Here is a 138,836-nt window from a genome sequence, read left to right as displayed (position 1 = left end):
TCCCTCTTTTCACTTTCTTGATGGTATCCTTCGAAGCACAAAAGTTTTAAATTTTGATGAAGTCCAATTTATCTATTTTTTCTTTTGTTACTTGTGCATTTGGTTTCATAGCCAAGAAACCATTACCTAATCCACAGTCACAAAGATTTGAGCCTGTTTTCTTCCAGGAACTTAATAGATTTGGTTTCACATGTAGGTCTTTCACCCATTCTGAGTTAATTTTCTTATATGGTGTGAGATAGGGATCCAACTTCATTCTTTTGCATGTGGATATCCAGTTGTCCCAGCATTAGTATGCCTTTTGTGTTTTGTTTTGTTTTGTTTGGCCGAGCTGCGTGGCTTGTGGGATCTTAATTCCCTGACCAGGGATTGAATCTGCCCTCGGCAGTGAGAGCACAGAGTCCTAACCACTGGACAGCCAGGGAATTCCCACTATGCCTTTTTACAGTTGAATAAATTGCAAGGTCCGTGAGAAAAAGGACAGTGCCTGGTTTTGGCCACCATTGTCTCCTCAGGATTCACTTAACCCCATACCTGATACATACAAGATGCTCAATAAATAATAGGCTGAGTGAATAAATATATGAGTGATGGAATCTCAGGGAGGTTAAATAACTTGTATAGGTCAGTCAGCTGGAAAGTGGCCACACATTGTTCAAACCCAAGGCTTTTCATTCATTTCAAATGAAGCGATTTCGTGTGTCTAAATTTCTGAAACTTTCTCAGGTTACCAAAAGCTCTTTATCACAAGAAACCAGATTTTCTCAAAGTTTCCTTTGCCGCCTCTCCCTGTAGCATTCCAATAATTCCACTGTTTGTGAGCAGCCAAACTTCTCAAATCTAGCAAGCCTCATGTCCCTTCTGCCTCTGCCTCCCTTCCCCCAACCACAGAACCAAAGACTCCACTTCCTTCTACAGTCGTTTTTCTAGATATCTAACTACAGCCTCCTGCTGCACAATGTTAACATAAATCCTCATGAGTGATTGGTTAACTGTATATTATGGGACCTGGACCTGCTTTGATGTGGGAGGCATGTTGGGTGAGCGGGAAGCTTTGAGTGCTCTGGACTGTGTGAAGCACAGCCTTAGGGAAGCCCAGTGTCCTTTCTCTGGTCCTGACATGGCGCCCCCTTTGTGGAATGCGGTTTCTGATTCTGGGTGTAGCTTGCCGTCTTAGAGGAGAATGAAGCCAGGCAGCATAAGCACCAGTTATGGAACATTTAGATGGACTCACATCTTTTGGGATGGGGACAAGGGAGAGCCCAAAAGAGAGAGAAAGAGCTGTGCCCTTCAAAGTTTCCGAAGTTTAGCTCTAAACTGGGATGAGAGTTGGGTTGAATTACCAGCCCCCACCCTGACAGTGCTGAGTTTGAGCTCCCCCTGTTGGACCCTTTGAAAAATAATTATTTGAACTAGTACAGGAAAAATTAAGACAAAGATGGGAGGGGCAAAAGAAAGAACATTTATCGAGACTTGCTATATATTAAGCATTTTACTTAGGCATTTCATTTCACCCTCAAAGCAATCCTACAGGTAGGTTTTATCAATCCTAATTTGCAGAGTTGGAAGCTGAAACTTGCCCAACGTCACACAAGGATTCGAACCCAGAGGTCTCTTGAATCCCTAAAGTCATACTCTATCCAGGGCTCTGAGCCAAGGGAGCCAGTGGGTAGAAATGGCACGTGAGGGCCCCTCTCTGCCTTCATTTCACTTTGTCAGGACATCTTAGGGGCCCAGAGACGCTCTGGGAATCCTCCTGAATTGGTGGTATGCTGGAGCCAGCTCAGACTGGCTAGTGAGAGTAATTGTTAAATATTTAGGAATTTTCCAAGCTGGTTGTGAAACTGTTGGTAGTTGGAAATCAGTCATGGTAGGAGGAAGCGTTTACACTGTGGAAACTGGTAACCCCTACAAATCAGGGATGTTCCCCCTACCCCAAGCCCGCCATACAGATTTACCAGCACACTACTGTAACCGACCTCTCCTCTCGCTAACAGAGCATTAACTTTGAGGCCCAGACTGAGGGCTGAGGACAAAAGGGTCTACCCTCAGTGGTCATAAATTTCAGCGGCAGACTGAGGAAGGATTGAGGATGGGTTGGGAAATGAGGAAGTGTGGGCTCATGGGAGAGAGAAATGAGGCTGTAGAATATTGGTTATTCACATGTGGGCAAAGTACCACTTTTTTTTTTAACTGAAACTGTAACTTTACTTTTATTTATTTATTTTTTATTCATTATACTTTTAAAAAATGAAGTATAATTGACTTACAACATGAAATTAATTTCAGGTGAACCAACATAGGGATTCAATATTTTTTTTTTTTTTGCGGTACACGGGCCTCTCACTGTTGTGGCCTCTCCCATTATGGAGCAAAGACTCCGGATGCGCAGGCTCAGTGGCCATGGCTCACGGGTCCAGCCGCTCCGCAGCATGTGGGATCCCTCCGGATCGGGGCACAAACCCGCGTCCCCTGCATCGGCAGGCGGACTGTCAACCACTGCGCCACCAGGGAAGCCCGGGATTCAATATTTTTATACATTACAAAATAATCACCACAAAGTACCACTGTTTATAGTCACATGGATTTGGGGGGAAGGGTTGTAGTTTGTCATTAAGAGTCGTTTTCTTTCAGAGCAGTGGAAGAGGAGATGTATTTCATCCAGAAACTAGAAAAGTGCCCTGGATTGAGAGTGGGGGGCTCTACACAACACAGAGGAGGGGAGATCTCTTCTGTGGAAGGAAAGATGACTTTGAGCCTTGAGATGAGGCCTTGGGTAGGATGCAATTGATGGACTATATTCCTGACCATGAGACTACAGTGGGATCATTTTGCCTGCCCAGCAGTGACCTTCCTCTGGCAGGCCCCCCAGATTACCAGGGTTACAGAGATCTGTGATGAGCAGAATATCACTAAGCACCAGGGAACTGTATCTCCAGCGCCCGCTCTGGGTGCTTTGGGCTTCTATTTGAGGACTCTCTCTTTGTGAGGGCTGGAGTCAGGGGACTTCCTCAGCTGGTTCAGATGCTGCAAAGAAACAGCCACCTCCTGTAATAAGATGAGGTACATCCTCTGAGGGGAGGCAGTGGAAGGGAGCATCTCCATAGGGAGAGGAAGGGACTTCCCAGCCCTGCCACATCCCAGAGGTCCCCTTGTCCCTGTCCCTTTATATGCTTATGAACAACCACAGCTGAAGTCATCAGCACTGCAGAGAACTGAAACAATTAAATAGGACTCCCCTAAAGGCTTAGAGTTAAGTAAGAGAAGGGAAAGCAAAGAACTGAGCAGAAGGTAACCCGATAATCTGGTTGACAAGACAGATGCAGCTGATTTATCTTCAGTCCACAGCCGATGGCAGGGATTGCTCCTGACTTGCTGCCTCCCTCTCAAAGACATTCCCTGAGTCTTGAGAGAAACATGGAAGTTCCCACCCCTGCCTGCTCAAGTCTCCCTTTCTGCGTTCCACGTCCCACCCTGAGGCCCCCCTCACCTATGCCTGCCTGATGCCAGAATGTCTATCTCTTTTAGAGACGACGTTACTGCCAGGTGTGTGACCTGATCCTACAGAGCACAGAAAGCACGGTCTCCAGGTAATCCCCACATAGCCGGGGTGGAGTGAGGGTGTAGTCATTCCTTCCAGGTGTTGTTGACTCTCTTGAGGTCCAACCCAAGACTAGAGATTGTGGTCAAAGGGACACCCAGATTGGATGGGTGTGCACGGGGCAAGAGCTGTGAGACTGATGTGACAGTGAGGATTAATTAGTCCTTTCTGCAGGAAAGACTTCCACCTGCTGGTACAGCTCCCAGGCAAGGCGGGCCTGGGCAGACCTCACTGGCAAGGTGGACACCGGAAAGGATGTGCATTGGGAGGGAGACTACTAGTTTCTGTTAAGGAGAGGTTGGCACCCATGGAAACTGACAGTCAGCTAACTATTGGCTGGTGCACCACCTTCCCTAACCTCTGAGAGAGCCTGCTCCCACCGCTTGTTCACATCCGTTCATTCAACAAATATTTACTAAGTTTCTCTTAGGTGCCCGGTGCTACTGGATAGAGCAGGAACAGGACAGCCATCTCGCCCCCATGGAGGTCACAGGACAGAGGGATGAAAGACAGTAAACAAGTAATTAAAGGGAGACAGGTGTTATGAAGGAAAAGTCCAGGAAAAGTATAATGAGGTACCTAATTAAGTCTGGGGCGACAAGGGATGCCTACTGAAGAGGATATCATTTAAGATATACCTGAGGAATTAGTAGGACTGAAAATGGAAGCTCCATGAGGGCAGGGACCATGCCTGGCTTGTGTACTAGTGCCCGTGTCTGGCATGGAATAGGCATGGATAGCTTTGGTTGAGAGGATGAAGGAATCTAACTGAATAAAGGGAGTTTGTGTGTGTGTGTGTGTGTGTGTGTGTGTGTGTGTGTCTATGTGTAGTTAACCCTGCTTTAGCTCAGCTTAGTAAACAGCTTTTATAAAACTGCTGACGCTCTGTCTGATTAATGATAGGTCAGAGAGGGATACTAAGGAGATGTGCACCATTAGAGGCAACTTAGTAATAGAACAAGCCCTGACATAGATTCCTTGCCACTTGAGTTTGAACCCTGAGTCTACCACTTACTAGCTATGACAACATGAGCTAGTTGCCCGCCACTCTGGTGCCTTGTTTTATGTAAGTTCTATCTTCCAGCATTGTGAGGATAAAAGACAATGTATATGAATTGGAACGTTATAGTATATTATAACATTAATACTATATAACTGTTACTATAGTATAACTATTATAGATATTATACTATAGATCATATATAGTATATTATATATTTTATAGTATATATTTTATATATAGTATGGTATAATGACAACTATTAACATAATTAATAACTATAATACTTGGTAGTCACTGTTATTATTTATATATACCAAGCTCATATCCAAAGGGACTTTGACAGTTATGAGACATAAACATGATAAATCTGGATATCGTTAAACAAGAGTAAAATGATAAATCAAGTAGGAAGGGAAGGGAGGAGGGGTATGCAGTGCTAGATAATATCTGTGTAGAAAGAGGATGAGCCCTTGGAAGATAAATCAGAAGCCTTTCCTACTGGGGAGGGGCTGCTACGCTAGGCATGCTGGCTGCTTCACCAACCTCCCTCCCCACAAGACAATCTTGTTTCAGGGAGTTCAGAATTTTTCAACCTCCAAGGCACATTTGTAGCAAGTTTTGGGTGAGGGATACTGAAATGAAAGGGAGATTGATGCGTATTCAGCCATTGGCCATGCTTCCAGAAAGGAGAGCAGACCCTTTTGGCCTTTACAGAGATCTTTGTGTAGCTCCAAATTAGATGATACATAAGTACTTTATCCAGATTTTCTGGGACTTTCTTAATCATATTTACGTGGAGAGGCTGCTGCTTCCTGCTATATTCTCTTACCACAAGTTAACCACTGTTCTTACTTTCACTTTGTATCTTACTCTGTGAGAAATTTTTGAGCTGCCTGAAAACATTTCCTGAAATGGTTTCTCAAGTCTCTTTTCAAAAAGCTGCATTTATTGTGGATTAAGAAAGCTGAACTGCCATCAAGATCAAAACACCCACCTTTAATTTACCACAAATTACAATTCCTAAAAACCATTACTTTCCCACAACTCTTCACATTTTCATTGCGGCCATCACCAGTGTTAATGACTGGATTTTTCTTGCGGGGTGGCGGGGAGGCAATTGATGCAAAGAAACAAAGTTTTTTGTTTTGTTTTTGTTTTTCTATTTTGTTTGTTTGGTTTTTGGCCGCACCTCGCAGCATGTGGGATCTTAGTTCCCCAGCCAGGGATTGAACCCGGGTCCCTGGCAGTGAGAGCGCCAAGTCCTAACCACTGGACTGCCAGGGAATTCCCAGAAACCGAGTTTTTAGAACAGTTTTTTTTCTGGTAGGTTTCTGCCTACTCGACCGCTTGCTGAGAAACACAAAGCTGCTTTGGCTGGGTGGTCAGCTCTCATCTCCCACCCCCAGCTGGGCAGCACCATTCTTGCCTGTGCCTCAGCAAAACTGTGTGTTCCCACACATCAGGGGTCTTCACCGACAACTGAAGCAGCCGGAATGTCAGATTTGCAGATGCCACATGTTTACTGTGCCGAATATCCATATCGAGGAAACACAAACAAGTAATAAAGCCAAGTGCTGCATTATTGCTTCATTGATTCACTGAAATAATTCTAGACATGATTAGTTGTATTATAGCTACAGAGTTAAGCCCTATTGTTAATTATGTTTTGGGGGGACAACTTAATAGGAACACAATTCAAATGTTGCTCCTTCACTGAGGACAGACAGAACCCATGCAACATAGTGGGCATCTTTGCCTCTTGTGTAAATTCCTCTCCCTTTTCTGTCATTATCATTATGTCATTATTGAATCTTCAGGGCATGACCCTTGTTAGGAAATGATGGAAAAAAAGGCAATGGCTCTATAATCACCGATTACATTGTGACTTCTTGCATGTAAATGCACCCAACTTTCGGTCTCATTTACTTATGATAAAACTGTAAGAGGTCCAACAGCCTTTGTTCAGCTGGATTTCCTGGAAAAGGATCCAAAATAGTGGATGGCCAGATGACTCGCTGTGAAGGGAGCAATGGCTTTCCATTGCTTACGTCAAAGACAAAGCCCTGACTGGAAGAGCTTGGCATTTTTTCGACATTTTTTGCAAAGATGACAAATTTCTTTAGATAGGCCTCTGTTTAAACATTGCATGGAAGAAGCTTTGTTGATTGTGTCATGGAGGTCTTTCGCCCTCCAGTGACCTCAGACCCCCCAAGTTGAACTGAGACTGCCCCTTCAGCATCTTTGCTACACGTATGAAACTGCAGCTATTCCATATAAATGCCAGTTGTTGAAATAGGAAATAGGCAAGAGATGTATGTGTTCCTGAGAAGAGGGAGTGAGGTTGCCCTTGAGAGCAGGAGGTTGAGAGCATTACCTAGTAGGTTTTTGAGCATATGAAAAGGGATGATGTATGAAAAGGACCTAGCCCAGAGTTGCCGTATGATCCAGCAATCCCACTGCTGGCCATATATCCAGACAAAACTATAATTTGCAAACATACATGCACGCTAGTGTTCACAGTGGCACTATTTACAATAGCCAAGACATGGAAACAACCTAAATGTCCATCGACAGAGGAATGGATAAAGACGATGTGGTATATGTACACAATGGAATATTACTCAGCCGTAAGAAAGAATGAAATAATGCCATTTGCAGTAACATGGATGAACCTAGAGATTATCATACTAAGCAAAGTGAGTCAGAAAGAGAAAGACAAAAACCATATGATATCACTTATATTTGGAATCTAAAATATGACACAAATGACTATCTACGAGACAGAAACAGACTCACAGATATAGAGAACAGACTTGTGGTTGCCAGGGGTTGGGGGGAGGGAGAGGGAAGGATTGGGAGTTTGGGATTAGCAGAAGCAAACTATTATATATAGGATGGATAAACAACAAGGTTCTACTGTATAGCACAAGGAACTATATTCAATATCCTGTGATAAACCAGAATGGAAAAGAATATGAAAAAGAATATATATATATTCAGTTGTATATATATCACTGAATCACATTGCTGTACAGAAGAAATTAACACAAGATTATAAATCAACTATACTTCAATAAAATTTTTTAAAAAAGAGAAAAGGACCTAGCCCAGCACATGGCAGGTATTAAGAACTCAATAAATATAAAATTATTATTATCTACTTAGCAGTTATAGCACTGTTGGCTTCATGTGTCAGCAACACTTCCTGACTTGTTCATTTCTTGCCCTTCTTGGGGTCCTTTTGTTTATCTTAAAAGTCCTTCTCTCCCTTGAAATAATGATTGTCCTCTCCACATCGCATCTAGGGTTAAAGAGCTCGGAGCTGAAGGACCTCAAGTGTAGGTGTAGTAATAGATAGGGATAATGGCTAATTCCCAGGTCTTTTGACTTAAGAACATTCAGGCCCTGCGGACAGGGTTTACCTTTTTCGAAATGGAATCCCGTACTGCATAGTTTCCAGTTACTCCCGTCCGTGGTGTGGCTGGTGGTGGAATCTGATGGAGCATCACAACCACCTCCCTTTCCAAATTGCAGTCCCAGTCGGGATCAGGGACATCAACTCACTGCACACAAGCAGAACTCGTTCATTTGGCACATCCTGAATGAGGCCAAAAGCTGTGCTCCAGATGGGCAAGAGCCTGAATGAGAAGCACCTCAAGAAAATCGCCTGCCTGGAGCCTCATTCTGAGTAGTTGAATGTTCTATCCTCTGCGGTGGGTTGGCCTGGGAGCAGGGGAGTCTTCGGGGCTGGGAGAGAATGGGAGAGGTGGCCTTGTTCGTTAGACTCTTCTTCTGACACATAAACAGCCAATTGGAGGAGTTGTCCCAACCCCGTGGTTCTGAGCTCTGAAGTGGTTTTTACTTATAATAGCAGCAATGCCCAGGCTCATGCCAGTGGGAAAATAGCCTGGAATCTAGGAGCCTCAGATTTTTTTTTTCAGATTCCCTCAAATGTCTCATATCCTTTTTATGAGTTTACTTTTTCTGAATCAGGATTAAAATAAAGTCCATACATTATATTGGTCGATATTTTTTCTTATGTTTCTTTTAACATGTAGGTTCTCTTTCCAATTCCACTTTTTTTTCCCCCTTGAAATGTATTTGTTGAGGAAACTGTGTGTGCGCATGTGTGTAGGACGTGGTTTCCTGTAGAGTTTCCCACAGTCTGGTTTTGGTTGATTATATGCTTGAGGTACTATGTAACACTCTCCTCTGTCCAACGAATTCCCTGTAAATTGGTAATTTCATTGGTAATTTCCTGGTTCAGTGTTTATATTTGCAGGACTCCTTCTCAGAGAGTGCTGTGAACTTCCAACAGAATGTGCATAATGTCTGCTTGTCTCTCTTTTGGTGATGTTATCAGTCCTTAATCATTATTGACTAATCCATGATTTCATTAGGGGTTGCAAAATGGTGATATTGAAATTCTATCATTCTGCTCATTTACTACTGGATTACTTCTGTAAGAGAAATTCCCTCATCAACCACATGGTCAGGTATGGTTCCTACAGGAAAGGCAGGATAAATGTTGCTTTCTCTTTATTAGCAGTCTTCAAATTATTGAGTTTGCTACCTAGAACCCTCCAAAAATGACCAATTAAAAAAATCATTATAAAGTCACGGGTTTAAACATATTTGATGTACTTTAGTTCACTGTAGTCCATTGTAGTTATTATTCTTATGAATGTTTAAATTGTCCCATCTTTGGCAACATCACCTCCTTTTGATGTAGTCTTAAGAGATTTTGATAGTCTTTGAATTTCTGATATGACAAGATATCCAAGCACACCTTGTACATTTCCTTTTCCAGGCTGAGAACCAAACATTTCTTCAAGGTTTCTATTGATCGGAATGCCAATTAGAGACTATAGTCAGGGTGCTAGAGATGTTCATTGCTACTGGGTTGGTCCTTGTTTCTACAGCCTTCTAATGGAAAGGAATATATACACATATATTTAAAGATATCATCCTTTGTTTATACTAATACTTTCAATTCCAAATAGAGACTCTCAGTGTTTTATGTAACTTCATATATCTTACATCTGTTCTTTCTCCCAACCAAATATCTCAGTCCCCAAACACACCAACATCTGCTTTATCTCTCAGTACTGTCACAATTAATTGATTACGTATATCTCACTATGGATATACAGTCAAATTACTGTGGTTTAAAGTACGCGGGCCTCTCACTATTGTGGCCTCTCCCGCTGCGGAGCACAGGCTCCAGACGCGCAGGCTCAGTGGCCATGGCTCACGGGCCCAGCCGCTCCGCGGCATGTGGGATCTTCCCGGACCAGGGCACGAACCCGTGTCCCCTGCATCGGCAGGCGGACTCTCAACCACTGCGCCACCAGGGAAGCCCCTACCTAAATTATTTAGGCAGTTAAGGGAGATGTAAAAAGCTGTTCCCAAGCCTGCTGGATCCTGATTGCCTTCAGCTCAATGGTCCATATGCCAAAGTGGCACATTTTGGGGTGGGCTATTTTGCTCCCCTTCAAGTTGTTGGTTCTTTTCCCTCTGCTTTTAGAAGCTCTTTATACATTAAGTATGTTAGCCATTCGTATGTGATATGTTTGTCATTTTACTTTGCTTATGATAATGTTTTCTCTTGTAAAAGTTTTTGCTTTTAGATTTTTATGTGGTCAAATGTATCAATCTTTTCCCTCAATGGTAGCTGGACTTTCAGTCATAGCTATGAAAGTATTCTCCACTCCCAAGTAATAGCGAGATTCACTCATTCCGCCCCACCCCCCATACTTATATGGTTTCACTTAAAAAAAATTCTATATGGAATTTATCCTTTTGTATGATAAATGGACACAATTTTTTTGTTCATATAGAGTTTCAAATCTGATATTATTAGCTCCTTCCCCCAGCCTCCCTTCAGCTTGTCTTTTCCTGGACATTTTATTCTTTTCGAGGTTTTCCAAAACTGGACATGGATCAAAATAAACGTCTGTTCAACTCCCTGCATTTGTTTTCATTTTGCTGTCTGTTTTTCTTTCCTGGACTCTGTGATTTCTGCACAGTGTTTTTCCAGCAATTCAAGGAAGTTATGACCTTTCAGGCTTCAGGAAGAGTGGACTAAAGACCTGTCCAGTGAGTGATTCAAGCTGGAGCAGGTTGTGCAGACACCCAGGAGGGGCTCCTCTGCTTGGGGGTGGGGTAGAAAATGGCTTCATGGAGTGGGGGGTGGGTGGAGGGGTGCTTGCAGGTGTGAAGCACGTGGTAGCTCAGTTTTTTTTTTTTTTAAATTTATTTATTTATGGCTGTGTTGGGTCTTCATTTCTGTGCGAGGGCTTTCTCCTGTTGTGGCAAGCGGGGGCCACTCTTCATCGCGGTGCGCGGGCGTCTCATTATCGCGGCCTCTCTTGTTGCGGAGCACAGGCTCCAGACGCGCAGGCTCAGTAGTTGTGGCTCACGGGCCTCATTGCTCCGCGGCATGTGGGATCTTCCCAGACCGGGCTCGAACCCGTGTCCCCTGCATTGGCAGGCAGACTCTCAACCACTGCGCCACCAGGGAAGCCCGGTAGCTCAGTGTTTGTTGATGATCCATGTTTCTTGTTTCCACCATCTTTAGTCTTTTCTTTTCCACCTCCCTCGCTTCCTTACGTACTTTCAGACAGCTCCTTGCTTTCCCCCTACTTTTCTTTCCAACAGCTTCGTACCCCAACCATTCAGCATACAAGAGGGTGCAAACTGATGGACTGCTGCCTGAATATCTGCAGAAACATGTAATTTGCTAACAGAATGTTTATAAAAACTGTTGAATGCATTCCAAACATTTTTAAAATGGGAGATTGCACATAAAAATCCAGATTTCTAGATTTTCAAAATTCAGACTATCTGGTATCAAGGGGCCCACAGTCATTGCTGGTAACAATGGAGCTGGATGGTAGCTGTCCCTCTCAGGTCACTAGAGTCTACTCGGTCGGTGTCCCCTGGCTTCCCTAACACTGGGGAAATGTCAACTGGCATTTATTATTTAGCCTGAGCAGCTGTTTTTCCTCTAGTAGAAAAATTTTAGTCCCTACCCACATGTTTACTCCAAAGCTGGAAAACAAAGAAACAGCAAGAGCTTTGGTTTTCTCACCCCCAGCAATGCTATGATGTCATTCACATTTCCTGCTCCGACCCCGTGGGGGCTGAGTTTACAACTTTTGCTAGAGACAAAGGCTCAGGTCTCCCTCCCGCTTTCTCTCCCTCTCACCCCTTCTTTCTCCCTCCTCCCACCTTTTGTTCATATGAAGATTAGTATTTAATGAACTGCTGTAAGGTTAAATAACTTCAGGACCACTACTGAAACTGTTCCAATCCTCAGTCTTCAGAAACGGTCTGTGGAAAGTCATCGCATTTTTGCAATAGTATTTCGTGTGTGTAAGTAGAAGATGAGAGAAGTTACTTTATCAAGAATCTATCTGGCACAACACTGTAAATCAAGTATACTTCAATTAAAAAAAAAAAGAATCTATCACTTGTCTTGCTGTTTGTGTCATCAGCTAACAACCTATTCATATGGATGAAATCTGAGAAACTCACGGAGCCTGGCCAAACACAGCTTTCTTTTAGGGTCATTATCGGCTGGGGGATGGCATTCAGAGGGTAGTATTAGAAACCTGAAAAACAGTGACATAAACGAATTAAGGGTTCAATTTTTCTGCATTTAAAATAACTCTCAAGGTGAGAACAGGGCTCCTAATGGGAACCTGGCTCCCTCTAGCCTCCTGAGCCATCATCTATAGGGCTGACTCTGTCCTGCATCTAGTTCCTCATTTCTTAATTTATTTTCCTCCTTGACACTTACCACATTCTGACATACTATGTATCTATTTGTTTATGATCTGTAAGCTCCTTGAGCATAGGGGTCATTGTCTGTTTTCTTCACCCTGAAACCCCAGCATGGAGAATAGCATGTATTTGTTGAGTAAATGAATCAGTACTCTCAGGGTGACTGCTAGAACTCAGACTACCACGTTTATGTTTCTGGCAGGAAGAAGTGGGATAGTGAAGGAGAAAAGGGGACCCAAGACCAGAGAGTTGGCTTCAGAAAAGAACTCTTCTGCAAGTCCACTTAGTGACTTAGGCTGACACCCCCTTGGCCAGAACTGTGTCATGCCGTCACTCCTACCTGGACAGGACATTGAGAAAAAAAAATTTGTTTAAAGCAGAGGAATATGGATAAGCGAAATAAAACTGGAGTTCTGTTAGAAGGAGGAATGGGAGAATGCATATCAGGTCTCTGCAAGCTGCCCTCTCTGAATGCCTGGGGCTCCAGAGATCACGGGGCTCTTCACCGTGACCCTAGGCCCTGGACTTTCTACTTTATTTACTCTTATGAGTAACATCAGCTTCCTTGAACTTCACCACACTGTGATTCCTTAATTCTATACTTACTGATTATTTGTTGGGTTTCTAAGACGTAATTACACATAATTCCAGGAACTGTGAGTAGTAAGAACCCCCTCCCCCAAATCTGTCAACTATTCTATTTTTTAGGCACCATTATTCTTACTGAAACATTCAGTGGCTTAAGCTCTACCCTACAGGTCCCTGACTGCATATGTGCGCACAAGTGCGCATGTGTGCCTGTGTGTGTACATGAACCTGTGTCCACACATCACAAAAAAGAAGAGGGTGGCAGCCTCTCCACACCCCTTCCTCCTCCCTTCCGAGGCTGCCAATGTCTGGAACTGAAAATGCTTTCATGTGTAGAATGCAGGCTTATGTACCCCAACAGGTAACTGGAGGAGCAGGGAGAGTTGGCGCCTAGGGCCCTGCCTATGAGCTCACAAAGGTGATGAGGAGGGCTGAATTCCAGTTTGTGCTCAGCTCCCTTGGCCTCTCACCACAGCATAGTGCAAGGGCTGTTTGCCCAGAGGAAGGGGACTTTTTTTTCTAGTTTATGAAAAATGTGCTCTTCGTTGCCAAGCATGTATGCTTATCATCTGCTTGTGCCCAGAGGACGTGCCTTTTCCTATTTAATTCACTCAGAGGAGGAGTCTTTAAAATGCACCCAAAGGCTCCCTGTGGGCTGGCTTCAGCATCCTCTCCTGTATGGAGGTCAGTAGATTTCGCCCCTGCTTATTCTGAAAGCCAGAGATCTGTGACCACTGCCGTCCCCCACTTCCTTCTTTCCTCCATCTAGTCAATGTCGGACTACTGAATGAAAGTAATCTGAAGACAGACACATTCTATTCTCTTCAGACCAACACCTTCTATTAAAAAACCAGCTCCCCGTGTGCTGCCGTGAGTGAGATCCAGCCGAGCTCACATGCGGTACAGCCTATGCTGTGCTCCACTGAGTGGTGAGGAATATCCCAGCCTAGTTCACACTCATTTCCAAGTCACCTCTGCAGGTGTCTGACCTCAGCCTCCCTCATCTCAGTTCTATTTTAGAGAGTGGCATCTTCTGATGCTAGCACCAAACTGGGATGAGCTGTTTCTGGAGCCCCTGTGTACTAGCCACAACTTCCAACTTGGAGAACCTGTGAATGTATGAAATAATCTGATCGTAAAATGCTCAATAAATAAGGAAAGTACAGAATAGTTATAGAGCAGACTGGTTTTTAAAAAGTGACAGGTTAACCTGCGTATCAAATTAAGTCTCATAGAGAAGCTCGCTGTATAACAAAAACGTGAAGGTGGAGCTTCTCTGGGTGAAGAGGGTGAAGGAGATGAGCCCTCCCCACAGTGCATCCACCCAGATACTCGTAAGAGCCCCTCAGGTGCCTCTGTGGTTCTCCAAGGATCTGTTGAGCATGATTTGCAAATGTATAGGTAGTGGAAAGGACCCAGGCTTGGACTTAGGAAATGGCATGAGTTCTTGTTTTGTGGCCTAGGGCAAGTGAAACAGCCCAGTCTCTCATGTCAGCCTCATGTGACCCACGGGAACAGAACAAGTCATGCAGGAGCCCGAAGTTCAAATGGAGAATTACTCAGAAATGCCTCCTCCTCGTCTAGGTCTACTCGGAACGTCCTTTCTCAGCGGCCTCCTCCATCTCATCATCTGGCCGTGGATCTCGACATACTCTGGGAGGCAGAGCTGATTGCGCTTCAAACTCCATTATCCCCCTCTCCTCCAGCAATGGAACCTCAATCTGGTCTGGGCATCTGTCCTGTGGGAGTCTGATGACAACTCGAGTTGATCCCTGATGATTAGGCTGTCCGTTTAGTTGCATCTGTATATACTCTGGCGCTTGTGGGGTATGGAGTCCGAGGTAACGGGTGCCCAAGAATCTGCTGTGGGTTTTTGAAGCTGAGGAGGTGGGAGGAGGGGACGTGAGAGCGATTATGGGAAGAGGGAACTGAGAAAAGTAAGAACATTCAGTGCTTGTTTTGTGCTTCTGTACACTTTTGACCCTGGGGAATTTTAAAGGACTTTTTCTAACATTTATCTTAGACGGATGGAGTCATTTGATAAGTATCCCAGGCACTGTGTAGGGGTTGGGAATAAACAGTAAATGCTACGGAGTTCCAGCCTTCAGGGAGTTTTTTTGTTTGTTTCCGTTTTTAATTTCGTTTTATTTGGCCGCACTGCGCAGCATTTGGGATCTTGGTTCCCCGACCAGGGATCGAACCTGGGCCCCAGCAGTGAAAGCACCGAGTCCTAATCACTAGACCGCAGGGAATTCCCCTTCAAGGAGCTTTCTAAGTTTGTTTTTTAACCCCACAAGGACAAGGTGGAAAACCCAGGAAGGTGTTTTGACTGAGGCCCTAGAACACCCAATGCCCAGATGTGTGGACAGAGACACAACATCCAGCAAAAGCAGAATTCCTTTAGAACTCTGCTGATTGGGAGGAATTAGTCAAAATGGCAAACCTGCAGCGTAACATCCTGGCTCATTTCTTTCTTTTTCTTTTTTTTTTTTTAATTTTAGCTGCGCCACACGGTTTGCGGGATCTCAGATCCCTGACCAGGGATTGAACCTGGGCCATAGCAGTGAAAGCACCAGATCCTAACTGCTAGACCACCAGGGAACTCCCATTGGCTCATTTCTTATACAAAGGAAAACACAGAGGGTTTGCTGAAGACAGGAGGAGAAAGCAGCTTATTGGGAACAATGTTGCAAAAATGTAAATTGCTCCCTGGCAATTGCTAAGATCTTGATGACCTGATAAAATGGTGTATAAGGCAGAGCAAACACACCCTTGTGATGAAGCCAGAAATTTCATCCACAGTGAAGGATGCTACCAGAGGCAGTGCCAGTGTGGGTTGGGGAGGATCAAGATTGTTACCATGTATAAACAACAAGGTCCTACTGTATAACACAGGGAACTATATTCAATATCCTGTGATAAACCATAATGGAAAAGAATAAAAAAAGAATGTCTCTATGTGTATAACTGAGTCACTTTACTGTACAGCAGAGACTGCCACAACATTGTAAATCAACTATACTTCAACAACAACAACAACAAAAGACTGTTACTGAGTCCAAGCTCCTACTGCTTGCTGCACAACAGGCTAAGAAATCGAGAGATGAGTTGCTGGGGCAAGGAATAGCGACTTTATAAAAAAAGCCAGGGGCTTCCCGGGTGGCGCAGTGGTTGAGAGTCCGCCTGCCGATGCAGGGGACACGGGTTCGTGCCCCGGTCCGCGAAGATCCCACATGCCGCGGAGCGGCTGGGCCCGTGAGCCATGGCCGCTGAGCCTGCGCGTCAGGAGCCTGTGCTCCGCAAAGGGAGAGGCCACAACAGTGAGAGGCCTGCGTACCACACACACACAAAAAAAGAAAGCCAGCAGACCGAGAAGATGGCGGACTGGTGTCCCAAAGAACCACCTTACCAGAATTAGAATTCAGGCTTCTTTTATACTAAAAGGGGAGGGAGTTAAGTCCTGGTTCCAGCCAGACTTGGGGGGTGGAGTGGGGGGTAGGGAGGGTGGGGATGTGTTAACTTGTCCTTCCTGTAGCCCTTCACAGGTGGATCAGATCAGGATGTTTCCTATGAGCTAAACAAAGGTATTTTAAGGTATTTTAGCTTACCTGGGAGGCAGAGTTCCCAGAGATGGGCCATTGTGTATAATTTAAGCTCGTAGGCATAATTTAAGCTCGTAGGCAACATCCCTTTAGTGATTAACTTGTAAGAGAATACAAAGGTTCTTTCCTATTACAAGATTGGTGTCTGGAAAAATAGCTGGGAGGCTACTGAAACTGTCCCAGTGAGTGGTGATGAACGTTTGAATGAAGACAGCTGCCAAGGGCATGTGGGGACAGATAGGAGACAGATTTCCAGGCAGGAAGGACTGATGTAAGGGTGAAGGAGTGGAAGATGACTCTGGAGAGAATACCTAAGGCCTGTGTCCTTTCCTCACATACCATGTTGCCTTCCCATGGAATGGGGACCCCACCTCAGTCCAACTCTTCCACTTTATAACAAAATGAGGACTTTAAAACCCAGGAAATGGGGACTTCCCTGGTGGCGCAGTTGTTAAGAATCCACCTGCCAATGCAGGGGACATGTGTTCGATCCCTGGTCTGGGAAGATCCCACATGCCGCGGAGCAACTAAGCCCGTGTGCCACAACTACTGAGCCTGTGCTCTAGAGCCCATGAGCCACAACTACTAAGCCCGCGTGCCACAACTACTAAAGCCCGAGTGCCTAGAGTCCACGCTCCACAGCAAAGAGAAGCCACCTCGACGAGAAGCCCACTCGCGGCAACTAGAGAAAACCCACGCACAGCAACGAAGACCCAACGCAGCCAAAAATAAAAGAATTAAATAATTAATTAATTATTTAAAAACCCAGGAAATGGAAACCCTCATCTATGGCTGAACTGAAAGTTGGGGGAGGAGCCCAAGTAGAAGCCAAGTCTTCCTTTCCTGATCCTACCCCTTCCACAGGTGCACATTAGAGCCAGCCAGGTCCTTTCCACACACCTGTGCCTAGGCCACACCCCCTCCAGTGAATCAGAATCCCAGGGCTGGGACCATGAGCTATTCCAGGGCAGGGCACAAGTTTCTCTTCCTGCTGTGACCATGATAGCACGTTCTGCCTGGACCACACTTTTTCTCTGATTCATAACTGCATTACATAATTGCAATACATTACGTATTACTACCGATAATTGGAGAGGTGCTGAGTGCTTGGATAGAGAACTGTATGCAAACAAAATCCTTCATAGGCCCATTAGTGGTAATAAACTAGAACTAATTTGTAAACATCTCATTGCAACTGCAGGAGAGGGAAGACTTTGGAGGCTGCTCTCCAGTAAAAAAGGGTTAATGGACAATCAATCATTGTTCAGTCAGCAGTTACCAATCTATGTTTTGTAAAATTGATCATCTCTTTATGAGTTTATTTTAGTAAAAATAAAGAATATTTTTATAAATTTATTTATTTTTGGCTGCATTGGCTCTTCATTGTTGTGCACGGGCTTTCTCTTGTTGCGGAGCACAGGCTCTAGGTGCACGGGCTTCAGTAGCTGTAGTTCGCGGGCTCCAGAGCTCAGGCTCAGCACTTGTGGCACACGGGCCCAGATGCTCCGCGGCATGTGGGATCCTCCGGGACCAGGGCTCGAACCCGTGTCCCCTGCATTAGTAGGCAGATTCCCAACCACTGCGCCACCAGGGAAGTCCCAAGAATATTTTTAAAAAACAAAATCTTAAAATTAAAAAAAAATTGTGGTAAAATACACATAACATGAAATTTACCATCTTTACTATTTTTAAGTGTACAGTTCAGTAGTGTTAAGCACGTTCACATTGCTGTGTGACCATCACCACCATGCATCTCCAGAACTCTTTTCATCTTGCATGACTGAAGCTCTGTACCCATGAAACAACTCCCCATTCCCACTACCCCTAGCCCCTGGCAATCACCATCCTACTTTCTGTCTCTACAAATTTGCCTACTTCTTAGAGGTGGAATCTTACAGTATTTGTCTTTTTGTGGCAGCTTATTTCACAGAACGTAATATCCTCAAGGTTCATCCATGTTGTAGCATGTATTAGAATTTTGTTTTCTTTTAAGGCTGAATAATATTTCATTGTATATGTAGAGACCATGTTTTGTTTACTCATTCGTTCATTGATAGACACTTGGGTTGCTTTCACCTTTTAGCTATTGTGAATTGTGCTGCTATGAACATGGGTGTATAAATATCTCTTTGAAATTCTGCTTTCAGTTATTTTGGGTATATCCCCAAAAGTGGAATTGCTGGATCATATGGTAATTCTGTTTTTAATTTGTTAAGGAACCACCACACTCTTTTGCTCCACTACTTTACATTCCCACCAACAGCGCACAAGCGTTCTAATTGCTTCATATCCTCACCAACACTTATTTTCTGTTCTGATAGTAGCCATCCTAATGGTGAGGTGACATAAAACCTTTCTAAAACACAGGTTTGCTAATGATTTTGATCTCCCAAACCCTTAACTTTTCATAAAGTCCTAAGTTCCTTAATCACAATATTTTCATTCATGAATATTTTTAGGAAATGACCCCCCCCGGCTAGAGAAGGAATACTGTATAGTCATTTTATCAGTCTTTACTAACTAGAAAGGTAAAAATTTTAATTTATTTTAATTTTCTTTCATTATTAGTGAAGTTGAACTTTTCACTATAATTGTTAATTAGTTATAGATTCTCTGCTGTGAATTGTGTCTGAATTTCTTACATGGTACAATATAAAAATAGAAATAACTATTGAGTGCTTTCTATGTGCCAGCTAGTGTTCTAAGAGTTTTACATGTAGTAACTCAGTTAATCCTGACCCACCACCATGAGGCAGGTGCAATGATTAGTCTCATTTTATGGAGGAAACAGAAACACGGAGAGGTCAGTGAACTTATCCAAGGTCCTACCCAGGAAGTCTGGATTCAGAGCCTGTGCCCTTAAATACAAAATGGCCAATATTTTCCTAACCTATTTGATTTGTTTTCTATTAACTATAAAATTTTAAAAACATTTATCAGTCTGCTCCTTTCTTTTGTTGGCACTTTTTTTTTTTTTGGCCATGCCGCGTGGCTTGTGGGATTCCCCGACCAGGAATTGAACCTGTACCCTTTGCAATGAAAGCGCAGAGTCCTAACCACTGGATCGCCAGGGAATTCCCGGCACTTTTTTTTTTTTCTTTCAGCCAGGCTAGAACATCCTGTCCTTTTCAGATAATAGAAAAACAAAAATTTTTAATATATGTTTTACATATGTATGTATTTTCCAAACATTTATCTCAAACTATTTATTGAATTATATTTTTTGTCCCATTGTTTTGTGATGGTATCTTTCTACTGGTCTTTATTTCCTAACTGCTTGTTTTTTTAATGAACATTATATGTTCAATCATCGCTCTGAGGATGCTGAAGTCTCTTTCTGGTTTTCACATTCTTTTCACTTCACCTGGCATGAATCTGTCTCTGGAGAGTTGATGTTGCTGACTCCCTTCCTCAGTGTTAGTTTTTGTGTATTTTGGAATTTTAGTTTCCAGGTCATTTCCAGGTTTTCTATCTCTCTTCTCTGGTTCCTCACTCCTCCCTGTCCAGTGACTGAGCAGTTGCCCTCCTCGGAGCCCTGTCCAGAGTGAGGTCTTATATGGCAGCCAGGGCCCCTGCCCTGGCCTGACCCTGAGGATGACTCAGGTCCAGCCCCATGACAGAAGAGGCTGGGTTAAGGTCATGTGTTGTGCCGTTTGCTCCATAGGCCACAGTCCCAGGCAAAGTCAGCAGCAATTTATTTCAATCTATTTTCTTGAAGAAGGTGGGGAGAGGCCAGTCACAGCTCCTGGATTTTTTACCTGAATTGATGACTCTGTTCCCCCACCTCAAGCGGGCAATTCAATTCTTTCTCATCATTCAACAGGACTTGAATTAGCAGCTGCCTTTGACTGTATCCAGACTCCAAAAGGCCACAGCATCAGCCCTGTTCATCTTTTGCATTTATATTCAATTTTTGGGAATATCCATGGGGATATTCTCCACTTGTTGAATATGGATTTTGTATTTTCTCTAATAGTTTATCCACCATTGCTTTGTACGGGAAGCCTCAGGCTGTCTATTCTGTTTCACTCGTGTGCCTGTGTCTTTATGTACAAGCATTCATTGTAGCTCTCTGCTATGAGTTAGGAAGCCATTCTCACAAGTTCCTCCAATCACGTCCTGATAGATTTCTTGAGGCTGGATCAGGTAGGAGGCTCTACAGCCATTACCTGAGATGAGAGTGGAGGAAGTGCTACTGTCCCCCACCCAATGTGAGGGCGCATCAGAGGAGCCCTGGGGTAGCTGCTCTGGAACAGGAGGAAGGTTTCTCTTTGAGAGCTCCATGCCACCATGTCATCAGGGGTCTCAAGCCAGGGTAGATCCAGTACCAGGGAGTATATGAGAGCAAACATTGGTGGCTTGACATGGTCCCTAGATGGACAACCAGAAGTTTCAGCTGTGGTAGGATCCCTGCACAACATATTGGTGTATATGGTAGCCAGGATGCATCTGGGGCATTATGCACCATGTCCTTAGGACTCCATGAGTAATTCGTCCAACATTCCACACGCACCCCTGCCTGCAGGCAGGGCAAATACATGGCCCCAGCTCCTGCCCCCTCTCCTGCTGCACCAGAATATTTCTCAGTGCCATGGGCACGGTGATCTAAACACGGAGCTGCGTACAAAGTGGTGCCTCTTTTGCGATATAAACAGAACCAGGTCTGCGGCTTGAGTGCTCTCTTGGCTATGAATTCAGGGGTAGGGAGAAGCAGCCTCTGCCCCACCCAGAGGCCCTGGCTCCCTTTCCAAAGGCTCGGCCTGTGATCAGGCCCAGTGGGGCTGAGGAGCAGACACGGGCAGGCTTCCCTAGCACCAGACACACTGGGCTCCCCGCTTGGCCAGACCGTCTCCTGAGGTGCCCGTGCAAGTTTGCCCCAGAAACCCTTTCTTCCTGGGACGGGGTGTCACCTCAGGACAGAGAATGCCACGAGTCCTAACTTGGCCCTGCAGCAACTGAAGTCTGCCAATCCAGCCTGAGACAGCAGGTTGTGCTTGGGCTCTGGGCCTGAGCTGGGACTTGCAGCTCAGTGGGGAACCTCTGGGAGTGCCACCAGGGGGAGCCCTCTCTACATCTTGGGCGTCTGGGTCTGCGCTCAGCCTCCAGAATGTTGGTGTCTACACACATGACTTAGTTTACGGATTGAATCATGCCTCCATTTTCGCAATTTATGTAGTCAACCTCATCTCCTGCCACGGTTCAGGTTCTGTCTTGCTTCAGATGTAGTTATGTAACACTGTAGTCACAATCACAGTGTGGGGTTGGGGAGAAACGGGAGGGGTAATGTGTGTCTTCACTCCCCAGATGCCACTCTGTCCACCTCACCTGGCAACCAAGGTCCTGAGATTGTCCTGAAGCTTCAGAGGCCCAGGCAGCGGGCGGAGAGGGGCACAGAGGTGGCGTCTGTGTGTGGGGCGTCTAGATTGGCTGCACCGTCCTCCAGCGGGTACCTCCACTAGGATGGAGAGGCCGGGCTGCCAGCAAATCCTTCCTGTTCCCTTTGGGTGCTCTGGACATGGGAGGTGGGGCTGCAAGTGGTTCAAGGAGGCTCAGGGAAGACACTGCCGGGTGAGGAGAGAGTGTGGCCGCATCTGAGGAGGGCGGTGCTGACCAAGCTTCGGGTCCACAGGAGGGAGACTGAGGAGCGGGGTGAGGCAGAGAGGCTGAGGGGGAAAGGTGAGGCCAAGGGGGCCTTTCCAGCTTGAATGCCACAAACACCACTGTAAAGCTCCCTGTGGAGCACCTCATGCTCCCTGCCTGGGTCACAACACTGGAGGGTGTTGCCATTAGAGGCCATCAAGTAAGTTGGAAGGAATTTCAGGGTCTTGGGGGCCTTCTTATTCTCTGGTGCAGGCTGAGAAAATGCCAGGGCCTTCTAGAAAAAGAACCATGTTCAACATAGTGCTGCCCACGTTGTAGGTAAGAGATGGGAGAAAGGAGGGATGGAAGTGGAGAGAGAGGGTGAGAGGTATGGCCTGCTGGTCCTCTCTGGCTCCTAAGTTTCAAACCCTAGTCCCCTGAGGGAAATGAATGGATTCATGACATAAGCCCGGCACCTAGACACTAAGAGCCACCTTCTTAACCCGATGCGAAGGGATTCCCTTGGACTGGAGGGCGGAGGGGACTCACTGAGGCTGTGGACATTTGTGGGTCCTAGAGGACGGGGGTCCTTGGGCTGAGCCCTGGGGAAGGGGCAGAAATGGCAGAAAGGTTTGTGGCGTCAGAGGGAGACCTCTGTCGTGCTTCTTTGGGCCTGTAGCCCCTGAGAAGGAAGCACCATGTCAGCACGAGCTGTCAGCAAGGCGGGGCCTCGGTCACCTCACAGCGAAGTCCTGTGCCTCACAGAGGCAGGAGTTGGGGGGCGTCCAGATTGCACCCCACACAGATGCACCACATCCCCCAGGGAGCACGCTGCAGCCTACACTGGAAACCACCCCAATACCCTTCCGCAGGAGGGCGGGAGGGAAAGCTGTAGCAGATTCATGCAGTGGGACACTTCTCGGTGAAGAAAACAAACCATCCTACAGCCCCATGTGACAGTGCAGTGAAGCTGCAGACAAGGAGTTGAGTGGAAGAAGCCAGACCCACAAGGGCACACAGGGTACCATTACATCTATGAAAAGCCCAGCTCCAGAGGTCAGGAGAGTGCTTACCCTTAGGGGCGGGTAGCGACTAAAAGGGGACATGAGGGAGGCCCCTGGCATCCTGAGAATGTTCTGTTCCTTAATCTAGGTGCTGTTTGCACAGATGTGCTCTGTGTGAAAGTTCATTGGGATTTGTGTGCCTTTCTGTATGGATGTTATATTTGTGTAAAACATTTTTTGAGATTTAAGTGCAAAAAATGAGACTACAGAATGGAGTGAGGAGATGGGAATGGTCTACTATTATTTCAGTGCCCACGGTGCTCCATGCCTTCCTAATAGGATCTTTGCTCTTGTCTTATCAAGAGGAGGGGAGGCAGGGCAGAATTTAAATCATGAAGGACTTTCAGCTCCTTCATTCCTGACATCTTCTGTGAATCAATATTTTTCTTTGATCAACTGTTTCATGGCATCCTAAATTTATCTCATGCATTTTTCAGCTCCTGCAAAAACTAAAAGGGATTAGATGGGGTTTGTGTTACTGTGAGCTCCCAATTTGCTGCCTCCTTCATAAAATACTAGCTGGACTCTTGTATATGAGCATCAGCATCTGTAAAGCCAGAGGCAAGACCTGTGGGCTGCTCACATCAACCTGGCAGACACTGCTGATCGAGTCTGAGGTCTTCTTGGTATCATCTCCAGAGCCCCCAGTTTCACTGGTGCCATTGCTGCGGCAGGTCTCAACTCACCTGGACTCATCTGGAGGAAGGGGACTAATTCTATCCACTGCTAGAGATTAAATAAAGATGGTCACAAACCCTTTTGGTCACTTCTCCCACTGAGAAGTGGGGTCTCCTTGAATCTGGGTGGGTTCTGTGGCTTTTTGATCAACAAAAATTGGTGGAGGTGATGCTGAGCCAGTTTCCAGACCTAGGCAACTTCCACTTCCTGTCTCTTGGAACACTCTCTGGGAGCCGTGAGCCGCCATGCAGGAAGTCCAAATTCCCTTGAGGCTGCATGCTGGAGCAGCCATGCCCAGCACTGTGGTCACCATAAGCAGAGCCTGGTTATCCCCACCAAGGAGACAGAAATGTGAGGAAAGCTGTCTTGGACACTTTGGACCAGCCCCTCTGCCAACTGAGTGTGACCCCAGTAGACACTGATAGGAGTAGAACTGCTGAAATGACAGATAAAATCATGAGATATGAGGCAATGATTGCTGTTTTAAGCCACTAGGTTTGGAGTAGTTATGAAGCAATAGGTAACTGGAACATTTGAATTTCTACCTGGACCACAGCCTTTGTGTCCTTGGCTCTGTAAGAATCCATCTCCTTAACTCACTTTGCCAATGTGGCTATGGCATTTGACAACTCTTCATTCCATTAGAATTCTTTTAGCTGCCAGGCTTGTGGCAAGATAATTTATTGTGGAATTATTTTTTTGTTCTGTTTTTGTTGCTCTATGTATATTTCCCTCACTGAGAAAGTTATGAAGCTCTTGTTCTCAATTCTGAGCTTCTGTTTTGGGTATGGAGAGAGTGGGTGAGTGTTGGCATTTGGATTATGTGCAAACACCTAGGCTAAGAGAGACAGAAGTGGGCTGTGAGCATGTGCTGAGCAGAGACTGAGAATCTCTGAGATCTGGAAATTTGGTGCCCTCCCGCCAGTGAGTAGTAGAGACCCAGGCCCCTAATTTTTGCTCAGAGCACACCCAGGCTGAACAACTGCTAGCAAATGCCCAGAGAGGATAGGCATGGTTTCTCCTAGGCTGGGCCATATAGGCCAGGGTCCCCAGGGGAGACTCTGCAGTCAGTGATATGGACATCTGTAAGGGGCAGTGCTGGGCCTGACCCAGAGGCCTCCAGGATTGACAGCAGCCTCTGAAATCAGCGTCAGCAACAGAAACAATGGCTGCTGCTATGGACTGAATGTTTGCGTCACCCTCAAAGTCATATATTGAAACCTGAAACCCCAATGCAATGGTACTGTAATGGATGGGAGGTAATTAAGTTTAGATGAGGTCATGAGGGTGGAGCCCTTAAAAGAAGAAGAAGAGACCAGAGGTGTGTCCCCCCGCCGCCACCCACCATCTTGTGAGGACACAGTGAGAAGGGGGTCATCTGCAAACCATGAAGAGAACTCTTACCAGACACTGAATCTACCAGCACCCGATCTTGGACTTCCCAGCCTCCAGAACTGTGATAAAGAGATGTTTGTTGTTGAAGCCACCTAGTCTGTGGTATTCTGTTACAGCAGCCTGAGCTGACAGCTACCACTAGTTAGTAAGGACCTGTCTTGCTCTCAGCTTTTCTGGCACTGCATAAACCCCTGAGAGTTTATAGTCTCATGAAGGGAGGAGGGAACCCCACTAATGACCAGGGCTCAATTTCCTTCCAGTCTGGCAGTTTGGGACACAGAGCAGATTCCATTTAATTGAGAAAAAAATAAGGAATGTGATATTTCATGCACATTTTATAACCCAAAATAATAAATGTAACATGCTTCTCAAGCCACCCGGAACATTTAATGGCTTTGTCTTTATTGCATTGTGGGCTCCCGTGCCCATTGAACTGTTGGTATTTTCCTTGGCAGGATTTTCGTGAAATATCTCCAAGGTTTGGATTTTTTTTTTCTTTTTAAATAAAAAGAAGGGCATGGAAACAGAGGAGGGGCTTGCTCAGAAAAATAAACCCCAAATATTGTTGACACATGTTCTTTATTTCTCACTTACTGAATATCTGCTCTCTGTATTCTTTGATTTTAACAAATCATGTATGGATTTTTAAAATTTCTAATCTTTTTAGTAGCTATTACATTTATATAGTTTAAAATGAAAATTACATCAAAAGGTACATGAGAAATGTCACTCTCACTCCGTTCCCACCCTCTGTTTTCTCTCACTTTGCCCCTGAAAGTAACCATTTTTATTAGAATAGTGAAGTGGGGCTTCCCTGGTGGCGCAGCGGTTGAGAGTCCGCCTGCCGAGGCAGGGGACACAGGTTCGTGCCCCGGTCCGGGAAGATCCCACATGCCGCAGAGCGGCGGGGCCCATGAGCCCTAGACACTGAGCCTGCACGTCCGGAGCCTGTGCTCAGCAACCGGAGAGGCCACAACAGTGAGAGGCCCGTGTATCGCAAAAAAAAAAAATAATAATAATAGTGATGTATTTATCCTTCTGATGTTTCTTTATGCAAATGTACCTTTATTTTTTCCTTTCTTACTCAAAAAAGCATATTATACATATTCTGCTCCTTCCTCTTAAAATTTTAACTACTTACTCTGGATATCCTTCCATGCCAGAGCACATAAAACTCTTCCTCTGTTTTTTTGACAGTATTCCATTGGTAGATATACCAGAGTTGGCTGTTTAATAAGTCCCCCATTGCTAAACACTTGGGTTGTTTTTGGTTAGTTATTATTACAGATAATGCCACAATGAATAATCTTATACCTAAGCAAGTTTACGTTTGTGTGGGCAAATCTATGGGATGGATTCCCAGAAGGGGTCTTCTGGGTCGAAGGGTAAATGCATTTCTAATTCTGGTACATAGTGTAGGTTCTGCCGCACAGGATTGTGCTGTTTGCACTGTTGCTAGCGATATATGGAGGCGTCTGTTTCTTCCTGGCCTCACTCACACAGTGGGATGTCAAACTTTTGAATTTTTCCCAACCGATGAAAGATTCATGTAAGCTTAACATGTATGCACTTGGACTAATTCTCCTTCCTGCATTTCCCTAAGAACATCCTCAGACTTTTCTTTCACATCAGACCCCTTAATTAGCTCCATCTTTTCAAGAGGTTGGCCGTTTTTATATTTCCTTCACTATCATCACAGTTATGAAAGATTTCTGCCAGGGGTGGTAGGTTGAGTAACCATGGTCTCTGTTGGTTATTGCAATAAAATCAATAGCTACAGGTGGCTTGAATTGTTTTAGATGGAATTGACCTCAGGTTAAAAAAAAATAATGTTATTTTGTCACTCTTTGTATCATTACTTTCTAAGCTTAAATATCTTTTATGAAATATTTGTATAAATATTTGCATTTATTTAATATTTAATAAAACAAAATTAAAATATTTTGTAAACAGAAAGTCCAAGCCTTCTTGAATAAAAGTTGAAATATTAAAAGGAAAAGAAAGGCCTCCATCACAGCCATGTCTTTGGTAGACTCCATCCCCCTCCAGTAGGCTCTCTGTTGTATTGTTTAGGATACAAATGAACCCTATTATGCTGGGGTACCTTTCAGCCAAGGCATTGGCAGTAGAGAGGCTGCTTCCTCTCTTGTTTGGCCTACTCCTCCGACTGGTCACAAGATTTGTTCATTTAAATGAATTCCTTATTGTAAAAAAAAAAAAAGTTGTCTTATGTATGATATAAAGAACTCTAATCAATTAGCGTTAAAATACAAGGCAGAACTGATTCCCCACAGCAGTTTATGCATGGCTGGGGGTGGGGGTGAGCCCGAAGCAGCTGGAGCAGGAGAATTTGGAGGCCGGGAGGTGGTGAGCAGCAGAAGGCTCACCTGTCTGGAATGGAGGAGCTGTTTTCACTTTGGAGATGAGATGCCATATATATATTTTAAAGGAGTCTTTTATAGCAGATTAATAAGTCTGAATTTCCGTCTTTTCCTCCAGAGTGACAGGAGTTTCTGATGATTGCGCAGGGCTGTGGGTGTGTGGTGGGCATTAAGATAACATGACCTGATTCAGGAGTGTAGTAGTCAGGATTCTCTGTTCCAGAGAAACAGAAATATATATATTCTCTCTATATATTCTGTATTGGTGTATATATATATATATATATATATATATATATATATATGTATGGCACAGTTATGGAGGCTGAGAAGTCCCATGATTTGCTGTCTGCAGCTGGAGAACCAGGAAAGCTGGTGATGTAATTTGGTCTGAGTCTGGAGGCCCAAGAACCAGGAGTGCAGGTGTCTAAGGGCAGGAGAAGACGGATGTCCCAGATCAAACAGAGAATGAATTTGCCCCTCCTCCTTGTTTTCATTCTATTCAGGCCCTCAATAGATTGGATAATGCCTACCAAAATTGGGGAGGGCAATTTGCTTTACTGAGTCTACTGATTCAAATGCTAATATCTCCTAGAAACACACACCCAGAAATGTAGCCGCTATCTGGGCATCTCTTATCCCAGGCAAGTTGACACACAAAATTAATACAAAGGGTAATAGCCAGGGTGTAAAAACCCCATCAGAGGACTCAGTTGAGAATGCCTGGGTCAGCCTCTCATGCTGATGCATCAGACCTAGAGTCCACTTAGATAAACTTTTTCTTTCTCGGAATTAATGACTATTTTGAAAACTTAGATTAAAGACAATGTTTCCATTTTGGTCTGATATTCAATATCTGTAGGATGAGTTGGAGGGTCTGGGAGGGAACAGGATGTCTGAGGCCACACTATACACCAGGCAAATAGAAGAAATGCAGGAGGGATGGAGATGCTATGAAGCCATATGTCAATGATAAGGGTACCTGGTGTCAGCACCGTCCTCTGCCATCCTGGAGGAGAAGCATTACTCAGCAAGTTTCCATCAGAGGAACCCCCTTGAAGTAAGATTCCAGGATATAAACAGATTCTTTCCTTTTTCATGTAATGCAGATAATTATACAGTAGCAGAGGGTGGGTGGCCTTCAATTCTGATCAGGAGGACACAGATCAGACCTGGCTCCTTTTCATGAACATTTCCATAAAATTAAATAAGGAAGTTAAAACCCCCCACTAAGAGCTGGAGGTTATGATCGCTTTGCTCCTGAATGAGCTAAAATAAAATTGGAAATGTGGCTGATAATTGCATCATTGCACTGTCCTGGCTGGTAGGTGGCAAGAAGCCAGCAGTCAACTAAAGCCACGGTGAGAATCAACTAAAGGACATCTGTGAGGCGAGAAAGGAAGCCCTACTGAGAAAGGAACTATCTCAGGCTGGGACGATTGCTGAGAAGTACTGCAGTGCGTGAAAGAGATAGGATGTCCCAGTGATAACAAGAATCCCCAGAGCAACGAAAATCTGTTGGTAGGTGGGTAGTACTAGGCATTTGTAGCTCAGTTCCATACAGCCTAGGGGAGGAGCAGTTTTTCCCAGCACAACATAAAAATGGGAAAGTAGAATGTTCTCTCCAATTCAGAGCATTTAAGCAATGTATATTTGAGCCTGTAGCAGGGATCTGTATTGTACAATAGTCACTCGCTTATTTGTTACGCAGAATCCATTCATTGTTTTGTTCATGGTAAAGGAAACATCAAGATGGCAAACTTCTGATGAAAACTCAGGTTAATGAATATCACACACACACTCATACACACAATGGAGGAAGTTCCGGAAAAAAATGGAGGCAGTAGGAAATGTATCCTTAAGGCATATAGGTTAAACTTATGCAATTATACTGTTAGCATTTGCCAAAATCTAGATAATCTAGGAAAATCAGAGAAACAAAAATCAGAGAATCAATAAGCAAGAAATTGTAAAAATGTAGGAATGTGTAACAAAAAGCATTGGAATTTGTTTCTTTGGGTAAATCTGCCTTTCCTTTGTCTCCAACCTTTATGAGATCACACAGATGGGGGCATCCCAGCAATGCCCTGACAAGGAAATAACACAAATGACTGGAATACTGCAGCACAATTCTGACACTAGTCACCCGGAGTTAGCATTAGACTCCCAGGTTAAGGGCACAGTCCTCAACAAGACAACCCTCACTTCAGATGCCAGTCACAAGTTTGGCCACTTGCTCCAAATGGCTACACATCTGGGGAGTTCCAATGACACCCCCTCAGGTTTGATAATTTGCTAGAACAACTCACAGAACTCAGGAAAATGTTATACTTGCAATTACAGTAAAGGATACAAATCAGGAGGACCAGCCAAATGAAAAGACACATAGGGCAAAGCCTGGGAGGGTCCTAAACACAGAGCTGCCATGTGCCCTCCCTGTGGAATCAGGGGGCATCACCTTCCCCACACATCCTTGTGCTCACCAACCAGGAAGCTCCACCAAACTTCAGTGTTCGGGGTTTTCTTCTGTAGGCATGACTGATTGAATCATTGGCCCCATGATTGAATTCAATATCCAGGTGCCCTTCCATCCCTGGAGGTTGGCATGGCTCAAAGCCCCAACCCTTTAATCACATGGTTGATTTTTCTGATGACCAGCCTTTCATCCAAAGTCATCTCATTGGCATGAACTCAGGTGTGATCCAAGGGACTCATGAATAATAAAGATACTCCTATTACTGAAGAAATGCCAAGGAATTGGGGTCTTTTCCAGGACCCAGGGACAAAGGGCAAATTCTTTATTCTACAATAGGGACATATAATTTAGTTGGCCCTCCATATCTTCGAGTTCTGCATCCGCGGATTCAACCGACTGCGGATCGTGTGCTATGTTTACCACCAGAGGTTGGTTGAATTTGCAGATGTGGAACTGGCAAATACAGAGAGCTGACTACGGGATTTGAGCATCGCCAGATTTTGGTATTCCTTGTGGGTCCTGGAACCAATTCCCTGCAGCTACTGAGATATGACTGTATTATAAAATAGAGATGAGAAATCCTGACATATCTTGAGAAATCTATCACAAGAGCTTAAGTATTTAGCAAGTGCATTATGAAAAGAAATCAGCCAAGTGCAGTGTCTTATCATGGAAGCATAGGATCCAAGCATCCAGTTACTGTAGGAATTGAAATTGGTTGTAATAAAGGCTCAGACATTGTACAGGAATTAGTATTACAAAAGATGAGAGAAGTTGAGGACTATGTCAAGATGCAAAAACGAAAGATTTGTCACAATTTACTTATCCTTTGCTTTCTCTTAGGGATGGAACAAGACTAAAGATTAACCCAGGAAGCATATAGTAAAGTTGGCTTCCTCCCTTGTACAATTCCACATTAAACATATTCCACATTTATATTCATATGGAATTGATTTTGAGTAGAGAGAGACAATCCTAATCATTAATGTATTTCATATGGTTAGAACCAATGTATCACTTATGTAATGTAATAAAGCTCTCTTTTCCCTCTAGCTTGAAATGCGTATTTTACCGTACACCTGTTGACCTAAAACAGACTGCCAGGTACTTCTCCAGCAAAAGTAAGTTTACTCTGGATCAGCAAAAAATTGCAATTCAGAGCCTGTAACCACAGCAAGAGGAGAGCAAGTCCCTGCACAGGAAGGAGAGGAAAACCTCTTTTAAAAAGGGGAAAAGGAAGTTGGGAGGGCTATAGTAAACAGTCCACTGGAGGAATTGAGAGTTCAAAGTACAGTGGCTTGTCATTGGTTGAGTTGTGACAGCCTCTCATTGGCTGAGCTCTTGCCGGGAAGAAGAGGAAGTCTTTCTTTTTCCTGTTGGGCTTTGCTATTGTCACAGGGTGTGAGAGCTCCCCCTTCTGGCCTCCTGACTATTTTAATTGAGGTTTCCGTTTATCAATTTTTTTTTTTTTTTTTTGCGGTACGCGGGCCTCTCACCGCTGCGGCCTCTCCCGTTGCGGAGCAACAGGCTCCGGACGCGCAGGTCCAGCGGCCATGGCCCACGGGCCCAGCTGCTCCGCGGCACGTGGGATCCTCCCGGACCGGGGCACGAACCCGTGTCCCTGCATTGGCAGGCGGACTCCCAACCACTGCGCCACCAGGGAAGCCCAGCCCTCAATTTTTATATACCAAATTCTTATATACAACTTAGGTCTCTTTCTGGGCTTTACGTTCTGTTTCATTGATTAAGCTGTTTTAGTACCAGCAACACTTGATTTTAATTATTGGGTCTTTCCATTACATTTTAACATCTAGTAGGTCTGATACCCTTTCATTCTTTTTTTTTTCCCAAAAAATCTCTTGAACATTTATTACATTAAAAATCCTATTATTATTGTAATTGCCTTATATTCATAGATAACTTGGGAAAATTGATATATTTACAATAATGAGGATTCACATTCAAGAACTAGGGGTATTTGCATTAATGTTTATGGTCCTTCAAAAACATTTGTAATCTTCTTTCCAGGGATGTGAATGGATGTGTTTCTTTTGAGTGTGTTTCTTAAGTATTTTCTATATCAATATTGTGAATGTGAATTTTCTAATTATATATTCCAACAGGCTGTTGCTGATAAATAGAAAATCTATTGCTTTTATATGTCATTTTGCAATTGTCCACGTATCTGCCCTTAATAGTTTTACAGTTGATACTCTTTGATTTTTTAGGAAGATAATCAAGTCTGCAAGTAAGAATACTTTGATCTTTTCCTCCTTTCCAATATATCCAATATATATTTAAGCTCTTTAATTTTATATTATCTTATTGTATTGGATATGATTGCCTAGGAAGTGTAAATAATAGTTAATGATAGTGGCCATAGTGGGAAATTTGCCTAATCATAGGAATGTTTCAGTATGTGTTATGTTGTTTGTTGATTCTTAAGCATGATAAGGAAGTATCTTTCTATTCTTAGGTTCTAAGAATTCTTTTTTTTATATACTTATAGGATTACTTGTTCAATTTTATTAACTATCAGTAATCTAGATGATCATGTGGTTTATCTCCTTTGGCTTACAGGTGTGACAAATTTGTATATATTTAAAAATATTAAGCTATCTTTGAATTCTTAGTTAAAATATCTCATACTAAAATTTCATCTTCTGGATCAGGACTCTGGAAACCTTAAAATTTCTTCCAGAAATTCTATATATCCAGTCAGCTCCCAGAAAACCTCCTATAACTAACCTCTCAAAAAGAAGACATTTTTTCCCCTTTGTTCTTAGTCCAATATCAAAGGGAACCTCCAAATTCCAAGTAGGTCAGGCTACTAATACACACAAATCAATTCTGATAAAATCATCATACAATAAGTGACTGTTGTTTACTAAGTGATTACTCGGTGCTAGGCATTGGATTAAGATAAATATTTTACTTAAGCCTTAAAATTACCCTTAGTTTCTCATCAAAAGTATACTGTAGTTGAGACAGGAGGGAAGGGGACAGAGCACAACCTTTAAAAGAATGACATAGCCATTGAAGATATGACAAAAATTGGTTAGAACCTAATAGGCCCAAGATGGCAGCAAGATTCAACTTCCAGTAGACCTTGAGCCTCATTATAGGCTCACTGTAATACACTAGGCTGCTAAATGGAGTAGGACCCTATGGCCCTTCCCCCACACCCACTCCTATCCTATGTCCTCAGTCTGCCTTTTGTCTGTAGAAAAACTTTAGCCAAAGAATAAGTTTAATCAGAGAAGTGAGAAAAATGAAGAAGCAAAGGAAAGTAGTCAAACAGGACAAAACAATAATAGTTTAGTCATTAAGCAAAGTCAAGGACTTTTAGTTCCTCCTCAAGGGCTATAGGTAATATTCTGAGCCATATTCTTTGAGCTGTCTTGTAAATACTGAAAACCCCACCAGGGAGAAGAATTTAACTACATAATGACCAGACTGTAGCCATGACATAAGTGGCCACAATTCCGAGAACTGGCCTCAAAGAAATGGGAACAAACCCTCCCTGGAACGGAAGGCTAACTGTATTTAAAACAAATCAAGATGACGCTGGTTAGACGACCGATGACCAATTTCAAGATGACCGTCAGAGCGGACTGTGCTGTTTCTGCATGTAGCCCCCTCCCTCTGCCTATAAAGGCTCTTGCCGGGACTTCCCTGGCAGTGCAGCAGTTAAGACTCTAAGCTCCCAATGCAGGGGGCCGGGGTTCGATCCCTGGTCAGGGAACTGGATCCCACATGCATGCTGCAACTAAGAGTTCACATGCCGCAACTAAGACCCAGCAAGACCAAATAAATAAATGAAAAGAAAAAAAAAAAAGATACTGAAAACTGACTGATAATGAAAACACAACAGGCTGAAATTGGACATGGCTAAAGCAATACTTAGACCAACAGAACAAACTCAAAGAAGCAAGAAAGAATGAAACACTAAGATGAAATAGAGAACAACAACTTATATAATAGAGAATATTAACAAAATCCAAAAGCTGGTTTGTTGAAAAGTTTCTTAAGATAGACCATTACCTAACCAACAAGAAAAAAAGAGAAAAGTTACCAAAAAAGTAAAGCTTAAAAAAAAAAAAAAGCTCTTGCCCACTGATGGGGGAGGGGGTTGGCCTTTGGGCAGGAGTCTGCCCCTCAACCCCCTGCCCTCGTTGTCAGCCTCCGAAATAAAGCAAACTTTCCTTTCCATCAACATTGCCCCTCTAGTATTGGCTTTAGAGAGACAAGCAGCCCAGCCGGACCCCACTTTTGGCAACAAAATGACACACCCAGAGGTGCTATGACAGTTCCAAGGCCAACCATAAAAGGCCAAAGAGTGGCCCAATTCCTGGAAATCCCTGCGCCTTCTCCAAATAGCTGGAATATTCCTCCCACTCATTAGCCAATGAAATTACCCAGCCCATAAAAACTAAGCACCCCATATTTCCGGGCCATGCGCACCTCCTGGGACAGACCGCATTCTGTCTATGGAATGTGTACCCCTGCTTTCACTTTACTATGGCTCTGTACTTGAATTCTTTCCTGCCCGAAGCCAAGGACCCTCACTTGGCGGCCCTTCCCAGGAACTTGCCTGAGACCTGGGACATGACCATCCTCTCGTGCCCCATTTTCCTGCAGATGCTTTACAAAAAATATTAATAAATCTACTTACCTATCACTTTGCCTCTCGCTGAATTCCTTCTGTGCCAAGACATAAAGAACGTGAGCTTCATTAAGTCCTGAGACGAGCTGTGTTAAAAAAAAAAAAAACTCTGCTTACAATGATAATTTTCAAACCTACACAAAAGTAATGAGAAGAGCATAGTGAGTCTTCTTGTATCTGTCGCAAAGCTTCAACAACTGACAAAATTTGGTCATACTCATTTAATCTACCCAGACCACATTTTCCCCCCTGGGTATCTTTTAAAACAAATTCCAAACATTGTACCATTTCATTTATAAATTCTTCAACATTATACCCAACTCATATTGAGTCCCTGCAAGCTGACAGCATATTGCTAAAGCGCAATTCATTATAAGAGATTCTTTTTTTAAAAAATAAATTTATTTATTTATTTATTTATTTTTGGCTGCATGCGGGCTTTCTCTAGTTGCGGCGAGCGGGGGCTACTCTTGGTTGTAGTGCTGGGGCTTCTTATTGCGGGGGCTTCTCTTGTTACCGAGCACGGGCTCTAGGCTCGCGGGCTTCAGTAGTTGTGGCTCGCAGGGTCTAGAGCGCAGGCTCAGGAGTTGTGGCACAGGGGCTTAGTTGCTCCGCGGCATGTGGGATCTTCCCAGATCAGGGATCAAACCTGTGTCCCCTGCGCCACCAGGGAAGTTCCTATAAGAGATTCTATAAAGGTTTAAAGCAATGCAATCCAAATTCACAGGGCAGTGAATGTAATTACACAATCTACAGAACTGGAGGAAATACATACTCTTCGAAGAATCCTACATGGACTTTGTTTCACTTAACTGAGTTTCTGATAAGAATTGGGAGGGAGGGAGTGATGTTCAAGGTTATGTATTCTGGCAAAAACTTAAGAGTGCAAATTATTCTTGTTGGTTAAGAGAGATCCATTAAGCAGAAAGTAGACTTAGTATCTTGTAGAGAAATTATATAGCCTAACCAGAATTCATAACACCTAGTCACTGCACAGGCAAGTGACTTGAGCTCTTGGCAGGATTCTCTGAGATGAACTGTCTTTTATCAGAATGGTGTCTCTTAAAAGTGGACAGCCAGAGTGAAAGAAGCCACATCCCATCTACCCCCAAAGTACCTTCTTATGATTTCATTTATATCAAAGTCTAGAAAATGCTTATTAACCTATAGCGACAGTAAGTAGGACAGTGGTTGTTTGGGAATGGGGGTGGGGAGGGGGAGGAGAAAGGGAATTACACAGAACAAGAGAAAACTTTATGGGATTGTGATGATGGTTTCACGGGTGTATACATTTGACAAAACTTATTGAAGTCCACCCTTTAAATCTGTGCAGTTTATTTTTTGTCAATTATACCTTCATAAATATATTTTTTAAAACGAATAGCCAAGGGATTTCCCTGGTGGTCCAGTGGTTAAGACTCCACGCTCCCAATGCTGGGGGCCCAGGTTCTATCCCTGGTCAGGGAACTATATCTCGCATGCCGCAACGAAGATCCCGCACGCCGCAGTGAAGATCCCGCCCGCCACAACAAAGATCCCGCATGCGGCAACTAAGAAATGGCGCAAAAAAAAAAAAAAAAAGAATAGGGACTTCCCTGGTGGTCCAGTGGTTAAGAATCTGACTGCCACTGCAGGGGATACGGGTTTGAGCCCTGGTCTGGGAAGATCCCACATGCTGCGAAGCAACTAAGCCCGTGCGCCACAACTACTGAGCCTGCGCTCTAGAGCCTGCGAGCCACAACTACTGGAGCCCGCGTGCCTAGAGCCTGTGCTCCGCAACAAGAGAAGCCACCGCAATGAGAAGCCCGTGCACCGCAACGAAGAGTAGCCCCCGCTCGCTGCAACTAGGGAAAGCCCGCGCAGCAACGAAGACCCAGTGCAGCCAAAAATAATAAATAAATAAATATATATATATATTAAAAAAAAAAAAGAATAGCCAAAGGGCAGAGTAGTGGAAAGTAGATGCCATTTCAGAGATGCTCCAGGTCCGGATCACAAGGGTAACTCACAATAAGAAGAGACAGGAGTCTGAGAGCTGACATCTATGAGCCCACAAATTAAGGAAATTATGCACTCTTTGGGTTCATAAACTGCTCTTTGGTTATAGAGTCCTAAGCAGCCAGTTGGTTGAGTCAAGGGTGGAGATGTGAGCCCTGCTGGCTCAAAAGACTACCCTGGAGATATAGTCCTTGCCTCCAAGGCTCTCCCAGGTGTTCTGCGAGCAGTCTGATAAAGCTGCCAGCTTCTTAAAGCAACAGGACATTTTTTGTGTACCTGGACCTTGTCATGCTCAGGTGAAGCTGAGAACACGGTGTGTTTGTTTCTGGCTTGGTAGCTAAATATAGAAGCTAAAAAAAAAACCCCCAAAATGGGCATGGGAATTATCTGGTACCCAAATCCCACCAAGAATTGCATTGGGTGTCTAGTGGAATTTAGCCATCAGGAGGGAGAAGATGCCAGCCAGTCACTACGATCTAGAATTTTGCTGTCAGATCGGGACTCCAACCTGGACAACTGAAATTTCAGGAAGGATTGACCAATTTTTGTACGACAAATTGGTCCAAGTGGTGGCTCAATGCACGTGGGTAGAGGGAAGGCTGCTCTTGCTGGTTTCTACCTACTTACCTAACAGGCTGCTTCAGAGGAAGCACACTCCATTGACAAGGCCAGGTGTTTCCATTACTAGAGTCTTGCCCCTTTATGCTTTGCAGTCCCATCTCAAGTCCTTCATTTCTCCCACTGGGAAACATTGGGGTTGCCCAGGGTTGGCATGGGTTGCCCAATCCTACCTGCCCTGAGCTTCTTCCTCATGCCTGAGGGGCTTGAGGCTGTCCTGAGAAATGCAGAAGACTACTGCTGCATCCTCCACCTTTGGAGGATGGTTGAAGTACCAGTCTAGACTTGAGCCAGTCCTCAGGGGCTGACTAGAAGGGGTATCTTACCCTAGACAATGGAAGTTGGAAGGGCTGGAAGGGTGGGCCCCAGATAAGTCCTGGGAGAGAGCTGAGAGCCAAGCCAGGGAGCCCGAGTTCCCATGCAAGTCTAGGATGGTAGAAGGAGCTCAGTCAGGACCAACCAGGAGAGGAGCAATTTGGGAACAAAATGGAAGATGGGAGGATGGTTGCTCTGAACAGTCTGTGGCTTGTGCCACTATATCTACAGGCCATCGGAGCATCATTCATGAGGGGGGAAAGCTGGTTTGGAGCTACAGAGGCAGGGTGAGCCCCACTCACACTCCTGCTGCTGGGCTGTGGCTCCCTTAGAGTCACCAGGGGAAGACTCTGAAGAGTTCTGGGCGCTTGGGGTGGGGGGCTGTTTCATAAAACCCGTATCATTGGGTCACAATTTCCCATGCCCCTAGTATTTGGTGATGGCCATGATGCTTGATCCTAAAAAGATCCTGGTGGCTCCTACTAATGGTCGTCTGGTATTTCCGTATCTCTCAGCAGATCATTATTTTCTCTGTCACTGGGAGTTGTTCATGGCATTGTTTCACTTTGCCAGGAAAAGCCTGACCACAACAGTAATTAGACAGTGGGTCCAGTGCTCCCCTAGTGGGGCTGATGCCCCATTAGTCATGGCAGACTTTTTTTTCTTCCTTGACATAGATTTTTACTTATTTTTCTTTTTATTGGGGTATAGTTGCTTTACAATATTGTATTAGTTTATACGTACAGCAAAGTGAATCAGCTATACATATACATATATCCCCTCTTTTTGGATTTCCTTCTCATTTAGGTCACCACAGAGCACTGAATAGAGTTCCCTGTGCTATACAGTAGTGGCAGACTTTAAAGCCGCTGCCTGGATGCTGCTCTGAGGGTCCTCAGCCTTACTGAGCACTACACCCCTGGCCCAAGTTCCTGATCATTCTTGCAAATGTTCTAGGCTTCCTCTTTTTGTTCTCTCTTCCTTGGTGTCACTAATCATGGGAGATGGGTGGACTGCTCCAGTCCACTGCTCCTGACTTGAGGGGGTGAGCCGGAACTGCCGTCTCTTCATGTGACCCCCTGAGGGAGATCTCTAACACTTACACATGGATATTCTCCTTTGCATTCTAACATTTGCTATGAAACTTACTGGCATGGTTCTGGAGCTCTCCACAATTCTAAACCCTGTGTAGGTGCCACCCCAAGCATCCTGCCCCAGAGCCCAGTCTGCGTGGATGCCAGGGATATTGCTGGTGCAGGACCTATAAGCTTTGTATCAGCCTCCTTCTCTTTCTCCTTTCATGACTCTGTTATTCCTCCAGTGTATCAGAGGAAAGTTCCAGCCAGCATATTAAATGGCTAATTCTCTAGACCTGGCACAAGACTACGAGAAATCATCTTTGGTCCAAAGGCTTTGGATTTTTGGTGACTCATTATAACCATTGCATTGGTACAACTATAAACTGAGTAAGAAAAATCATGGGGCATAATGGTGGAGACCACCAGCTACACACCAAACTCCTCTCTTCTTGGGATACACACACTACATTTCCCAGACACCCTTCCAAACAGGTTTGGTCACATGACCAAGGTATCTCCAACGGAGACCAAGTTACCTCCAGTGGAATGTGAGCAGAAGTGTACATACCAAACTCCAGGCCTGGCCTATTAAAAAGCTCCCATGTTCCTCCTCCTTTCTCTTCCCCCTTCTTCTGGCTGATTGGCAGCTTGACACCAAAGGTGACCTTGGAAGCCATAAATTGAAATTGGCAAAGCCACTATCAATCCAAGTTCCTGATAGACCATGAGGAGGAGAGCTGCTCTTGGAATGCAAACCTTCTCAGCAGTGTTATATAAGAAATAAACTTGTATTATGTGAAGGCCTGAAACTTGTGTGTGTGTGTTTTAATTACCACAGCCTAGCCTACTCTAACTAATAGACGGTGAGATCAGGAAGCAATTTTATTTTCATTTCTCTTTGTCCCTTTAAGCCCATTTTGTGGGACCCATTCTCCTTCTGCTCCTTGATGGACATTTAAAACAGGTTCCATGACCTTCTGGTCATTGTATGTAATCCAAGCTCACCTGGTCTAATTTCCCCAAAAGTTTAGTAATTAAATGGTCTGGTTTCATGTAATGGTAAAACTTCAAACTTTATTTAAACACAAGGATTCTTCCCTTTCTTTGTGCCATATACAGACCAGCTGCCTTCACTGGGAATTGAAGTGTGCAGTGATCTCTCACTTCCCATTTCTTGCTTTGTGGCAGAAACTGCTGTTGTCTCCCAATATTCATTCACCTCTTCTTCCTTACTAATAAAACTCCCAAATTTTTAGTGGACTTGTAGCCACCCTGAATAAAGACTACATTTCCCAGCATCCCTTGAAGCTATGTGTGACCATGTGACTAACTTCGGCAGAAGGGTCTGAGTGAAGTGAGTGAGGAACTTTTTGATAATGCTCTGGATGGCCGGGATGGTGCTCCAATTCCCGTTTCCCTCTTCCTGCTGGCTGGAATAAGGACCCAGCGGATGTGGTGATGGGTCATTTCAACATTTCAGGTGAGAGCAGCATTCCAGGGAAGGGCAAAACAGCAAGACAGAAGGACCCAGGGTCCCCAACATAGTGGAATTACCATATCCAGCCCAGGAGTCCTTATGCTGGAACTATTCCATGAGAAATACTTTAACTTTTGTCTCTTTTTAACATAGAGTTTTTTCCCCCAGCAGCTGCTCCTGTATACTTACTATACAGGTCATCTTTTATGCGTGCTTCTGTCTTTCCTCCATCATCTTGCTAACTCAGCTTGGACCTTGGACCCCAACAGGGTTGGAGTGGTGAGAGGGAGAGGCCGAAAGGTGCCAGGGGAGGATTTATTTGGCTAGAACTCCTGTGAGATGGCATAAGTCATCCCTGGGTTGTTAGGAATAGGTGATCCTTCCTTTCATTAGGCACTTTTGTGGATACTTTTGGAGACAACTCCTTCCCTTTGCTAAGATTTCTCACTTCCTGATTGTTCCATGTGGTCAAATGCCCTGCTTAGGCTAGTCAACTATATTTCTTTCTCCAGCCTCTACAAGTCTGGCAGGACTCTATTAAGCTCACCAATCCCTCCAGGTGATACTTTTGGACAGGATCTAACATCACCCTGTGTCAGGCCCCACATCTGGTCCACAGGAAATATCATAAATCCCGTGCTGGTATCTGGGAAGGCTGGCAGCCTCTCAGCCCAGCAGCCTCTCTTGTTCCACCATCAGGGCAGCTAGCCAATTTGGTTTTTGATTTTCAGAATGAGCCAGCCACCAGCTCTCCCAGTCCTCCACACTGCAGGGAACACACAGTAAACTCTCTGAAGGATACTATGAAGCCCCTTTCCCTGGGCTTGAAGGGAAAGAAATGCCTGCCTCAGATTTCCTCAAGAGGCTGAATAGCTACCCTTTTCCTACTCCCATCCATGGTCCCACCTTTATGGGGACATTCCCAGGCTTGGCACTGTAAAGGTGCTCTGGCACCTTCCCTCATGATTCTCCTCTTGAGAAAGAGATTCAAACTCTTTAGAAGTCATTTCTCTTGAATAAGAGCTCATTTGTCTTGTCTGTTTGCTTTCCAAATACCAACCTCACCCACTTACCTCATATCTTCCAGGGCATCACAGAGGAATTAACATGCCCAGAAGCTCTAGTGAAACTGCATTCTATTCTCCTTCTGTTTGAACTTCCAGTCTACCTTACCCAAGGCCACCTGCAGTGACTCCACCGGAGCCACTGTCACTGCCACTATCCCCAACAGAACAAGGGGCTCTCACCCCCAGCTGTAGTAATTAGTCTGTGGTGCAAGTAGTATCTCAAGGTTAGTTCAAAAATGTAACCTGAGTTTCCCTGGGTCTCACTAGCCTGCAAGGACATGCAGATGGGGTCATCTTAAGGTAATAACCCAAATTTTAGCGTCTCTTCCCAACCCCTGCAAAGTCCCCTTCTCTGCCGAAGTATTTCTGGGGATCTGAGGGAAGTCTCACATGTGCTCATAAATTTAGCCATCCAGGGATATTGTAACTGTCTCCATCTCCTGCTGAGCATCACACGCACTGAACTGGAACCCTCGAGACACCAAATCTGCAGGGTGTGGGGGTGTCTCTGCCCAGTGGTCAGATGCCTTTCCTCTCTTTTGTGATCCATTTCATTACTGGGGCATCCAAGCAATGCCTGTAGGCCCCAAGGTCTTGCAGAGCTTGTAGGACCACAGCTTCTGGATTGACATTCAGCCTTCTTCCTGACTGGGATGGAGGCAGGACTGGACTAGGGATGGTGGCAAACAACATCCACTTACTCCTTTAGTCAACAGATATTTCCTGAATTCCTCTTCCATGCTAGTCACACGGTGAACAAGATAAATGTGGTCTCTGCAACCAAGGAGTTTACAGCCTGATGCAAGACCAAAAACCAAACCAAACACACACACACACACACACACACACACACACACACACACTCACAGAGCCACAAAAGGCACTTAAAATTTAATGTTCAAGACTTTGTTATTATTGGGTCAAGTTCATTGTACTTGGCTACTGCTTCTGCCTGGGTGAGTTCTGTGCATGAAACCTGTCAACCTTCAGGCAAATAGACGCTGACAGACGGACAGCCGGCCTTACCTAGGGCAGCACCACCCCTCCTCACCATGCTGCTACAGGGATCCACTGGGGCCCAGGGCTGGAGGTTAACCCTTACTGTGCTGCAAGTGTCTGATTTTTTTTTTTTTTTTACACTCAGCAACAACCAAAGGAAAACACTTATGGTACCTCCCCCATCCCACACCATGGTTTCCAAACTTTCCATTCCCTGCAGCAAAACTGGTTAAGAGACTGGACAGGCCACTGTGATAACTTCAAAAATATAAGAGGAGGCCAGGGATCTGTTAATCCTGGGGTAAGAGGGGTCAGGCCAGTGCAGACCAGACATGGAAAGGTGAAAAACTTTGAGAGAAGGTAAAGGGAAGGGCTATTTGTGGAGAGAGAGGAGTTGGGTTGAAGAAGGAGGTATTGGAGGAATGGAGGGCAGTCTTGGAAGCCCATCTTCTGCTGGTCTAGGGAACCAGAGATGAGAGGGAGAAAACCTGGAAATGAACCTGGGAACTAAAATTCCAAAATACACAAAAAGTAACACTGAGGAAGGCAGCCAGCAACACCAACACTCCAGAGACAGATTCATGCCGGATGAAGTGAAAAGAACAGAACAACAAGAAAGACGCTTCAGTATCCTCCAAGAGATGACTGAACATATAATGTTCATTAAAAGAAAACAGCAATTAGGAAATAAAAACCAGCAGAAAGGTGCCATCGCTAAACAACTGAAGAATAATATAATTCAATAAACAGTTTGGGAGAAATGATTATTTGGGAAAATACATACATGTAAAACATCTAATGTAACAAAAATCCGAATATTTTCTATTATCTGAAAAGAGGATGTTCTAAGCTGGCTAAAAGAATAAAATTGTCCAATAAAAGAAAGGAGTAGACTGATAAATTTAACCACAATTTTGTTTTCATTTTTATAGTTAATGGAAAAAAATTAAAAGCAAACAAATAAATTAAGAAAATATTGGCCATTCTGTATGTAAGGACACAGGCTCTGAATCCAGACTCCTTAGGTAGGACCCTGGGCAAGTTCATTGACCTCTCCATGCTTCTGTTTCTTCTATAAAATAATAATTGCACCTGCCTCACAGTGGGTCAGGATTAAGCGAGTTACCAAGTTACTACATGTAAAGCTCTTAGAACAGTAGTTGACACATGGAAAGCAGTCAATAGCTATTTCTATTTTATTTTGTACCATGTAAGAAATTCAGACACAAACAATTCACAACAGAGAAACCATAAATAACAATTTAGTGAAAAGTTCAACTTCACTAATAATGAATGAAAATTAAAACAATTCAAATTTTACCTTTCTAGTTGGTAAAGACTTTAAGATGACAATAGAATATTCCTTCTCTAACCATGGGGGTTATGTTCCAAAAAACCTCCTTGGATGAAAACATTGTGATTAAGGAATTTAGGACTTTATGCAAAGTTAGGGGTAGGAGAGATCAAAACCTTTAGTAAACCTATGTCCTAAAAAGGTTTTATGCCACCTCACCATTAGGATAGCTACTATCAAAACAGAAAATAACAAGTGTTGGCGAAGATATGAAGCAATTAGAACCCTTGGGCACTTTTGGCGGGAATGTAAAATAGTGGAGCCGCTATGGGAAACAGTGTAGTGGTTCCTTAAGAAATTAAAAACAGAATTACTATATGATCCAGCAATTCCACTTTTGGGGATATACCCAAAATAAATGAAAACAGAGCCTCAGAGAGATATTTATACACCCATGTTCATAGCAGCATTATTCACAATAGCCAAAAGATGAAAGCAACCCAAGAGTCCATCAGTGAATGAATGAATAATCAGAACGTGGTCTATATATAAAATGAAATATTATTCAACTGGAAAGGAAATTCTAATGCATGCTACAGCATGGATGAACCTTGAGTATATTATGTTCAGTGAAATAAGCTGCCACAAAAACGTAAGATTCCACTTATAAGAAGTAGTCAAGGGCTTCCCAGGTGGTGCAGTGGTTAAGAATCCACCTGCCAGTGCAGGGGACACATGTTCGAGCCTTGCTCCGAGAAGATCCTACATGCTGCAGAGCAGCTAGGCCCGTGCACCACAACTACTGAGCCTGTGCTCTAGAGCCTGCGAACCACAACTACTGAGCCCGTGCGCCTAGAGCCCGAGCTCTGCAACAAGAAACCTGTGGCACTGCAACGAAGAGTAGCCCCTGCTCGCCACAACTAGAGAAAGCCCACGCGCAGCAACGAAGACCCAACAGAGCCAAAAAGAAAGGAAGAAAGAAAGTCAAGGGACTCCCCTGGCGGTCTAGTGGTTAAGACTCCGTGCTTCCACTGCAGGGGGCGTGGGTTTGATCCCTGGTCAGGGAACTAAGATCTTACACGTTGCGTGGCACAGCCAAAAAAATAAATAAAAGTAAAAAAAATAAAATTAGAAAAGGAAAATAGTCAAAGTTGTAGAGACAGAAAGTAGGATGGTGGTTACCAGGGGCTAGGGGAAGTAGGAATGGGGAGTTGTTGTTTCATGGGTACAGAGCTTGTCATGCAAGATGAAAAGAGTTCTGGAGATGGATGGTGGTGATGGCTGCACAGCAACGTGAATGTACTTAACACTACTGAACTGGACCCTTAAAAATGGTAAAAATGGTAAATTTCATACTATGTGCATTTTACCACAATTTTTTTTTAATTTTAAGATTTGTGTTTTATGTTAAAAAATATTCTTGGGCTTCCCTGGTGGTGCAGTGGTTGAGAATCTGCCTGCCAATGCAGGGGACATGGGTTCGAGCCCTGGTCTGGGAAAATCCCACATGCCGGAGAGCAACTAAGCCCGCGCACCACAGCTACTGAGCCTGCGCGTCTGGAGCCTGTGCTCCGCAACAAGAGAAGGCCGCGACAGCGAGAGGCCCGCGTACCGCGATGAAGAGTGGACCCCGCTCACCGCAACTAGAGAAAGCCCTCGCACAGAAACGAAGACCCAACACAGCCATAAATAAATAAATAAATTCATTAAAAAAAAATCTATATATATCTTTAAAAAATATATTCTTTATTTTTACTAAAATAAACTTATAAAGAGATGATCAATTTTACAAAACTTAGATTGGTAACTGCTGACTGAACGATGATTAACCCTTCTTTACTGGAGAGCAGCCTCCAAAGGCATCTCTCTCCTGCAGTTTCAATGAAATGTTTGCAAATCAGTTCTAGATTATTACCGCTAAAGGGCCTATGAAGAAGGATTTTGTTTGCACATAGTTCTCCATCCAACACTCAGCGCCTTTCCAATTATCAGTAGGAATATGTAATGTACTGCAATTATGTAATGCAGTTATGAAACAGAGAAAAAGTGTGGTCTAGACAGGATGTGCTATCATCGTCACGGCAGGAAGAGAAACTTGTGCACTGCGCTGGAATAGCTCATGGTCCCAGCCCTGGGATTCTGATTCACTGGAGGGGGTGTGGCCTAGGCACAGATGTGTGGAAAGGGCCTGGCTGGCTCTAATGTGCACCTGTGGAAGGGGTGGGACCAGGGAAGGGAGACTTCGTTTCTACTTGGGCTCCTCCCCCAACTTTCAGCTCAGCCGTAGATGAGGGTTTCCATTTCCTGGGTTTTAATGCCTTCCTTTTGCTATAAAGTGAAAGAGTTGGACTGAAGTGGGGTCTTCATTCCATGGCAAGGCAAGACGGTATGTGAGGAAAGAACACAGTCATCTTCCTCACTCTCCCCTTACATCAGTCCTTCCTGCCTTGAAATCTGTGTCCCGTCTGTCCCTACCTGCTCCTTGGTGGCTGTCTTCTTTCAAACGTTCAACACTGCTCACTGAAACAGTTTCAACAGCCTCCCAACTAATTTTCCAGACACCAATCTTGATCCTCCCCAACCCACCCCGACCCTGCCTCTGGTAGCATCCTTCACTGTGGATGAAATTTCTGGCTTCATCACAAGGGTGTGTTTGCTCTGCCTTATACACCATTTTATCAGGTCATCAAGATCTTAGCAATCGCCAGGGAGCAATTTACATTTTTGCAACATGGTTCCCATTATGCTGCTTTCTCCTCCTTTCTTCAGCAAACCCTCCGTGTTTTCCTTTGTATAAGAAATGAGCCAATGGGAGTTCTCTGGTGGTATAGTGGTTAGGATTCAGTACTTTCACTGCTATGGCCCGGGTTCAATCCCTGGTCGGGGAACTGAGATCCCCAAGCAGCGTGGCGAGGCTAAAATAAAAAAGGAAATGAGCCAGGATGTTATGCTGCAGGTTTGCCATTTTGACTTATTCCTCACGATCAGCAGAGTTCTAAAGGAATTCTGCTTTTGCTGGGAGTTGTGTCTCTGTCCACACATCTGGGCATTGGGTGTTCCCTGGGGCCTCAGTCAAAGTGCCTCTCTTGGGATTTCCACCTTGCCCTTGTGGGGCTAAAAAACAAACTTAGAAAGCTCCTTGAAGGCTGGAACTTCGTCTCATTTACCGTTTATTCCCAACCCCTACATAGTACCTGGGATATTTATTGAATGAATGACTCCTCCATCTAAGATAAATATTAGAAAAAGTCCTTTAAAATTCCCCAGGGTCAAAAATGTTAGAAGCACAAAACAAGAACTGAATGTTCTTACTTTTCTCAGTTCCTTCTTGTCATAACCGCTGTCATGTCTCCTCCTCCCACCTCCTCAGCTTCAAAAACCCACAGCAGACTCTTGGGCACGCCTTACCTCGGACTCCATACCCCACAAGCGCCAAATCACATCCAGATGCAACCAAAAGGGACAGCCTAATACTCAGGGATCAACTTTACTTGGCCTCAGACTCCCACAGAACACTTAGCAATTCTCATCACAGAATGGGACGCATATTTTAGTCCAATAATGTTAATATTAGCACTAATTCCTCATCGATCTCTTCATCCACTCAGAAATTCAATGGCTCAATAGCGAGGAGTTTGGAGCAAAGGTAAGTACATGTTAGATGTGGGTAAAGACAACCCACTTCCAATTCTTACTCCCAGGGAGCTTTCTATACACAAGCAGGGAAGAAAACTCCAGAACTAAATAGGGTCAGGAGGTCCATCTTAGGAATTTTAAGATTGAGAAAGGGATTTAAAAAAAAAAAAAAGAGAAAGGGATTTGCCTGTATCTTGATGATGTGAAAACCATATCAAAATATCATCTGTCACTTAGAACGGAGATAGCCCCAAGTCCTGGGCGGCAGGTGCCTGGGAGGGGGTAACTAGTGCACACCCAGAGACTTGGTGCTGTTTATATTTGGCCTTGAAAACCTTCAGAACCAACCTTCCTCAGGGTTTTCTGTGAAGGTAAAAAGTCTCCTCAACTCCCAAATGGCACCTAAAGGAGATGTGTCCTTGCCCCACTTGCTCCAGGTGAGGAAAGGATCTCGTGAAGAACGCCCCAGTGAACAAACAGCAAGGCCCGGCCCCTTGCCTGCCTCTCACCCTGTCCTGGGCCTTCCTCACTGCACACCGCCCTCCAGCTGTGCAGCCCAGACACACCCAGCTGAGGCTCCTGCTTGGTTTGAAGGTCATCCAGAGTTGAATACCAGCCCAGAATTTCAGCTTCCTGTCCAGGAAAACAAGGTACATAATTTTTTTTTTAATTTTAAACTATTAGAATTTCAGATTTCCATTTTCATTTGCTTACTTTCTAATTGTTCCATTGTTTGGAAGACAGAAATTTTCAGTCCCTGCCTCTGTTAAGTCTTTATTTTTTTTCTTCTTTTTAAAATGGAGATATAATTTATGTATAGTGAAATGTTCAAATCCTTTTTTTGTTTTTTTTGGGGTTTTTTTGCGGTACGCGGGCCTCTCACTGTTGTGGCCTCTCCCGTTGCGGAGCACAGGCTCCAGACGCGCAGGCCCAGCGGCCATGGCTCACGGGCCCAGCCGCTCCGCGGCATGTGGGATCTTCCCGGACCGGGGCACGAACCTGCGTCCCCTGCATCGGCAGGCGGACTCTCAACCACTGCACCACCAGGGAAGCCCTCAAATCCTTTTTTAAAAATTTATTTATTTTTGGCTGCGTTGGGTCTTCATTGCTACGCATGGGCTTTCTCTAGTTGTGGTGAGTAGGGGCTATTCTTCGTTGCGGTGCGCGGGCTTCTCACTGCGGTGGCTTCTCTTATTGCGGAGCATGGGCTCTAGGTGTGCAGGCTTCAGTAGTTGTGGCACGCAGGCTCAGTAGTTGTGGCTTGCAGGCTCTAGAGCTCAGCCTCAGTAGTTGCGGCACACGGGCTCAGTTGCTCTGCAGCATGTGGGATCTTCCCGGAACAGGGCTCGAACCCATGTCCCCTGCATTGGCAGGCGGATTCTTAACCACTGTGCAACCAGGGAAGCCCAAGTCTCTATTTTTAAAAAAATATTTATTTATTTATTTATCCATTTGGTTACGCTGGGTCTTAGTTGCAGGAGGTGGGCTCCTCAGTTGTGGCTCACTGGCTTCTCACTTGCGGTAGGCAGGAGCCTTAGTTGCAGCTCGCCAGCTCCTTATTTGTGGCATGCGAACTCTTAGTTGCTGCATGCATGTGGGAATCTAGTTCCCGGACCAGGGACTGAACCCCGGGCCCCCTGCATTGGGAGTGTGGAGTCTTAACCACTGTGCCACCAGGGAAGCCCCCTCTTTTCTTTTTAAAATTGATTAATTAATTTATTTTTCTTTGGCTGTGTTGGGTCTTCGTTGCTGTGCACGGGCTTTCTCTAGTTGCGGCGAGCGGGGGCTACTCTTCGTTGCAGTGCGTGGGGTCCTCATTGTGGTGGCTTCTCTTTGTTGCGGAGGATGGCCTCTAGGCACATGGGCTTCAGTAGTTGTGGCTCATGGGCTCTAGAGCCCAGGCTCAGTAGTTGTGGCGCACGGGCTTAGTTGCTCCGTGGCACGTGGGATCTTCCTGGACCAGGGCTCGAACCCGTGTTCTTAACCACTGCACCACCAGGGAAGTCCCTCATGTGATTCTTTTATCAAGTGAGAGATTCTTTCACAGTTTGAAAAATTTCACTCTGTTTGTATGTAGAATGTTTTGGAACTCATGTTATGACGTCAGTTCAATAAATTAAATGGCTGATTCCATGATGGGGAGGATAGATCTCTGCAGAAAAGTTTCTTCCTCCACCTCCCACCTCCAACCCCTACTCCTCAGACCAGGGTTTTCATGAAGCACAAGCCTCACTCCAGGTGGGAGCCCTGCTGAGGCTGGAGGAAAGCCTCCAGAAGGTGACTAATACACTGCATTTGGCCCCTGGTTGTGGGCAGTGGCAAGTGGACAGGCAAAGTTTGAAGGCTATTTTCCAGAGACATGATGTGAACTTCAAGCCTCAGCTGACGGTCACGTGGTTGTGTGGTGGTGGCAGACTATTTATTTCATGAATGGAAGGACTCAGGCAGTGCAGAGGATGACATGGGCCATGTTGTCTGTATCACTATTGCCCTCGGGTCAGGGGGCAGGTCATTATGAAGCCCTTGCCAGTGGGTTCCCTGGAGTCTAGGTGAGAGACACATGAGATGTCCCACACCCATGGATGTGTCATAGATGGGAGTATAGTTTACAGCATGATGCTTAAAATTATCGAAAATATCACTTTTGACACCCTAAATGGGACACAGTGGTCTGTTTCAGGAGCACAGTGGCAGAATCTAGCACTTGTGTGAGCCTCCTTTGGTTAAAACATTATCAGCCCCCTCCCACCCCGACCTCTGATCACCTCCCCCCCACACACACACAGGGTGGTCTGGGTCCTAGGCAGGCATTAAGAGTCTGCTGTTTGTACTCAGCTTAGCTCCACCCATGGCTGAAGAGCTGTGAAGTTCACGGTGGAAGATCTCCAAGAGGGCGGTCTTTGCTGCCCCTGTGATTCAGCGGGCATGATAAGTTAACCAGCCATCTACCAGTTCTGGTTTCCTAGTATGTATATGATTTAGAATTAGAAGCACATAAAAAATAGCCTTATTACTGGGACCTCTGCCTCTAATTCCACTTTGCCTTCATATAATTCTTTATAGCATTATGCAAATCTAATCATGCCCAGACTCAATTTTTAAAAACACTTTCCAGAACCTACTGGATAAGACCCAAACCCCTTGGCATGGCAGGCAAGTCCCTTCAAGAAAGCCTGTCCAATCTCATGAAAGCATTTTGTAGAGGACACTTTTGGCATCACAAAACGGCCATCCCTACTTCCTTGCTGGCAAAGCTTTTCAAATTTTATTTATTTATTGTTTCAGTGCTGCCCTCCCATATATTCAGAGAAGACGGTCCCTTCACGGCCGAAAGAGATATATTACTATGATTGCTTTAAATCAGCCACACCATTTCCATTCCTTTTCCCATGATGGATTTAGGAGTGGGGCTCTGGGCCCAGTGAGACATGGGGGGGGTGTTAGTGGGGAGTCGGCGGGGGTACTTCTGGGAAAAGCTTTCTACCTCTGTACATTGCTGTGGAGGATGTGGGATGTGGTGTCTGCAGCTGAGGCAGCCAACCAAAATCTATGAGACTGAGTCCTGACACACTGAGGATGGGAGAGCAGAAAGTTGGAAAGAAGCTGGTCCCTGATGACATCATAAAGCCACCAAATTAACCAAGAACCTTTCTTTCCCAGGAAACTTCTTCACCCAGAACTTTTTTTTTTCCTTCTGTTTTTTTTTTTTTCATTTGTTTGTTTAAGCCTTTTCTGGTACTTGCAGCCACAAGCATTCTCACTGATAAACCTGCCCAACATCATCTTTTATAATTCACCTTTCCTTCTACTTAAATCCTGCGGCAGTCTCTCTCACACCTTCACATTCTACACACTCTCACCTCAGTTTTTGGTTCTGTCATGTAAATTCTTCTTGGAGTTTTCCCCAGGTGCTGCCCTATGACCGCTTCACTTTGTGACCCCTCCTTCCCTCCCTCAGTCTCAGCAGCCCCGAGGTCCCCAGCTCTAACTTCCTTGCGCTGGATCTTTGGGGGAGGGTGGGGATTTGGACTTTAACAGAGATTCCAACACTACAGGTTTCCTTTGGAGACTCCTGAAGGCCCAGGTCGAGTTTAGCCCTGCACTGAGGGCTAGAACTTGAGTAACGTATGGACCCTTTTGGAAGACATACAATTCTCATGGACTTGACCTAAATTATTTTTATAACAAATGTGTGCAAACACAGCTAACTATGAACTCTTCGTGCTTCAGTACTTAAGCAGTCATAACCCAAAACAAAGTTGCAATAAGTACAAAGAAAAGTGGAAAGACAATTTAAACTAAAAGTAATTTGATGTGATGAATAGTGTCGTTTTTTCTGAAATGAAGTTGGTGCTGGCAACGTGAACACATAATACCTAACTGGCTCTTTTGAAGTTGACACAATATTCCACTGTGTGCCCAGCATGATTCAGTTCTCCCCCTACTTGTGTCTGTTCAAATAATCAAGAAGTCTTTGTCAGTACGTGTCCCCTGGACTTCACTTGGTACGAACGCAAGCCAGACAATTAAAGAAGTGCTAACTTGACCACAAGTAGGTAAACACACAACACAAATGCAGGCACTCACATGCAGGTCCCTAGATCAGTTACACAGGATCCAGAACATGCTTAAAATACTTTCCAAAAAATTACCAATGAAACAAAAACATGGAATTTAATAACTTTCACAGAGCATTCATGGAACCTCAGTTTGAGAAACACTATCCTAGCACTGACCTTGACTTCTGGTGTGACCTTGGGCGAACTGTTAGCCATCGTTCAATCTCTGTACATTGTGTACAAACAAGAATAATTTGGACCACTACTATTCTTGGGAGATGAAGGAAGTTAGAGGAGTTAAGGACAATGTCCCAAGATCTTCAAGGACTTTAAAGGAAGGGGTGAGGATTTATGACAGATCCCTAGAGTTGGACAAATAACTATAGCTCAGACACTCCAGTCCAGCTTTGACTTTGGAGTCAGAAGGACTTGTGTTTGAACTCCAGATCTGCCAATTGCTGTGTATGTGTCTGTGGGCAAGTTACTTGATTTCTCTGACCCTCAGTTTCTGCCCCTGTAAAAGTGGAAGTATCTCAAAATACTGCTGCCAGAGCTGCAGTGAGGGCCAAATGCGATGACTTGGGCAAGTGCTGAGGGCAGAGCCTGGCACCTAGCAAGGCTCAGTAATCAGCAGCCTTTATCAGGAAGAGGCCAAAGGTTGCTGAGAATGCCACAGGCTTTGGCAAAGAATGATAGAAAAGAGAAAGTGAAGATTCTAAGATTCTGTCCATAAATAACAGTATTTCTGTTATGTGACTGTCAGCGTATTTCACACTAATGAGCCCCGCAGCTACCCTAAGCTTCCGCTCAGCCTTTCTCTTTTCTCCCTCCCTGGCTGCCTCTCCAGAGCTCTGCCCGCCCCGGTTCCACGTCCAGGCTTGAAGCTCCTTCCCTCCAGGTTTTCACTTTCTCCAGTAATTATCGTAGTGTTGGTCACCTGTGCAGCGAGCGCCCCCCAGTGGTCTTTCTGTTCATTACAGGGACCGTGGGGCCTACAAAAGACTGAAGAAAGGCGCGGTTTCCAAGGGGGCAGGACTCGAGGCTCAGGCCTTTGCCTAGTCCAGCCACTCAGGAAGCCGTTCTGGATCTCCCTCCTAGCCCCCGCCCCCTTTCGGAAGAGAGAGGCGGATAGAAGTCCTGGGTGGAAAGCAGTAACTTGCCACAAATCTAAGGCAAGTTACAACCTCTCCGGGCCTGATTCCCTTTTTTTTTTTTTTTTTTTGCGGTACGCGGGTCTCTCACTGTTGTGGCCTCTCCCGTTGCGGAGCACAGGCTCCGGACGCGCAGGCTCAGCGGCCATGGCTCACGGGCCCAGCCGCTCCGCGGCATATGGGATCTTCCCGGACCGGGGCACGAACCCGTGTCCCCTTCATCGGCAGGCGGACTCTCAACCACTGCGCCACCAGGGAAGCCCCTGATTCCCTTTTTAAGAAGAGCCCTGCCCCATCCACCTCAGAGGCCCCAAGGAAACAACCAAATGATAGGTGAAAACACCGGGAGAGAACCGAGCATGTGCTTTTCTGTAGGATCTCACCATTTCATCACGGCTTTGCTGGTTGGAGGGCGGGGGCGGGGGGGGGGGGAACCCCGGGCGGATGTGGACGAGATAAAGGGGGAATGAACTCCTCCCTCCTCAGCCATTGCTCTGCACTGTGTATCCAACGTGCTGCTGCCAGAAACCACTTTTAAAATAACACCCATCTAATCATGCGTTTCCCAGCTCAAAGGCCCAAGGCCCTTCCTCCTCACCTTCAGAATAAATGAAACTACTAATGAGATTACCCCACCTCACTCTGCCTCTCTGGGGTTAACACATACAGGCTCTGTTTTCCAGCCACAGCTGCGTTTTCACATAACCATGTTTACGGCTCCCTGCTATTAGCCAGGAATGGCCTTGCTTCCTTTCTGCAAATCTTTGTCTGACTTAAAACCCAGTTCCAGCTCCAACTCTTCCATGATGCTGTCCTTGATCTTGCCTCGCCCCCACTCAGGAGGACCTGGCCTGCCCCTCCTCTGGGTTCCCACAGCCTCTTCCAGCTCTGACTATAGTATGGGTAAGGCTGTCTTCTCTGATTATATACATATACAAACACATATACACATACACATGTGTATTTATACATATACATATATACATACATATTTATACACACATATACATATACATGCCTTGCTCCCCCTCTAGACTGTAAATGCCCAGAGTGGGTTGTGTTCCTGTATGTATCCTTCATAGCTCTTACTGTCAGAACCCTGCCCTGCACAAACCCTTCATAACTGTGGAATGAATTGGGACATGGAACTCAGGGACCCAAGTGACACATGAGAAAGCCACAGATGGAGATCATGTTAGTGGGGTTTGGATGGTTGTTTCCATCAATGGGGCCTGTATGCCATCTCACATTATCATCCCAACAGACCCCCGGGGGTCTATTAGCGCCATCTTTTGGTACTTTGCTTCCTCTCATGTGAGGCCTCGTTACTGCTCCCTCCTGGCCCTACTTTCTCCAAGCCTAATCAGTCCCCTTTGGCTTTGGGAAGCATATTTTCCAAATCAAGAATTGGAGTACATTGTCTGACAATGATATTTGTACTTCAGAGGTGACAGGTCAGAATATGTTTGAATTGGGATTGTTCTGGAAAACTGAGGGTGCCTTTTGGCCTTGGGTACTTCCTATGCTTTGGTACAACTTGCGGGGGGGGGGGGCACTCACCAACTAGGAAACCGGTATTCTGGTTCTCCCCGGAGTGCAAAACCCTGACGGAAGAAATGAATTGTTAAGGACGCAGAAGGAGACCTCTTAAGGACCACTGTTAATCTCTTCTCCCACCTCCTGTCTGATTGTCCCTCTTGCCTGGATTCTCCCCCTCAGCAGGACCTAATGCCTGCTGCCTAAGCTCTCAGCCACAGCCAGCCGCTGCTGCTTTCTCCCGCGCTGCTTCCCTTCATCTCCCTTTGTCTAGGGTCTTTGTCTGCGGTCTCCCTGCGGTTCACAGTCCTCCGCCTCCCCTCCCTTTCTCCCTGGCCTTGCTGCTCCCTCCCTCTCTGCGGGGGCCGGGAGGCTCGGCGAGGGGAGCGGACTGGGTTGCCATGGTCACGTCGAAGCCCGCCGCAGCTGGCCAGGGCAGCTGCTCCCGGGGCTCCGGATGGGCGGACAAAGCCAGGCGGCCTTGGCAGCCCCAGAGCCGGAACCCTAAAGGCCTGAGACTGGGGGGACTGGGTCCCAGGATAACCCTGAGCTGGAGGTGAGAGGGAGAAAGCGAGAGCGGGAACAGGGAGGGCAGGAGTGGGGAGTGGAGTTGGGCCCTCCCCTCTTGGGGAGGGACCGGGCGGTCCAGGCTGGAGGTGTGGTGGGAGGAGGGGAGTGTACCTGAGCCAGAGGGGTGGGGAGGAGGGAAAGGATGGGGAATAGAGTTGGGGGCCGTGGTGTGGCAGATGGGCCGAGGACTAGGATGTATCCAAGTAACCAACCAAGAGGTCTGGGGCCTCTGTGTCCTGCCTTCAGAAGCAGGTTTGCTTCAATCTCTGGAGTTGGGGCCTCTGTCTCCCCTGGTCTGTCCCTCCCCTTCTCAGCCCTAACTCTTCTCTTCTCCCCAGTCCCTTCGTTTCAATCCTCGTGCCTCCGTCTTCCTCTTCTCCCATCTCTGGGTTTCATTCCAACCGCTTCTTCTCCCCTTTGTCCTTGTTTGGCATCCCCTTGAGGCCCTTCTCTTTCCTGCCCTCCTCTCTGAGTGTCCCCCCACCCTTTCCCCATCGTCTCCACTCCAGTTCACTTGCTCACCCAGCCCTTTTCCCCAAACTCCACACTTCCCACCTTTTGCCGTGTGCCCTCTCATCCCTTTCCTCTGTCTGATCCCCAGTACCCCTCTGCCTCAGCCTCAGTTTATCTCCTGCCTCTCTGAGTTCCATCACCATGGCCCCATCTCTTTCCATCCCCCAGGCTGCCCACAGCTGAGCTCTGCCTCGTCTTCCTCCCTGTGCTGTATCATCTCTTCCTCCTCCTGCTCCTGGGCCTCAGTTTCCCATGTGGACTTGGTGGTATCAAGGCCCAACTCACACCCGGGGCCTTGTCCACCCCCTCACTCTGCCCCCCACCCCCCAGTGGATTCTCACTCTCCCCAGCTGCTGACTCAGAGGCAACTGCATCTCCCAGGAAGGGGACAGCAGCTTGTGTGGGGGACCCATCTGGCCCATCCTCTCTCTCACTGGTCCTGCTGGGCTTCCCTGTAGTGGCCCAGTAGTCTGCAGGCTAGATGCTGCTCTCTTCTACATGCCTCTCCTCACATTTTTTCAGCTGTTCCTCCTCCTCTTTCCTGGGCAGCAGAAGGCCATTGGCTTGAAGGGGAGGGAAGCCCTGAATTGGAAGACACGGATGGGGGAGGGGTAGAGGGTCCTTTGGGGGCTCAGGAGGACATGGGGGCCTCTGGAGCTGTGAGTGATTCAGGAGATGTGGGATGGGCTCTGGGGACCACGGATGGGTGGCTGGATACACTAGGTCTTTGGTACTACTCTGGGGGCCCCTGAATGGCTGGGATTTCCCTCTCTGGCCCCTGAGAGTCTCGGCTCAGAGCCTGGCATTCCAGCCGGCTCCAGCCCCCTTTCCGCTGTCACTTGACTCCACAGGGCCCCAGCCCTGCATCCCTCCCACTCCTCCAGCTCTGGGCTGGGTTGAGGTGGGCATCACCGACTAGGAATTTCTCCTGGGGGAGAAGAGGGAGCAAGGGTTTCAGGATTCTATGGTTTCTTATACTCTCCGCAGTCGACCCCTCTGTCTGGCACCGCCATGCCACCTGGCCGGGGTCAGCGTGGGCCTGGGCTGTGGAATGTCCCACTGGGGTGTGAGGGGCTGTTCCTCCTTCCCTGAGGGGTCTGGCTGCAGCTCAGCCGGGCCGCCTGCCCGGGGCTTCCCGGGAGCACAGCCCCTGGAAGGAGGGGCTGAGAGTCCGCCCAGGTGAGGTTACTTGGGAAACCTTGGCCCCACCCCCGACCCGGCTCCACCCCCGACCCAGCCTCTCCGGGCCCAGCTTCCCCAGCGGCCCTCTCCGGAGGGGTAGGTGCACCGGGGGAACCCTGGGGATTTGGTGGGAGGGGACGGTGGGAAGAGGCAATTCTCAGGGTGGCCATGGGGCTGTCTGTTAGTGAGTCCCTTAGCAGTTGGGGCGCCCTAGGGTTTGTGTGTTGACCCGTGAGTTGGAGTACGTGCCCATATGTGCCTTGGCCTCTCCTAAGGGCCAGCCTCTTCCTGGCAGTGCTTTTGTGTACTTGTCTGGGACTTCGTGTTTCTTTCTTGGGACTGTTGTCTGGGACTGCACGTAGGGTGAGTTTATATCTATCTACTGTGAGGTGCAATGGGGCAGAGATCTGCAGTGGCGTGAGACCTTACCCTGCAGGTGATTGGTAGGTGTGGGGTGTGGAGAGAGGTGGTGGGGCCCCAGGTAGCGCTGAGCGGGGTGGCACAGTTCCCACCACAGCCCTTCTGTCCTGCCCACCTCAGCCAGCAGCTCTCCCGCTCTCTTTCTCTCACATTGGGTTTGTACCTAGTCTCTCTGCACCCAGCTTCTCTGGGTCTCGTGTACTGTTACTTTTTGTCTGTGCGTGATTTTCTCTTTGCCCCCCTCTCCTCCTCCTCATCCCCACCACTCACCTTGCCCGGGCCTATCTTTGCCAGCGGTCAGAACCTCCGACCCCACTAGGGCAGAGCTGGCTGCCCTGAAGAGAACTCCCGGGCTTTGAGCAGGGAGCCCAGGGGAACCAGGACCTCGGAGTCTGGACCCCAGGGTCCTTGAGAGGACCTTGTGGAATTATGGGGAGGAACTGGAGGTGGACGTAGAGAGAGGGGTCTGTTCCTACGGCTGGGTTGGGGTGTAGAGGACCAGAGGCTCAGAGGGTGCCAGAGAGAAGCAAGGTTGGCGGTGTGAAGAGAGTAGGTCTAGGAGGCCGGGTTGGACAGGTGAGCCCTGCTCCCTTCCCCCATTCAAACTCCTGCTGCCGGACCGGGCGCCGGGCCTGTGGGAACGTGCTCCTTCCCTGTGCCCTGGGGCTGCTCCCCTTCACCTCCCTCTCCAGGAACTGAGCCCAGAAAAGGGGGAGTAGGGAGGCAGGCCATCCCCTCGTGGGGCCTGGGAGTGGGGGAGGCCCTGAGCGGTTAGCCGCTGGCCCCCTGCTTGGGCCGTTCTTCTTTGTGGGGATCCTGGGGGGGGGTGGGCCGTGGGCGGGTGGAGGGGGATGGGCACGCAGCGCCGAGCCCGCGGCGGGGACTGAGGCACGGTTACCTGGGGGAGGCCGGGGCGCGCGGGGGAATGCGGGGTGGCGGGGCAGAGAGGAGCGCGGGGCCGGGAGGGCGGCGCCGGGCGTGGGAGCGGCGGGGCCGGTTCAGCCCGGGAGGGGGAAGGGAGGGCAGCGGCCCGAGCGCCCGGCGAGCGGGCGGAGGGGGGAGCAGGGAGGGGGAGGCGGCGCCTGGGTCCGAGCCGCCCCAGCCCTGGCTCCTCTCCCCGGAACAGGCCCCCGACAGCTGCTCTCGGGAGCCGCCTCCCGACACCCGAGCCCCGCCGGCGCCTCCCGCTCCCGGCTCTTGGCTCCCTCCGCCTCTCCCTCCCCGCGCCCCGCCGCCACCAAGGAGGCCCCGCTTCGGGGTCGGACGCCGGGGTCTGCCGTGAAGAGCGATGAGAGGTCAGAAGAGCGGCGGGAGGACCCCTGCGGACGGAGGGTCGGGGGCGGCGGCCTGGGGCTCCGGGGACGCGCGGTGGCCGAAGGATGAGGGCCTGGCCGGGAGGCAAGATGTTCCCGGACTGGACTTAGTTGTCCAGCGCCGCTAAGTCTGTCCCTGCCCGCCTCCACAGTGCTCTGGTTTACTGTCTAAAAATGGGGGGTGGGGAACCCCCTGACCTCTGAGAAAGTGTGTTCCAGCCTTGAGGAAGGACCCCCTTTACCCAGTATGGAGGAACTGAACCCCAGGAAGACAGGTGCTCATATGTGGTCCTACTGAATCATCTCCCGGCCTCCTGGAGAAGTGGGCCTGTCCTCCTACTTGGCCAGTCTCTGCAGGCATCTACGAACTGTTAAGCCTCCATCCAGCCAGCTCCCAGTTGGGCAGCCTGGTCTCAGCCCAGCAGAGAGAGGGCCTGACACCATAACCTGTCAGTGACAGTCGTTCATCCACGGTTGGATGGTCAGTTAGTTCTGCCAGGAGTTACTGTCATTGCCCAGGGAGCACCATCCTCAGTGACCCTCCCCCACTCCCTTCTCTCCAGCCTTCACCCTACAGGTCCCCTGCTGGCTGGACATTCCTTTCCAGCACCTCTACCCCCAGCCAGAGTCTGGTGCTCAGACTCACTGTTGCTGAGGGTACATAGTGTGTCCAGAATTGAGTGGTACAGTGGAGATGAAAGCTGAGCATATGGGAAAATAGAGAAATGACTTTTTTTTTGGTCACTCCAGCCACCCAAGTTTCCTTCTGTTCCCCACTCTCTTGACTTCCCTCTGGCTTGGTCACCTTGAGTATTAGGGGTGGGCCCCAGTTCTCTTGGGATCCTGTGCCTGAGGACCTGAGTGTGTGTCTCACACTGTCCTCTGTAGGAGCATGTTTGTCATTTCATGTTCACAGGTGTCTGAAGGTGACTATTAACTAAGTGATGGGATTGAACTTGAAAGAATGCTGAGGTGTGGATGGAGGTGATGTGTGCTTGAGTGTCCGTCCGTGTTTGCCTTGGCTGGGGAGTCTGTGTGTGTAATGGATTTATGAGGATGTCACATGTGTCTGTCTCTGAAAGTCTGTAAGACAGTTGTGTGTGTGTGCGTGCACATGTGTACAGAGCTGCGTGAGTGTTGTCTGGGGTGAGGGTTGGGGGTTGGGAGAAGAGAGCGAAGGGCTTGTGGCAGAGTGTTCCAGCCCCTGGCTTCCAGCCTCCTGCTGCACCCTGGGGCGGCACATGGGGGGCCTGATTGACTGATTGATTGTAGTGGGGTTGGGGTAGGTCTTCTGGGCCTGTCCTTGGTGTTTGTGACCCAGTGGAGAGAAATGGGGTGACAGGGTGTCAGCGAACAGATTGCCCCAGACGTCTCTGTGTGTTTCTCTGCTTGGCTCTGTGCCCTGCGCTGCGAAGCCCGCTCTGTTTACCTCTTGCTTTGTGTTTCTCACCCTGTCTCCCCCTGCCTTCTATCTTCTGCCTGTCTTTGTATGTCTGCCCCGGGCTCCTCTTGCTTGCTCCGTCTGGCTCTGATGACTCATCTGGGATAGGCATGAAGGTTACCCAGGGGAACAAGGGCCCTGCTGTTCCCGAGAGAGGTGGGGGTGGAGAGCAGCACCCAGGAATTCCAGGCCGGCTGCCTGGGGCTCCGGCAGCTTGCTCCCCTGTGCCAGCTCCCAGACCCCCAAGGGACCAGGCGTGATGCTTCCGGTTCCAGCTCTCCTTTGATACCTGGGTCCCCCCATAACTCAGTCAGCCCCCTCAGCTGCTGCTTTGGAGCTGTGGGGTCTCAGCTGCCTCTTACATTCCTGCCCTAGAGCATTGTGGGAGCAGCTGGAGGAGGACAAAGGGATGGGGGAGTATCCCCCCACTCCTCCTACCTCCTGGGGTGACCTGGCTTCCCCGTCTTTAGATCCGCCCTCATCTCCAAGGCAACTCAGCCTTTTCCTCAGCCCTGGGCTCTTCCTTCTGAAGCAGCCCCCTTCAGAAACTGGGAACTGAGGGGATAGGATGTCGAAGTCTTAGGAAGGGAAGGCAGAGCAGGGAGAGGGGATGGAATACTTTGGACCTGATGGCAGAGAGGATCAGGGTTTGAGGGGTGGCACTAGGGATCCCAAAGGATTCCAGGGCCTGGAGAACTCAGAGCAGACCTCTGCTGGGAAGAAGACAGGTCAGGATCGATTTTCCTGGGGCTGGGGCTGGGGCTGGGGTTAAGGCTGGGGCGGGTAGATACCTGGGTTCGTAGGGAGTTGTAGTTGGGATGGTTTTCAGGGGGCAAGCTGCCAGGGGCCCAGTGAGGGAGGAAAAAGCAGGGATCTCACGCTTTCATAGGCACAGGTCGCCTGGTGATTGTGTTAAAATGCAGACTGATTCAGCAGGTCTAGGTTGGGACCTGAGATTCTGCATTTCTCCCAAGCTCCCAGGTGTGGCTGAGGCTGCTGGGTCGGGGGCCAGCAGGGCTACAGAGGACACTGAGATTGGAAGGTTGCTGGGGTCCCCCGCTTCGCTTAGAATTCTGGTCTCCTAGGTGGGGAGGGGACCAGAATTTAGCTCGGTGTCTGGCACATGGGAAGCATTCTAAAAATATAGCTGATGCTGTTAAACGGTGACTGTTGTTGTCATTTCACTGCTATTATCCCCAAAGCAGCCCATCCTGTCTCTTCATTATTGGCTGTGAGCCAGTCTCCTTGACTGCCCTTTAACTAACCTCCCCCCTCATTATGTCCCCTGCAGAGATGTTGCCCCCACCCCCGTAGGCCCAAGGGATCAAGAGCAATGGGGCCAGGGGCCCTCTCATTTCTACTGCTGCTGCTGCTGCTCTTGGTGGCAACAGGAGATGCTGACATGAAGGGACATTTTGACCCTGGTGAGGAGACTGGCTCTTGGGTCCCTGAGGGATGGGGCTTGGGAGACCGAGTTGGGAGCTTTGACCCTCCGTATGCCTGTGTTCACCCAGCCAAGTGCCGCTATGCCCTGGGCATGCAGGACCGGACCATCCCGGATGGTGACATCTCTGCTTCCAGCTCCTGGTCAGACTCCACTGCGGCTCGCCACAGCAGGTAGCTGGCACACCTGGGCTGTCCCGGAGGGAACCCCTGGGGACTCTACTTGCCCTTCCGACACTCTGCCCAAGCCAAGAGGCTTCTGAGAGGGTCGATGCCAATGAAGCCCCCCATAGTACTGGGCGGGGGTGTTAAATACTGGAGACAGAGGCAGACCTACGGCCAGATGTTCCCTGTGACTTCCTGCGCCCTCCCAGGCTGGAAAGCAGCGATGGAGATGGGGCATGGTGCCCTGCGGTGCCGGTGTTTCCCAAGGAGGAGGAGTACCTGCAGGTGGACCTGCGGCGGCTGCACCTGGTGGCGCTGGTGGGCACCCAGGGGCGGCACGCAGGGGGCCTGGGCAAGGAGTTCTCCCCCAGCTACCGGCTGCGCTACTCCCGGGACGGCCACCGCTGGATGGATTGGAGGGACCGCTGGGGCCAGGAGGTGAGGCTGGCAGCGACAGTGCCCAGGGAAGGCTGGCTCTCCTCTGTCCCCCCGCTGTACCACCTATCCACTGATGACTCTGCAGTGTACGCCCTCTCTAGCCCAGACATCTCCCCTGAGCTCCATCTAGTGTTGCAAACCTGACCACTTTCCACCTAGATGTATTATGGTCAACTCAAACTTACCATAAACTTCTCAAGCTGAACTTGAGCCCCATTCTCATCCCAGACCTGCTCCTCCCCCAGCATTCTCCAGCTCAGGAAATGGTACCACCATAAGCTAAGATGATATCCCTGATTCCTCTTTTTCTCCCACCTCCTACTTCCAAAGCATCAGCAAGGCCAGTCTGTTCCACCTCCATGATATTTCCTGAATCTGCCCACTTCTTACCACCTCCACCTCTACCCCTAGGCCAGGCCCCCACCATCCCCAGCTAGATGAATGCAGTAGTCTCCAAACTGTTCTCCTTGCTTCTTTCTCTCCTGAAGTCAAATCTCCACCTGGAGGCTACATCTAGGGTACCTGAGAAAATGCAAAGCAGATGCCTCACACCTGGCTCACAGCCCTCTGCTGGCTTTCCTGCTGCCAGAACAAAAGCTGAGGTCCTTTGTGGGGGCAGAAGCTTAGCCTGTGCCGGCTCCTGTCCACATCCCTTACCCCTCTCCCCATTCTCGCTCCACCCGGGCCATGCTGGTTTTCTTGCTGTTCCTGGTACATGCTAGGGCTCACCCCACAGCCTCAGGACACCTGCACCTGCTGTTCTCTGTGCCTGGAAAGCTCCTCCCCGAGCTGTCCACAGGCTCTCCTCCCTCCATTCAGTTCTCCCCGAAGGTATCACCTCCTCATAGAGCCTTTTCTGACTCCCCACCCCCAGCTACCTCTTGTTTGTCACAGCTGTTTCTCCTACTGGACTGTCCTACAGGAGAGGGACTGATGCTCACCCCCAGGTATGTGCCTGGCTGGTGCAGAGTGGGTGCTCAGCCAGCATCTGCTGAGTGAACAGAGGGAATGGGTGAAGGAAGAGGGGAAGCCAGAGCAGGGGTGCAGAGCCGTGAGGGACTGGAGAGAATCTGGGCACAACAGGATGCGAGACTTAGAGGTCAGGACAGACCATCAGGCCCAGAGAGGTGTCAGAGGGCTCTGCTGCAGCCCCTTGTCTTACAAATGCCTGGCTGTACTCCATGCCTTGGGTGCTCAGTGCCACCCTTCATGGGTCTCTTTGTGGCCATTGTGGGCTGGGCCAGGGAGCAGCTGGTGGCTGGGAAATTACATCCGATCTGGAGCCTTCCTCCCCCATCCACCCCTGCATCCTGGCCCACAGGTGATCTTAGGTAATGAGGATCCTGGGGGAGTGGTGCTGAAGGACCTTGGGCCCCCCATGGTGGCCCGACTGGTTCGCTTCTATCCCCGGGCGGACCGAGTCATGAGCGTCTGTCTACGGGTGGAGCTCTATGGCTGCCTCTGGAAGGGTGAGTCATTCAGACCCCTGAGGATTCATTCCTGTCCTGGGGACTGGGGAGTGGGAATGGGGGAGAGGGGCATCCAGGATCCTCTGTCCTGTTGGGAATCTGTCACTCTGAGTGAGGAGGGGACTGGCCAGCATTGCCTCCTCCATGCCAGCGGCCTGTGGAGGGGTTACGAGAGAGGGACCTGAAACCTGCCCAGGCCTGATGCAGGGGTGGGGGATGGAGGCTCCGTGCCCCTAACGCCCCTCCTCCCCCTGCCCCAGATGGACTCCTGTCTTACATGGCCCCTGTGGGGCAGACGATGTACTTATCTGAGGCTGTGCACCTCAACGACTCCACCTACGATGGACACACCACACACACCGTTGGCGGGTGAAAGAAGCGGGCCCCGCAGGACATGGAGCCTGGGGTGGGAGAGTGGATGGAGTGGGTGGGGGAGGGGGTTGTCTGGGCAGCAAGAGGGAAGAACTGCAGAGAGCGATGGCTTAGGTGGGGCTCAAGGGACAGGACCAGGATTGAGGGATAGCACGGTGACCACTAGCTAATGTGACCCTTTGTGCGAATTAGAGAAAGGCCTGCCTCTGCTAAGACACTTAAATCTGTTGCAAATTGTCACAGTAAATACATCGTAGGTTGAGCGGTGTCCCTTAGAGGCGGTGCCTTTGTATAGCATGTGACTTCAAGGTGCCCTAGAGAGTCCTGGGTGGGGGTAAGAGAGAGCTGTGTGAGGTTGGGGCGGGGTGGGGGTTGCTGGGCTACGCTGGCCAGGCCACTGGAGGATGGGGGTTGTAGAGCACCCAGATAGGTGACACTTTCTTCTCTTCCACCCTCTTCTTCCTCGGCTCCCCTCCTCTCCAGGCTGCAGTACGGAGGTCTGGGCCAGCTGGCAGATGGCGTGGTGGGGCTGGATGACTTTAGGAAGAGCCAGGAGCTGCGGGTCTGGCCAGGCTATGACTATGTGGGATGGAGCAATCACAGCTTCCCCAGCGGCTACGTGGAGATGGAGTTTGAGTTTGACCGGCTGAGGACTTTCAATGCCATGCAGGTTAAGTGCGGCCAACTCCCAGGGAGGGCTCTGGGACCAGGGTGAGTGCCCTGGGGTGCTCGCTCGGGCTCTCCTGGACTTGACCTTGTGTCCTTCCTTCCTTCCCCCAGGTCCACTGTAACAACATGCACACGCTGGGAGCCCGCCTGCCTGGAGGGGTGGAGTGTCGCTTCAAGAGGGGCCCTGCCATGGCCTGGGAGGGGGAGCCCGTGCGCCATGCCCTGGGGGGCAGCCTGGGGGACCCCAGAGCCCGGACTGTGTCAGTGCCCCTGGGCGGCCGAGTGGGCCGCTTTCTGCAGTGTCGCTTCCTCTTTGCTGGGCCGTGGTTACTCTTCAGCGAAATCTCCTTCATCTCTGGTAAGCCCCTGGTCTCTGCCCAGTTCCCAGCCTCTGGGATTACTAACCCATAGTGCCCTTGAATAACCACTCCCGGCACCAGTGAGACTTTACAAGTAAGGCTGCCCTAAATAATTTGAACACTTCCCTCCCCCTTTCCCCCTGCCTGTCTCAGTCTTTCGTTTATGAGCCCCTCACTCACGACTGATGTTGAGCAGTATGACTGTGGTTGTTAAAATATTGAAATATTCTGTGCTGGTTGAGAAATAGCCTCTTCTCTAAGCCTCCTGACAGCCAGGATCCCCCCGCACCCCGGGCTCTCCTCAGGAGTCCCGCTTCTCCCCACAATCCAGCAACTAAAAGATTAACATCCAGCACCGCCACAACCGTCCAGGACCCTCCAGGATCCTGTCCCACCGCCTATCCTGGTTGGTTGGTACATATACTGAGTATCAGCCCTGCTTTTACTCCCCACCCAATAATAGAATTCCCTCGGTCTCATGCATGTGTGCCTCCCTTTCGTCGCCTCCTCCCTATCTGACCTCCCCTTTTTTCTTCCTTCTCCCCAGATGTTGTGAATGACTCCTCCCTGGCTTTGGGGGGCACCTTCGCACCAGCCCCCTGGTGGCCACCCGGCCCACCTCCCACCAACTTCAGCAGCTTGGGTGAGCTGACCTGGGGCCCCCGCCAGGGTATGTGGGTCCTGTGTCACCAGTCCTCCCTGGGCCCCCTCAGCCTGGGCGGGAAGCCACCCGTGGTCCTGACCCTTCTGCCTCCACCAGAGCTGGAGCCCAGGGGCCAGCAGCCTGTGGCCAAGGCCGAGGGGAGCCCGACCGCCATCCTCATTGGCTGCCTGGTGGCCATCATCCTCCTGCTGCTGCTCATCATCGCCCTCATGCTGTGGCGCCTGCACTGGCGCAAGCTCCTCAGCAAGGTGGGCAGAGTGGCGTGGGGACCCTTGGGCTACTGGGGGTGGGGCAGCCTGGGGAGGGATGGGCAGGATGTGGGCGTGGAGAGTGAGGCCAGCGTGTGTCAGGACTCCTGCCTTAGTTAGGATCCAGCAGGGACCATAGAGCACAGTCGGATGAGAATAATTTGAGGGAGGCTTAGTAAGGAGACCACGTAGAAAGATGTGGGCAGGGTGTACGTACATCACGAGAAGCAGTGCAGTTCCCCAGGCCTGGTCACTGCAGAGCGGCTACCATCCCTGGGTCTGTGGGGTGAGAGAAGGAGGCAGTTACTGGAAGGCGGGAGGAATCTAGGAGGAGTGTGTGGAGAGGGCGCCTGAGAGGGGCAATGGACTTTGGTTCCAGGATGCAGCTCACCTGGGTCCATCCCTTGGGGAGGGGCTGGGAGAATAAACACCCTGACCTCACTTCCTGTCTGCCCTCCAAACTCCTGCTGGGGCTCCTATCTGGCCAAGCCAGACCCAGCCCGTTGACGCAGTTCACATTGATCGACCTATTGGGGCAGAAGCCCAGCGGGAGAAGGTGGCGAGTGGAGCTAGAGGAGCGACTGGAAGAAGTGCGGCACACCCTAAGCCCATGTCTTCCAGGCCAGAGTCCAGTGGTGGGGATACACGTTAGTTAATAGTTATGAACTGGTAGGATTTGGGTTGGAATCCCATTGTGGGACATCAGGGAACCCACTTAAATGCCCTTGAGTCTTTCTTTACCTGAAAGATGAGTTAGTAGTACATACGACTACAGGACTTTGTGAGGACTGAAGGAGGGAACACGGGTGTAGGATTTAACCAAGAGCTGGGAAGTGTGCGCCGAGCGGTAGCTGCACTTAATATTTCCCGTTCCCCATGACAAGGCCGAGCGTCGGGTGTTAGAAGAGGAGCTGACGGTTCACCTCTCTGTCCCTGGGGACACCATCCTCATCAACAACCGCCCAGGCCCTCGAGAACCACCCCCTTACCAGGAGCCCCGGCCTCGTGGGAATCCGCCCCACTCTGCTCCCAGTGTCCCCAACGGCTCTGGTAAGACCTTCCTTGTTCCAGTCCCACCTCTGTCCTCTGCCTGTCTTCTCAGTGTATCCTTTTTCCTCTCCTTTACCATTCCTTTCTTTTACTGTCTTCCCCAGTTTCAACTCATTTTCTTATTTCTGTGTCCCTGGTCACAGCCTTCTATATTACTCCATGTCCTTACCATATAATCTCCCTCAGGAATTTTCCATGCATTACGCACAGTCCCCAGTGCTCTCATCTTGTTTCTGTGTCCCACACACTTCCCTCTCTCATCTCTGTTGTGCCCTCTCATTGTGCCTTTCTGGCTCCTCCCCTCTCTCCTAGACTCACCATGTTCATTCCATCCATCTACCTATATTTATGTATCCATTCATCATTCATCCATCTGTTTGTTCATCCATCCATATAAATTCATACGTCCATTCATCCATCCATCGTCCATCCATCATCTGTTTGTCCATCCCTCATCTATCCATGCATTCACTATCCATCCATCCAATCATTCATCATCCATCCATCATCTGTTCGTCCATCTATCACCTATCCATCCAGTTATCCAGCACTCTCCAGATGCTTGTTTTATTCCATTTCTGTCTCTTAGTACGTTCGTTCTCATCAGCCCTAGTCTTGCCCTATTCTGTGTCTCCCTGTCTGTCTAGCCTTGAGTCTCATCCCTTCCCCGTGTTTCCCCCCCTCCTTCTCCCGACAGCGTTGCTGCTCTCCAATCCAGCCTACCGTCTCCTTCTGGCCACTTACGCCCGCCCCCCTCGAGGCCCGGGCCCCCCCACACCCGCCTGGGCCAAACCCACCAACACCCAGGGTAAGCCCCTCTGCCCCTAGTCTCCGCCAGGCTCCCCGTACCTCTATGGGGCAGGGAAAAGTCCTCACACCTTGCACTCCCTCCTCTCCCCACTGTGGCCTCTTCTGCTCTCCTGAGCTCCCAAGGAGGAAGCTCTTGTGCCCTTAGCTCTCCTCTGCTGCTGCTGGCTCCTTTTTAAGGCCTCGCCCTTGAGCTGAGGAGTAGAAAGCTCCCTGGTTCTCAGCTCTGTTCCCCTCCTCCTGTTCCACCCCATCTCTTGAGCTCTCCAGAGCCGGAGAGGAGGTTGCTATGGTGGCTCCAGGCTCTCTTACAACCCTTCCTTCACTCTCCCCTCTCTCTAGAGCTGCAAGGAGGGCCTCTCCCCCAGTGCTTGCCCTCTCCCCCCACATGTCCTCTCTCTGCTCACGCCCCCGCCCTTCCTGTCTGCTCTTCCCTTCTGTGTTACCTTCTTCTCGTCACCCCTTCCCCAGGGCCAAGGGGGGACAGCTCTGCTTCCTCTCCTCTGTCTGTAGACTCCATGTTGCGCGGGCTGTGAGGAATTGTTTTCCTCTCCCTCTGTGTGCCCCTGTCTCTGCTTGTCTTTGAGCTTGGTATGTTGGGTCAGGGAGGGCTTGGGTAACCATGGCAGGGAGGATGAAAGGATGAAAGCAACCGGTAGAACGGCTACGTGAATGGCAGTGGCTGGCGGTGAGTGGGTCATGGGTTTGGAAATTGGAGGGTGACCGGATGGCTGGGACCATCCTTCTTCCAATGGTGGGTAGAGGAATTCCACTTGCAGCCAAGACTTCTTTCATGGTCTTGGACTGTGCTGGGATCCCTAGAGTACAAGACTTTATGACATTCTTTGCTCAACCATCTCCACTGCCTCGAAAGCTCTGTAGCAGCTAGCTCTTATCCCACGCCGGCGCCTTCTCTGTTTTGAGGCTGGCGGGTGGAATGCCAAGGAGAGGAGGGTAGACCCAGTCTCTCACCCACCTGCGAGACGGGGCGCCTCTGGGAGACGGGGGTGTGGAGAACCGTGGCTCTCGGGGGCTGTTCCTGATGCCTCGTCCTGTCTTCTTTTCCCTCATCCTGTAGCCTGCAGTGGGGACTACATGGAGCCGGAGAAGCCGGGTGCCCCGCTTCTGCCCCCACCTCCCCAGAACAGCGTCCCCCATTATGCCGAGGCTGACATTGTCACCCTGCAGGGTGTCACTGGAGGCAACACCTATGCTGTGCCCGCGCTGCCCCCAGGGGCAGCTGGGGATGGGCCCCCCAGAGTGGATTTCCCTCGGTCGAGGCTCCGCTTCAAGGAGAAGCTTGGCGAGGGCCAGTTTGGGGAGGTAAGAAGGATTCCTGCCCAGCCATCAGCAGTGTCTGCCTCTCTCTGCCTCTCTTCATGCCATGCCCAGATATCCCCTTTGGCTGGGAAACCATCATCTGTGTTGTCCCAATTGACCGTGTCTCCTTGGTGAACCTTGTGACCCCCTACCAAATCACCTTCTTTCTCCAGGTGCACCTGTGTGAGGTAGAGAACCCTCAAGATCTGGTCAGTCTTGATTTCCCCCTTAGTGTGCGCAAGGAACACCCTTTACTTGTAGCTGTCAAGATCCTACGGCCAGATGCCACCAAGAATGCCAGGTGAGGACCAGGGATGGCATCTGGAAGAAGGGAGGGGGGGAGGCCATGAAGAGAGGGGAGTGATCTAGAGAGAAACATGGTGGAGACCAACAGTGGGGGAGTGTCTGGGGACTAGTGAGTAGAGGTCGGGGAGTGGGGCACTGGTTTGTGGGAGCTGGAGGGAAGCTGCAGGTCAGCCCCTCGGCATCCCACCACCTTCTCCCTGCTTCTCCAGGAATGATTTCCTGAAGGAGGTGAAGATCATGTCGAGGCTAAAGGACCCAAACATCATCCGGCTCCTGGGCGTGTGTGTGCAGGACGACCCCCTCTGCATGATAACTGATTACATGGAGAATGGCGACCTCAACCAGTTCCTCAGTGCCCACCAGCTAGAGGACAAGGCGGTGGAGGAGGACAGAGATGGGGAGGCGGCCCAGGGGCCCACCATCAGGTACACAAGGGGGTCTCCTCCGTTCCCCTCACTCCAGCTTAGAGGGAAAGGGGGAACGTGGGGTGGGCAGGCAGGTAGAGGTTCCGGGAGGGGGCCTGGCATGAGACACATGTGGCCATGTTCGTCTAGAACTTGAGGGGAAGAAAGGCTGGAGATTACGACAATGAGGGTGGTGAAGGGACTTGGACCCTGTCAGGAACTTCCCTGTGCTCTCTCGCCCTCACTGTCCCTGAGTCCAGATTGTGGAGCATAACAAAAGCGGTAGCTTCCTGGGGTCGGATGAGCTAAAGAAAGGTTGAGTGGGCATCTACCCGCTGGCCTCCACCAGGGCTTTCCATCTGTGCACCAGGAGGAGGGGTAACCCAGTCCTGGGAAGAGGGCTCTCCTTCATCTCCCAGGAATCTGTGAGGTGGGGACGAGTCTAGGGCTGCCCCTATGACCCGCGGGTGTCGGCTTCTACACTCAGCTACCCGATGCTGCTGCATGTGGCGGCCCAGATTGCCTCGGGCATGCGCTATCTGGCCACACTCAACTTTGTGCATCGGGACTTGGCCACAAGGAACTGCCTGGTTGGGGAGAATTTCACCATCAAAATCGCCGACTTTGGCATGAGCCGGAACCTCTACGCTGGGGACTATTACCGTGTGCAGGGCCGGGCGGTGCTGCCCATCCGGTGGATGGCCTGGGAGTGCATCCTCATGGTGAGAGGCCCTGAGAGAGGCGGGAAGGGAGGGGCGGTTAGGGGAGCACTGACTGCCACTTAAGCTCTGGGATCTTGTTCAGTCACTTGCCTTCCCTGGACTGCAGTTCTCATCTCTGAAATGAGGGTTTGGACCAGTGCTCTATAAGCTCTTCTGGCTCAAGGGACTGGAGAAAGCAGAGAGTTATGGTGTGATTGGAAAGGGTCCAGGAGCCAAGGGCGAGTGTGAGAGATGGAGTCAGGGTAGCAGAGAGAAAGAGAGATAAGGAGGCTAGAGATAGAAGGCGTTGAGTTGGGAGAGTCAGGACCAGAAAATGGGGGGAAGGATGGGTAGAATCGGGAAGAGGTGAGGAGAGGACTAGAGCACAAGAAAGAAGGCAGAGCCAGAGGAGAGGAGCAGGCTTAGTGGGAAAGAGGGCCAGCTAAGGAGGGTGGACCGCCGGGGGTTGGGAGGGAGTCAGGTGGGTGTAAGGATGATGCTGAGTGGATGTGGGGTCCCAGTGGGGAGAGGAGGAGGGTCTCTGTTGACTGATGCCTTTCTCTGCCTCTGTTGCCTTATCCACGCACCAGGGGAAGTTCACGACTGCCAGTGACGTGTGGGCCTTTGGGGTGACCCTGTGGGAGGTGCTGATGCTCTGCAGGGCCCAGCCGTTTGGGCAGCTCACCGATGAGCAAGTCATCGAGAACGCGGGGGAGTTCTTCCGGGACCAGGGCCGGCAGGTCAGAGCAGAGGGGAGGGAAGATGGGTCTGGGGGCCCAGGAGGGCCAGAGCCTGTCATCTTGGGGACTAAAGAACATTTGCCTGCCTTTCATCCACGCTGCCACAATGCAGGTGTACCTGTCCCGGCCCCCAGCCTGCCCACTGGGCCTGTATGAGCTGATGCTTCGGTGCTGGAGCCGGGAGCCTGAGCAGCGACCACCCTTTTCCCAACTGCATCGGTTCCTGGCAGAAGATGCGCTCAACACAGTGTGAATCACAACACCCAGCCGCCCCTCCCTCAGGGAGGATTCAGGGGAGGCCAGCGGCACTAAACAAGAGGAGCTAAGCGCACCCCACTCCATTCCCCCTCCTGACCGCCCTTCACCTCTGAGAGAGGCAGTGTGGCTGAAGGTGGGCTGGGCCTGCCAGGGAGCTGACGCCCTCCCTTCCCCAGATACGCTCTCATGCCCCCTTCCTGCTCCTCTTAAAAGCCCCTGCCACCCACCCAGCTGGCCCTGTGGATGGGATCCTCTCTGACCTCCTCTAGCCATCTCTTGGGGGAGGTGGGAGAAAATATAGGGCAGACACTGGACCTGGCCCATTGGAGCACCTGGGCCTCCCTGGACAACACTGGTGCCTGGAGAGAAGGCTGTTGCCCCCAGCCTCTCTCTCTCTCCGTCACACACTGGACCCCACTGGCTGAGAATCTGGGGAGTGAGGAGGACAAGAAAGGGAGAAAGGGGTTCCCTTGTGCCTCCTCCTGGGATTGCCCTCAGCTTTGGCCTCCCTCCTCCATCCTATGAAACACTGGACTTGGGGGTGATCCCTACCCCTGCCAGCCTACCCACTTCCCATCTGCCCTGTTGTAGGTAGAACTTCTCTAAGCCTGTATGTTTCTGTGGAATAAGTATTGGGGTTGGGGGGAAAGAGAGCAATGGCCCATGGCCCTGGGGTTGGACATCTCTATGGTAGCTGCCACATTGGTTTTTCTATAATCACTTGGGGTTTGTACATTTTTTGGGGGGGAGAGACACAGATTTCTACACTAATATATGGATCTAGCTCAATGCTATTTTAATCCCCTGCACTAGGCAGGTAATAATAAAGGTTGAGTTTTCCACAGCTATGAGTGGGTTTCTTGGGGTTTTGGTGAAATCTGCCTCCTGCCCCCCCCAAACCCATTTCCTTTCTTCCTTCCCCTCTTTTTCCCTCTTCTTCCCATTCCATTTCCTAACATGTGTTTTTCCCAGCATAGCGTTCTGTTTCTGCATAAGCCAGGCCCTCGCCTGTGGGACCTAAGGTCCCACATGAATATGGAGCTCTGCAGGAGACCTGGAAGGAGGTGGATTAGGCCAGCGGTCCTAAGCTTGTCTGACCCATGGACCCCTTTGGCAGTGTGGAGAGGTCTACTGATTCCTCCTCAGAATTATGTTTTAAAACCCGTTTAAAAATATTTCATATATATATATAATATACAATTATGATTACACATGTGTAACAGGAAATCAAAGCATTTACCAAAATTTTAAAAAAATGATATAGTAACATGTGCTTCTTTTAAATATATTTAATAATAAGACCTAGTAGCAGGTGTAATAATTACTGATATTTTCAGAAAGTAATGAGCATAAATGATATTCTGAGATTTCTACAGCTGTAGTGGGATGTGAGAGTAGCTGTGGTGTCTGTTAGTGACAAGTCACAGGTACTGCTAATATACTGGGGGTTTTGCTCATACTCATACTTGGAGGAAATGCTAAATTTCAGTTAGAAGTTAATAAAAATAGAGATGTAATTCTCTTCTTGCCCAAATTCTAGGAAACCCTCTCCCGCTGTCTGCACCCCAGGGTCTGGAAGTCCCAGGAGGAGAATCCCTGTATTAGACTGATCAAGTGTTCAAATAACCAATAGGTTTGAATTGTTTGAGAGCCAAGCCAAGACCCTAAATTATCTCAGAGGCTTGGAAGGATGAGCCACAGCTGCCAGGAAAACATTTAACAGAGTTCAAATTTGGTTGTAATGAAAAAAAAAAAATCAGTTGCAAGTATGGGAAAAGGCAGACCCATACTGATGGCAGTTCATGTGAAATAAAGACCCTGGGGTCTCAGTTGATGACATTTACAAAATGAGCCAACTGGGTAATGAGGATGGCAATAAAGATAATTTAATCTTCGGTTGTATTGACAGGCCCTTGGGGTTCCAGGTCACAGGTCTGAGTCCTGCTGGAACCTACACAGGTCAGACCACTGTGACCCACAATTTAAGACAAGCACTGACAATAGTTTAGAGGCCAGAACCCACAATGGTGAGCAAAAGAAGCCATGGCAGTGAGCCGAGAACTCCCAAATTTCTGAGCTTAGAACTCTTAAGCTCTAGACCTGCACAACCACCTAGGGTTCATTTGAATTTCAGTCTCAGCATGTTCAAACCTGCTACTCCTCCATGGTTCTCTGACTCACTGAATGGCAGCTCAGCTGCGCAAGCCAGAAACCTGGGCATCATCGTTGACACCCCTTCTCCCTTACGCTCACCTCCGAAGTCCAGTCTATCAAGAAGCTCTGTTGCCTTTGATTCCATATTTCCCTTAAATTCATCATTTCTGTCTCCATCCCCATCGGAGCACACGCCACCTCCATCTTGCTTGGACCACTGCAGTAGTCTCCCAGGATCTGTTTCTGTTCCTCTCTGGTTTGTTTACAGCCCTACAGCCAGTGTGATCTTTAAACACACAAATCTGACCCCACTCCTTTATTCTAAACCCTTTAATGGCTTCCCATTGACCTTAAAATGAACAAAATGTTCTTGGTCAAGTTTGCCCCTCCTCCCGCTTTGTGCACCACTGGCCTTCTTTCAGTCCTTCCTGCCACATGGCATTTATAGCTTGCTGTTCCTCCACCTGGGACATAATTCCCTGCTGTTTTTGCCTTGTTAACTCCTGCTGGTCCTTCAGCAATCTTCCCTGACTTGCCCGACCAGGTCAAATGCCCTTGATGCTCTCTGAGCACGACTCTCTTATTTGTAGGACATACTACAGGTGCGAATTTACATGTTTTTTGTTTGGCTGGTTTTTTTTTTTGGCGGTACGCGGGCCTCTCACTGTTGTGGCCTCTCCCGCCGCGGAGCACAGGCTCCGCACGCGCAGGCTCAGCGGCCATGGCTCACGGGCCCAGCCGCTCCGCGGCATGTGGGATCTTCCCGGACCGGGGCACGAATCCGTGTCCCCTGCATCGGCAGGCGGACTCTCAACCATTGCGCCACCAGGGAAGCCCTGACTGGTTTTTTATAAAATGATGCTATTTACTGAGCACCCTCTCTGTGCCAGGTACCATACTTATTACATATTGTATCTTATTTAATACAACACAGGAAGTAGTTAAACTTATTGCCATTTCACAGAGAAGAAAACCTCTCTTGTTAGGTTAGCAACATGCCCAAGGCAGCACAGCCGGGAAATGGAGAAGCTGGTGGAAAACAGGCCCGTCAGCTCCTGGCTCTGTTCTTTCTCTCCAGGATGCTACCCGAGGGGAGGAGGGCATGAGCTCTCCATTACCCAACATAGGACGTTTTCAAGCACAGGGTGGATAGCCCTATGTCAGGGAGCTCGTTCCACAATCTCAGCTCCTAGGAGCCCAGGCTGATTTTCTTTCTGAAGGCCAGTTCCAGGAACTCAGCCTGCGCTCAGCCTGACATCAGACACCTTGCATCCCTTAGGGCAGGGCTCTCCAAGAGAACTCTGTGATCATGGAAATGGTCTATATCTGCACTGTCCAATAGGTAGCCACTAGCCACATGTAGCTGTTGAGTATTTGAAATGGGGCTAATGTGACCAAGGAACTAAACTGAAAACTTTACTTCAGTTAATTTAAATTTAAATAGCCACAGGTGACTAGCAGCTCCTGTTCTGGAAGTGTAGCCCTAGTTTTCCCTACACTGTAGGGAACTGCAACCAGTCTGCCCAGCTCCCCCTTGCTTGCTCTAGTCAAAATGAAGCATATGGCCTATTTGAGTTTAACACATACGTAAAAGCCTCTTTTACAGAGATGGCACTGGATTAGGCATGCCATTTTGTAATCTGCTCTTGTCCCCGTCATGATAGGTGGTACATAGCTCAGGCCAGTGTGCAGACAGTGACCTCCTCTGCAAGCGCTGCCCAGTATTCTACATTGCATTCTACCCACATTTTATCTAACCAGCTCCCAATGATGGACATTTGGACTGTTTCCATTGTTTTCATGCTACAACAACAAACACACTTCAATAAACATCTTTGCATGTATACCTTTGTACCCATGTGGCAGAATTTCAGAATGCTACTTTCCTAATGGGGGAGTTGCTAGGTCAAAGGGTAATTACATTAAAATCACTGGTACATACCGCCAAATTACCCTTAGAAAGGTGTGCCTATGTCAACCCTCCACAAAAATGAGTATGAAAAAAAAATATGAGTATGGTTAAGTGCTCATGTATACTCAAGCCAACAATGAGGTTGTCAATCCTTTTTTTTTTCTAATTGGACTTTTTATTATTTCTTTAATTTACTTTTCCTTAATTAAGAATGAAGTTGAGAGTTTCTTCATTTGGTTACAAGGCACTTGTATTTCTTCTGTTTATTGCCTGTTATTTCTTAATATTTCTACTGTGTTGTTTCTTTTTCTTATTGCTTTATAAGAGCTCTTTGTATTTTGTCTATTTTATGAAATATTTCTTCTCAGATTGCAATTTGTCTTCTAACCTTACCCAACGTTTGCCGTAAGGAAGCTTTGTCAGTTTTGTGTCATTCATTCTTTGAGGATTTTAAACATTGCTAAAGAAACGGACCAACAAAACAAGCATGGGTGGGCTACAAATTATAACAAAGTCTTAGTTCTTACCATTTTGATTCCTGGTCACTGGCAAATGAACTTCAACTCCCAGTTCGGGCACTTTCTAGATGTCTGGCTGTGGGCAAATTTCTTAATCTCATTGAGCTTTCGTCTTCTAGTCTGCAAAGTGGGAATAACAAAACTTGCCTTATAGGAATGTGGGGAAACGTGTAGCTCTGGCTTTGCTGAAGACGTTCCCTTCCCTTACCCCGCAGTAGTTTCATAAATCAAATCAGACCAAACAATTGGTTTCTTTTTAAATCTGCATTTATTAGGATCTTCTAATTAAACGGGAGGTGGGGAGGTGGGTGGAAGCATGGAGGACGTGACAATTAAGATTTATTGAGTACTTACGTGCCGAGGAAGGCGCACTGGATCGAATTAACTCCTAATTCGAGAAAATGCTCTGGAAAGCGCATTATTCCGATTTCACGGGGAGCAACTGAGCTCAAAGAACCCAGTTTCGTGCGTCTCCAAACTCAAGCGCCTCACCACCATGTCTTTTCTGCACCTCCGCCAGGAAGCTCTCAGGGCATTTCTACTCCCAGCGTCCCCACTCCAGCTCAGGTCGGTTAGATTTGCCGTTGGCCGAGAAGGCGGAGAGCTACGCGGAACAAAGCGGCCCAACCTCTGGTGCCCTCGACTCTCTGAAGTAAAAGCCAGCCTCTCCCCTCTAGGCTTCCCCGCGGTGCCTTTTGGGAGTTGTAGTCAGACGCGCTTCAGCTTGCCCCCGGGTGGGGAAAGACAAGACTCCAATTCCCAGTATGCCCTGCGGCCGGCGGGCGCAGCGCCGACTCTTGTCCTCCCTGCTTCTCCACTCCTTCCCTTCTTTTCTGCATCCTCCACTCTGGTCTCCTGTCGGTGAAATCCTTCGTCCCTCTCCCATTTTTTCCTCTCATTTTCCGCCATCCTTTTCCCTATTCCCCGGAGCCAATGAGAGACATTGGCTCCGTTTAAGCGACGAGACTTGGAGTGCACGAGGGAGGATCGACACTGAGTGGTAAGGGGGCTGGGAGAGAAGCGGTGGCGGAGGTATAAGAGGGAGAGAGTTGAATGAGAGGCGAGGACTGGGAGGAAAGTAGGGGACAAGTTAGGAGATCAAGCGGTGTGGGTCAGGCTGAATGGGGTGAAGTAGTCTTGGGGGCGGGAAGAGGAAAGAGGTGGAATTGGATTTGGGAGACATGGAGGGGTAAGGTAGTTATTGCCGTGCCCAGCACGAGAAATGGGGCCAAGAAATAGATGGGAAGAACGGACAGATTTGGAGCTTATAGGCTGCTCAGACCAGGAGAGGTAGAAGGGAGAGAGGGTTGGGCTCCAACAAGTCTCTTTGTCACTGCTTAGGTAAAGATGAGACCAGTCATTGAAATACAAAGTTTGCAAATATGGGACAGTTAACAATTCTGCCATCTAGAAATTTAGAGAAGACTGGAGTTGAGGCCAGCAGTGGGGCGAGGAGGCAGGAAAGAGGGGAGGTTGGTCAGATTTGGGAGAAACAAGAGGAGATGAGTGACATGAGAAAGGAAACCATAGAAAAGATGCGTTTTTGTGGGGGCCAGTGGCTCTGGAGCCGGAGTGAGAAAGTTGAGGGGCAATACTGGCATGGACTGTGGGGGAACGCTAACACTTGCACCTTTCAGGTGATGGAGAGCACCCCTTCCAGGGGTGGACTGAGTCGAGTACACCTACAATGCAGGAACCTGCAGGAATTCCTAGGGAGCCTGAGCCCTGGGGTATTGGACCGATTGTATGGGCACCCTGCCACCTGTCTGGCTGTCTTCAGGTGAGGACACCCTTCATGGCAGGGACCATGGTGGGGAAATGTAATAAGGCCTGCAGACTGGAATAAGTTCTCGTGGGTAGAAGCTTAGCCCTGGTGGGCTTGGAGATTGAAGTGTGCCAAACCAGATGGAGGTAGTGGGGGCAGCAAGACTGGTGAAAGTGTGGGGGGTGAGGTGAGGTGTTTGAGGCCATTGAGAGCAGGGATGCAGTTCTCAGGCAGCTCTGATATTAACAGTTTCCCTCTCCTGCCTTACAGGGAGCTCCCATCTTTGGCTAAGAACTGGGTGATGCGGATGCTCTTTCTGGAGCAGCCTTTGCCGCAAGCTGCTGTAGCCCTGTGGGTGAAGAAGGAATTCAGCAAGTGAGTGTCTCCGGCATTCTCAGTCAGATACAAATTTCTTAATAGCCAAGTTTCCCAAACTGCTGTTCTTGGGACACTTCCAAGAAATATTGATGGGAACACCACAAAACTTGTAATTAAGCAAGTTTTGGGAAATTCCGTTTACTGTATTTTGCCTCTTGGAGAGTTCTGAGGTCTGTAAGAAGGCTCTGGTAGGTGTTACAGTAAAGAAATTTGCCTTAAGAAGACACTGATCTTACTCTGTGAAACAGTGTTCCAAAGATCACCAGTTCAGAACAGGCAGAAATGGAAGCCTTTATGGGCCTCCTTCTTTCTGTTCTCCAGACATCTCCCTCACCTCTCTGCTTCTGTTCCAGAGCTCAGGAGGAAAGCACGGGGCTGCTGAGCGGCCTCCGTATCTGGCACACCCAGCTGCTCCCTGGTGGGCTCCAGGGCCTCATCCTCAACCCCATATTCCGCCAAAACCTCCGCATCGCCCTTCTGGGTGGGTATGTCACACCTTTTCCTAAGATGGGCAGGGGAAATAGTGATTAAACTGCTCATTAAACTGCTGGAGGGGAAGCTCCTGAGGGGGCCTCTCTGGAAGCTTGTGGGCTCCACTTTGGAAGCTCCTTTAGGAATAAGTTGGACCAGACATAGCTACGTGGTGTAGGAAATGTCTCCCACTCATGGCCCCTGGGGACGAAGGTGGAAAAAGGGCAGAAGGGTTGGCGGTGAACACAGGCAGGGTTCCTTACTCTCGACCGTCCTGGCATAGGGGCAAGGCCTGGTCTGATGACACAAGTCAGCTGGGACCAGACAAGCACGCCCGGGATGTCCCCTCACTTGACAAGTATGCCGAGGAGCGATGGGAGGTGAGGACTTGGGACTCTGTGTGTGTCTCTGCTTGTGCTCCTACTTCCCACGGCCTTTAGAGGCGTCCGACTCTCTGTTCTCTTCCGTTCCTCAGGTGGTCCTGCACTTCATGGTGGGATCCCCCAGCGCAGCCGTCAGCCAGGACTTGGCTCAGCTCCTTAGCCAGGCTGGGCTCATGAAGAGGTGAGGAAGCCAGAGGTACAGCGGCTCTGTTTTGCCGTCTGCTTGGGTGCCTGCTAAATTGAGTGTCCACATCGGGTCAGGATTGCAGAGGGTTGGCTGTAAAAGGAGAGCTGAGCAGAGCACGGCCAGAGATAAACCCCCAAAAATGTGATCACACAGGTGGGATGGTGGCCTTTCTCTGCACACCTCTGCCATGGGCCCTCTCTGTCTCTAGTGCTGAACCTGGAGAGCCGCCCTGCATTACCTCTGCCGGCTTCCAGTTCCTCTTGCTGGACACCCCGGCCCAGCTCTGGTACTTTATGTTACAGTATCTGCAGACAGCACAGGTGAGCAGGTCAGGGGCTGCCTGCCGGCATGCTCTGCTCTTCCCAGGACCCACTGAGAGACTGCTGCCCGTAGACTCTGTTCCCTGATTTTTTCTCCTCATTTCCTCCCTCCCATCCCTCCCCCTTTGTCTCTGCCCATTCCTCCCTAGAGTCGGGGCATGGACCTAGTGGAGATTCTCTCCTTTCTCTTCCAGCTCAGCTTCTCTACTCTGGGCAAGGTAAGCTGGGGGCTTGGGTGGGCAAGATGGGAAAAGAGTAGAGAGATGGGAAAGGGAAATGAGGTTATGGGGCAAAACAGTGAAAGATAAGAATGAACAAAGATGGGGAAAGAGGGAGTGAGTGTATGGGGTTGGGAAAGGGAGGATGAGATGTGTTTTGGACCCCAGCTGGCCATCTCTCTTCCCTAGGATTACTCTGTGGAAGGTATGAGTGATTCTCTGTTGAACTTCCTGCAACATCTGCGTGAGTTTGGGCTTGTTTTCCAGAGGAAGGTATGAGCACCCAGATACATGGCTTCTAGGGAAGAGGCAGGGTGGTATGGTGCCTTGGCCTTAAAAAGGAGCGGGGTCTCGGGAGGCAGGAAGCAGTTGCCAGGACTGAATGTTTGGGTCCCTCGGGAGAGAAATTGGGAGTTGAGGTTCTGTGCACTGGAAGGAATCTATAATGTCTGAGGAGGAAGATGAAGGGCAGTGACGCCGGAGAGAGGGCCTATTGCCTTTCCTTTCTCCTTTCCAGAGGAAATCTCGGCGTTACTACCCCACGCGACTGGCCATCAATCTCTCGTCAGGTGTTTCTGGGGCTGGGGGCACTGCACATCATCCTGGGTTCATTGTCGTGGAAACCAATTACCGGCTGTATGCCTACACGGGTGAGGCTGGACAGAGGGCCCCTGGGAGAGCAGGCTGGGGAGGGGAGTGGGGAAGGGGAAAGGAGGAGGGACTGCCAGTTTCTGGTCATGTAAACTTGGTGGTTTACAGAGTTCTCTGAGGCTTGAGCTCTGGGTGTAGAGGAGCCTCCTAATCATTACTCTCTTCCTATCCTCGGGTCAGAGTCGGAGCTGCAGATCGCCCTCATTGCCCTTTTCTCTGAGATGCTCTATCGCTTCCCCAACATGGTGGTGGCACAGGTGACCCGGGAGAGTGTGCAGCAGGCCATTGCTAGTGGCATCACAGCCCAACAGGTATTGCCTCTTGGGGAAGGTGCAGGTGGGAAGAAAGGCTACACCTGGCCTGTGGGGTACAGGGTGGTCACCTCATGGAAGGCTAGCATGGGGTCTGTTACAGTAGGTGGTGGGGAGTTGTCTATGTTTGAGCATCAGGCACACGAGAAATCAAGGCGCTAGGTGTGGGAATAGGTGGACCGGCGAGGGGAAAAGACACGGAAGAAGGACACCACCACTTCCTAGATGCATAGATGGCCTAGTTGTTTCTCTTCTCTGAGTCTCAGTTTCCTCATCTGGAAATAATGAGAGTTCTCACCTCATAGGGCTGTTGGAAGGATTCAGTGAAATAAAGGTAAATAATTTAGCTCAGAGCCTGCCATGCAGTAAGTGCTCAGAAATAATAGTTGTTGTTATTTTAAAGATAAAAAAATGAAAAACAAGACTATAGAAAGGACAGATGTGTCAAAGAAGGAGTAGCAGACATCACCAGTGGGAACAGCACCTGGGGACAACAGCTAAACTGGGATGGGTTGAACTGTTGACAGGCATGTGCCCATGAGTTTTTAAACAGTTGCTATTCAGTGACATTAGGTGACAGCTTAGCTAGCTTTCCTGCTTTCTTAAGCCCTTGATCCCAGTTCTTGTCTGTTTTCCTAGATCATCCATTTCCTAAGGACAAGGGCCCACCCAGTGATGCTTAAACAGGTACAAACAGGAGACTGGAGGTACAGACAGCTGCTGGAGGCTGACAGCTCTTGGCATCTGGCGATGAAGTGATGGAAAAGAGAAAGGGGCACCTAAATCTGGGGAATGAGTGGAGGGCTAGGGTTGTCTGGAGTAGTATTCCTGAATCTTACAGCCATCCCTTGCCCCTGCAGACACCTGTGCTGCCCCCCACCATCACGGACCAGATTCGGCTGTGGGAGCTGGAAAGGGACAGACTCCGGTTCACCGAAGGTGAGTGGCTTTTGGCGGTTGATTCTTGGTCATTGGCCAGAGGAAGGACAATTCAGTCTTGATGAACTGAAAAAGCTATTCATGCATTTTAATTTTTGTTTACTGCATGGGCTGGTAAACGCATGCACTTTTTATTTTGGGGTGAGTCGGTGGCAGTAAATAAATTGTCTCAAATCAGTGCAATTTAGATTTAGCTAGAAGAGGGAAATTGGGAGGGATAATTCATAGTAATTTCTCTGGTTTTGGTAAGCATTAATGGGTTTTCTTATTGTATTATATTGCTTTCCTGAATATGCCTGGATCACACTAGTGTTAGAATGAGCCCTGGAGGAGGCAAACATAGAAGATTAGTATTTAAACGTGGTGGATGGCAAGCCCAGACCGCTGCCCTGAGGCTGCCACCCAGGGGCGCCGCGCCTCAGTTTCTCACCTCCTCTCTCTCCCCTGTCGCTCCTGACCTGCGGACCCCAGGCGTCCTGTATAACCAGTTCCTGTCGCAAGTGGACTTTGAGCTGCTGCTGGCCCACGCTCGGGAGCTGGGCGTCCTGGTGTTCGAGAACTCGGCCAAGCGGCTCATGGTGGTGACCCCGGCCGGGCACGGCGACGTCAAGCGCTTCTGGAAGCGGCAGAAGCACAACTCCTGAGAGTGGGGGACCGGACCCGGGAGGGCGGGCCGCGTGGAAGCGGGCGCGGCCTCGGAACTCAGGAGTTTTTTTATTCACACGTCGGGACTCTTCTTGTTTAATAAAGTTGTTAAAGTGAACCATGCAGCCCCCGGCGCCTCCCCGAGAGGCTACCCAGCTCCGCGGAGAACGCCCTCCTCTCCGTGTCGACAGCCATTGGACCTGGAGGGGAAGGAGGTGGGGCCGAGGCCAGTTACCGCGCATGCGCCCGGGCGGGGACCCGCCTCCCAGCGCCGCGGTGACCGCGAGTCAAGTTCCGGGGTCCCGTTAGCTGGTGCTCGAGCGCTTGCTGTCGCCGCCCTAATCGCCCGCAGCCGCGGGGCGCCCTGGGATAGCGGCGGGCTCACCGGGTGAGCGCGCGGCGGGCCGGCCTTCGGGGAGTGGGAGGTGCTGCAGGGTCAGGACCCACGCGGCGGGACGGGCGGGAAGGCCTGGCACGCGCTGGCTGGGGGCAGTGCGGACGGCCTCTGGGGCAGGCGGACAAGTAATAACCCTGGTGGGACTCCTTGCTGGCTCTCGGGAGCGCAAATGTCCATCATCTGCCAGGATCCCTGAGTCCTTTCTCCTCCTCTGTGTCCGCGGTCACCCCCACGTCGCAGATGAGTAGGTTGAGGGCCTGAGAGTCCTACCCTGTCCTGGAAGAGCCCTGTCGACACCATGCAATCTAGTCTTCACAGAGGAGGGGTTGTGACGGATGGGATAGATACTTAAAATAACAGACCAGTGCTTGGAGGGAGGCAGAGACTAAGGAGGAGGATGTGATTTTGGGAGGTGTGACCCTCCCTCACCCCCCTAACTTCCTAGTGTGTTCTCTCTGGAACAGACCTTGGCCCCTTTCCAAGTACTCCAGATGCCTCATTTGCCTTTGGCCTCTTTTCGACCACCACTCTGGGGGTTGAGGCCCTCAAGGGGACCCCCCAGGTCCCATCCCATTTCCACCCAGTCAGAGCCCAATGGATCAGCCATCTCCCAGAGGAACCGTGAAGCCAAACAGAAGCGCCTGCGACAGAAGCAGGCGGCGCTGGAGGCTGGAATCGCTCAGAAGAGCAAGGTTAGGGGTCAGACAGCTGGTCCTTGGTTCTCTGAGAAATCTTGGGAGGGAGCTGGAGGAGAGACTGGCTGGATCCAGATACCTGAGGTATATTCGAATTGCATCCCGCCTTCTGGTTCCTCCTCTCCGCAGTCACCTGCCGAATCCAGTAAGGCCTGGACCCCTAAGGAGATAGTGTTGTATGAAATCCCCACGGAACATGGTGAAAAGAAAGGTAACTAGGACACTTGAAGGCCTTTTCCCTCACATTTTGGTTGCCCATTTGGTCTGCTGAAATGCAACCTGGAAACAAAACTCGGGAGTTAGTGGAGCTCTCCTCTTCCTCCATAGATGTCTCCCGGCCCCTGCCTCCTGCGTACAGTCCCCAATATGTTGAGGCTGCCTGGTACCCTTGGTGGGTGCGAGAGGGCTTCTTCAAACCAGAATATCAGGTTAGTACCTGGTAGGGAGGGGTGCTAAATGGTCCTCAGGGCAGAATGGCCCATGAGGTTGGTGGGCATGAGTCTGGAGCTCGCAACCAGCCACATTGCAGAGGCTGCCAAAAGCAGGGAGAGCTTGCCTTCTCCCTCTGGTGCCTCCAAGGTGTCCACAGGTTTTCCCCTTCCCTGTTATTTGCCCGACTGTTTTTCATGCAGTTCTTTCTGCCTTGGAGACACCAGAGTGTGCTATTTCCCCAGGGAACATGCAGCCCTGTCTTGCCCTTTGACTTTCCCTTCCTCTAGGCCAGGCTGCCCCAGGCCACACGGGAGACCTTTTCCATGTGTATCCCACCTCCCAATGTCACGGGCTCCCTGCATATTGGGCATGCGCTGACCGTAGCCATACAGGACGCCCTCGTGCGCTGGTGAGACGGGAATGGGGCTGCTTGAGTTCTTGGAGGGGAAGGAGAAAGTGGGAAGGAGTGAGGATAAACAAACATGTAAGACCAGGGATTCCTGTGAGGGTTTTTCTTTTCTTTTCTTTTTAAAAATATTTTATTTACTTATTTGGTTGCTCCGGATCTTAGTTGCGGCAGGTGGGCTCCTTAGTTGCACTTGCCAGCTCCTTAGTTGCGGCACACGAACTTTTAATTGTGGCATGCATGTGGGATCTAGTTCCCTGACCAGGGATCGAACCCCGGCCCCCTGCATTGGGAGCGCAGAGTCTTAACCACTGTGCCACCAGGGAAGTCCCATGACGGTATTTCTTTTGCAGGCACCGGATGCGTGGGGATCAGGTGCTGTGGGTCCCTGGATCAGATCATGCAGGGATTGCTACTCAAGTATGTCTTTCACCACTTTTCCTTTTCTTGGGTGAGAGAGTTCTTCCCCCAAAGCGACCTGATTCTCTGTTTGCCCTCTCATCTTGCTGTAGGCTGTGGTGGAGAAACAGCTGTGGAAGGAGCGAGGAGTGAGGAGACACGAGCTGAGCCGGGAAGACTTCCTTAGGGAGGTGTGGAAGTGGAAGGAGGAGTGAGTATGGTGGGCAGGACTGGAGGGGCCGAGACAGCAGGTTTGGGTCCTTGCTTCCCAGCCCCTCTCTCCTAACATGTAGTCCAGGCTTTTTCCATTCAGTCCTAACTTCCTGTGGTGACTTAAGCTCTGAAGCCCCTTAGCATTTGGTGGGGTCTCCAAGCTTTGTGTATATGTGTGTGTGTGTGTGTATTGTATACGTTAAAATGTAGATACTTGTGTATATGTACGTATATATGTATATGTATATATGTATGTTTTTCCCTCTATTTATCCCATTTTCCCTTGCTTAGATTTCATCATCTCTCCTCAGCCATTCCCACTTTCCATCCCCCTGAAATTACCCTCTTGCTTCCAGGTCTGTTAACATGTGCCATCTTCTCTGTAAAGCTTCTCTGGGTTTCTCACAAATCGGCTGCCCCTTCCCCTGTTACTGTAGAACTTTATGCTTCTTTCAGTGTCATGGAAGGCCCCATACTGGGTTTGTCTGTGTCCATTAGCTTCTAGAGGCTAAACCAATGTCACACTCACTCCAGGAAAGGTGGAGAGATATGTGAGCAGCTCCGAGTGCTGGGGGCCTCCCTGGACTGGGACCGAGAGTGTTTTACCATGGATGCCGTGAGTGTTCCGTGCCGTGGTCCCTGTGGGTGTCGGGGAGGTGTTTAGAGCTCTGTGCAGGGAGGCGGGTTGCTGTGTGTGTTGGGGTAGCAGGGTGGGATGCCTGGGTCCCTGAGTGGGGTGATGGGCTGACAAGGGGCGGTTGGATGTGGACACTCAGATCATTCTAGGGCTCCTCAGTGGCTGTGACAGAAGCTTTCGTGCGGCTCTACAAGGCTGGGTTGTTGTACCGGAGCCGGCAGCTTGTCAACTGGTCGTGTGCGTTACGCTCTGCCATCTCGGATATTGAGGTGAGGCAGAGAAGGAGAGGCGGGTTTGTGAGAGCTCTGAGGCAGGGGGAGAGCTTGGACTTTGGAGCCAGACTTCCTGGATTCACATCTGAGTCTGGCCACCTCCCAGCTGTGTGGCTCCTGGCAGGCTGTTAGCTTCTGTCAGCCTCAGTTTCTTCAGTCTGTAAATTACGGGTGATGTAAATGCCTGTGTCCTGGGGGTGTTGTGAGAATTCAGTGAGAACTCCTGGAAGGTGCTCGGCACAACACCTGTGCGTGGTTTCAGTGCTTGGTGAATGTTTTCTGTGACTGTGGCTGCACGAGGATTAGGTGAGGGAAGGGAGGTGGCTCCTGAATCCTCCGAGTGGCTTTTAGATGGGTTGCAGGGAGGCGGGGCCGTGGATGAATGGAGGTGGGAAGCCGGGTGCAAGCCTTGCAGAAAGGCTGCTCTCTGACCCTGCTTTTTCCACGCCTCCAGGTGGAGAGCCGGCCCCTCCCTGGCTGCACGGAGCTTCGGTTGCCTGACTCCCCCACCCCTGTGTCTTTTGGCCTCCTCTTTTCCGTGGCCTTCCCCGTGGATGGAGAGCCTGGTGAGGGTAGTCCTCGGAAAGGTCACGCACTTGCCTCTGCTTCCCGTTTTCTCAAGCCCATGTTGGGCTGATGGAGGGAACCCACCAGCCTGTCTCGCACATGACATAAGGAACCTTGGTAGTGTTGCGTCCTCATGGGCACTCACCCTGGGTATCCCGGGCCATGTAAGAAAAGTGCACGTGGTCACTGCCCTGTGGGAGCTTAGCATAATTCTGCAGGAGGCTGCTACCCCCAGAAGAGACAAAAGATCAGTTCTGAAGTGTGGTTTGAACAATAACTGTTCCCAAGAGTTTGGAGAAGGGGAAGATAGATGAGCTGGAATAGTCAGAGGAGGTTTCTTATAGGAGGGGCTGCTGCTTGCCCCAAAGAATGCACAGTATTTATGATCAGGGCACCGAGAACTCCCAGTGTCCTCTGTGCACCCAGCAAGGATTCTAGTTGTATTTATTAACATTCTGTCCTTGTCTCGCAAGCAAGTTATTGAGGAATTCCGCAGCACCCGACACCCCCTCAGGCCTCTGGTCATTAGCTTGGGGGAAACCTCAGGCTCCCGTAGACACTGGTCCTAGTTTTTTCTAGTTACTCCTGGGGGCCTGCTCAACTTTGACCATCCCTGTCCCCTCCCTTTGCCAGTTCTCCTGGCTTTAGCTTTGTCACGAGTGTGGGGTGAGGGCGAGGACCAACTTGAAGTGCTTGAATTTTGTCTTCAGATGCAGAGGTTGTGGTAGGAACCACGAGGCCAGAGACGTTGCCTGGAGACGTGGCTGTGGCCGTCCATCCCGATGACTCCCGATACACAGTAATACACAGCGCGCGCTCTGCCACGTGGCCTTCCCACCCCCATCCTCTTCCCTTCCTTTTATTTTTTTTTGCTGTACGCGGGCCTCTCACTGTTGTGGCCTCTCCCATTGCGGAGCACAGGCTCCGCACGCACAGGCTCAGCGGCCATGGCTCACCGGCCCGGCTGCTCCGCGGCATGTGGGATCTTCCCGGGCCGGGGCATGAACCCGTGTCCCCTGCATCAGCAGGCGGACTCTCAACCACTGCGCCACCAGGGAAGCCCTTCCCTTCCTTTTAGAATGGCAGCTCCTCCTCTCCGCTTTCTCTTCCTTTTCCTAAAATTTCCCTTATCTCAGTTCTCCAGTGGCTCTGAGTCTACTCCCTTCTCTTCCTGATGTTACACTTCAGCTCAGGGGCTGACAAACTATGGCCCGTGGGCCAGATCCACCTGCTGCCTGTTTTTGTACGAGCCACCCTCGTTCCCTGTGTATTGTCTGCACCTACATCATGTATTATCTAACTCGGCCATGGTGGTGGAGTGGAGTTGTTGTACAGAGACTGAATTTGCCTCTTGGCCTGTAAAGCTTAAGGCCCCTTAAGAAAAAGTTTACGGAGCCCTGCTCTGGGGCTCATATTCCCAGGGTTCTCATGCCCACCCCAGACCCTTCCATCCCACACACGTGCCTGTCCTTGCTCCCTCTCCCTTCCCTTCAGCATCTACATGGACGACAACTTCGTCATCCCTTGACGGGGCAGCTTCTCCCCCTTATCACAGACTGTGCTGTTCAGCCACACCTGGGCACAGGTGAGTGGGGGCAGGGGAGAGAGAGGAAGTCAGGGCTCCTGGGGGACAGGAGGGAGGGATAGGGTAGCGTGGGCGATGACGATACATCTGGAAAAGCCAAGGTCAGGGTTCAGTGCTTACATCAGTTCTGCTCCCCTAGGGGCAGTGAAGGTGACTCCAGCTCACAGCCCTGCCGATGCTGAGCTGGGGGCCCGACACGGCTTGAGCCCCCTGAGTGTCATTGCGGAGGATGGGACCATGACCTCCCTCTGCGGGGACTGGCTGCAGGTAGTGCCAGCTCAGTGATACCCCGTTCTTTGGGGGCACCCTCTGCCCCATCTCCCCTCTCCCACTTTCTTGTTTTCCTAGCAGCCTTTAAGCTTTCCTGTTGCTGCTTTTCCCCAGGGTCTGCACCGATTTGTGGCCCGGGAAAAGATTCTGTCAGCACTGAGGGAACGGGGCCTGTTCCGGGGATTCCAGGACCACCCTATGGTGCTGCCCATTTGCAGGTAACCTCATTTTCACTCCTTTCCATAGGGACCACCCCCAGATGGGAATGGATGAAGCTTAAGAGTGACCACAGGGTGAGCTGTGCACCCCTTATGCTAGAATACGAGCTCTGTGTCAGTGTTGTTTGCTGCTGTATCCTCAGCGCTTGAGGGCCTGGCACGTAGTCGAGTCCTGTGTCCCTTTCAGCCGTTCCGGGGATGTGGTAGAATACCTACCGAAGAGCCAGTGGTTTGTCTGCTGCCGGGAAATGGGGGACAGAGCTGCCAAGGTGAGGCTGCAGTGTGAGGAGGGCCTGGGGCCTGGGCTGGGGGACTCCCTGAGCAGTGGAATGAAGAAACAGGGAGGCTGGGGGCCCTTCTGCCCCCCAGACCTCTCTAGCTGTGCTGTTGAGAGGAGAGCTGTGGGGATGGAGGCCTGGTGCCCAGAAAGGGCTGGCTTGCATCCTCACTCAAGCCCAGAATCTTCTCAGGAGGCTTGGGAGGTTCTTCCTGAGTTTTAGAACCACTTCAGAGACCACTTGTCCCATTCTTGGGGGGTTGAGGGGTGCAGGTAGGGAAGCACCGTCTAAAGGTCCTTTCCCTCTAGGCTGTGGAGTCAGGGGCCCTGGAGCTCAGTCCCTCCTTCCACCAGAAGAACTGGCAGCACTGGTTTTCCCACACTGGGTAAGGAGAAGGGGGGCTCTCAGGAGATGGGGAGGGGGCCCACTGGTTATGCTAGGAAATCACTCGTGTCCTCCCGGCAGGGACTGGTGTGTCTCCCGGCAGCTGTGGTGGGGTCATCAGATTCCAGCCTACCTGGTTGTAGAGGAGCACACACAGGTTGGTAGGAAGAAGTGGAGGGGAGGGATGGGTGTGGCTGAAAGAGCCTTAGCACAGGAGTCCAAGGACTTCCAGTGCCCGCCCCAGCTCTCTGCCTTTGCTGTGCTTTCTGGTCTTGGTCATGTAAACATCTGTTGTGTGATCAGAGCTCCTGGGCTGGCGATTCTTCATCTCACCACCAGAGGGTGCCAGCCATTCTCAGACCACCTGAGAACATGAAAACTCAGTGGTGTTTCACACCCATCAGGTGCTGGTCTTCCTCACTCTTCCCTACCCCTTACTTCTGCAGGGCGACGCGAAGGACTGTTGGGTGGTCGGGCGGACAGAGGCTGAGGCCAGAGAAGTAGCTGCAGAATTGACAGGGAGACCAGGGGCGGAGCTGACCCTGGAGAGGGGTGGGTACCGGAGCTGGGGAGGGCAGGGGAGGGCGTCTGGGTACTGAGGGAACAGGTACTGAGGTAGAGAAGGTAGGGTCGGGAAAGCTGGGAATGGGGCAGAGGGCTCGACCCCTGGTCTCTGTGGGTGGGGCTTGGGCTGGAAAGGTGGGTAGCAGTGGGCTGAGGTTCTGAAGCTGAGGTTCCAATTGTTCGCATTCCCCATTCTGTTTCCCAGACCCCGATGTCCTGGATACCTGGTTCTCCTCGGCTCTTTTCCCCTTTTCTGCCCTGGGCTGGCCCCAAGAGGTGAGGTGGGTTGAGAGGAAGAGAGTGAAGGTGGGGATGAGGAAGTGGGCCCCAGGGCCTCCAGGGAGTCTCGAGAAGAGCTGGAGGCCCTGGGCTTAGGCCTCTCACTGCTTATCTTTTTCTCCTAGACCCCAGACCTGGCTCGTTTCTACCCCCTGTCACTTTTGGAAACGGGTGGTGACCTCTTGCTGTTCTGGGTGGGCCGCATGGTCATGTTGGGGACCCAGCTCACAGGGCAGCTCCCCTTCAGCAAGGTAACAGCCCGGCCCTTTGGTGCCCTGCCCCTCTCTGTGACTCCCCAGTCTTCCCCAAGCCTTGTTGTCCATTCTAACCCCTAATGTGGGATTTTCTGTGTTCCCAGTTCCTTTGTCCTGATTCACTTCCCAGCCTAACCCCTAAAGCCTGGAGGACAGCCAGGGGATCCTCCAGGGGAAAGTTCTCCAGGCCCCCCTCTGCTGACCCCCTCCATGCCCCCAGGTGTTGCTGCACTCCATGGTTCGGGACAGGCAGGGCCGGAAGATGAGCAAGTCACTGGGGAATGTACTGGACCCACGGGACATCATCAATGGGGTGGAGCTGCAGGTCAGGATGAAGGGCCCGAAGAGGGATGGAGTTTTCAGGAGAGAGGAAGGCAGGGGAGGGGCCGGCAGGGTGGGCTGGAGCTGGGAGGGTCAGTAGGCGGGACCCTTGTAGGGGCAGGGTCTTCCACTGAGGCCAGTGAATTACTCACCCACCCCAGGTGCTGCAGGAGAAGCTGAGGGATGGGAATTTGGACCCCGCAGAGCTGGTGATCGCGGCCTCAGCACAGGTGAGTCGCCAGTGTCTGACCCATCCCAGCCTCTAGCTCGTGGCCACCGGTTTCCTCTGCAACCCAGCTTCTGGCCCTGCAGCCTCATAGGCAGCTGCCACCCCTCTTCTCTTTCTGGTTGCAGAGAAAGGACTTTCCTCATGGGATCCCCGAGTGTGGGACAGATGCCCTGAGATTCGCCCTGTGCTCCCATGGGGCCCTGGGTAAGCCCGGGTGAGGGCAGCCGGCGGCAGCCTCTGTGCAGTGGGGCAGGGTGGGTCAGGGCCAAGGACTCCCCGTGCAGCCACCACCAGTGCATGCTCCCTCCTGTCTCTCCCTCCCAGGGGGCGACTTGCACCTGTCTGTCTCTGAGGTCCTGAGCTTCAGACATTTCTGCAATAAGATCTGGAATGCCCTGCGCTTTATCCTAAATGCTCTTGGGAAGAAATTCATACCCCAGCCTGCAGAGGAGGTAAGAGAGAAAGAAGGGGTGCTTGGGAACTGGGTAGTCCGACATCTGAGGCTTGGTGGAGGCGTCTAGGAGAATAGGCAGCGGAGTGGCAGTCAAGCTGTCCCACCCTGAAGCCCCTTCTGCCCGCAGCTGTCCCCCGCCTCCCCCATGGACGCCTGGATCCTCAGCTGCCTGGCCCGCACTGCCCGGGACTGCGAGCGGGGCTTCCTCACCCGCGAGCTCGCGCTCGTCACCCACGCCCTGCACCACTTCTGGCTTCACAACCTCTGTGACGTCTACTTGGTGAGTGAGGCGAGGGCACTCCCCCTGCAGACCTGCTTCCTGTGCCCTGGCGGAGAGCTCTGAACTGGGTTCCTAATTCTTCCCCCCAGACAGGAAGACAGATGAGATGGGGAAATCCTAATTCCCCTCTTCCCTGGGACTGGCCCAGGTGCTGTTCCCTGCCTGTCACCAGAAGAGAGAGGAGGAGGGGGGGAGATTTCTAGAAAACCAAGTCTGACAAAGCAGGATTGGGAGGCAGATGGAGATTTTTTTTAGTCCCTGTGATTGCTGAGTTTGGACCCCAGGCAGGCTGGGAGCTGGGAGCAGACAGGGAGGAAGAGTAGGGGTCTTTAGACCAAGGGCTTCTCTCAGAGGGAGGGCTTGTTAACCGCGGAGTGTCAGTCCCACCCCCAGAGCAGCTCAGCCAGCAGGTTGGGGGGTGGCTGGCAAGAATGTTCATTTCTTGTCCCAGGTGATGCTGATACTGATGGCCCAGGACCACTGCCCTAGATTTCTGTTTCTCAACTTTTTAAAAAATTTGTCTCTTTTTGATGAAAAAAAACTCAGTGCTTTTCATCCTAAACGACACAAACCTCCCTAACAATTTTATTCCCCACCCATCCCTGAGAGTCGCTGTCCTAGATTTCCCGTTGTCACACGCTCCACACTGTGTCCAGGGACAGTTGATGGTCTCAGAGATGCTGGGTGCTCCTGCCCGTGTTTACCCACAGCATCCCCACTGATAGGGCGGCGAGCGTGTGGAGGAAGGACATGGCCGTGGACGGCCCCTGACCCCTTGGCCTCCTCCCTAGGAGGCTGTGAAGCCAGTGCTGTTGCACTTGCCCCGCCCCCCAGGGCCTCTTCAGGTCCTGTTCTCCTGCGCTGACATCGGTCTCCGCCTCCTCGCCCCGCTGATGCCCTTCCTGGCTGAAGAGCTCTGGCAGAGGCTGCCCCCCAGGCCTGGTGGCGCCCCTGCCCCCAGCATCTGTGTTGCCCCCTACCCCAGTGCCCTCAGCTTGGTGAGTCACGTCCATGGAGTCTTGGAGTGGGACTTCTGGTCAAGGCTTGGGGAGCAGTCTTCTAGAAGGGCTTGCTGCTGTGGGGTCGTTGACAGTGGTGGTCTGTATTTTGCCGTGGAGTCTTTGGGAGGATGGATTGTTCCTGTAGGGCTGGGATAACTCCAGGGTGTTGGGGGCAGTATTAGCAAGTGGTTAGAGTAGGATGTTGTCACCAGACTGACACTAGCCGTGTGACCGTGTATCGGTTCGTAATAGTACATGTCGTGGTTGTGATGAGATTAGTTGGTAGTGATAGGATATCCCCAAAATCTTAGTGCAGTGTTAAGCTTTAATAACTTGAGAAGGATAAAATGCTACAAACTCACCCAAAAAGTAATTCTAAAGTTTAACTCAATTTCTTTTGTACTTACTTGGTTTTGTGAGTTTTGAATAATACCTTTCAAATAATAATACCTTTCAAATTCTGATTTTTGGTTGTTTGTCATCTCCAGTCAGAGCGACTAAACAGACATTAACCAGCGATCATCTAAGACCTTCTTAGGTGACACCCCGGTTTTTGCCATGTTCCGTTCCTTGAGGTGGTGAATTATGTGTGTGGTGGAGAGAGCAGATCGTTGCTCTAAGGAGATAGGGGTGGGCGGGTGGAGGTTAGAGCCAGGAGAGTTGAGACCGAGTCCCCCAGGTGCCTGCTTACCCACTCTGGGTGCCCATCTCCAGGAGCACTGGCACCAGCCCGAGCTGGAGCGGCACTTCTCCCGGGTCCAGGAGGCTGTGCAGGCGCTGAGGGCTCTCCGTGCCACGTACCAGCTCACCAAGGCCCGGCCCCGAGGTGAGGCGGGCCCTGGGCTCCTGAGTCTCTGCAGACAGGAGGGGCTGGTGGGGAAGAGGGGGAGCCTGGAGGACAGAGCCCAGAGTTGGGAGGTGCAGGATGAGGAGCTGCTCTCTTGACCCTGACAGTTTCCTTTCCTCCCCAGTGCTGCTGCAGAGCTCAGAGCCAGGAGAGCAGGGCCTCTTTGAGGCCTTCCTGGAGCCCTTGGGCACCCTGGGCCACTGTGGGGCCGTGGGCCTTCTACCCCCAGCTGCAGCAGCTCCCTCGGGCTGGGCCCAGGCCGCTCTCAGTGACACCGTTCAGGTCTACATGGAGCTGCAGGTGACCAGAGGAGGCTGGAGGAGGGAGGGGTGGGGTTGAAAAGGATGTTGGGAGGAGGGCAAGGGGCGGGTTCTATAAAAGTGAGGTGGGCGGGGGGGGGGGGGGGGTGAGGAGAGATCTTAGAATGGGGGGAAGGGCATGCTGGGTGGACTGTAGATGTCTGAGCCTTCTCTCTGTTCTTCTGCAGGGCCTGGTGGACCCCCAGACCCACCTACCTCGGCTAGCTGCCCGAAGACACAAGTTGCAGAAGCAGCTTGATGGCCTCATAGCCCGGACCCCATCAGAGGGAGAGGCAGAGACTCAGAGGCAGCAGAGGGTGAGTCTGGGGCAGGCCACCCAGGATGCCTGACTCCCTAAGGGAATGTGGGCTGGGGACAGGGGTGGTGGGGGGAGGCTATTACCTCTGTCCTCACCTGCTTCTCTCCTTGCCCAGCTTTCTTCCCTCCAGTTGGAACTGTCAAAACTGGACAAGGCGGCCTCTCACCTCCGGCACTTGATGGATGTGTCTCCCAGCCCTGGGGAGCTTTGAGCTCTAACCATCCCTGGTAGCTTTCCTCCCTCCCAGACCCGCCTTTGAGGACAGATTCGGCAGCTGTCCTGGTGCCGTGGAGCCTCAGAGACCATGTGGTCCAGTTCCCTCCTTCGTCAATGAGAAAACAGACTGGTTTGGTCAGAGTGACTGGGTGTCCTCGAGACGCTCACGTTTTTGCCCCAGCCTCCGTCCTATGCAGTCCCACCTGGAAGTTTAGGAATGAGGAAATTCAGATAAACTAAAAAACCCAAACATGTCTGCTTGTGGTCCTTTTGTCCCTCTTTCCCCCAGCGGTGACTTTCTGCCTCTTGGTTGTTCCCTGACACTTTGGTCTGGGAGAGAGGCGGGTGGCCTCTTAGCGCTGGGTTCTGGGCCACAGTGGGAGTGTGGGTGCTGGGCGGGGCTCCCTCATTGGAGGAAGGAGGAGCTCTCGGTAGGGCCTGGGAACAGTGACCTGGCTTCCACCTACTTCCTGTACTTACTGACAATGGCCCGACTTCTGCAGGCCGTTCCTCTTCTGCTTCTCACCAGAAGGAAGCTTCCCTGCTTCTTGGCCTTATCGCCAAGGGTTCTGAGAGGATCTGGGACTTCCTGCAGGCCTCAGGGGAGCTGTAGGTTGTGCTGGGGATTGAGATCCCCCCTGCTTCTGTGTACCTGAAACCAGAGTGCCAGGGACACACCGCCCAGCCCCAGGCAGGGATATACACATGCGCAGATGCCCACCTAGCCACCTCCACCTCCAGCACCTTGTCTCATTGGTGGAATTCAGGGGCCTGGCCCTTCCACACCCAAGTGACATTCTGTCCAGCAGCTCTGAGAAACTGCTGTATGTGCGGGCCTGTACTGGGCTGGGTCCTCTGTGGTGCCACTGAATCCTCCCAAGAACCTCACTTGGTGGATATTTGCTCCATTTTAGAGTTGAAGAAACGCGCTCAGGGAATAAAAGTAACTAGTCCGAAGTGTCAACTGGGATTCAACCCAGTAAGTTAGGTGCAAGTTTTCTAACTGCTGTAACCAAGCTTTAAAGATAATGGTGGCCAATCTATAAAAATACTGAATCACTGTGTTGTACACCTGAAACTAATATTGTAAATCAACTATACTTCAACTCAAAAATTAAAAAAGTTATTTTAGAAAAAACAACAAAGAAAATGGCTCAGACGAGATGGGTGTTTCTTTTGCTGGGCAGAAGCAGTGCAGGACTGAGATAGAGGGTCCCATACCCCTTTTGATCTTACTTTCCTGACATTTTGATACACTTCCCAACTCTGGGTCTAAGATCTTCTCCCACCACTATATCCACATCCCACCCAGAGGGAAAGGAAAAGGAGGGAGTGAGCACCTTCCTTTTTCCCTTCCCCCAGTTCAACAAGTATTTCTTGAGCACCTATTATATGCTGGGCCGTATTCTGGACCGTTGGATTCATCAATGAATGAAACAAACATCTCTGCCACTGTAGTTCTTTCATTCTAGCAGGGAGAGTCAGAAATAACACATGTAAATAAATAAACTAGTGTGTCTGAACGTCATAAATGCAAGGGGGGAAAAGGGTGAAATAAGGTAGGGGGCTCCGGTGCATATGTGTGTTGCGGGGAGGCAGGTTGTAATATGAAATGGGTCAGGGCAGAACTCATTATAAAGGTGAGGTTTAAGTAGAGACTTGCAGGAGTAAAGACTTGGGGTTTAAGTAAAGACATCCAAGTGGGTGTCTGGGAGAAGAGTGTTCCAGGTAGAGGGAAGAGCTAGAGCAAAACAGTAAGATGGGAGTACACCTGGAGAGCTCAAAGAGTAGCAAGGAGGTGGTAGGGGGCGGTGGGGAGAGTGAGAGGTGAACTCAGGAAGGTAAGGGATGTGGTAGGGATCAGGGAAGGCTCAAGGCAATCATCTAGACCTGTGCTGTCCAAAATGGTAGCCACTTGACTATCTCAATTAAATAAAACTAAACATTCAGTTTTTCAGTCACACTAGCCACGTTTCAAGTATTTGATAGCCACGTGTGGCTAGTGGCTACCATATTGGTCAGTGCAGGTTATAAAATAAAACATTTCCATCATGATGAGAAGTTCTATTGTAAAGTGCTGGTCTAGGACCTTGTAGGCTTTTGTAAAGACTTTGTTTTCTTCCCTCTGGGAGAAGGGAAAGGAAAGGAAGTGACTTTCCTGTCAAAGATATTACCAGGAAGTTGTATACATACTTCCTTTCTACTTGCAACCCGTTGGACAGAACCTGATCACAAGGCCATTCCTAGCTGCAAGGGAGGCTGGGAAATGTAACATAGCCATGTGCTCAGCTAATATTTACATGACTATCCAAAAGGAGGGGAATGACTATTAGGGGAAAGTTAGCAGCCTCTGCCACCCCTGGTCTAGTGAACCCCAAAGCATTCTTTTTACTGCCCCGCTCTGCCTTGAGTCTGGGAAGAGAATTCTTTGAGAAAAGAATCTGGAAATCACAGCCCTGTGATCCCAGGCCCTGAGATTCGAGAACCAGGTTAAGAAGCAGTTAGCTTGGGAGTTCGGGACTGACATGTACACACTGCTATATTTAAAATAGATAACCAACAAGGACCTACTGTGTAGCACAGGAAACTCTGCTCAATATTCTCTGATAACCTAAATGGGAAAAGAATTTGAAAAAGAATAGATACATGTATATGTATGGATGAATCACTTTGCTTTACACCTGAAACTAATACAACATTGTTAATCAACTATACTCCAATATAAAATAAAAATTAAAAAAAATTAAAAGAAGCAGTTAGCTATCTGCTCCTCCAGCCTTTTGGAGATCCAGACATTTAATCCCTTGACTTGTTTGGGGCCTATTCACTTGACCCATGGGTGTCACCTGCCCACCAGTGCAGGCTAGGGGCCAGTCATGAAATATTGGGGCCCTCTGGAGCCCCCAGCTACCTCTCCTCCAGGCCAATAGTCTCAGGACAATTGTCAAGGAAACTAAAGGAATTTTGTTTTACTATGCTTTCTCATTTTCAGGGATACTCCATATGGAACTGTTGTCTTCCCCTCCCTCCGAAGGAGTCAGTCTCTAGTTTCATATGGTGGTGATGGTGTGCGGGGGAGGGGGAGCGGGGTTGGTAGGACAGGTATTGTGGACAACAGGAGGCAATCATACCAATGCCCTCCACATGGTCAAGTCTGGGCAGCATGCTTGCATTTTGAGACAGCCGGTAAGAAGTCAAGATCATCTTGAGTGTGGAGTCAGATGTGTACCTGCCTCAAGAAAAGCAGGAGATGGGAATTTCCTGGCGGCCCAGTGATTGGGAGTCTGCACTTCTACTGCAGGGAGCATGGGTTCAATCCCTGGTTGGGCAACTGGGATCCGGCAAGCTGGGCAGCCAAAAAAAAAAAAAAAAAAAAAGGCAGGAGAATGAGGACCCCTGGGGGACTAGGATTTATGTGCTGGGACCAGGTTTCCACCCTAATAACGATCCTTACCTCCCAGGTCCACTCTCTGACAGGTACCATGGCAAGTGCCCTAGGTAACTTATCCAGGTCATCCTCAGACCTATCCTAGGAAGCAGGTACTTTCATTATCCTCATCTGGCAGGTAAAGAAATGGAGGCTCTAAGAGAACGAGAAACTCACCTAGGATTTAAGAGTGGGCCTGTGGGACTACACGTTCCCATAGTTACCAGCACAAGAGCACCCATCCTCTTCTCCCCACCACTCTGCCAGGCTGGCCATCCTCCCACAAGCTGAACCCCTCATCTCTCACCTGAACGGCCCCCCACGCCACCTCCTACCCAGACTGACCTGTGTGGATCCCTTGGTCAGGCGGCCCATATCCTGGGGGTGTTCTGCTCACCTCCCTGTCTGAGGTTCCTGAGCCCCCAGTCCCAAAGCTTAAGCAGGGGGAGATGAAATTAAAACCTTGCTTAAGCCAAGGCATTTGTCTGGTGTCAGATCTCTCCACTGCTAATGGACCTCAGTGAGTGACTTACACTCGCTAAGCCTCAATTTCCTCATCTGTAAAATCAGATAATGAAACCTATTATGCTACAGGCAAGATTGTTGCAAGCATTGAAATGGGAAAGCCTCACGCCTGGAACAAAGCAGGACTTCAATAAATGTTCCTTTTCTTTATTCCCAGGTGTTCTGAAGAACTCAGCTTGAAGGGTGTGTGTATATGCACATGTGTATGTGTGTGTGGCGTGTGTGTGTGTGCGTCCAAGCAGTTAATTCCCCAGATTCCTTCTGGCCTTTGACACTGGTGTTAGGAGAGAGCACCCACCCTGGAAACCCTCTGCTTAACAAGGGAGAGTCAGAGACTTGAGTGTCCAATTCCATTTTGCTGCCGGCCCCTCTGCTCATGAACCCACAAAGTCAAGTCGCTGAGCTCAGCATATTTACTGCCACTCAGCAGGGTGCGGGCCTGTTGGAAGATGGGGTCAGGCATTGCACCTGCACCCCGGGGACGGGATGCCCCAGCCAACAAGGGCACAGGCTTCGACCGCTCTCAGACTTTGCAGGTGACGTGGTGTGGGGATCCTGCATGATGCAGGGTGACATTGGTCCCTGATGGGAGGTGGAGGAGGGAGCAGAGCTGAGGGAGAGAAAGGGATAGAGGGCGAGGTGTGAGATGGTCTCACTCACACCCCAGAGACAGCCAGAGGCCCAAGCTGACTCACAAATGCACTCCAAGTTCACACAGCCCCATCCTTTTCCCTCCCCAAGGACTACCTTCTCGAGCAGTCCCAGGAAGCTGGAATCATAGGAGGAATTTGCCAGAAAGGAGTCCTTCATCTTCAGTTGCAAAGTCATTTCTGACCCTAGGGATCCAAAAGCACAGCTTAGGGCCCAGCCACCAGGGCTGGATTCCCTCAGAGATGCGGGCAACCCCTCCTGCCCCACGCCCACCCGAGTTCCTCTTCCCTGACGAGGCCCTTCCAGACCCTCTCGCTGCAGGAGTTCAGCCCCGAACACTCAGGAGCTCAGGACTAGGGTGCCTCCATCTCTCTCGTTCCCTTTCTCGGACCCTTGTCTTGGGCACCCAGGTGTCTAGCCTTCCAGACCTTACCTGTTCCCTGTGAGCTGGCGAGGAGGGTCAGGAGGATGAAGAGGGACAGCCCAGCCCCCATCGCGGCTCTATCGCTTCTTGCTTCTCAGATGGACAGAAGAGATGTCTGAAGGCCTGCTGGTCTCTCCTTAACTGGCCTGCCTTCCTACTCCCCACTCAATCCTTAGCACAGGTGTGTGTGGGGAGATGGGAGGGGGAAGCTGGGTAACTGGACTTGCCAGTTCTCTCAGTTTGGCTCTAAGGACCCAGGAGAGGGCCATTCACTGGGCTGCTGGGGAAATAGAGGGTGGTCCCCTTTCCTCGATCCTGTGCCCCACTTCTCCCCCATGTCTCGAGGCTTGAGGGGGTGGGTCCCTGGTCACACAGAGAGGGAAGCTGAGGGTGTCCCTCTGTGCAGGTGTCTGGGCCCCACCCAAGCCTGGGCCTCTCATTGCTCTTTAGGGATTAATTATTAACTGCAATTAATTTCTATCATCCATGTCACCGAAGGGCTCAGGAATGTGGGCCCAAAATGGAGGGGTGGATTAGGACAAGTTCTTCCCAAACCCAGGTGTTCTGTTACCGCAGCCACAGTGGCCTTCTAGGTGAGAAATCTGGGTAAGGGGGAACTTTCGTCTTTGAATATTTTGTTTTAGTTGTTCTAAAATACCCTAGCTACTCAGGCAGGGACACGAATTTCATCAGATATCTGCCCCACCCCCTGCCTTGTGCACTCACGGCAAAAGGGACTCCCTCATCCTCCCAGCCAACACCCTTTCATAAGGCACTCAGAATGGCAAACACAAGGACAGATTTGTAGAGGGAATTTGGAGCCCATCTACTTTACCCTCTTTCTTTAAAAACTGGGAAACAAAGGCTCAAAGAGGGTAAATGACTTACTAAGGTCACACAGTCAGTAGCAGAGAGATTAGAACCCATCCGTCATTCTGCCAGACATAGGGGTAAGCTCAACAGACTGATAAACTTGTCACGTAAACCCTCTAGAATGCACAAAGGCACATGCCCTTTGTCTTCTTAGCTGCCTCCCTTTTCATCTTCTCCCTCTTCCCCCCAAAACCAATGGGCCCCTGTACAGAGGGATGGAGGCAGAGAGGACCCTAGGCAGAGTCAGGGAGAAAAGTCAAAAGCAGGACCAGGCACCTTACCTTTGATAAAGGAGGCAAGAATATACAGTGGAGAAAAGACAGCCTCTTCAATAAGTGGTGCTGGGAAAACTGGACAGCTACATGTAAAAGAACGAAATTAGAACACTCCCTAACACCATACACAAAAATAAACTCAAAATGGATTAAAGACCTAAATGTAAGGCCGGACACTATCAAACTCTTAGAGGAAAACATAGGCAGAACACTCTATGACATAAATCACAGCAAGATCCTTTTTGACCCACCTCCTGGGGAAATGGAAATAAAAACAAAAATAAACAAATGGGATCTAATGAAACTTAAAAGCTTTTGCACAGCAAAGGAAACCATAAACAAGATGAAAAGACAACCCTCAGAATGGGATAAAATATTTGCAAATGAAGCAACTGACAAAGGATTAATCTCCAAAATTTACAAGCAGCTCATGCAGCTCAATATCAAAAAAAACAAACAACCAAATCCAAAAATGGGCAGAAGACCTAGACAGACATTTCTCCAAAGAAGATATACAGATTGCCAACAAACACAAGAAAGAATGCTCAACATCATTAATCATTAGAGAAATGCAAAACAAAACTACAATGAGGTATCATCTCACACCAGTCAGAATGGCCATCATCAAAAAATCTAGAAACAATAAATGTTGGAGAGGGTGTGGAGAAAAGGGAACACTCTTGCACTGTTGGTGAGAATGTAAATTGATACAGCCACTATGGAGAACGGTATGGAACTTCCTTAAAAAACTGAACATAGAATTACCATATAACCCAGCAATCCCACTACTGGGCATATACCCAGAGAAAACCATAGTTTAAAAAGACACATACACCCCAATGTTCATTGCAGCACTATTTACAATAGCCAGGGCATGGAAGCAACCTAAGTGTCCATCGACAGATGAATGGATAAAGAAGATGTAGCACATATGTACAATGGAATATTAGTCAGCCATAAAAAGAAACGAAATTGAGTTATTTGTAGTGAGGTGGATGGACGTAGAGTGTGTCATACACAGTGAAGTAAGTCAGAAAGAGAAAAACAAATACTGTATGCTAACACATATATATGGAATCTAAAAAAAAAAAAAAGGTCATGAAGAACCTAGGGACAGGACGGGAATAAAGACACAGACCTACTAGAGAATGGACTTGAGGATACGGGGAGGGGGAAGGGTAAGTTGTGACAAAGTGAGAGAGTGGCATGAACATATATACACTACCAAATGTAAAACCGATAGGTAGTGGGAAGCAGCCACATAGCACAGGTGCCACAGCTCGGTGCTTTGTGACCACCTAGAGGGGTGGGATAGGGAGGGTGGGAGGCAGGGAGATGCAAGAGGGAAGAGATATGGGAATATATGTATATGTATAACTGATTCACTTTGTTATAAAGCAGAAACTAACACACCATTGTAAAGCAATTATACTCCAATAAAGATGTTACAGGGCTTCCCTGGTGGCGCAGCGGTTGAGAGTCCGCCTGCCGATGCAGGGGACACGGGTTCGTGCCCTGGTCCGGGAAGATTCCACATGCCGCAGAGCGGCTGAGCCCGTGAGCCATGGCCGCTGAGCCTGTGCATCCGGAGCCTGTGCTCCGCAACGGGAGAGGCCACAACAGTGAGAGGCCCACGTACCGCAAAAAAAAAAAAAAAAATGTTACAAAAAAAAAAAAAAAGCAGGACCAGGGAAATGGAGAGATGCAGGGAGACACTGTCTATCCCATAAAAGTAAACAAAGTGTGATCCCAGGGCTCCCAGACTTGTACTGGAGAGCAGGAAGCTCAGAGTGGGAAGAATTAATAGACAAAAAGATCATCAGACATAGGAGGTAAGAGCACGGGTGAGAAGGTGGGAACATAGAGAGATGCCTTGGGGCATCTGAGTCCTCTTAAGAGGAGAGTGGGAGCATGCCCATGGCTTTCTCAGCTGGCCCTCTTCTTTCCATGTAATCATAGCTGAGGCTTCTGCGTGCTAGGCACCTTAGAAACATTATTTCCTTTAATGCTTATTATGGCCCTTTGAAGTCCCAGTTTTAGGGGTGAAGAAACGAAGACTTCGATAGGTCATGTGACTTGCCCAAGCCTGCACAGCTTAGAAGTGGTGGATTCCGGTGCGGTGGATTTAGAGCTGGGTTCTGAACTTGCTCATTGCACTGTCTCTGAACATGATGATTGTCTTACCAGGTGTCTCTCTTCTCCAGTCACCCCTTCTCAGCCAAACAAATGGAAAGCTCTGTGGGCTGCAGCCATTGGGAATGAAGGATGACTCAGGTGTTCACCCTCCTGCCCTGCCTTGGGCTCTCCTAAGAGTCAGATGCAGTCCCCAGATAGTGACGTTCTCCACCCACACCCAGCTCCCAAATCCTGCTTCCACAAGGGACCCGTATATCCTCACCCGCAATGGTTATACTTCTAGGAGCAAGAGGACCTTGGGAAATAGGACACCTGGGTCTCTTCCCTTTGAAGAGGGCCTCGGCTGGGGACTGACTTGGGCCTGGGGGTTAGATCCCTAATCCGGAAAGAGCCTGAGAGCCTGGTAGGGGAGTCCTCAGGATCTTACTCTCCCCCTCACCCAGGGCTTCCTGGGATCAGGCTGGGACAGGTTAGTCCCCTAGGGACAGCTTGGTGGCCTCTCCCTGGGGATGGAGATCCTGGTGTTGATGGAGGCCCCGGCACACCTGGCTCTCCCGAAACTTGTAATAAGGCCTCAAAGCCTTTAAAGAGGTGGGGAGACAGTCCTGGAAACACACATCAGCGGGCATCATGGACGCTGCACTGGTGCTACTCTTGGGCCTGCAGGCCTTGGCTGGCTATGGTGAGCACCTAGGCTCTGACGTGAGGCACTGGGATCAAGATGTGGACTCTGGACCCAGGGAGATGGCCAACTCTTCTAACACCATCTTATCGTCTTTCTTCTTCTTCCAACAGCTCAGCTGATCCCATTGGGGACCTCTAACTCTGGAGGCATCTCCATCACCTCTGGGGATGTCTCTGCTGGTCTCCCAACTGCCTCTGGGGATAACTCTGCAGGTCTCCCTACCATCTCTGTGAGTTTCTCAGTTTCTTCAACATCTGGGGCTTTGCCCAGCAGTCCTCAGACTTTAGATCTGACCATTTTGGGGAGCACGACAGGAGTGGTATCAGCTTTGCCAGGTGATACTTCTGTTGCTCAGTCCATCTCTGAAGAACTCTTTGGCTTGGTCCATGGCGTTGGGTGGGGGCTTCCTGTGTTCAGCCCTGAGTAAGTTGTTAGTTCCCCGGAACCTCACTGAAGCAGTATCCTGGCCTTGGTGGCTATAAAAAGGCTCCCCTTCTGCTTTTCAACTTATCAACTTTTTCTCTTAGTGCCTTTTGTATCCTGCCTAAGACATTTTTTTGCCTACTTCAAGGTCATGAAGATATTCTACTACATGTTCTTCCAGAAACTTTATTATTTTTGCTTTCAAATTTAAACCTATTATGCATCTCAGATTAATTTCTGTGTATGGAGTGAGGTAGGTGTCAAGATTCCTTTTCTCCCCTTACAGATAACCAGTTGCCCCAGAACAATTCATTTCAAAGACCCTCCCTCTCTCCCCACCATTGAAATGTGTGAGTCCCTTTATTAAAAGTCAAGTGACCATGTATGTGTGGGTCTATTTCCGGACTCTCTCCTGTTCTGTCTGTTCTTACTCCAGTGCCACAGTCCTTAATGTCTGCAGCTTTGCAGCAAGACTTGAGGTCTGCTAGTGTAAGTCTTCCACTTTTGTTTTTCTTTAAGACTGTCTTAGCTATTCTCAGTCCTTTCATTTTCATTGAATCAGTTTGTCAATTTCTACCAAAAACTTGCTAGGATTTCAATTGAGGGGGCACTGGATGGAATTTCTGCTTCTGTTCTCACTCACATCTCCTCTAGCTGTTTTCCCCTCTGCCTTTCTGGGATCTTTCTCGGCCACAACAGCCCCTGGAACTGCTTCACCTGTGCCTGGGACTTCCACACCAAGTGGAGCTGTCTCAGGAAGTTCCACTGCCACCACAGCTGGGGCGGCCACCAGCTCAGCGTCCCGACCTGAGCTCAGCGTCCCGACCTGTAAGGTGCTCTTGTTTGCATTGGGTCATTGACCTGCAGGCAGCTCGGCTCCTGGAGAGGAGTGTAGGGACAGGCATTAGGACCTGCTTTCAACTGTGTTTTGAGTATGTCTGAGGATGTCTCCAATACTTAAAAGGGTTTCGGTTCCCCCTCAAGCCTCTGGTTCGACCAGCAGCCAGATGTCTGGTTACCTGATTGCTTCCTCAAAAGGTTTTCAACTTTACTCCTCGTGGCCCAATCTGTCTTTCCAGGGCGACAAGCATCCCCTCCACAGATTCTGTCCTCCCTCCTCCCTCTGTCTCCCTCCTCCCCTCCCCTTCAATCCTAGTCTCCCCATCAGGCAGTCCGAGGGCAGGAAATGAGTGGAGGGAAAACACACAACCGACTCTGGCTCCCCTTAGAGATCAGAGTTAGTGTGGGGCGGTGGGAGGACAGGGGGGCTCAGAAGAAGGAGAGAGACCCACCCAGGGACCCTCACAGTGCAGAGGCATCACAGATGGAGAGAGACGCGGACAATAGAGCCTGCGATATGGAGGAAGGTTCAGAAAGATGGAGAGACGTGGATGTCAGTGAGGAGTTTAGAGACTGACAGACACATCCACAGGTGTTGGGAAGAGCTGACTGGGGCTTGGAGTGAAGCCCTTTAAAACCCCCTCCACTGAGATTCTGTTCCCGAGATGACAAGACAGAACTCCACAGAGAAACGTGGTCTTAGAGTTACATAGATGTCAGAGTCACAGAAGGAAGGATGGAAAGTCACAGAGGGCAGTGGGGGTCAGGGGGTTGAAGTCTCCTTGTGTTCCTCAGGCCCAAAGCCACAGGAGAAGGGCTCTGTCCCTGACTGGGCCATTGTGTTGATCACTCTCACTTTGGTGGCAGCAACTGTCAGCCTATTGTATGGTATCAAAAAGGTGAGTGGGGGGCTTCCCTGGTGGCGCAGTGGTTAAGAATCCACCTGCCGATGCAGGGGACACAGGTTCGTGCCCTGGTCTGGGAAGATCCCACATGCTGCGGAGAGGCTGGGCCCGTGAGCCATGGCCACTGAGCCTGCGCATCTGGAGCCTGTGCTCCGCAATGGGAGAGGCCACAACAGTGAGAGGCCCACGTACTGCAAAAAAAAAAAAAAAAAAAAGGTGAGTGGGGACTTCCCTGGCAGTCCAGTGGTTAAGACTTCACCTTCCAATGCAGGGGGTGCAGGTTCAATCCCTGGCAGGGGAGCTAAGATCCCACATGCCTCACAGCCAAAAAACCAAAACATAAAACAGAAGCAATATTGTAAACAATTCAATAAAGACTTTAAAAATGGTCCACATCAAAAAAATCTTAAAAAAAAAAAAAAGGTGAGTGAAGCTATGGTCCAAATGTGTGGGTCCCTGAGGCCAGTGGAGCTGGGACCTGGTGCCCCAGAACTCTGAGAAGAACAGGGGCTTCAGGGTAAAAGATGACAGCTTGCCACACTTAGGGAGGGATGAGGGGAAAAGGGAACTGCAGTCTGGGTGGCTGAGAGGAAACACTGACCGGGCAGGAATGGGGGTTTGGGGCCACTGAAAGAGAGGCTTGGGAGCGCTGCGGGCTGACCAGCCCATGGAGGTGCTAAATTCAGCTCTAGGCAGTGAAGAATCAACTCTGTGAAGTTAGTTTATAACCTGGGTTTTGAATCCTGGCTTTGTCATTATAGCTGTGTGACCTCGTGCAAGTTACTTAACCTTTCTGTGCTCCATATTCCTCATTAATAATAACTAATAATGTATAATAATAACAACACTTAAATAACACTTATTATGTGCCAGGTACTGTACATATTTTAGTTCACAGCAGCCCTGTGATATAAGCAGTATTACTGTCCCTTATTCTACTGAGGCCTGGGTCCTTGGGGGAAAGCGTGGGGTAGCAGACTAGTGGAAACAGGAGTTATCAGTCAGCCCTGCATCTAGATGAAGCCGCAGGGGAGGGGGTCTGCCTCTGCCTCAGTCTCCCCATCCTTCAGGACGCTTTGCCTGGGAGGAAGGCTGCCCAGTTCTGAGCAGTTAGGCGCCTGACTCCATGGAGCTTAATTAATCTCCCATTAATTGCATTAACGAGCAGTTGGCCGCTCCTCTTCCCTCCCATTCCAGCCCTGCCTAGGGCTTAGGGACCAGTCATGCCAAGTACTGAGACGGATTCACATATTGGCCCTCTAGTCCTCCCATGAGCCCCACTGCCCCAGGGCCCTGGCCTCCTGCCCTCTGGGTCCAGCCCTCTCCACTCCCTCTGCCTGTTCCACGTCCCCCTAGAGGCAGTAGCCAGCCCTGGCTTCCACTCCATTCGGCCGAGTCAACACTATTGATTGTCTCCTGTGTGCCAGGCCCTGTCCCAGGTGCTGGGGAGGCAGCAGACCTCAGGGTGCTGACTTCCAGTAGCGGAGACCCACAGTGAACAAATTAAGTGGGCGATAGGGGCAGTGACTGAGACACCTGGACCCATGGCTTTCTCTCTCCTTAGAGTCCCAGGTAGCCTGTCCTCCCCTTACTCCAGCCTCAGCCACTGTCTCTTGGGAACGCAGTGCATGAATTTTGACAGTCTCTGAGCTAATGTTTGCTTCAGGCATGGAATCAGGACAAAGGGGAGAGAGAGACTCCAGGGAGCTCCTAGAAATGAGAGGTCTGCTTTTCTGTTTAGGGGTGGATGGGGGCTTGCAGGCAAAGAGACTGTCACTGGGCTGAGGTGGGAGAGGACGGGGTGGGGGGAGAGGGAAGGCAGAGCCCCTGTCCACTGAGCATCTCTGCCAAAGATCTTGCCTTCAGTGCCTCTGGGTGGCCTGGACCTGCTGGCATCCCTGGTGAGGAATGTCAGTCCCTGGGGTTCCATAGCTGTCTTGTCTCCGCCACTGCCCCCACTGTCCCCACTTCTTGTGTCATCTCTGGACACCTGGAAGCACCTGTCTCTGCTATGTGAGGGCTTTCCCCCTTCTCTGCTCTTTCACCTGATACTCATGGACAGCTCCACCCAGGGCAAAAAGAGTGACCTTGTGTGAGTAAGGGGTGTGGAGAGCTGGGCTGACACGAGAGAAGTGGGAGGGGGAATGTGCAGCTGGAGAAGAACCAGAATTTGAACCTCTTCCCAGAATCCAGGCATTCAACCAGCCCCCTCCCCATCTGGCCCCAGGCAGAACTCAGTCCTGCTGGAACCCATCATCTGCTCCCCACCTGCCCAGAACCCTGGAGGCTGCCCACCCAACCCCTCACCTTCCACTGGGGCTGGGGCAGGAGTCTGTCCCTCCCAGTTGCCTTTCCCTGCCCCCAGATCCCACCCTTTCAGTAGGCATCCACGTACCTCACTTCATGACGAAGCAGCTGCGGTCTCCCGTTATCAGGGCACCCCTGTGGGGTGGGGCAGTTCCATTTGTTTAAGATTTAGGCCTGACGGGCCCCAGCCCCAATGACGTCAAACCTGGGCCCATATAAGCTGAGGGGACCCCAGCCCATGGCCTCAAGCAGCCATCCATCTCCAACATGGCTCAGCCGGCCCACTGCATCCATTCCATCTTTCGCCTCCAGTGCTGCTTCCTCTTCCTTCTAGCTTCCCGGGAGGCAGGTAAGGTGCCCTCAGAGACGAAGGGGTCATCATCACATGGGGGGATAGAAAATAGAGAGGCGTTGTTTCTTAGCATTCATACGGTTGAACGACCGATCACAGAAATGAACAGCAAGCGACTATGTGGTGGGAAAGGGGGTGGGCTCGGAGCTACTACATACAGCTGCCTGGGGTGTACACTGCTCAAGTTCGCCATCTAAGGGGCATGTCAGAGGTGAATTACAGCCTATGCGCTGCTCCTCAAGACATGGCCTGCAAGGCTGCAGCCACCAGAGGGGGACTTCTTTTAGTCTGGATAAAGACGCTGGCTGGGCTGGCAGTCCTGGGTAGGCAGCGGCAGGGATCTTACACTCCCTGAGCCCCTGCTCTGTGCAGGGAATTCACAGGCGCTCGAGGGAGGTACTTCATCTCATTTCATGTCCTCAAATCCCCTGAGGTGGTTAGTAATGTCCCATTTTATAGTGAGGCGAATGAGACTCAGAGAGGTAAAGGGCTTGTCCAAAGTCACAGAGGCAAGCTGGGGTTCCACCATGCCACCCCCGCCGCTGTCCTCAGGGGGCATAAGGTGCATTTCTTTCCCAAGAGCCCTGCTCAGTTCTGATCTGGGTTCCAGCCCTGACTCTGGCCCATGTACTTAGTCTGGGCTTCTGTAAAATGGGAAGGATGCCGCCTGGCTGACATGAAGTTACTATGTGCTTGGCGTTGTTCTAGGCACTTCGTCTGTGTTTACCTATTTAATCCGCACGACAACTCGATAAGGTGTGTATGGTTTTATCCCCGTTTTACAGTTGGGAAACATCCCAAGGCTTTGGTAAGAAAGTGAATATAGAAAAGTTTGACGGTGGCCTATAGGGGGAAAAATGGTTTTAAAAAAGTGGATATACATATATGTATAACTGATTCACTTTGCTGTACACCTGAAATGAACACAACATTGTATATCAACTATACTCCAATAAAAATTTAAGAAAAGAGGGCTTCCTGGTGGCGCAGTGGTTAAGAGTCCACCTGCCGATGCAGGGGACGCGGGTTCGGGCCCTGGTCCGGGAAGATCCCGCATGCTGCGGAGCAACTGGGCCCACGCGCCGCAGCTGCTGAGCCTGCGCTCTAGAGCCCGCGAGCCACAGCTGCTGGGGTGCCCAGGCCTAGGGCTTGTGCTCCGCAGCTAGAGAGGCCACCGCAATGAGAGGCCCGCACACTGCAGCGAAGGGTGACCCCTGCTCACTGCAGCTGGAGAGGGCCAGAGTACAACAACGAAGACACAACACAGCCAAAAATAAATAAAATTAAGTAAATTAAAAAAAAAAAAAAAAGGGGCTGAATCATTAAAAAAAAAAAAAAGAAAGAAAAGAAAATTTGACAAGCAAAATAGACCCTATAAGATAAAGTGAAATTGCAAAATTAGTTCACTTAGTTAAGAGAGTTTTGTGACTGAACTTGGGGAGCAGAGATGTCCAAACACAGGGGCAGCTTGGAGGGGCCTGGGCAATTCAGAGGAGGGTCTTACAAGGTAGACACTTGGCAAAAATATATTCAGGGAGACTCTCTACGTACTGCATAGGGTCATCCACGGTAACAGTGTCGATGATCCCAAACCAGACCCGGGAAGGTTGTGAGTCTGGGTGCTCTGGGCAGCACTGTGGGCAGGGGAAGCAGCAGCTTATCCTTCCAATGGTATTTGATCGAGGGTGATGTTAGAGGAAGTTTCTCCTTCCCTGAGCTCAGGGTCACGCTGGGGCCGGAGGGGATGCGAGCTGGTGACTGGGCAGATGGTGGACGGCAGGGGCAGGGGCAGGGGCTGAGGAATCTCTAAGTGTCTCTGCTGGGTCTCAGCAGTGTCTTGATTTGATGCCCTTCCCCCCACCTCGAGGGTCTGGGGACAGAGGCATCAGAGCCGCCCTGAGCCGCCCACCACCCAGTCCCGCGCACCTTCTCTTCCCCTTCCTGTCAGGCTGATTGTCTCACCTGCCGCTCTCCCTCCTCTCCTGTCCTGCTGCTGCTGAGGAAGAGGAACTCGTAGGGGTCAGAAGGGGATGAGTCCTGAATCATCTCCACACACATTCACTTTTTTCCCTCACATTCACTTTTTTTTTTTTACAGTTTATTTTATTTTTATTTTTTAAATTTTATTTATCTTATTTATTTTTCACTGTGTCGGGTCTTCGTTGCTGCATGCGAGCTTTTCTCTAGTTGCAGCAAGCGGGAGCTGCTCTTCGCTGCAGTGCGCAGGCTTCTCATTGTGGGGGCTTCTCTTGTTGCGGAGCACAGGCCCTAGAGTGCGTGAGCTTCAGTAGCTGTGGCACACAGGCTCAGTAGTTGTTGCTCCCGGGCTATAGAGCTCAGGCTCAGTAGTTGTAGCGCGGGGGCTTAGTTGCTCCGAGGCATGTGGGATCTTCCCAGACCAGGGATCGAACATGTGCCCCCTGCATTGGCAGGTGGATTCTCAACCACTGCACCACCAGGGAAGCCCCTCTTCACATTCACTTTTGAGGGAGATTTTCTCTGAGGCACAGGACAGGCACAGGGCACACTCAAGATCCGAATTCTGGAGCAGGACACTCTGGGCTCTGTGTGTGTGGTGTGGGAGACAGCCACGCTAGAGCTTGGCTGGCTGGGATGGAGGGGATGGGTGGGGAGGGAAGAGCCGCTGGGCGCTCAGATTCTGCAGAGAAGAGCAAGGGGGTGATAGGTGAGGGAGGGCTTGAGTCTGGGGTGGGGTTGGAATGGAGTCAGGGTGCAAGTGGAGTGTGAGTCAGGGCTGACACATAAGTGTGTCCAGCAGACGGTGCGGCCAGGGTAGGGAGGGAAGAGTGACAAGAGGAGTGGATGAAGACCTTTAGCCCACAGGTCTGGGGTATGCCCTGTCACTTATCCACAGGACCAGTCAATACCCAGACTCAGATAACTAGATCCTAGAACCCCAGAGTCGGCATCATGCAGCCACAGAACCACAGGTGCAGCATCTAGATTAAATCATCACTGAAGAAAGCACAGACGGGGCTGAGGTCCTGCCTGAGGAGAATCTAAAAAAAGACATTTTCCTATAGTAAATGTTATTTGATTTAATTTCTATGACAAAAATAATATATGCTCAATCTAGAGCTGAAAAATGGAAAAAATTAGAAAGAAAAAGAAAATCTTTTCTAATACTCTGTAGTTGTCCATGCAAACACTTGAGTGTTTTTCCCTTTCATCTTTTTTTACTATGTCTGTGTTTTAGGTCACATATTGAACTTAAACTGTATAGACACTTTAACAAACATTTATGCACATTATTGCAAATGGAGTAAGCCATTTTTGAGGGACTCTTTTGCGTGAGGCTGCTCTAACAGAGACTCCATAGCACGAGTCACTTAGTAGGATGTCCATCTTCTTTTCAAACCAGTGCATGAAGCAGGTAGAACAGACCCTTGGAACTGTACATAGTTTTGATGCTGTGGGATTTGTTTTTACTCTTTTATCCAGGCTGAGTATCTACTACCAGTGTCTTGTGCTAAAGCCAGGTTTTGCTCTCTACCTATACCTCAGTGACCAAAACAGTTCTTTTCTGACCATTATTATAGTCAGTGAAATGAATATCTTATGGTGGAAACTTCCTAGGAAAAGAAAGTTGCTACCAATGACAGATCTACTGGGGAGAAGAGATGGTCATCTCAACCTGGGGGTTAGGTCACTGATTTGCCTCAAGGCTCAGGACCAAGGAATCCCTTGAGCTTCAACTCCAGATTTTATAATCAATGGTTCCACAACTATGTGATGCTGGAATTCTAAAATCTAATTATCTGAGTCTAGTTATTGACTATGTGGCTCCTGTGATTAAATAACGACCAATATCCCAAAATGGGTGGGCGAGAGACCTTCTTTCAACATCTTTTCATCTCAGCGCTCAATTACTTAACATAGCAGAAGTTACCCTTGGTCTCCCAACCTTTGGAGGCCACAATTATGTTTGTTTTCTTACTTAATATGCATAATGAAAGGTTGTTGGCATGGCTTCTGAAGAGTTTTCATCAGTCTTAAAATATTGTCTCATTCATCCATTCAACAAATACTTATGAAGTGCCTCCTATGGGCCAAACATTGCTCTGGGCTGGAGACCTAGGCAATGAATAAAACACATAAAAGTCCCTGCCACTGGGGGAAGTAAACCGCACTTGTAATACATTAGAAACTGGTGAGTGCAATGCTGATAAAACACAGCAAGGGGAAGCGGCTCAGGAATGTGGGGGGTGGGGGGTGGGGGGGTATTGAAGGTGTGGTCAAGGTAGACGCAGAAGTATATGGGGTGGGGGGGGGGGGGGGGGGAAGCCAGGAGAGACACCTGGAGCTGCAGAAGACAGGACGGCAAGGCCACAGGCTCAGGCTCCCCTTACTACCAGGAGAAGAGCAGAGCAAAGTATGAGATTGTTTCAAAGACTACAACCTGAATTCAGCAAACACTTTAAAGAGTCTTCTATGCTCCAGAGTCTTCTATGCTCCATACTTCCTTTAGTCCTCACACTAAACTGGTAGGTTGACATCATCGTTATTTACTGTTGAGGACATGGGGCTTCGGAGCATTTAAGTGACCTGAGTAAGGATGCAAACCTAGTGAGGGATAGTGCCTGGACTCTGTCCTCTCCTCTGATTCTTTAAGGCCCGTGGAATTTGCCACTCCGGGCTGCCGCCTGCACATTTATTCACTCCATGGATACTCAGTCATCTCCTATCACATTGAAAAGCATCTGGGGTGTAGTGAAAAGCCTCTGCCAATCACTCACCTTCTTTGAACTTCCTTTCCTCACCTGTAAAAGAGTAAGATCGTACACTTGCCTCACGAGTTCGTGGTGAAGATTAAATAAACAAATATATGTTTTTGGTCTTTTTTTTTAACCCACTGAGTTGTACACTTTATTTATTTATTTGGTTGCACTGGGTCTTAGTTGCGGCTCACGGGCTCCTTAGTTGTGGCATGAGAACTCTTAGTTGTGGCATGCATGTGGGATCTAGTTCCCTGACTAAGGATCGAACCCAGGCCCCCTGCATTGGGAGCGCCGAGTCTTATCCACTGCACCACCAGGGAAGTCCCTAAACAAATATATGAACATCATCTTTCAGAGGTTCCGCAAATGTCAGTGTTCTTCCTTCCCCAAGAGACTGGGCTGACCTATAGGCTGTATAGTGTGGTCTTAACCGGTTAAAGCCTGGTCCTGGGAGCCCAGAATGCATGTTCCAGTTCTGTCTCAACCTCTTGCTGAGTGTCCTTGGGGAGATTACTTAACCTCTCTGAACCTTGTTTCCTCATCTATAAAAAGGGAGAATAACAAATAGTTCTCAACCTCAAATGGTTGTTGTAAAAAGTAAATGAGTTAATACATGCCCTCCTTCGTAGGACCTGCCTGTCTCCCAGTAAGTGTTCCAGAAAGGTTGGCCATGGCTGTGGCTGTGGGATTGTGTGCAAGTCACCATTGCTCCAAGAAATTCAAGTTTCTTGGCTGTAAAATAGGGTCATTGACAGATTCTAAGATGCCTTGTGGGGAGCTGGGAGATCAATCACCTTAGAAGACAACCCAGAAAGAGAGTGACTATGAGGCAATTAGCTGAGCTCCTGGCCCCAAGAAGGGGCCCAATAAACAAGGGCCATGGTCGGTATTGCTGCCGAGGGAATCAGAGAATGGACCCGGCCTGGTGAAGTGAGGGCCTGGCAGTTCAGCCCTCCTCTCTCTCCCCAACCTTGAATCCCATCAGGGACTTGGGCTTCCCTCCTACCCTCACCCCCTTCTCGTCCACCCGTATTTCTTTCAAGGACTAAGTTCCCCAACCCTCAACCCTCTTAAGGAGTCAGCAGGGAGGTGGATGGATTGTGGTTTCCGGTGACTGGGAGTGTGTCCAGGCTCTGGTTGCCACCTTGAGTTAATAGAGTCTGGAAAGCTCAGTTATGTAACGACGCTATCTCTCTCACTTTTCCCACTCTGCTGGCTCTTACTGTCCTGGTTAGATATCAGAGACATCTCTTCTGTTCCCACTGGTTGTTCTTCCATGGAATTAAGGCCCACATCTGTTCATTGACAGGGGTGTTTTCCCTCACTCCCTGTCCATAAACATAGTCGGTCCCTGCCAGAATCCAGCTGCCTTGTTCACACCTCCCAGGACCCCCAAGTCGATATCCTTTTCTTTCAGAAGGATCACCTTCATCTATCTCAGATGGCTTCAGGTGTGTGAAGAGGGGGAGCCAGTGGGGAACCATAAGGGTTGAGTCATCTCATCCGCTTCCCTGCATCCAGGTCAATCTTCATCACCAAAATGAAAGGTTCCCATCCCCCTCCTCTACCTACCGTCCATCCCTCTTCTTATCCTCTCACGCATCACCTGTGTCTACTTACTAATCTCTGTGGGAAGTTTTGCCAGAGGTCTCACCGCAGTCTCTCACACAGTCACATTTGGGATGGAGCTGGACTATTAAGGAAAGATAGAGATTCTGACATTTATTCCCTTTCCTCTCAGCTCTGCAGTGGAAAGGCAGCTCCATTCCATAAGTATATAAACTCTAAAACAGCACGTGCAGAGCAAAAGGCCAGTCAATATCTCCTCTCAAAATCTTACAATGTGATAAGCCGGACAGGGAGGTTGACAGGCACACAAACAACTGTAATGTCACGTTGAAGGTAGCAGGAAAGAGTAACTAACAAAGAATTTTTTGAGCACTGAAATGAAGCTGGATCTTATCTGCTTAGAAAGATCAGGAAAGATGCCATACAGCTAGAAAGATCTGAACTTGAGAACTGAGGAGTAGAGGTGGAGAGGAGAGAGGTGGCATTGTTGCTGAAAGGACAGCCTCAACAAAGGTCCAGAGACTGGAGGTGAGAATGGGGATTAGATACCGGAGTATTCTGAAGAGACTGGCTGGGGAGATACATCTTGGGTAACAAAGGGACCCCGAGAGATGAGGTGAGAAGGGAAGCAGGGAAGAGCATGGAGGAAGTTTCTTATTTGCCTCTCTCCCTTCACAGGTGCTACCACACTTCAAGAACACCAGAAAACTCGTGAACACCCAACATCTGATCATTTTTCCTCTCTGGCTCAAGGCCCTGTTTCTATTAACCGCTCTGACCACACTGCTCTTCATTCAGAACACAGCTCCCCAGACCGCTCAAAATCTACAGAAACCCATAAGCGAAAACACGAATGCAATACCACACACCACTCCAAGCTGCTTCACCAGGATGTAGATAACTCCCAAAGCTCTGCAACTCAAGATGCTCCTCACACATCTGAACAAAAACCCAGCATTCAAGGAAAAGACCTAATTACCGGGAACAAACACAACAATACTAATGACTCCACTAACACAGATAAAGGATCGGTTCACAAAAAACATCCAACCCCAGCACCCAAGAGCAAGACAACTTGTCTTAAGAGCACAACAAAGAGACCAACAGTAACAAGTAACCCAGCTAAAACTGTAACACCATGTACCACCTCAGACAAAACCACTGAAAAGACCACACAAAAGCCAGGAAAACCTAAAGAACAAAAACAAACAACCACGTCAAGTCATGAGAGGACCACAGGAGCCTCGGAAAATCCCACAAGACATGGAGGAAAGACCACATCGTGCCACGAGAGGACCACGGGGGCCCCAGAAACACCCATGGGACACAGGGGAAGCACCGTGTCAGGCCACAAGAGGACCTCAGGGGCCACAGAAATGCCCAGCGGACACAGGGGAAGCACCTTGTCAGGCCACAAGAGGACCACGGGGCCCCAAGAAACACCCACAGGACACAGAGTAAAGACCACATCGTGCCACAAGAGGACCACGGGGCCCCCAGAAACACACACGGGACATGGAGGAAAGACCACATCAGGCCATGAGAGGACCACGGGGGCCCCAGAAACACCCATGGGACACAGGGGAAGCACCTTGTCAGGCCACGAGAGGACCACGGGGTCCCCAGAAACACCCACAGGACATGGAGGAAAGACCACATCAGGCCACGAGAGGACCACGGGGCCCCCAGAAACACCCACGGGACACGGAGTAAAGACCACATCGTGCCACAAGAGGACCACGGGGGCCCCAGAAACACCCATGGGACACAGGGGAAGCACCTTGTCAGGCCACAAGAGGACCACGGGGCCCCCAGAAACACCCACAGGACACAGAGGAAAGACCACATCGGGCCATGAGAGGACCACGGGGCCCCCAGAAACATCCACGGGACATGGAGGAAAGACCACATCAGGCCATGAGAGGACCACGGGGGCCCCAGAAACACCCACAGGACATGGAGGAAAGACCACATCGGGCCACGAGAGGACCACGGGGCCCCCAGAAACATCCACGGGACATGGAGGAAAGACCAAATGGACCCATTACAAGAACTCAGGAGCTCCAGCAGAATCTACTAGACACCAAGGAAAGACTACATTGGCCACTGAGACCATAAAATCCCCAATTAAACACACAGAAAATTCAACAAAAGTCACAGCAGCCACAGAGAGTATAAGACCTCCAGTGAAGGTCACAGGAGACACGTCTATCAGTACTACCTCTCCTTGTCCAAAAAAACCTGAGGTTTCCCGTCATGTGTCAGTTGGTTCTTCGACAGCCACCAGGTCGATCATGTCGGAAGCCCCTGACAAGAGCCATCCACACCAGAACAAAGCTGGCTCACAAGGAGATTTCCATGCTGGAGAGAGGGGGGAGAATGATTCCTTCCCTGCATGGGCCATAGTTATCGTGGTCCTGTTGATAGTGATTCTCCTCCTGGTGTTCCTTGGCCTGATTTTCTTGGTAAGGGAGAGTGACGCCCAGGGGAGTGAACCCATGGGATAAGGAGTTGAGGAGATGTTATGGATCAGAACTGGAGGGACTAATAAGTCTAGGAAAAGAGGCATAGTGTGGAGGATGGTAATAGAGGGATTGTGGTGGTGGAAACTATGGAAAAAGAAAATAGATGCGTGCGACATGAAAAGTGGAATTGGGAAGAAAGCAGTGGCTGAGAACAAAAGGGTGTAAAGTAGGGAAAATTTTGGAGTTGGAGATAGAGTCTGGGGTGTGAGAATGGGGGATATTAGAATAAGGAAAATAAGACAGAGGAAGGAACTGGAGATGAAGTCTGGAACTCAATGTACTGGATCTGGGGCTGGAATAAGGATTAGGGTTTGAACGGAATCTTGGGAAAGGAGCAAGCCAACGTCCAGGGTCAGGGAGAGTAGAATCAAAGGACCTGAGATATGGGTGTCGAGGAAAGTAAATGGCATGGCAGATGGTACTCACTCCTCCTTTCTCTTCCCAATCACAGGTCTCCTATTTGGCACGAACACACCGTGCACTGACCCAGAACACTGAGGACAATGACCCAGAGGATGATGGGGGCCCCATTTCCTATCCAGTCCACCTGATGGAGCAACGGACTCTCGGCATGACCCAGATCTCTTCCCCACAATGATCTTTCAGAACTCGCCAACCCCCAGCTCTTCCATGCCTTACCCCTTTCCTGGATGGAAAATGAGACCCACAATTCCTATTTCCTGGACTCCAGGAAGGGCAAAGTACTGATGGTTAACACTTCAACCCTTCAACTGCTGTGTTATTGAAACTGGTCAAGGGGTGAAGTGATAAGCAAAAAGGATATGAGTTTGGGGTATAGAAAAGAAAGAACGAATAATACAGGCAAGTGTTCGCTAGAGAAGATGATGATCTGAAAATGAAAAGGCGTCTGATGGATGTACAGAGTGGGGATCAATATAGGACTCTGAGTTTTGGGAGGGACAGCACAGTGAAGGGAAGTTCGGGAGCCTTAGAAGGCAATGCTCCAGACTGACTGTGAGTCAGGGTTATGGGCAGGGCGAGTCGAAAGACAGAGTTTCTGGGTTTCAGGACCAACCTATATTATTTCCATCTACTATTACTTAGAGTTTGTGGGAAACCGGCTTGTCTCTGAGTTCCCAGGGCCCTTGACTGTTTTTGTTTTTTTTTTAATGAAAATATAGGATCTGAGAAGAAAAGAGGATTTCCTTCTCCACCCTCTCCATTCTCAGAAAAATTCCAGAAAAGATCATAAATATCTGTCACCCAGACGGCTCTTCCCGCTCCCTCCTGAGTCCCTTAGTTTTCCTAAACGTCTGCAGTGGGCATCCTGTTGGCTTGCCTTGCTAGACTGTGTGTGGGCACACAGGGAGGGATTTTTGTTTGGCCTGCAGTCTCATCCATGGATCCCCACCCCAGACCCTCCTTGACGGTGTTCCCCACTCATCATTTATTTTCCTCTCTCCCCGCAAAGCCCCAGAGTCTTGGCTTTTTTTCTGTAGGAGTCATCCATCTTCTCTACTGCCCCTATTCTCTCCACACCTTCACCCCAGATTCTGATTTTTCTCCTTGCAGACATTTCATCTGTGTATGTTTTCTGGATTTTCTCTCCAATTTACTAAAGCCCTTTCACTTATTACTGATTGGGCAGAGGGAGTAAGGGAGAGTTAGCTGATGACAGATAACTTCTTTCTATCTATTGGCCTTTTTACAATAAAGTGTAAAATATTTATAAAGTAAGGCATCATAATTACTGGGCTATCAGTTGGGAGAAAGTCCTGACTGGTGTTCCTGGCTCTGGCTGTGACCTTACAGATGACCTTGAGCAGGAGTGGCTGGAAGACAGGAATTCTTTGGAGGGTCGAGGAAGAGGAGGCTGAATTTCCACTGTTCCTAAAATGGCTCGTTCCTGGATTTCCAGAAGAGCCAGCCTGAGTTCATGCCTGGCTCATTTGCATGGTGACAAAATGAGGAGAAAATGGGTTAATTAATAAGCAAGTATTTCTAAGCACCTATTATACATTCTGTTGAGGATTACAAAGAAGTATAAGACATAGTTCTCATCTGAGACACAAATACAGGAAAATTAAAATTAAATAATTCAGTACAAGTTATCACAAGGCAGCACTACACAGAATAAAACAAGACTCTAACGAATTAAGCCCAATACTTATGCACATCTGCCATGTTCCATACGCATGGTAGGAGAGCAGCCCTGCTCCAAAACCATTCCGTGCCCAAATGTCAGTCCCAACCGAACCACCGCCCATCATCCACGTAGCCTTGGGTCTCACTCTTAGTGGAAGAGGATAGCATCAGCATCTCTGCTGACCAGAAAGGCACTCCAGTTTGCCACAGGCCTTCCAACCTTGACTCTATCCAGAATCAAACAGCAGGGCCGCGAGCAGCTTTTTGCCACTTTTGGCATCTCCATTTGTAGGAAGCTGGAAGCCCATCACGGACAGTAATCCGAACCCGGACACTCACGTCAGTGGATTATCTGCCAGGACCCAGCCCTGGGCTGGGAGGGTCCTGAGGCCTGAGGGGCTCTCTGAATCTTCCACTGCAGATCTGCTCTGCTAAGGGCAGAATTGTAGCGTGAGTGCCAGAAAGGAGGCAAGCCAGGTGCCAGAGGGACCCCAGACTTAGGTCCCTGGAGAGAGCCTTGAGGCAGAGAAGGACACCTGGGCTCTGGAAGAGGGCTGGAGTGCCATAGGACACAGGAGGAAGCTGCCCGGCTTTTAGTCTCTGGGCAGATGGTGACGCAGCATGTGGCAGCTGCCATGACAGGAGAGTCACTTGCTCCGGGAGGAAAGCAGATACCCCCTAACCCCAGCCTCTAACCATGAATTTCCCCAGCCTGGACCCTAATTAAAAAACCAAAACAAAATGAAGCAAAACATCCAACTCGACCAAAGCCTCCCTGCCAAGGCACCAAAAGGGAGCACTGGGGGTCAAAGAGCGTGTGCTTGGGGGAGTGGGGGAGGTTCTACACCTCCCCAAAGCAAACGGGGACAGCAGGTGCCATGGGCCCCAGGGCACGGCCCTGAATGTCTCCCTTCCCACTTCTCTCTCCCGGGCTAGTGATCACTTTGACACCTAAGGGGAAATCCTTTAACAAGCTCTGGAGCTGGGCTCTCATTAGGAAAAATTACTTAATGAGTGAGTGGCAAGGCAGGGAATGCTCCCCGGCCACCTTCCCGGGGAAGAGAGAGCACGTCCTAGCAGCAGGCACCCAAGATCCCTAGGGCTAGAGCAGGCTCCAGGTGCGAGAGCAGAGGGGAAGCCTGAGCAGGGCGGCCCGGGGCCGGGCAGCGGGGGCTCTGGGTTCCCCAGTCCGCGGCCCTCCTTCCCTGGAGGCTCCACTTGACCTGTGGCTCCTGAATCTCACTCCCTAACAGAGCGGAGTCTGGCGGAGGGCGACAGTAGGCTCATCTGAGCATCCCACCAGGTCCCCACGTCCCCCCGAGGAGCGGCCCACCTGGGCCCCGGCCGATGCCCTCCTCCCACCCTGAAGCCACTCTGATGCGGGGGCGGAGTTTTGGGCGAGTCCCCCGTCCTGGCCTCAGCCACAGTCTCTGAGAGCATCACAACCTCCACGATAACATCCGTGCCCACAACACCCTCTACTTTGATCTCTGAGTCCACCGAGGCCTCCACCAAAGCGTCTGAGACTACCCGTCCTCAGCAATTGCATATGTGTCCACCACAGCGTCCACCACCGGCTCTAGGAGTACGACAACGTCTTCTGAGACCACCATGGTCTCCACCACCAACTCTGAGACCAGGACAGCTGCCAGCACAGCCTAGCCTCTGATACCACAACAGTCTCCACTAAAATCTCTATGACAGCTACAGCTCTGTGCCCTCCACAGCTACCACAGTGCCCGCTGAGACCACCACAGCCTCTGATAGCACCTCAGCCTCCATGATGACATCTGTGCCCACCACAGTCTCCACCAATGAAACCACCACAGGCTTTGAGACCACTCACCATAGCTTCTACCACAGCCTCAGGAACCACTGTGGAGTCTGTGCCCACCAAAGCCTCTGAAACTACTGTGGCCTCAACGTACCGACCCCTGGTCCAGGGGATGCAAACGGTAATTCACAAGACAGCTCTGGCCTGTTACCTGTCTTTCCAAATAAAGTGCTGTTGGAACACAGTCACACCTGTTTGTTTACATCTATAGCTGCTTTCCAGGTACTTTGCGTAACTGTAACAGAGACTGTGACCAAACAGCTTAAAATTTTACCACCTGGCCCTTTACAGGAAAAGTTTGCCAATCCTTGCTCTAGTCCAAGACCAAACTATTTTTGTTTCATACTCTGGCACTTGCTCTGAATAAAACCACCTCTGCACTTGCCATCAGCAGTCGTACTGGAACTGATTCTACCCACTTTGTTCTGAGCCACCCTCTGCTATTCCAGTGACGGACACTGTTCTTGTATCAGTGTAGCCACGTCTCATCTAAACACAACCATTGCTGGCAACAGCACCATCTCTACTGCCTCTCCTGTCCTCCCACCTTGTCTGAGTCCCCCGCCCCCACCCCGCCTCCGTCCCTGGGGTCGCCAGCCTCTTCACGTGGGTCATCTGTTCCGAGCACACTCAGCTCGACTTTGTTGATCACCACGATTGTGTTAGCTTATGTCACCTCTGCTCCAAGCCATGAGCACTGCCTCATCCATGGAAAAACCTTATTCTGTCATCTCTTCCTCCAGCACCATCCTTATACCCAGTGACTACATCACAAGACTGTCAGACCCTATTCCTTTCATCCCAACCCACGCTCTTCTCTGTGGGTGACCACTTCCATAATTGAATAGATCTCCCACGTCCACATGCGTCATGGTCCCATTTCCTCAATCTTCTGCTTCCACCATCAACAGCACCATCCATGCACGTATTCTACCTCCTCTTCTGTAAGACACTCACCTTTATTCTGGGGACCGTGGCCTCAGGCAAATCACTTTCTACCATCTCTCATCCCACCACAACACCTCTCCTCAAACCACCAGCACCAGAGATGTGTTAGATCAACCCCTCTGCTCTAAGGACACCTGCCTCCCTGTTAATTATCTCCACTACCAATGCATCATATCGTGTGACATGTTTCCTAGACACTAGGATCACTGGTACCAAACCAACTACCCCCATCTCTGTCTCCACAGCTCCTGGAACGGACTCCACATCCCCTGCTGCCAGGAATACTGTCCCTGGGAGAGCCCCAAATACCTCTGCCCTGGGCACATCCATTATTGGCACATCATCCACCACATCAGTGCCAGGTACTAGGACCACCAGGACAGGATCTACCCATGAGCCAACCACCACTCCTGGAACCAGCACCATCTCCCGTAAAACAAGCCCAGTCTCCATGGGCACCAGCACAGTTAGCGTGAGCCACTCACCAGCACATGCGATTAAACCAAGTGGATATTTGCAGCTCTGAGGCGTCATCCTCATCTCTTGGGCTGCAGTCATGGTTGGCGTTGGACTGTTAGTAGACTGAGTTTTGCCTGGTGAGCTACTGTACATGGAGATGGGGGGAACCCACCTAGAAGATGGATCATGAATGGGAATAGAATAATGGGAGTGGGACCAGCAAGATATTCAGAACGAGAAAGCAGTCAGTGCGTGGCGAGTCACACATATGCTAACCCAATCGACATAAGAGCAGCAGGAGTAAAGTCGTAGTCTCACAAAGTCAGATTTATTGGCTTGTTGCACCAAAGGAGACTGTACACTAGAGGGACTAAGGAGCTTCTTACCAACTAAGGAAAAGAGTCATTACAGTATTGAGGGAAGCGTGGAGTTTGGGCGAAAGTTAAATGAAGCAGAGTTTTAATAAGCTCAGAACAAAGCAGGGCTGTGTGTACAAGGATCCACAGCAGCTCTAGACTGTGACGTGGACCTGGTTTCCTTGGAAAGTACAAAGTTACAAGAGATGTGGAATGTTATTCAGAAACTCATCTGCCTCTGGGTAGGAAATCCAGGCTGCTTCTCTGTGCCAAAGTAACTTAGATTCTCCAGACAAGAATGGGATATTTCCTTCTTACTGATATAATTTCAAACAGCAAATTTGCTATAGTCTATTATTTTAGAGAACCAAATTTTTCACTGACGAAATCACTGGAAGTGAGTAAGTCACTCAACGAAGGGGGCTGTTTTGATGTTTTACGGCTGCAGCGTGTCCTTGGGGAAAATATTCTTCCCAGTAATCTTTGCATCTGGTTTGATCCACATTGTTATATCCCAGCCTGGTGAACAGCAGGGTAGATTGTTACTTTCTCAGTCTGATTTTTACTTTCTCACATACCATAATACAAAGATCGCGAGAGGGAGCAAAACAGAAAATATAAACAATAGATTATATAGCAAGAAATGGAAAAAAAAGAAAACAAATGTGAAGTGGGGGCCCAAGAGAGAGGTAAATGTATGGGTCTATGTGGTGTGGATAGAGGCAAGGATAAGGGAAAGCATATCTATTATAAAATAGCTGGAACTATATAGCACCAGAAAAAGGATCCCTAGAAAGTGATGATCATTCGGGCCCCCAACAGATTTTTCACGATCATAGATATTACCACATGCTACTTCCTGGGGTGAGAGTACGGGGCTCTTTCCCCCTCTTTTTATGATTTTACCCAAGTGAAAAGAAATTCACTTTTGTAGGTACCCCTTAGCACAGCTCAGATAGGCTGGCCATTTCAAAATACCCGACTACGCAGTAAGGGAGGATAACAAGAAAATACCCTTAGCAAGGACAGAAGCCCCAGAAACTCCTGCCCTTGAGTAGGCGAGGCTTCTGATGCTCTGAGAGCTCGCCTGTTTCAAGGCCTAAAGCCCCCCGCAGTTCTCTGGGGACAGGGGAGGGGTGACAGCCACATGCCAGCAGCAGACTTCATTTCTGCATTCTATTCTACATCCTGGTCTTAATCTCCGATTCTAATATATCTTTTTTGTTCTATTTTTAAAACATATACTTATACTTTCCCATTTTGGCAGTATGCATTCCAGAAGTGGTCTTCAGCATGTGTAGGATGAGCCCAAGTAAATACACAATAAATCAATGAAAAATTCACACACGAGCCACAAACGGCTGGCATAATTTGTTTGTTTGTTTGTTGCGGTACGCGGGCCTCTCACTGTTGTGGCCTCTCCCATCGCGGAGCACAGGCTCCGGACGCGCAGGCTCAGTGGCCATGGCTCACGGGCCCAGCCGCTCCGCGGCATGTGGGGTCTTCCCGGACCGGGGCACGAACCCGTGTCCCCTGCATCGGCAGGCGGACTCTCAACCACTGCGCCACCAGGGAAGCCCCATGGCTGGCATAATTTATAATCAACTTACTTGTGTTTCTTATTTCAGATCCTCTGATCCCTCCCTGTGGCAAGAACAAAATGTGACTCACCAGCCATGAACAATCCTCTAATTGTTTAAGATAAACATGTAATAATAATAACTAGCATTTTATTAACTGTTTCCTAGGTGCAAGGTCCAGAACTAAAAGTGCAAGAGAGCATTGTTTCTCCTTAACTCTGCTTAACCACCTTTGGGGCATGTACTCTTATTAGCCCATTTTACAGGCTTGGACACTGGAGTCAGAGACTGAAGTAGCTTGCTGAAGATCACAGGGTGAGGTGGTGACAGAACTGGGGCTCTAATCCAAGTCTGCTTCACAGGAGAGCCTGTTCTCTTAGCCACAGTGTTTAAAGCTGGTTCTCCAACCTCTAGTTCTTAATGGGCCTTCCTTTATCTTAAAAAAAAAAAATTTGAAGTATAACTTATAAGAAGTACACAGATCTCAAGTGTACAGCTTGATTCATTTAAAAATGTGTACACACCCAAATAACCACCATCCCGTTCAAAATATTGAACATTCCTATCATCTGAGTAGTTTCTGGTGTCCCCTCCCTGTCAATACCTGCCCAGCCAAAGGTAACTACTATTCTGACTTCTATTTTATGAACTTTCATAAGTTTCTTGTTTTTACCTTTCCTCATAGACATGCAACTTTCTTGGCTGATTAACTCAATGAAAGACTCCCTATTTCTGGGAGACTCTACTCTAGGTACAGGATGCGGATTTGCCAACGTACAGAGCAATGATCGTAGCAGTCACGTAGAGAGTATGCAAGTGCAATAATCAGGAAGTCTGTTTTCTCAGAGAAGTGAATAAATAAATAAATGAGAGGAAGAGAGACACACACAGAGAATGGACGAAAAGCGAAATTTTGTGATTTTTGACAATCCAAGTTTTAATGATCTGAAAGAAAAGGATTTAACTCTAAAAATATATTTTTTTCTCTTTTAGAATGACTTTTCTTTTCCCCTGATAAACAGAGCCATTTATAACCTCCATGGTCTGGACCTGGACTCAGGATTGGGCTCTGGAATGTTCTATAGCCTAGAAAATGAACTGGTTCATGGAGGAGCATATGGCTCTGGACACAGGGTAGGCCGTGGAGTGCACCATGAATTAAGCCACAGCCAAGGGGGTGGTTACGGCATGAATCCTGGCAGGAGTCATGGACATGGAGGATGCCATGACAAGAGCCATGAAGTAGATCACAGAAGAGGCTGCCAAGGAAGACATAGAGGAAGGGGGAGTATGGACATAGACTGGATAATGCAGGGCACTCTGGCAAAGGAAATATCGCAGAAGAAGGCGATCATGGAGGAGAAGGCAGTGGCCATAAAGAGGGTCAAGATGGGCTCCCAAAAGGTCTTTAGGGAATTGGCCATGGAGATGGTCATGAGCAAGGTAGAGATCATCGAGGGTTTGACCAACAGGGCAGCCAGAAAACAGAGAGTGTTTCTGGAGGAGGCCTGCAGCCTCATCAGATTTGGACCTGAGCTCAAGTAAAGATTCTCCCTAAGCTTAACCATAGTTCAGAACCTCTTAGGAAGTCATAGTGACCAACTGCACAACAATTTCTCTTTGCTCTCCTAATGCACAAGTAATAACCTGTGCCCTTTCACTTTGGAATTCTTTTTTATTTCCTCATGACGCAGTGTGACCAGTAGGCAGAAGGAAGATATGATTACAGCCTTAAAAAGCACAGCTCATACTATTTGTGGTGGCAAGATGACTTGCTTCCTTGTTTATCTGTTTGAGCATTCTTTCCCCCCCTTTTCCCCTTTGTTACTGAGTGCTTGCTATGTGCTAAGCATTGTACTACGTAATTTTAAATGCACTATCATTTAACAATTTTGAAATTTGTAATCTTAAAACAATCTTTTGAGAATTTCTACTTTTCTGGCAACATAGTGGACAAGATGCATGAATGAAAGCATTCATGAAAGCATTCATCCTCTTAATGAAAGCAACAAAAATTACTGGATAAAATATTGAAAAAAATCTTTGTAACTATATCAATCAGCTGGGTAGATAGTATCAACTAGCTGGGTAGATAGTAGGTAATATTTAGATCAACAACCAAGAGAAGGCAGAGACTCAGAGAGGCTGAAGGAGAGCTCTGAACCAGCTGTCACACTGAGGGCATTTGCCGTATCTGGTGAATTTAAGCTTACCTTCTCACAGCCTCTTAGCACTTAGGGTACAGGAGACAAAGTCCAGGACCTGCATAAGGGGTGGAGTCTAATAGGAGACTAAAGAAAGCTGAGACCTAAAAGGGTTAAGGTTTCAGTGGTTAAACTAGAATGAAATTGTATTGCCCACCTTGCACATTGGCGACTGAGACAAATGTCTGTCTCTAAACTTGACACTGAGTGGAGGGGAGTAAAAACCTCCCTTGAGAATTTGTAATTGCATAACATTCTTCATTTGGGTTTGTAGCTTCAAATCATACAAACTAGGTAGACAGAAAGCCATCTTTGACCTACACATGTCCTCCAGGTCTCCTTCATCTTTGGGAAGATTCTCCCTCCCCACTTCTTTGTCTCTTCCAAATGCTATATGAGAAGTAAGGAGAAAATCACTGCAACGTGCTACTATTAAAATCTCAAAATACACTTGGCATCTATATATTTATGCTCTTCCTTTGTCCTTTATTGTTGCATGCTTATTATGCACCAAACACTGTGCTGTGCCTTTAAATACACGATCATTTATTTCTCAGAACAATCCAATGAGGACTTAAATTTCTGGCTCTATAATGGGCTAGGTGTCTTAAAATATGCTGAAAAACTAAAAATGGTGTACTAAAAATTCTTCTTAAAAGTATCATTGATTCAGCAGGACAGTAAGGAATGCTAAAAGTAAAGACTAAGTTAAGGTAGGAACTTAAGGAGGTAAGAGTACTCAAGCCAACTTTTGCCCAACCAGTGAATTTAAGCTTCAGGTAGCACAACCTCAGTCAGACCAACCCAGGTGAGGACTCTTGTAGTAGACCTTCACATAAATCTGAAACCTTCAGGGAGAGTGTAAACTAAAACCAAACCCACCCCGGGACTTCCCTGCTGGTACAGTGGCTAAGATTCCACGCTCCCAATACAGGGGGCCCAGGTTCAATCCCTGGTCAGGGAACTAGATCCCAAGTGCCGCAACTAAAGATTCTGCATATCACAATTAAAGATCCTGCATGCCGCAACGAAGATCCCGCGTGCTGCAACTAAGACCTGGCGCAGCCAAATAAATATTAAAAAACACAAACAAAAACAAACCCACCCCTCCTCTAAGGAAATGCAAGCAAAATTGCCTGTCTCTAAACTCAGTGCAAGGGAAGGGAGGATGGGGGAAGTACCTCTTGAGAAATAACTTGTAACCACAATACTTTACATGGTTTGCAGCCCAAAATCATGTAACCTAGGTAATTCAAAAGAGCTCAAGCCTATAATTTAATTTAAAGGAATCTACAAGTGGTATTGCCTCCCTATGCTTGGCAAAAACATGCAAATTCACTGTGGAAGATCAGAACTCACCTTGGGTTTCAAAGGACTTATATAGATAACAACCCAAGAAAAATAAATTTACAGTCATAAATCTCAAATCACAAATGAGGCACCATGAGTGAAAGCCAGCAAGAAACAAAACAAAACAAATAGACAACAGGATCAGATCCGCAAAAACTATAGATATTGTCATAGCTTTATGGTTGTCTACTAATATCCATTATCCATCTTTGAAAATAGAACTCTCAAGTTTTAGTTGAGCACATGTCCACCCAGCAAAGGACTATATTTCCCAGTCTCTCTTGCAGCTTACTGTAGCTGTGTGACTATATTCTTATGGTGTGTTAGCAGATAGCAATAACTTCTCATGAAGTTAAAAAACAAGATAGAATTAACATACTTGATAACGTTAGGGTTTGAGCTGGGAGACAGGTAATAAGAATGAAAGAGTTCCAAGGTCCTTGTATTGTTTTGAAGGAGCATAAAGATATTAATTACATTTAGACTGATAAGTATGCATGTAAAATTTTTTTAGGATATCTCTAAAAGGTGAAATCTGGATTTGAATTCAGGACCTCTGCCTCCAATTAATTCTAGAGGGAAGAAAAGTTTTCTTTCTTAGAGTGCTATTGGCTTTACAGCCACAGATTAGGATTGCTGGGAGTTCAAGACCCCATCTGTCACTGACTGGCCCCTCACACCTCAACCTCAGGAACCACCCATTGCAGCCGCTAGGCATGTAAGCCTTTCTTAGCACACTCTGTCCCTCCGGACTCTCAGACTGACTTATTCCAAGCTCCGTCATGCCTCCAGCCACCTCCTGCTTGCAGCTTCTTTCTAGCAGGTCTTACATGTCGGGGATACCCATTCACCTATAAATAAACTACCTGAGATGTCGTTTCTTCCACGAAGCTTCTCCTCATTGACAGGGAATGGAGACAGCTGACTTCGGTCATACAGACTATGCATTGGAACTCCCTTCAATCCCACTCCCCTTACCCTGGTCACAAGAAGCTTTCCCCATAAACTCCCCAACCCTCCACTCATTTGGGTCTCTTCAGTCATGCTCATTTAGCTGACTGTGTGTCCTTTCTGCTGCTATATCTGCATCCAGACCCAACTCGAAGTTCCTAGAGGACTTGGACTAAGTATCTCCCTCCCCCAACAGACCTGAAGTCTCCTAATGTGGTGCCCGTGGTATACCTTGCTGAGAGATGTTTCATTAAGGCTGATGAGAGGGAACATCTGAAGGATCTCAGGGAAGAAAAGGTCCTATGAATTACTCCGAAAACAAACAAGACAGGAATCCCTATGGTTGAGAATCAAAAGGTGGCCCTTGTGGGAGTGGGGGAGGGAAGGATTGGGACTTTGGGATTAGCAGATGCAAACTATTATATATAAGATGGATAAACAACAAAGTCCTACTGTATAGCACAGGGAACTATATTCAATATCCTGTGATAAACCATAATGGAAAAGAATATAAAAAAGAATATATATATAACTGAATCACTTTGCTGTGCAGCAGAAAGGAACACAACATTGTAAATCAAGTATACTTCAATAAAATTTTTTAAAAGGGGGGCCCTATACCCCCGCTTTACCTGCTATGAGTGTGACAGGTGGCTTGTTCCTGCATATTCAACACTCTCCCCCACCCTCATCCCCCATGTGCCAGAGACCCCAAAGATGGCTACACTACCCATGGATCTCTCTTTTCCTGTTCAGTCATTGTGCATTGTTGAGTGTCTACTGCATGCTCAGCAATATACCGTCTGTCTTCTGCCCATATCCCAGGAGCCCAGATCCCTAGTTACTGCTCTCTTTGAGGTCTCTTTTTCTTTTTCTTTTTTTTTTTTTTTGATTTAAAGATGTCAGGTCCTACCCTTCAGCTCAGTCTATTAGGGCTTCTTCCATACTAAAAGCAGGCACACAGGACTTCCTGACCAGGAAACAAAGTCTTGAACTGGAACAGGTTTCTGGCCCTATTTTTGCCTCAAGGGTGGGTCTCTTCCACTCTGACAACCTTGATCCCCTTATCACATTCTACTTCCTGCTCAAACCCATCCCAGTGCCCTGCCTAGTATGATCATGTCATTCTCCTTTCTCACCTTCCTGTTGAACCCCAGTCTATTCCTTCCCAGGCTCATTATTGTTTTGTTACCTGCTCATAGTTGGCAGAAGAAGAAGGCAACTTCCCAACCCCTCCCTTTTATGAAGCTATAAAGGCTCCTGCAGCTCTTCCATGATAAAGAAAGAGGCAACAACATTGTGTGGAAGAAGCTCAAGAAGCCAGGCATCCAGTCTCCCACCCCGCTAGGCTCCAGATTCTTTCCAAGAACACATACGTAGGAGAACCAAGCTCCTGGAAGCTCCAGCCTTTACCTCTTCACCTTGAACTCTCCTTTCTCAAGAATATTGTTCTTTGCCTTCTAGGTCTTGGCCACATTTGGGATCCAAGCGTCTTTTTTACCAGCCACAAAGAGGCAGATCAAGATGCAGAAAAGAAACATTTGCCTTATGTACTGGTTGCTGTTGCATCTCCTACTTTTGGAATATGGTGAGTGCTTTTCTTTAAAGGTGGATGGTCTGTGAACTTTTGAGGGATTGTGGGAGATGATGACCGGCACTAGGAATAACTGGTTCTCTGCCATAGAGTGAGGGTCATCATTTCACCCCAATCGCTTCAGTCTAATAAGGTATCACCTGGGAGGCAGTCAGAGCACAGTGGTTAAAACTGTGGACTCTGGTCTCCAATTGCCTACGTTTGAATCATGGCTCCATCTGTTACTGGTACACTTTGGGTGAGTTAACTTCTCTGTGCCTCCATTTCTGCATCTATAAAATGGTAATAACCTGTGAGATATGGCTGGGGTTTAAATATTAATAATAAGAAGAGTTGACTGTTATTTTAAAATATCACTCTTCTATATTATAAAATCTTAATTTTTCTCGTGTCCTTAACCCCTATTCCACAATCAGCCTCAGTCAGCCTCAGGCCAAGGAGAAAAGGATTTAAGTCAAAACTAACTCCCACTCTGCTCCGCACCTCTGACACTCTATTAAACACTCCTCGGGCCGTCTCCTATTGTGCAACTAGGAAGCATGACTTCTTAGAGAATTCTTTTTCTTTTTGGGGGGCGCAGTGCCACACGGCTTGCACAATCTCAATTCCCCAACCAGGGATTGAACCCGGGCCACGACAGTGAAAGTGCCAAATCCTAGCCATTAGGCCATCAGGGTACTTCCCCGAGAATTCATCATTTTGAATCAAAATTAGCCCTCATAGAATTTTTTTTTTTTTTTTTGTGGCACGCGGGCCTCTCACTGTTGTGGTCTCTCTCGTTGCGGAGCACAGGCTCCGGACACGCAGGCTCAGCGGCCATGGCTCATGGCTCACAGGCCCAGCTGCAGCATGTGGGATCTTCCTGGACTGGGGCATGAACCCGTGTCCCCTGCATCGGCAGGCGGACTCTCAACCACGGCGCCACCAGGGAAGCCCCACCCTCATACAATTTTGACTCAACTATTCTATTCTCCAAAACTTCTCAAATCAAATCCACTCCCTCTTTCACATCACCCCTACTGTTGTTCATCTCAGTTTCTTATTTAGTTTTACTCATGATTCTAACCTTAACTCCAATTTGTACCCCATTGCAGAGTTTAGGGGGCCTTCCCCAAATAGAGCTAAATTCTAATACTATGTTAGTTCAAATAAGCTACACACGTGTGTGGTGAGGTGCTAGGCGCTCATGTCCAAATTAATAGTAAAATGAGCCACAAATGAGATAAATTTTGTTTATCTGGGGAGGCTAAGCATCTTTGTCCTTCAAGGTAGTGAGAGGCAAAAAATAGGCACAACCTTAACTCTAGCTGAGCCTTCAAGAAGGGGGAAATGCTTCCCTATACCTGTAGATCTTGGTTTGCAGACCTTAATCCTGGGAGATCTTCTATATTTAAGTTACATATAACTTGCTCTTTTCTAACCTTTGCCTTGTAATCAGGAGCCCGTGGAACTTTAATGCATATGTAATCACCCAGATACCTAGGCCTATCTCAGACTCTGATTCATTTAGTCTGGAGTTGTTTGCCTAGAAATCTTTATTTTCAACAAGGTCCCCAGATAATTCTAATATAGGTGTTTTCTGAATAACACTCAGAAATATTTTCCAAGAAAGAAGCAATACCACTTTAATAATGAATTAATCAATATACACTAGTTTCACCTGGGTTCTACAACTCCTTTATAATACTTTTTATCTGTGTTGAATATTGTACAGCAGATGATGGAATAAGCTTACTATCAGTGAAATTAGGTCATGTAACCCTGGTGTTGGGGGTGGATGTGGAGGGTGACTTAGCATGGTAGCTAAAAGTGCAGATTCGATGGCCTGGGTTCAAACTCCTGTTCTACTACTTACTAGCTGTACAAACTTGGGCAAGTGTCAACATTTCTAAGCCTCAATTTTTTCATCTTAGCTGTTGATAATAATAATATCTATTTCATTGGGCTGTAGTGAGCGTTAAATAGAATTATCCATGTAATGAGTTTAACCAACCATTGAACAGAAAGTAGATATGCTCAATATATGTCATCATCTATGATTATCATTAGGCATAACCTCCGTTAGTGGGAGCACACCTAGCCCAACTTCCAGTGAACCCACCACAGCCAACACTGGACCCAGTGCAACCTCCAGTGGGACTAGGACAGCCTCCAACACTATAGCCAGCACGACCTATGGTGGTACCAGCACAGCCACCAACTCTGGATCTCAAGTGACCTCCAGTGGATCCAGCACAACCTCCAATACTGAAACCAGCATGACCTCTGGAGGGACCAGCGCAACTTCCAATACTGGATCCAGCCTGACCTCTGGAGGAACCAGCACACCTGTCAACACTGGATCCAGCGCAACCTCTGGGGGGACCAGCACAGCCTCCAATACTGGATCCAGCCTGACCTCTGGAGGGAGCAGCGCAACCTCCAACACTGGATCCAGCACAACCCCTGGGGGGACCAGCACAGCCTCCAATACTGGATCCAGTATGACCTCTGGAGGGAGCAGCACAACCTCCAATACTGGATCTAGCCTGACCTCTGGAGGGACCAGCACACCTGTCAACACTGGATCCAGCACAACCTCCAGTGGGACTAGGACAGYCTCCAACACTATAGCCARCACGACCTATGGTGGTACCAGCACAGCCACCAACTCTGGATCCCAAGTGACCTCCAGTGGATCCAGCACAACCTCCAATACTGGATCCAGCCTGACCTCTGGAGGGAGCAGCGCAACCTCCAACACTGGATCCAGCACAACCCCTGGGGGGACCAGTACAGCCTTCAATACTGGATCCAGCGTGACCTCTGGTGAGACCAGCACACCTGCCAATATTGGTTCCAGTATGACCTCCAGTGAGACCAGCATAACCTCCAGTACTGGATCCAGCACAACCTCCAGTGGGACCACCACGGCCTCCAACACTGGACCCAGTGCAACTACAGGAGGCTCTGGTACACCCTTGACAACTGGAATAATCACAACTTCCAACAGTACTGGCACAAGTGCTGGAACTACAGTGAATGAAGGGCCCAGTGGGTCCCTGAAGCCATGGGAAATCTTCCTCATCTCTCTGGTCTCGGTTACAGTGGCTGTGGGATTCTTTGTTGGGCTCTACTTCTGTGTGGTGAGTGCCTAATATATAGGAAATTGCCTGGGGGGAAGGAATAGGGAACATAGGGAAATAAGGTATGAATAGTAGGGCCACCAAGTTAGGGATGAGTAGGGAGGAAAGAAAAATCAGGAGAAAGTTACGAAAGAGACATAGCAAGTTAGAACCAGAGAAGCCAATCAATGTGCAGAGGAAGCTATTGACTTGTGGGAAAGGGGAGCAAAAGAAGAAATAAAGACTGGTGGAAGGACTGCTGAATGAGGGAAATGGTTTAAAGGGGGAGAAGATTCCAGAAGGAGTCCCTAGTGAAGGCTTCTCGGGAGTGGAGGAGAATCCAATTCTGAAATGATTCTGCCTTCTTTTTCTAGAGAAACTCCCTGTCCCTGAGAAATGTCTTTGACACAGCTGTCTATCCACTCCATGGCCCAAACCTCGGCCCAGGCCCTGGAGGGAATCACACAGTCCACCACCGGTCTAGGTGGAGCCCTAATGGATTCTGGAGGAGACCGGTATCCTCAGTGGCCATGGAGCTGAGAGAGAGCCACAATGGGCTCTAAGTGGCTGCTGAAGCCAGAGAGCCACATTTCTCACAGAGGAAGCCAGCCTGGGGGACCAGAGATCTGAGTGTCCTTTCATTCGTCCCCAGGAGTCCCCTCCCAGCTTTGTTTGGGTCTCTGCCAGTATTGGGAAAGACACTTCCTCCCTCTCTCTTGCTTTTGCCAGACACTGGAAAGAGGAGACTCTGCTGGTCATTTAGCTAAGAAATAAACACATACAAACTGTATCACAGAGAGAACCTGTGTGTGCACACGAGTGGTGTCTGCTGCGCCGAGCTGAATTTCCCGGTTGTATGAGAGAACCCCATGCTAGAATCCACTTGGCATTCAGAATCTCCACAGTAAAATCCAGAGACGTCATCCATATCTGTCCCCTTTTTCTAATGCTTCTTGCCCCAAGCAGGAACCCTGTGCCCCCAAGAATCTCCCAGACTGAGAGGGGAATTGAATTGGGAGAGATGAGAAGGGAGGGCAGGTGCCCAGATCCTACAGGCTCATGGATTAAGCCTGTGGTAGGTAGAGATTATGTTGTAGCACATGCAGAACCCAAAGCATGACAGGAGGAGGTATGCTGTTGGGTGGGGGGATGGGCGGGGAGGGAGGTCACTCAAAGCCACAGTTTCCAGGCCGTTTACATTTGCTCTAGACCTGGGTTACTTGTAAGAATGAAGGTGTTGGTTGATAACTCTCACTCTCAGTGCTGCCTTTGGAAGCAGAGAGAAAGTGCTTCCTGTTTTTATCAAGGGAAACACTTCCTAGCCTGCTAAGATTTCCTTTCAAGAGGGTCATGGCAGAGACACCTGGGGTAAAGCCTGAGATTCTCATGAATTCCCCTCCCACAAAGGCTGCACATACCCCTTTCATGGTCTAGGATAGAAGGCTCTCTGATCTCACAGGTCTTGGAGGACAGAGGCGAGCTGCTTTGAAAGGCTGGGTTGCTCTGAATCCATGAGGCCAGTGACACGACTTCCACCGGGGACAGAGGCCTCAGGAGAGAATTAGCAGGTTGTTGGTGGGTTCACCCCAACTCACAGCAGTGGAAACTGCTCTGCCTTCCACCATTCATTGGGTTTCTCAAGTGTCAGCAAACCAGACGGTTGATCCTAGTCAGTGAGGCCATGCTGAGCCATGTACAGGCCCATCATCATCATCATCATTATCTTACCTACAGGGATCCAGCAACCGGAAAGAGAAGCTGAGTTGAACCCCCTAGAAAGTTGCCTCCCACTGGTGTGAACTGTGGAAAGCATAATGTGAAAAACGTGAAAATAAAGCAAGGGAGTCCATTTAGATAATTTTAAAACGTAAAACATGCATTTTCAAGTTTAAAATTGTAATAGATAAATTCAAAGATGCTGGTTGAGAATAAAGTTAGTTATTTAGAAGAGCAAGTGGAGAAAGTAGCTCAATTAGATACAACAAACCAGAGATGAAAATCACTGACATAGAGAATAGAAGACACTTGGAGGATTGATTCAGGAGGACTAACAAACAAGTAGTAAGATTCAGAACAGAGAAAAAAGGAAGAGATAGACCAGAGGAAGTAAAAGAACAACAGGGAAGAAAGATTTTAGTCTGCAAGTTGAAAGGGCTTATTAATAACAACTCTGTAAATATACTAAACCCCATTAACATCTATTTTAAACAGGAGAATATGCTATATAAATTATATCTCAATAAAGCTGTAAAAATATTAGTACCCAGCAGGCATATCGTGTAAATAAAAATTTTGAATTCCAAAGATAAACAGCAATGGGCACTTTGAGACAGTGGGAGATGAAAAGAGATGAAACCACGGTGAGTAAGTAATTCAGCTTGTGGTTAATTGACATGGTTACACTGTGAACATCTCGCTACTCCCAGAAACTGGAGTGTGTACACAGAGTTAGGAAGCATCATGACTCAACTTTTATCATGGGATCTGCTTACATGGATGAAACATGTTTTAACCCAACAAAGCCCCATCTCACCAAGGAAGTTTGACCCAAGCAGAGGTCTAGGAAGTTGACAGGATTAAGCGCTTTTGCACTGTTGGCCTAGTGCAATGATCTTTAAATGGAGTCTGCCCATACCCTTGGAGGTATATGAAGACTTTCTAAAGAGTATTATGCAGGTGTGGGATATCTTATGGGAATCATCTTCCAGAACTTCAACCTCGATAGGTATTTTGTGGCTGTGGTCAAAGCATCTGCTAGTTATACTTTTCTAGCTTTCCTTCTATAGCCACCCACCCACCTTTTACATTCTAGCTCCTATATTATTATGGTGGATTTCCCTAGGTGCAAAAAATTCCAGGGTGCAAATAAAGGGATAACTCAAAATCTCTTCTAATTTAGTCATTGTATACCCAGAGTAGGGCTTCATGTTTTCCCTTGCCTCACATAAATTCCTATTAGGGGCTAAAAGAAGTGTAATAAACGGGGAATTTTTGGACATGTTAAGATGTTATTTATTCAGATATATTGTAGAGTGAGGTAGCAGGGGTGATAAAGATTTCTGCTTAACAATCTCTTCTCTTTCATCTCCTGTCAAAGAATACATCCTTCTGGGGGGAACAACTCGTGAAAGCAGAGCTGTCATCAGTATGCTGTCATCAGTATGAAATAATAAGAGTGGCAGTCCCTCGTTTAACCCAGGAGAAAACCCTATAGCAAACCCTATAGAAAACCCTTATCTGTCTGTCTACCTATTTTAGAATATTCAAGATTTGTAAAAACTTTGCTGGGAAATAGCAACTTACTATGAAGCACGCATCCCTGGCTTATACACCGTTCTCCATAAGGAGAAACTCTGTCTCATTCAAGAGTTTCCTGGTTTAGATCACAGTTGGATATTTTGCATGATTTTCAAGGAGGAAGACATTATAAGTTGTACATTTACTTCCTGATTAATGTTATATCTTTTTTAAAAACTATTTATTTATTTGTGCTGGGTCTTTAGTTGTGGCAGGTGGGCTCATTAATTGTGGCTTACCGGCTCTTTAGTTGTGGCATGCGAACTCTTAGTTGTAGCATGCATGTGGGATCTAGTTCCCTGATGAGGGAACGAACCCGGCCCCGCTGCACTGGGAGGGCAGAATCTTAACCACTGTGCCGCCAGGGAAGTCCCTAATGTTTTATCTTAAGACGAAAGGAAGATCCAGAAGCTGTACAGCATACCTGCTAAGAGCACAGATTGAAGAACTAGAATTTCCGGTTTTAAATCTAAGCTCAGCGTGGCCTCCCACAAATTTCTTCACTTTCCTGGGTCTCAGTTTGCTTATCTGTAAAACTGAGGGCGATAACAGTACCCAATTCATGAGATTGCTGTGAAGCCTAGAATAGTACATTTGGTAGCACTCTATAAATTATGTTATTATTTTTTATATTGGGAAGGTTCATGTTGCACATTTTCTTGAAAATATGGAAAAACATTGCGGAGTTGGAGGAAAGATAAAAACATTGCATAAGAAAAACATTTTCATTTACTTTTCACCAAAATGTTATTGAGGACTGAGAAATTTAACACAAGCCACAGGAAATTTTTTTTATGTTTATAAACATATCTTTTGGTGCAGAGAAGCATGGTAGGGTGATCAACAAAAATCTTACAAGCAAAAAATATTACAGTAGAATAATGTAGGGGAAGTAATATCAAGGCAGAATAACAGGGGTAGAAACCAGAGAGGATAGGAGACAAAAACGGCCTGATGAGGTGCAGAGGTTTCCAGAGCTCAGCCAGAGCTCACAGGCTTCCTAACATTCCTTGTGGAGGCTGTCCTCGCACACCGGTTCCAGACTGCATTCTACATTCAGATTTTCACCTGGACTTGCTCCCCTATTCCGATGTATTTTCTTTTTTTGCGGTACGTGGGCCTCTCACTGTTGTGGCCTCTCCTGCTGCGGAGCACAGGCTCCGGACGCGCAGGCTCAGCGGCCATGGCTCACGGGCCCAGCTGCTCCGCAGCATGTGGGATCTTCCCGGACCGGAGCACGAACCCGTGTCCCCTGCATCGCCAGGCGGACTCTCAACCACTGTGCCACCAGGGAAGCCCTGTATTTTCTTTTTGTTCTGAATTTTTTATTTTACATTTTTTGTTATAGAGAGGTACCTTAAACAATGTGTGGAAGATGGCAGGGTATAAATGATGAAGACCACTCCAACTATACATTATTCCTTTTAAACTCTAAAATGTCCTCGAATTATAGGGCACCACATACAGACTCACTTCCACTGGTTTTCTCCTAAACATGCTGGCACTCTCTCATTCAAAACCAAGAGGTAATAGCAATAATAATGGTAGCTAATATTCATTAAGCACTTACTTTGTGGCAGGTACTATGCGAGCATTTTACATGTGGTATTTCATTTTATACCCCCAATAACACTACGGGGAAAGTGTTATTATTATCTTCATTTCATATACAAGGACACTATTCATACATAAGGACACTATTCACATTTCATATGCAAGGAGATATAAAGAGGTTAACAAACTTACTGAAGGGCATACAGCAGAGAACTCAACCCAGGATCTTTTAATTTCAGGAATCCATGTTTTTAACTGAAAGGCTATATGTTGGATTTGAAAACTGTGGCTCATCCAGAAAAGTTATACCTGGTCTCACAAACATGCATTTCCTTAGTAATACAATGACGGATTCCTGTTCTTTGGTGGCCCATCCCCTGAACACTGGGGTGTTGATTTATTTTTGCTTTGCAAATTCTACCACATTATATTGGTACAGCATAGTAAATTGGAATATAGACACAGTGAGGTTATTATTTTATTTGATTTTTTCCTTATTTTGATGTTTTCACAAGGAGAGAAATAAAAGATAACACATGGATATGAAGAGAGACACAGAGAAGTAAAAAGATTAGGAAGAAAAAAAATTTAATGGGTTCTCTTAAAAAGTGAAAATCTGTTTCCTTTGCTGTGCAAAAGCTTTTAAGTTTCATTAGGTCACATTTGTTTATTTTTGTCTTTATTTCCATTACTCTATGTGATGTATCCAAAAAAAAATATTGCTGCGATTTACACCAAAGAGTGTTCTGCCTATGTTCTCCTCTAGGAGTTT

The 138,836-nt window shown here is 48.8% G+C and overlaps 6 protein-coding genes and 3 long non-coding RNA genes across 24 annotated transcripts in view; 6 read left to right on the top strand and 3 right to left on the bottom strand.

The window, feature by feature from the left end:
* Positions 1-8,631, top strand: part of LOC113616112 (uncharacterized) — a 10,793-nt gene extending 2,162 nt beyond the window's left edge. The window contains exons 2-3 of the long non-coding RNA XR_003431222.1: positions 3,529-3,590; positions 8,139-8,631. This is a non-coding gene — a long non-coding RNA (uncharacterized LOC113616112). The remainder of the gene's footprint in view (positions 1-3,528; positions 3,591-8,138) is intronic.
* LOC113616111 (uncharacterized) overlaps positions 1-15,934 on the bottom strand; it is a 30,112-nt gene extending 14,178 nt beyond the window's left edge. The window contains exon 1 of the long non-coding RNA XR_003431221.1: positions 12,144-15,934. This is a non-coding gene — a long non-coding RNA (uncharacterized LOC113616111). The remainder of the gene's footprint in view (positions 1-12,143) is intronic.
* Positions 15,935-34,862: 18,928 nt separating this feature from the next.
* LOC113616110 (uncharacterized) lies at positions 34,863-76,689 on the bottom strand. Its single transcript, XR_003431220.1, has 5 exons — positions 76,342-76,689; positions 75,997-76,107; positions 66,035-66,096; positions 54,576-54,619; positions 34,863-34,908 (listed from the first exon to the last, which is right to left on the bottom strand). It is a non-coding gene; the product is annotated as an uncharacterized LOC113616110 (long non-coding RNA).
* On the top strand, positions 56,530-72,247 carry DDR1 (discoidin domain receptor tyrosine kinase 1). Of its 8 annotated transcripts, none has more exons than XM_027099345.1 (18): positions 56,894-56,912; positions 61,282-61,414; positions 61,505-61,607; positions 61,808-62,036; positions 63,358-63,505; positions 63,766-63,874; positions 64,361-64,547; positions 64,658-64,904; positions 65,453-65,548; positions 65,666-65,817; positions 66,702-66,867; positions 67,565-67,675; positions 68,753-68,997; positions 69,168-69,295; positions 69,510-69,725; positions 70,192-70,426; positions 70,996-71,145; positions 71,258-72,247. In XM_027099345.1, exons 2-18 carry the CDS (start codon positions 61,324-61,326, stop codon positions 71,396-71,398), a joined length of 2,754 nt encoding a protein of 917 aa, XP_026955146.1. In that variant the 5' UTR covers positions 56,894-56,912; positions 61,282-61,323; the 3' UTR covers positions 71,399-72,247. The 8 variants fall into 8 exon arrangements, with proteins under 8 accessions (XP_026955148.1, XP_026955146.1, XP_026955145.1 ...); XM_027099344.1 differs by lacking the exon at positions 56,894-56,912 and adding an exon at positions 56,970-57,259; XM_027099343.1 differs by lacking the exon at positions 56,894-56,912 and adding an exon at positions 56,971-57,179.
* A 112-nt stretch (positions 76,690-76,801) lies between the features above and the next one.
* On the top strand, positions 76,802-82,373 carry GTF2H4 (general transcription factor IIH subunit 4). Of its 2 annotated transcripts, none has more exons than XM_027099351.1 (14): positions 76,802-76,987; positions 77,625-77,767; positions 78,023-78,127; positions 78,484-78,615; positions 78,885-78,981; positions 79,077-79,165; positions 79,380-79,491; positions 79,641-79,709; positions 79,899-79,982; positions 80,227-80,359; positions 80,541-80,671; positions 81,311-81,358; positions 81,532-81,610; positions 82,082-82,373. In XM_027099351.1, exons 2-14 carry the CDS (start codon positions 77,628-77,630, stop codon positions 82,252-82,254), a joined length of 1,392 nt encoding a protein of 463 aa, XP_026955152.1. In that variant the 5' UTR covers positions 76,802-76,987; positions 77,625-77,627; the 3' UTR covers positions 82,255-82,373. The 2 variants fall into 2 exon arrangements, with proteins under 2 accessions (XP_026955152.1, XP_026955153.1); XM_027099352.1 differs by having other exon boundaries at positions 76,819-76,987; positions 79,686-79,709.
* A 130-nt stretch (positions 82,374-82,503) lies between these two features.
* VARS2 (valyl-tRNA synthetase 2, mitochondrial) lies at positions 82,504-94,323 on the top strand. Of its 7 annotated transcripts, XM_027099335.1 has the most exons (30): positions 82,504-82,643; positions 83,117-83,344; positions 83,477-83,558; positions 83,675-83,775; positions 84,067-84,188; positions 84,539-84,605; positions 84,698-84,795; positions 85,332-85,413; positions 85,584-85,703; positions 86,161-86,272; positions 86,984-87,072; positions 87,768-87,858; positions 87,998-88,125; positions 88,243-88,346; positions 88,534-88,615; positions 88,933-89,009; positions 89,090-89,165; positions 89,455-89,560; positions 89,778-89,848; positions 89,977-90,102; positions 90,326-90,430; positions 90,588-90,656; positions 90,781-90,859; positions 90,980-91,107; positions 91,237-91,389; positions 92,181-92,387; positions 93,105-93,216; positions 93,362-93,537; positions 93,725-93,853; positions 93,971-94,321. In XM_027099335.1, the coding sequence occupies exons 2-30, from the start codon at positions 83,144-83,146 to the stop codon at positions 94,064-94,066; spliced, it is 3,189 nt and encodes a 1,062-aa protein (XP_026955136.1). In that variant the 5' UTR covers positions 82,504-82,643; positions 83,117-83,143; the 3' UTR covers positions 94,067-94,321. The 7 variants fall into 7 exon arrangements, with proteins under 7 accessions (XP_026955136.1, XP_026955137.1, XP_026955139.1 ...); XM_027099336.1 differs by lacking the exon at positions 89,455-89,560 and adding an exon at positions 89,312-89,412 and having other exon boundaries at positions 82,504-83,344; positions 89,778-89,853; XM_027099338.1 differs by lacking the exon at positions 92,181-92,387 and having other exon boundaries at positions 82,504-83,344; positions 93,971-94,323.
* A 4,098-nt stretch (positions 94,324-98,421) lies between these two features.
* Positions 98,422-110,072, bottom strand: SFTA2 (surfactant associated 2). The gene is made up of 5 exons (XM_027099518.1): positions 109,446-110,072; positions 107,631-108,737; positions 99,108-100,329; positions 98,771-98,859; positions 98,422-98,633 (listed from the first exon to the last, which is right to left on the bottom strand). The coding sequence occupies exons 3-5, from the start codon at positions 99,166-99,168 to the stop codon at positions 98,547-98,549; spliced, it is 237 nt and encodes a 78-aa protein (XP_026955319.1). The 5' UTR covers positions 99,169-100,329; positions 107,631-108,737; positions 109,446-110,072; the 3' UTR covers positions 98,422-98,546.
* A 5,890-nt stretch (positions 110,073-115,962) lies between these two features.
* MUCL3 (mucin like 3) lies at positions 115,963-117,657 on the top strand. The gene is made up of 2 exons (XM_027099397.1): positions 115,963-116,667; positions 117,179-117,657. The coding sequence occupies exons 1-2, from the start codon at positions 115,963-115,965 to the stop codon at positions 117,323-117,325; spliced, it is 852 nt and encodes a 283-aa protein (XP_026955198.1). The 3' UTR covers positions 117,326-117,657.
* A 12,106-nt stretch (positions 117,658-129,763) lies between these two features.
* MUC21 (mucin 21, cell surface associated) lies at positions 129,764-134,015 on the top strand. Of its 2 annotated transcripts, none has more exons than XM_027099508.1 (4): positions 129,764-129,891; positions 129,980-130,103; positions 132,159-132,515; positions 132,831-134,015. In XM_027099508.1, the coding sequence occupies exons 2-4, from the start codon at positions 130,040-130,042 to the stop codon at positions 133,244-133,246; spliced, it is 837 nt and encodes a 278-aa protein (XP_026955309.1). In that variant the 5' UTR covers positions 129,764-129,891; positions 129,980-130,039; the 3' UTR covers positions 133,247-134,015. The 2 variants fall into 2 exon arrangements, with proteins under 2 accessions (XP_026955309.1, XP_026955310.1); XM_027099509.1 differs by having other exon boundaries at positions 129,780-130,103; positions 132,831-133,234; positions 133,588-134,015.
* The last annotated feature ends 4,821 nt before the right edge of the window (positions 134,016-138,836 follow it).

The sequence above is a fragment of the Aethalodelphis obliquidens genome, unplaced genomic scaffold (assembly GCF_003676395.1).
Source record: "Aethalodelphis obliquidens isolate GAN/ISIS:26980383/991018 unplaced genomic scaffold, ASM367639v1 scaffold131, whole genome shotgun sequence".
NCBI lineage: Eukaryota > Metazoa > Chordata > Mammalia > Artiodactyla > Delphinidae > Aethalodelphis > Aethalodelphis obliquidens.
Note: the sequence above shows the minus strand (reverse complement) of the source record. Positions and strands in the feature narration are given on the sequence as shown.

Coding starts and splice junctions, on each gene's coding strand:
- DDR1 (XM_027099345.1), top strand. CDS start 61,324: ATGGGGCCAGGGGCCCTCTCATTTCTACTGCTGCTGCTGCTGCTCTTG. Junction 63,506..63,765: donor CTATGGCTGCCTCTGGAAGG/GTGAGTCATTCA, acceptor CCCCTGCCCCAG/ATGGACTCCTGTCTTACATG. Junction 71,146..71,257: donor TCCGGGACCAGGGCCGGCAG/GTCAGAGCAGAG, acceptor GCCACAATGCAG/GTGTACCTGTCCCGGCCCCC.
- GTF2H4 (XM_027099351.1), top strand. CDS start 77,628: ATGGAGAGCACCCCTTCCAGGGGTGGACTGAGTCGAGTACACCTACAA. Junction 77,768..78,022: donor ACCTGTCTGGCTGTCTTCAG/GTGAGGACACCC, acceptor CCTGCCTTACAG/GGAGCTCCCATCTTTGGCTA. Junction 79,983..80,226: donor GGCTTGTTTTCCAGAGGAAG/GTATGAGCACCC, acceptor TCTCCTTTCCAG/AGGAAATCTCGGCGTTACTA.
- VARS2 (XM_027099335.1), top strand. CDS start 83,144: ATGCCTCATTTGCCTTTGGCCTCTTTTCGACCACCACTCTGGGGGTTG. Junction 88,126..88,242: donor TCTGCGGGGACTGGCTGCAG/GTAGTGCCAGCT, acceptor GCTTTTCCCCAG/GGTCTGCACCGATTTGTGGC. Junction 88,616..88,932: donor TGGGGGACAGAGCTGCCAAG/GTGAGGCTGCAG, acceptor CTTTCCCTCTAG/GCTGTGGAGTCAGGGGCCCT.
- SFTA2 (XM_027099518.1), bottom strand. CDS start 99,168: ATGGGGGCTGGGCTGTCCCTCTTCATCCTCCTGACCCTCCTCGCCAGC. Junction 98,860..99,107: donor CGCCAGCTCACAGGGAACAG/GTAAGGTCTGGA, acceptor TTGGATCCCTAG/GGTCAGAAATGACTTTGCAA. Junction 98,634..98,770: donor TCCTGGGACTGCTCGAGAAG/GTAGTCCTTGGG, acceptor TCTCTCCCTCAG/CTCTGCTCCCTCCTCCACCT.
- MUCL3 (XM_027099397.1), top strand. CDS start 115,963: ATGGGACACAGGGGAAGCACCTTGTCAGGCCACAAGAGGACCACGGGG. Junction 116,668..117,178: donor TCCTTGGCCTGATTTTCTTG/GTAAGGGAGAGT, acceptor TCCCAATCACAG/GTCTCCTATTTGGCACGAAC.
- MUC21 (XM_027099509.1), top strand. CDS start 130,040: ATGCAGAAAAGAAACATTTGCCTTATGTACTGGTTGCTGTTGCATCTC. Junction 130,104..132,158: donor TCTCCTACTTTTGGAATATG/GTGAGTGCTTTT, acceptor GATTATCATTAG/GCATAACCTCCGTTAGTGGG. Junction 132,516..132,830: donor ATCCAGCCTGACCTCTGGAG/GGAGCAGCGCAA, acceptor TGACCTCTGGAG/GGAGCAGCGCAACCTCCAAC.